We start from the raw sequence: 130,327 nt of genomic DNA, 5'->3' as shown, positions 1-130,327 counted from the left end.
TCCATCGCTGTGATAGCTCTGGATCATGTCTCCATCCCACCAATCCCCTTTCTGTGATATCATCAGTGCAGAAGGAAGCCATTTGTCTGCACTGATAACAATCCTACCCAGGCCCTATCCCTGTAACCCCACATCTTTACTCACCTCGCCCCCCTGACACTAAGAGGCAATTTAATATGACCAATCAACCTAACCCGTACGTCTTTGGAGTGTGGGAGGAAACCGGAGCGCCCGGAGGAAACCCACGCAGACACGGGGAGAACGTGCAGACTCCACACAGACAGTGACCCAAGCCGGGAATCGAACCTGGGACCCTGGCGCTGTGAGGCAGCAGTGCTAACCACTGTGCCACTTATCCTAGCCTCGGACCTACTCACCTAATTTTCTCCCGCTATCGAACCCCCTTATTCTCAATAACTAGGCCGCCGATAGATTCTCACTCTGGTCATCTACAACTTTGACCCGTTGGGTTACTTTTAATTCATTTACAGAGTCTGGGCGCTGCTGGCTAGACTAACACTGTTATTATCCATCGCTAAATACCCTTGAGTAAGTGGTATGGAGGTTACTTTGTGTAGTTTCTTGCGTTCTTGGACAGAGCAGGAGCCATACCAAGCTGCGATATATCCGGAAAGGATGCTTTCTATGGTGCATCAAGGAAGGATGAGCTGGCCTTGGAAAGGGTCCAGAGGAGGTTCACAAGAATGATCCCTGGGATGAAGAGCTTGTCGTATGAGGAACAGTTGAGGACTCTGGGTCTGTACTTGTTGGAGTTTAGAAGGATGAGGGGGGATCTTATTGAAACTTACAGGATACTGCGAGGCCTGGATAGAGTGGATGTGGAAAGGATGTTTCTACTAGTTGGAAAAACTAGGACAAGAGGACACAACCTCAGGCTAAAGGGACGATCCTTTAAAACAAAGATGAGGAGGAATTTCTTCAGCCAGAGAGTGGTGAATCTGTGGAACTCTTTGCCACAGAAGCATATGGAGGCCAGGTCATTGAGGGTCTTTAAGACAGAGATAGATAGGTTCTTGATTAATAAGGGGATCAGGGGTTATGGGGAAAAGGCAGGAGAATGGGGATGAGAAAACTATCAGCCATGATTGAATGGCGGAGCAGACTTAATTGGCCGAGTGGCCTCATTCTGCTCCTATGTCTTATGGTCTTAGCTGTAGAAGTTGGTGAGAGTTGTAGTGGACATGCCGAATTTCCTTAGCTTGCTGAGAAAATAGAGGCGTTGGTGGGCTTTGCTAACTGTACTATTTAGCTCAATAGCTACAGATGGAGAATTTAAGTTCATAGAAGTTCTTTCTAAGAGGCAAATTTGTCTGAGGCACCATATAAAGGATGGCTCAGTTAGTTAAACTCTTAAGTTTTCAAGGTTGCATATGAAAATCGCCAATCTTCACGTTTCCTCCCTCATGATAAGGGACTTAAATTTTCCTTGTTGGTATTGTTTACGGGATACAGCAGCGGACAATTTGTGGTCGTGGAATTTTGGTTTACTTTTCCGTTGGAAATTCTGGGATGTTTTCGACGGGGGCTGGGAGGGACCGGTTCTCTTGCTGGCGCCAGATCCTGCCCGCTGCGCTCGAAGCTGTGAGGTCTCTGACAAGAAAGCTGGAACAGTGTCGTTGCCGGCTATTAATGAATCCAGCTGCAATTTATTCTCCTCGATAATGTGCGCGCGTGGCAGTCGCAGCATCAATATTGTTCTCCCGTCCACTGCAAACCATCCATAAAATATTACAATTATTTTTGTGCAATATTGTGCACTGGGAAAGGGCCTCCCATAAATCTTCAGCCTGAGAACGCCACATGACAGAACACATCTTGGGATAATGGAGTGTGCCTTGTGAACGGTGGACCAGACCGTACTCATTTTTCAGGGTAATGCACTTTTTATTAGTTTCCATTTTCTTTTCGTTGCAAACATTGTGTGGAAACCGGTGAAGCGATCATTGTTGGCCTGCTCTGATGCTGCTGTGCTGTGTCATTCTGGCCTGGTAGATTCTGTCCAATATCAGAGTTTTATTATCACACTGATGCATTTTCTCCCTTTAACTGTTGAACACTCCATCTCGGGTTATTAATCTTGATATGGCCTTCATTCATAACCTGTCTCGAAGGGTTAAATCGCCTGTGGAGAGTGCGCCAACTTGGGTTGCGTTTCCTGGAATTTAGTAGGCCGAGGGGGGGTCATCTGATTAAATTTTTCAGGATATTAAGTGGGGAGTGGAGGATATTAAATTGCCCATTAGTGTCCAAAGAGGCACAGGTTAGGTGGGTTGGTCATGCTAATTTGCCCCTTAGTGATCAAAGAAGTGCAGGTTAGGTGGATTGGCCATGCTAAATTGCACCTTAGTGTGCAAAAATGTGTAAGTTAAGTGGATTGGCCATGCTAAATTGCCCCTTAGTGTCCAAAGATGTGTAAATTAGGTGGATTAGCCATGCTAAATTGCCCCTTCATGTCCAAAGATGCACATGTTAGATGGATTGGCCATGCTAAATTGCCCTTGGTGTCCAAAGCTGTGTAGGTTAGGTGGATTGGCCATGCTAAATTGCCCTTGGTGTCCAAAGCTGTGTAGGTTAGGTGGATTGGCCATGCTAAATTGCACCTTAGTGTGCAAAAATGTGTAAGTTAAGTGGATTGGCCATGCTAAATTGCCCCTTAGTGTCCAAAGATGTGTAAATTAGGTGGATTAGCCATGCTAAATTGCCCCTTCATGTCCAAAGATGCACATGTTAGATGGATTGGCCATGCTAAATTGCCCTTGGTGTCCAAAGCTGTGTAGGTTAGGTGGATTGGCCATGCTAAATTGCCCTTGGTGTCCAAAGCTGTGTAGGTTAGGTGGATTGGCCATGCTAAATTGCCCCTTAGGTTAGATGGATTAGCCATGTAAATGTGTGAGATTACAGGGATAGGGGGGTGGAGAGAAGGCGGCATGGTGGCACAGTGGTTAGCACTGCTGCCTCACAGCACCAGGGACCCGGGTTCAATTCCGGCTTCGGGTCACTGTCTGTGCGGAGACTGCACATTCTCCCCGTGTCTCCGTGGGTTTCCTCCAGGTGCTACAGTTTCCTCCCACAGTCCAAAGATGTGCTGGTTTGGTGCATTGGCCATGCTAAATTACCCCTTTGTGTCAGGGGGATTAGCAGGGTAAACACTTGAGGTTGCGGGGATAGGGCCTGGGTGGGATTGTTGTCGGGGCAGGCTCGATGGGCTGAATGGCCTCCTTCTGCACTGTGGGGATTCTATTTGTACACATTACAGTTCAAGTATTTTGTTCTGCATTAGATGATGTCTTTATCTCTGCACTTATTGTTTGACCAAGCTAATCGTTTGTCTCCCTGTCTCTGCGTTCTTTCCTTTCTATCTAATACATGACACCATCCATCCTTTACAGTGTGTGTTAGTTCTGCTGTTCAAATCAAAGCCTAAGTTTGAGACGCAGGTGCTGAACTAAGGTTCCGAAAAGGTCTATAAATATCATCCTGCCATTGGCTGTATTTAAAGCGCCAGGAACCAAGGGAATTCAGGAATAATCTAACATCCCTAGCGACAAGGCCTCTATTTTGGAGAACATCAGGGTGATTCTTACCAATATTTTATTGCAGAAGTTATCCTATCTTCATAGATTAATGCAAGAATCTTATCATTAGTATTTAAATATCTTCGAATTTCAATATTTCTTTGGCTTTTATTTACAAATGAAATCAATTTTGATGTTATGGCTCATTTGAAAGATCAGAAACCGAAGATATTTCTAAAATGCAACTTGTTTTCTGGGTCCTAATGTTGATCTGTTTTTGAATATCTTCTTGCTTTTAATCCCCCTGATATTTAGGACACATCGCCTCTAAGTAGTAGGTGCCCCATTTTTATTCATAGTGTTTTTAAGTGAAGTTTTATTACATAGAATCCCTACAGTGCAAAAGGAGGCCATTTGGCCCATCGAGCCTGCACTGACTTTCCAACAGAGCATCTTACCCCAGGCCCGCCTCCCGCCCCATCCCCATAGCCCTGCGCATCTACCATGGCCGATCCCCCTAATCTGCACATCTTTGGACATTAAGGGGCAATTTAGCATGGCCAGTCTCCCTAACCTACACATTTTTGAACACTAAGGCGCAATTTAGCATTGCCAATCCATCTAACCTGCACAACTTTGGAGACTAAGGGGAAATTTAAATCTTTACCATTTCCACTTCATCCCTGTTGATGTAGACAGGGGCATGTCCTCCACAACGCTTCCTGAAGTCGATGACTAACATTACATGAGTTTAACAGCACTCCTCATTGTGAGAAACTAGAACTACAAGGACTGGTTGGGGCCCTTTTCTCAATTTCATTGACAGAGGAACCGTGATAGAGATTGATCCTGAATGATCATCTGAAATCCAATCCCTCCAGCCACATCCCAAATGGATTCCTCGCCAACATTAATCAACCAACCCAAAATATTTACACGATTGAAAAACTCTCGAACAGATCAACACTCACAGGAGTGTTCAGACACACATCATAACCCACTCCTGTCAAATAAATACCCACGTCCTGACTTAAAAAGTGAAAGCTGAAATTCTGATAAGATGCAGCAAATCCACCAGCATCTGAAAGCGAAAGGGAATGGACAAAAGACTGCTTCAAGCCACTAAAAAACCTTCACCTGTACCTCCAGAGCTCACAAATCAACTGAGTTTATCAGCTTTCCCATTTCGGTATACAAGATGATAGAAGGTATGGATAAAGTAGACGTGGAGCGGATGCATCCTCTTGTGGGGCATTCTAGGACGAGAGGTCACAGTCTTAGGATAAGGGGCAGCAAATTTAAAACAGAGTTGAGGAGAAACTACTTCTCCCAAAGGGTTGTGAATCTGTGGAATTCGCTCCCCCAAAGTGCGGTGGATGCTGGGACAGTGAGTAAATTTAAGGAGGAGTTGGACAGATTTTTAATTGGGAATGGGTTGAAGGGAAGAAGCTGTTCTTGAGTCGGTTGGTACGTGACGTCAGACTTTTGTATCTTTTTCCCGATGGAAGAAGGTGGGAGAGAGAATGTCCGGGGTGCGTGGGGTCCTTAATTATGCTGGCTGCTTTGCCAAGGCAGCGGGAAGTGTAGACAGAGTCAATGGCTGGGAGGCTGGTTTGCGTGATGGATTGGGCTACATTCACGACCTTTTGTAGTTTCTTGCGGTCTTGGGCAGAGCAGGAGCCATACCAAGCTGTGATACAACCAGAAAGAATGCTGTGGTGCATCTGTAAAAGTTGGTGAGAGTCGTAGCTGACATGCCAAATTTCCCTCGTCTTCTGAGAAAGTAGAGGCGTTGGTTGGGCTTTCTTAACTATAGTGTCGGCATGGGGGGACCAGGACAGGTTGTTGGTGATCTGGACATTTAAAACTTGAAGCTCTCAACTCTTTCTACTTTGTCCCCATTGATGTAGACAGGGGCGTGTTCTCCTTTACGCTTCCTGAAGTCGATGACAATCTCCTTCATTTTGTTGACATTGAGGGAGAGATTATTGTTGCCGCACCAGTTCACCAGATTCTCTATCTCATTCCTGTTCTCTGTCTCGTCATTGTTTGAGATCCGACCCACTACGGTGGTGTCGTCAGCAAACTTGAAAATCGAATTGGAGTGGAATTTGGCCGCACAGTCATAGGTGTATAAGGAGTATAGCAGGGGGCTGAGAACACAGCCTTGTGGGGCACCAGTATTGAGGATGATCGTGGAGGAGGTGTTGTTGCCTATCCTTTCTGATTGTGGCCTGCGAGTTAAGAAGTTTAGGATCCAGTCGCAGAGGGAGGTACCGAGACCCGGGCCACGGAGTTTGGAGATGAGTTTTGTGGGAATAATGGTGTTGAAGGCTGAGCTGTAATCAATAAATAGGAGTCTGACATAGGTATCCTTGTTATCGAGGTGTTCCAGGGTTGAGTGCAGGGCCAGGGAAATAGCGTCTGCTGTGAACCTGTTGTGGCGATAGGCAAATTGTAGTGGATCCAGGTAGTCTGAGAGGTTGGAATTGATTCGTGCCATGACTAGCCTTTCGAAGCACTTCATAATGATGGATGTCAGAGCCACCGGCCGATAGTCATTAAGGCACGCTGCTTGGTTTTTCTTAGGGACCGGGATGATGGTCGTCTTCTTGAAGCAGATAGGACCTCAGATTGTTGTAAAGAGAAGTTGAAGATGTCTGTGAATACCCCCTCCAGCTGATCCGTGCAGAATCTGAATGCTCGCCCGGGTACCCCATCCGGGCCAGTCACTGTCCGTGGGTTGACCTTCAAGAAAGCTGCTCTGACATCTGCAACGGTGACCCCAGATACAGGTTCATCCAGGGCTTCCAGGGTGGAGGACATGTTCTCCATGACCTCTTGCTCAAAACAGGCATAGAATGCATTGAGCTCATTGGGGAGGGGTCCATTGGTGCTGGCGATTTTACATGCCTTCATCTTGTAGCCTGTTATGTCTTGCAGACCTTGCCATAGTCAGCGGAGGTCGGTGTGGCTAGCCTGGGACTCTAGCTTGGCCCGGTACTGTCTTTTGGCATCTTTGATGGACCTCCTTAGATCGTATCTGACTTTCCTGTATAGGTCAGTGTCGCCTGACTTGAACTCCTCAGACCTGGACTTCAGCAAGCAGTGGATATCCCTGTTCATCCATGGTTTCCGGTTGGGAAACATGAGGATTTGCTTCTTTGGCACACAGTCTTCTGCACACTAGGCAGTGTAGAGATTCTATGATTCTATAAAAACATGGGGGGGAGAAGGAAAGGAGAGGGTGCAGAATGTAGTGTTACAGTCACAGCTAAGGTGCAGAGAAAGGTCAACTTAATATAAGGTAGGTCCATTCAAAAGTCTGACAGCAGCAGGGAAGAAGCTGTTCTTGAGTCGGTTGGTATGCGACCTCAGATTTTTGTATCTTTTTCCCGACGGAAGAAGGTGGAATTGGTGTAAAGGGTTTGAAAAGGAGTTTGTTCCCCAGAAATGACAGAAGACAGTAATGAGGAAATGAGGGGAAGGTAAAGAATGGAGATTTCTAACACTGACAGGAAATGTTCATGGCATGTTGTCACGCACACTGCTGTAGTGAATATAAATAAATCTCCGTTTTTATAATGTTCTGCCAACATCCGACACGGTAAACTCACTCTCATTTCTCCAGCCAGGTTTGTTCTGAGAATGCGGCAGGCACATGTGTGATATTACCAAGTTAAATCTACCAAACCGCTCACTGATCCCTTACAATGACCGCAATGGGGAATGTACCTTTCCAGTGAAACACTGCCACCTACAGCCCATCAGGCAAGCAGCAGCTACCAATGGCTGACTATCCCATAAATAAGGTGCATCAACTTCAGAAAAGCAACACCTAAACAGCTGCAACTGTGGCAGGTTCTCTTCCTGGGACGAGAGGGTTGTCCTATCAAGAGAGGCTAAATAGTCTGGGCCTGTATTCCTCATGGTTTAGAAGAGTGAGGGGTGACTTTATTCAAACATCATAGAATCCCTACAGTGCAGAAGGAGGCCGTTCGGCCCATCGGGTCTGCATCGGCCACAATCCCACCCAGACCCTATCCCCGTAATCCCACATATTTACCCTGCTAATCCCCTGACACTAGGGTCAATTTAGCATGGCCAATCAACCTAACCTGCACATCTTTGGACTGTGGGGGGAAACCGGAGCACCCGGAGGAAACCCACGCAGACACGGGGAGAATGTGCAAACTGCATCCATCCATTGACTCGGTCTACACTTCCCGCTGCCTCGGCAAAGCAGCCAGCATAATTAAGGGCCCCACGCACCCCGGACATTCTCTCTTCCACCTTCTTCCATCGGGAAAAAGATACAAAAGTCTGGGGTCACGTACCAACCGACTCATGAATAGCTTCTTCCCTGCTGCTGTCAGACTTTTGAATGGACCTACCTTGCATTAAGATGATCTTTCTCTACACCCGAGCTATGACTGTAACACCACATTCTGCACCCTCTCCTTTCCTTCTCTATGAATGTTATGCTTTGTCTGTACGGCGCGCAAGAAACAATACTTTTCACTGTATACCGATACATGTGACAATAATAAATCAAATCAAAATCAGACAGTGGCCGAGGTCAGAATTGAACCCGGGTCCCTGGCGCTGTGAAGCAGCAGTGCTAACCACTGTGCCACCGTGCCACCCTATATAAGATCCTGAGGGGGTTTGACAGGGTAGATGGTGAGATGTTTCACTCGTGGGAGAGTCTCGTACAAGGGGACATAGATAAAGGGCTGGTCATTTAAAACTGAGGTGCGTAGAAATTTCTTCTCACAGAGGGTGGTGAATCTCTGGAAGTCTCTGCCCCAGAGGGAGGGGGAGGCTGGATCATTAGGAGTATTTAATGTGGAGGTGGATCGGTATTTGATGGATCCAGGGATGGAGGGGAAATGGCACAGAAAGGAGCTGAGGCCGGCATAGATCAGCATGATCGTACTGAATGACTGGGCAGGCTTGAAGGGCCTGGTGGCCACTCCCGCTTCTAATTCTTGTGTTCTTGTGTGTAACACGTGATGTATGAGGAGAGATTGAGTTGGTTAGGATTATATTCGCTGGAGTTTAGAAGAATGAGGGGGGGGAACCTCATCAAAACCTATAAAATTCATAGAAAGAGGCACCGATCACAATCCCACCTAGACCCTATCACCATAACCCCATGTATTTACCCTACTAATCCCCTGACACGAAGGGGCAATTTAGCATGGCCAATCAACCTAACCAGCACATCTTTGGAGTGTGGGAGGAAACCGGAGCACCCGGGGGAAACCCACGCAGACATGGGGAGAAAGTGCAAACTCCACCCAGACAGTGACCCGAGGCCAGAATTGAACTCGGATCCCTGGCGCTGTGAGGCAGCAGTGCTAACCACTGTGCCACCATGCCACCCAAAGGGCCAAATGGCCAACTCCTATTCCTATTTTCTCTGTTTGTGTGTAACGTGTCTGTGTACAGTTATAGTTAGGGAGGCATTTCTCTGTGCCTGTGTTAGAGAGGGCGTAGAAAAGATTGATGGAGGAAGGTTCTAGGGATGAGGGACTTCAGTTACCTGGAGAGGGTGGAGCTACTCGCCTTAGATCATTCCGGGTGGAGGGGAAATTTGATGGAGGTGTTCAAAATACCAAGAGTTCCGAGTGGAATTGACACAGAAAAAATGTACCCATTGGCGGAATAGACCAACAAATCAGAGGACACCGATTGGCAAGGTGAGGTGATGTAAAACAAACTTAATTACGCACCGAGTGTCTGCTATCTGGCATACACTGTGTCAATAACAAAGAACAAAGAAAATTACAGCACAGGAACAGGCCCTTCGGCCCTCCAAGCCTGCACCGACCATGCTGCCCCACTGAACTAAAACTCCTGACCCTTCCGGGGACCATATCCCTCTATTCCCATCCTATTCATGTATTTGTCCAGATGCCCCTTAAGTCACTATCGTATCTGCTTCCACTACCTCCCCCGGCAGCGAGTTCCAGGCACTCATCACCCTCTATGTAAAAAAACTTGCCTTGTACATCTTCTTTAAACCTTGCCCCTCGCACCTTAAATCTGTGCCCCCTAGTAATTGACTCTTCCACCCTGGGAAGAAACTTCTGACTATCCACTCTGTCTATGCCCCTCATAATCTTGTAGACTTCTATCAGGTCGCCCCTCAACATCCGTCGTTTCAGAGAGAACAAACCAAGTTTCTCCAACCTCTGCAACCAGGGGGTATAGAGTTAAAGCAAGAGGTAGAAGGCTAAGAGGGGAGTTAAGGAGAAAACATTTCACCCAGAGGGTGGTGGGAGTCTGGAATTTATTGCATGAAAGTGTGATTGAGTTAGAAATTCTTGCAACATTTAACAAGTATTTAGATATTCACTTGCTCTGCCATGACCTCTAGGGCTATGGGCCAAGCGTTGGAAAATAGGATTAGTGTAGTTACATCTTTGTTGACCAGCTTGGATACAATGGGCTAATGGCCTCTTTGGCTGCTGTAAACGTCTATGAATCTAACAAGTTCCAAGATAACAGAGATGGGATTCCAAGTGACAAGAATTGAAACACGACAAACACTGGCCCAGAAATTCTGATCTACAATGGCCGCAATGTGCAGGTGACCCCCAAGAAGCACTGGGGAACCCCTCTGGAAGTCACACCGACAATGCAGGATTTGCCCAGGAAGCTTGGACTTCCGATCTGTGATTACCCTGTGTCTGGAACCCTCTGAATCTCTGAGCTAAAGTCGGAGACTTTGGATGATTCTGACTCACTTATCAGGATAGTTCCCAGGAAATGTTAGGATTGCAACAGCTCCAACTCCCGAGTGACTACAACTGACCTTTTTTTTATTCATTTGTGGCTGGCCAGCATTTATTGCCCATCCCTAGTTGCCCGAGAGCAGTTGAGAGTCAACCTTGCTGTGGCTCTGAAGTCACATGTAGGCCAGACCGGGTAAAGACGGCAGATTTCCTTCCCTAAAGGACATTAGTGAACCAGATGGGTTTTCCGACAATCGACAATGGTTTCATGGTCATCAGTAGATTCATAATTCCAGATTTCTAAAAAATTGAATTCAAATTTCACCAACTGCCGTGGCGGGATTCGAACCCGGGTTCCCAGAACATTAGCCGAGTTTCTGGATTAATAACCTAGCGATAATACCACTGCGCCATCGCCTCCTCTAACTGCCCCCATCCCCTGACCCACTCTATCCCCTCACCCACTTAAAATCTCTCTGCAGCTTCTCAAAATGATTTTGTGATGTGTTAACCTACTGGGATACAGAATATGTTTTTGAGGAGTCCACTGTGTAAGTCCAGGTGGGAGCCTAGAGCTCCAGTGTGAGTGAAGTCAATAAATCGGATTGGAGTTGCAATCCAAAGGTGATTACCTCTCCTCGGAATATTTAGCCTATTAATTCTCCACGTGGAGATGCTAAAGCTAAGAGAATTGAATAGGCAAACAGCCTCACTTATGGCAAAATGGGTTAAAATCAGGTGAAATAAAGGGCAGAATCCTCCCATGCCCCAAGCGGTCTTATAGTAATAAGTCTCCCAACACCAGGTTAAAGTCCAACAGATTTACTTGGAATCACGAGCTTTCGGAGCGCTGCCCCTTCATCAGGTGAGTGGAGAGTTGGGTTCACAAACAGGGCTTATCTCGACAGAGACACAGTTACAAGATAATTACAGATTGGAATGTGAAGAATGGTTGGAATGAGTGTCTTTACAGGTAAACAAGTCAGAGGTTTACAGCATGGAAACAGGCCTTTTGACCCAACTTGTCCATGTTGCCCCTTAGTCTAAGTCTTTACAGGTATGAACAGTGTGCATGGAGAGGGGAATAATCACAGGTTAAAGAGGTGTGAATTGCCTCAAGCCAGGAGTTAGCAGGATTTTGCAAACCCAGGCAGTATGGTGGGGGTTACATGTAGTGTGACATGAACCCAAGATCCCGGTTGAGGCTGTCCGCATGCATGAAGGAGCAGCGCTCCAAAAGCTTGTGATTCCAAATAAACCTGTTGGACTTTAACCTGGTGTTGAGACTTCTTACTGTGCCCACCCCAGTCCAATGCCAGGGTCTCCATCACACGGTGGGATCAATGGCAGAGGGGGTGGGGAAAAATTCAATGGCAGTTCCAAAAATTGGTTTCAAGCCAGCGTCAAATTCCAGTGGGATCTTCTGCGGGTGCCCACGATGAGGATGTGGGAATCCCGCCAGGGGCTGGCATGAAACTGATTTGCATCCTGCTAATGAAATGCAGATTAAGGCCTGACCATAATCTACCCCCCCCTCTCCCTGCCCCACTCTTGATTCCCCACGCCATTGGGAAAATATGCCATGCCCAGGAGTAATGTGGCGAGTCGGGACTTACCCTGAAGAACGCACGATGCTTCCTTTGGAGTTTGGGATGGAAGCCACTAACAAGTCTGGAACTCCATGGCAGCGGTGGGGGCGGGGTGATGGTGGATCTCCAAGCTTCAGTGTCATTGAGAGAGGTCCACCTCGTTTCTTCAAGGGTGCGTCAATGATGTTGGGCACCTTTTGGGCATGGCACCCAGATATGAAGGTGGTATGTGTGCCATCAAGCCTACCCTGCCATAGAATATGGCACTAAACCCCCAGATACATAATTAATTACAGCAGGGACAGAAAAAATGGTGCACTCTCCTGTCGGCCTTAGAAAGGGTGAAACACTCCCTGCCAAAACTCCACCCAAAGTGTTTGAAATGCACTGGAATCCTCCTTTTTCACAAGTGACCCTCAGTATTTGAAGACAGGACCAAATCATAGAATCCCTATAGTGCAGGAGGAAGCCATTTGGCCCATCGAGTCTGCACCGACCACAATCCCACTCAGGTCTATTTCCGTAACCCTGCTAATCCCCCGACATTAGGGTCAATGTAGCATGGCCAATCCACCTAACACACCCATCTTTGCACTGTGGGAGGAAACTGGAGCACCCGGAGGAAACCCACGCAGACACGGGGAGAACGTGCGAACTCCGCATAGACGGTAACCCGAGGCCAGAATTGAACCCAGGTCCCTGGTGCTGTGAGGCGGCAGTGCTAACCACTGTGCCAGATTTGGATCGCCCAGAGATAGACTGGGGGCTGCGTTTCAATAATACTTTTATTTTTTGAACAGTTCACACATCTGCGTATATAATAACGTTTTCTATTAGATACAACCAACCAAACAGCTCCAGGGCGGCTGGCAGACACAAAAGGGACTGCAATCCTACAAACGAGTACGATTCATGTAAAATTAAACTCCAATGAATAAAGCACTGTAAACATTATATTCTATGATATAAAGTGGCATTATAATATCCCATGATTTATACAATGATAGTATAAAATATTTAGCGTTTGGGCCCAGTTTTACAGGGTGGGCCGATCCCGTGAATTTCACAGCTTGGAGTTTACGCTCCTTTGGCACGGACCATCTCCTGGGAGATGATCAGTGCCAAAAGTGGACAGGTATTTGTATAGATTATCAATACTACTGTACCAAGATCACCTTCCCCCTGTAATCCAGGCTGTGTGAATGAGGCTCCCTGGACCAGTCAGACTTCACCCTCAACTCACCGATTATCGCAAACGTGGGTCTGATTTTACCGGCTCACAGAACAACATTCTCGGTCAGTCTCGGGCGTGATCTTACGAGCCTCGGGCGGGCGTGCCAGTAAAACTCCGGCTGTAGGTCGTACTCAGGTTAAAGGGGAAGTGGACAGACAAAAGGATCGAGTGCGGTTTGGGATGTGTTGGAAATGATTTGTTGAGGAATAGTTGACCCGAATGCCCAACAACCACGGCAAAATGGAATAATTAAACCTCCAATGGGCGCGGACTCAGGGGATCGCAATCTAATGCCTGGACATTGGTGTTTAAAACTCAACTCATCAGCACTGGAGGTAGCAACCTAACCTCAAGCTCTTTCTTTTATTAGGCACAAAAAGGGTGGCAGACTCTGGTGAACCCAGAGCGGGCACTTTGGGGGGGCGAGGGTGGTCAGGCTTTATCGGGCACCACAGGCACTGTCAACCAAATTAAACTGACAACAACAGTCAGCAACAAGTGTCTCCGATTCCAATACTGTGCAGGATGGCTGAACACCTCCTTCACATCTTTAAAACCGCAACGTACCAGCGCTGAAGATGTTAATCCCTGTGGGGCTCGGCTTTGCCACGGGAAGGATATGGAACCGGCATGTAAGCCTGGCACTAAACGTTCTCCTTGTTTGTGTTATCCCTAGGAGCAGTCTTACAGACGGAGACCAAGACAGGGGGATTATTCAGCTGCTTCTTGCACCCGTGTGGAACTTCCTCGAGCTCCGTGCCTTAACGCGACGTGCTCTGATGAATCGTGCTACACCAAACTCGAACGTTCCCAGTTTCCTACCGGAGGGGACGTGTCATAATACTGGGAGAAATAGTGTTTTGTCCGTCCTCTCTCCCGGTAGGAACCTGTGAGCGATGCAGTCCTTATCTAACACAAGCCCCTTCTGGGAACGTCTGCTTTTGAGACACCTGTGGTTGTGTTGCCAAGGCAGAATGAGGAAGGTGTATTCTGACAGGATTGAATAGGAGATCGGGGTAAATATATAATTTAAACAAGTGCGATTGAATTGTAGATCAGGCCTCCCTGTAGAGTGGTGATGCCCATCCAGATTTGCGTATGGGAGCTACAATCATTTCACTGCGGAGTTACTGCTGTGACACGGTGTACTTCCAGTCCGGTCAGTGTACGATCTTCCAGTGTGTCGGCTGCTCACATTCCCTCTCTTCATCGCCACAGAACCTGTTGTAAGTGGTTTTGGGATCGAAGCCGAGGATCTCCCGTTCCTCGTGGATACGGAATGAGAAGGTCGACACTGACGTCCCAATGAAGTACCTTCAGGGAGAGGAGAAGGCTAATTATGTGGTGCTGAAGTTAGTGAACCAGAGCCCGGATATCACCGAGGAACGAACCAGAGAGCAGGGAGGAATTTGCTAACGCAGCGAGTTGTTACCCCTGTTAAATTCACTGACTGAAAGCGCAGAGAGGACAGATTCTCCTGTAAGTTCCCAAATATTCACAGTAACTTCATTGTGGTGTCAATGTAAGCCGACTTATGACACTAATAAACTTAATTTGGCCCAATCCATCACACAAACCAGCCTCCCATCCATTGACTCTGTCTACACTTCCCGCTGCCTCGGAAAAGCAGCCAGCATAATTAAGGACCCCACGCACCCTGGACATTCTCCCTTCCACCTTCTTCCGTCGGGAAAAAGATCCAAAAGTCTGAGGTCACGTACCAACCGACTCAAGAACAGCTTCTTCCCTGCTGGCATCAGACCTTTGAAAGGACCTACCATATATTAAGTTGATCTTTCTCTACACCCTAGCTATGACTGTAACACTACATTCTGCACTCTCTCCGTTCCTTCTCCCCTATGTGCTCTATGAATGGTATGTTTTGTCTGTACTTATCACTGCATCCCAATACATGTGACAATAATAAATCAAATCAAAAATCTAAAGGAAATTTGGTCAATATTTGGAAGAGTAAGAAACTGCAGGATTATGGGATGGGTTGGATTGCTTGTTCAAAGAGCCACTCGGACACAATGGGCTCCTCCTGGAATTATAGAATCCCTACAGTGCAGGAGGCCATTCGACCCATCGAGTCTGCACTGACAACAATTCCACCCAGGCCCTATCCTGAAACCCCACGTATTTACCCTGATAATCTCCCTGAGGATGCTCCTCAGGGGCAATTTAGCATGGCCAATCCACCTAACCTGCACATCTTTGGACTGTGGGAGGAAACCGGAGCACCCGGAGGAAACCCACGCAGACATGGGGAGAACGTGCAGACTCTGCATAGACTGTGACCCAAGCTGGGAATCGAACCCGGGTCCCTGGAGCTGTGAGGCAGCAGTGCTAACCACTGTGCCACCGTGTCGAATTAGCAGCTTCCAGTTAGAAAAGCAAGTGCTTCAACCCCTTGCCTCTACCTGGCATGAGCACAGATCCACTGGTCAATGATTGCGACGCCCCCGTCTCTGTAGAGTCGCAGCTCCTCCTGGGTGGGTTCAAACCGAAGCATCTTTGGGAGAAGACCTTTCAGCTCCATCAGCTCTGAAACAATAAAGGAGTTGAAGGTAGTTAGTCAATTCTGTTAGAATGTAACTAATTGGATCTGCTGTAATGTGACCAATGATAACAAGCTGTAAGGGTCAGCTGACCCAGTAAACTATGTAACCAATGACAGAATGATGTGATGATCAGCTGACTCAGTATAAATAAGAACCTGTTCGGAGCTTGGAATGGCCCAGGGTGAGGCCTCAAGTGTTGGAGTAATCAAGTTTCTTTATTAAACCTTTTTCTTTGATTTATCTGTTGGAGTAAGTTTTGTTTCATTTTATTGCCTAAAACTGAAGAGTACCTTCTGCTGGATGAACAAATTCATAGAATCCTACAGTGCAGAAGGACGCCATTCGGCCCATCGAGTTTGTACCGACCACAAACCCACTCAGTCCCCCATCCCCATGCATTTACCCTAGCTAGTCCCCCTGACACTCAGGGGCAATTTAGCATGACCAATCCACCTAACCCGCACATCTTTCGGACTGTGGGAGGAAACCGGAGCACCCGGAGGAAACCCACACAGACACGGGGAAAACATGCAGACTCCACAGTCAGTGACCCGAGCTGGGAATTGAACCCGGGTCCCTGGCGCTGTGAGGCAGCAGCGCTAACCACTGTGTCACCGTGCCACCCTTCAGAAAGCAGAACGCAAACCGATACCCATTATCCATTTTTCCCTTTATAATGGGCAACGTTCATCTTACAATTTTGCCCCGTCTTCATTTTTACAAAGATTTTGCAACTTACAAACCTTTTCTGCACACCCTGTTAATATATTTTGAGCTGGGTTGTTCCCTTATAAAGAAAAGTTTACAGGAGTTGTAACTTTTTAAAAATTCATTTGTGGGACCTGGGCATCGCTGGCTGGGCCAGCATTTATTGCCCATCCCTAGTTGCCCCTTGAGAAGGTGGTGGTGAGCTGCCTTCTTGAATCGCTGCAGTCTATATTCTGTGGGTTGCCGTGAGCGAGGGAATTCCAGGATTTTGACCCAGTGACAGTTTGTAGATGGGGGGCCAATTAAGTGGGCTGCTTTGTCCTGGCTGGTGTCAAGCTTCTTGAGTGTTGTTGGAGCTGCACCCATCCAGACAAGTGGGGAGTATTCCATCACACTCCTGACTTGTGCCTTGTAGATGGAGCTTCAGGCTCGACACCAGACACAAAAACGGCAAATGCTCCCTTTGATCGATAGCATCTGCTCTTTGGGCGCCACGGTAGCACAGTGGTTAGCACTGCTGCTTCACAGCTCCAGGGTTCAATTCCCGGCTCGGGTCACTGTCTGTGTGGAGTTTGCACATTCTCCTTGTGTCTGCGTGGGTTTCCTCCCACAGTCCAAAGATGTGCGGGTTAGGTTGATTGGCCAGGTTAAAAATTGCCCCTTAGAGTCCTGGGATGCGTAGGTTAGAGGGATTAGCGGGTAAATATGTGGGGGTAGGGCCTGGGTGGGATTGTGGTCGGTGCAGACTCGATGGGCCGAATGGCCTCCTTCTGCACTGTAGGGTTTCTACGTTTCATCTTAACCTTCACTGTCGCCGCTACCGGGACTTGATGGTTTGAGTTATAAGAAAAGGCTGGATAGACTGGGACTTTTCTCTCTGGAGCGTAGGAGTCTGAGGGGTGATCTTATAGAGGTCTATAAAATAACGAGGGGCACAGATCAGCTAGATAGTCAATATCTTTTCCCAAAGGTAGGGGAGTTTAAAACTAGAGGGCATAGGTTTAAGGTGAGGGGGGAGAGATACATAAGAGTCCAGAGAGGCAATTTTTTGACACAGAGTGGTGAGCGTCTGGAACAAGTTGCCAGAGGTAGTAGTAGAGGCGGGTACAATTTTGTCTTTTAAAAAGCATTTAGATAGTTATATGGGTACGGGGACTATAGAGGGATATGGGTCAAATTGGGACTTGTTTAGGGGTTTAAAAAAAAGGGCGGCATGGATAAGTTGGGCCGAAGGGCCTGTTTCCATGCTGTAAACCTCTATGACTCTATGCTGATAGGTGCAGCAAGAGGTAAAACATCTTTTAAATAAAGGAGGTTAGGGCTGCAGGTACAGAAAACACAAAGCCAGCAGCGTGCAAGCAAAAAGATTTGAAAGGGTAATGGAATTTATCTCGAGGGGCTGGATACAAAATGGTGCAAGCTCCTGAGAGAGTTTATATGAAGCTCTGGACAAACCCTAGCTGAGGTTGTGTGTTATGTTTCAGGCACCGCATTGACGCTGGAGTTGGTGCAGCACAGATTCACCCAATCATTAGGGTTTTGGGTTAAATTACAAGGACAGATTGCATCGAATTGTATCCCCTTCAGTGGTGGGAAGCCTGAGGCCCAGGGGCCACATGCGGCCCACCTGGGTTCTGAGTGCTGAATAAACTCAGCAGGTCAGGCAGCATCCGCGGAGAGAGAGAGTTAACACTTCGAGTACAATGTGACTCTTCTTCAGAGCCCTCTCCCTGAGTGCAAGGAAATGTGGCGAGGGAAGATGGCATCTCCTTGATCTTAGAGTCCCTACAGTGCAGAACGAGGCCATTCAGCCCATCGAGTCTGCACTGACCACAATCCCACCTAGGCCTCATCGCCGTAACTCCACATATTTAACCTACTAATTCCTCTAACCTACATCCTGGGATGCTAAGGGGCAATTTAGCATGACCAATCAACCTAAGCTGCACACCTTCGGACTGTGGGAGGAAACTGGAGCACCCGGAGGAAGCCCACGCAGACATGGGGGAGAACGTGCAAACTCCACACAGACAGTGACCCAAGCCGGGAATCGAACCCAGGTCCCTGGAGCTGTGAGGCAGCAGAGCTAACCACTGTGCCACCCATAGGCAACATCACCATTGGTGCCCAGCGCCATTAGAAGTGCACGGAGCTCACTGATAAAGGGATGTAACCGTGACCGCACTCAGGATTATTACCATGCTCATCCGCATCTGTAGCCACAAACACCTTGTCCAATTTCAGCTCTTTCATGAGGCTGCGAATCTTCTCGGCTGTTCCCTTGATGCTGGGGACATCCTTCCGGTGGCCCCAGATGAAGTCCTTTCTCCTCAGGTGAATGCCCAAGTACGGCCCGCCCCTGGCAGTGCCCAGCTTCACCTGCAACAAGAGAGGGCATTCCCGAGGTTAGAGATGGTTCCAGCACTCGTAACAGAGTGGAAGGTATTGTTAATCGCTGGTTCATAACTCCACTAAAATGTTTAATACACTGCCTTACACAACATCCCACAACACATCCCAGCCAACGAAGCACTTTTCAAAGAGTGGCTGTAGGCGTGGCCACCAATGCACAGCAAGATCCCACAAACAGGAGAGGTGACCGAACCGACTGAGGGATAAATATTGGCCATGTCACCCGGCTCTTCTTAGAACCACAGAATCCCTACAATGCAGGAGGCGGCCATTCAACCCATTGAGTCTGCACCAACTCTGCCAAAGGGGATCTAACGCAGGCCCAACACCCCCCACCCCTCCATCCCTGCTACCCCACACATTTACCTTTACAATGGCCTAACCTAACCTATGAATCTTTGGACACTAAGGGGTAATTTACCATGGTCAACCCATCTAACCTGCACATCTTTGGACACTAAGGGGCAATATAGTATGGCCAATCCACCTAACTGCACATCTTTGGACTGTGGGAGGAAACTGGAGCACCCGGAGGAAACCCACCCAGACGCAGGGAGAATGTGCAGAGTCCACGCAGACAGTGACCCGAGGCCGGAATCGAACCCGGGTCCCCGGCACTGAGAGGCAGCAGTGCTAACCACTGCCACCCACGGAAATCTGACGATGTTCATCCCATTGATCCCAGAGGTGAAAGGTTACAGTTCAAACCCACTGTGAACCCAGTTCTACGTTTTCTAAACCTCTTAACACAACCTGAACTCAAAGTGAGGCCGATTGTGCATCGCAATGTTGACCTGCACTTTGGTCTCAACTCACCTTCATCCTCGTCCAATCCTCATCGTAAACGGTCTTGTCTGGTTCATCTGTAGAATTGAGGTATGTTGCCCTGAATTCATCCCCAACCATACGGAGATGTTTGGCAAACACCATGCTTCTCCGAGCCTGGGAGAAAGAGGGAAAGAGAGAACTCATGTTTGTTTAAGAACATAACATAAGAACTTAAGAACTAGGAGTAGGACATCTGGCCCCTCGAGCCTGCTCCGCCATTCAATAAGTTCATGGCTGATCTTTTTGTGGACTCGGCTCCACTTACCCGCCCGCTCACCATAACCCTTAATTCCTTTACTGTTCAAAAATGTATCTATCCTTGCCTTAAAAACATTCAATGAGGTAGCCTCAACTGCTTTGGGCAGGGAATTCCACAGATTCACAACCCTTTGTGTGAAGAAGTTCCTCCTCAACTCAGTCCTAAATCTGCTCCCCCTTATTTTGAGGCCATGCCCCCTCGTTCTAGTTTCACCCGCCAGTGGAAACAACTTCCCTGCTTCTATCTTATCTATTCCCTTCATAATAATATGTTCCTATAAGATCTCCCCTCATTCTTCTGAATTCCAATGAGTATAGCCCCAGTCTACACAGTCTCTCCTCATAAGCCAACCCTCTCAACTCTGGAATCAACCTAGTGAATCTCCTCTGCACCCCCTCCAGTGCCAGTATATCCTCTCTCAAATAAGGAGACCAAAACCCTACACAGGTTTGGCACCTTTCACAATCTCAGGATGTCAGGATGAAGTGCTGTGGAAGTGGGGTCACTGTTTGTGATGTAGGAAACCCGGCATGCTGTGGCACGCACAGCAAGATCCCACAATCTGACACAATCGGGTACATGGCCAAACACAAGTTACAAGTTTAAAAGATGAAATATGTCAATCTGCTGGCGTTGATGGGTTCCTGAGCACCAAGGAAAAACGCAAATGACATGGAGATCGGAGGTGTAATCTCAAAACGTCCCAAGGATCGGTGGGGGCAGGGAGGGGGAATAAATCACAGACCTCAGGAATCCATCTCGAAACAGCACTAACATCTTGCATTTCCGTAGCACCTGGGACATTGTGAAACATCTCCAGACTCTCCAAACAAAAATTTAACATTAAGACACATGATGAGATATTAGGACGGTTAGAGGTAGGTTTCAAGGAGCGTGTTATGCTCCATGCATTGGCCTTCATTGCGAGAAGTTTCGAGGACAGGAGCAGGGATGTGTTGTTGCAATTATACAGGGCCTTGGTGAGGCCATAGCTAAAATATTGTGTGCAGTTTTGGTCTCCTTTTCTGAGGGAGGATGTTCTTGCTCTCGAGGGAGTGCAGCGAAGGTTTACCAGGCTGATTCCGGGGATGGCGGGACTGATGTATGAGGAGAGATTGACTAGGTTATGATTTTTTTCATTGGAGTTCAGACAAATGAAGGGGGATCTCATAGAGACGTATAAAATTCTAACAGGACTAGACAGGGTAGATGCAGGGAGGATGTTCCCATTGCTGGGGGAGTCCAGAACCAGGGGTCACAGTCTGAGGATTCAGGGTAGACCATTTAGGATGGAGATGAGGAAACATTTCTTCACCCAAAGAGTGGTGGGCCTGTGGAATTCATTATACAGGAAGTAGTTGATGCCAAAACATTGAATGTATTCAAGAGGTGGCTGGATATAGCACTTGGGGGAATGGGATCAAAGGTTATGGAGAGAAAGCAGGATTAGGCTATTGAGTTGGACAATCAACCGTGATCGTGACGAATGGCGGAGCAGGCTCGAATGGCCTCCTCCTGCTCCAAATGTCTATGTTTCTATGTTAAAGATGAAGAGGGGTTAAAGGGAGGGAGATCCAGAGCTTAGGTCCTCTTAAAGGCTTGAGGACCAACAGTGAAGGAAAGGAAATGGGGGATGCTCAGGAGGCCAGAATTGGAGAAGTGCAGAGATCTCGATGGGCTGTAGGAGTTTGTCATTGCAATTAGAGGCGGCGATGGCCTAGTGGTATTATCACTAGACTATAACTCAGCTAATGTTCTGGGGACCCGGGTTCGAATCCCGCCACGACAGATGGTGGAATTTGAATTCAAGAATTTAGAATTTCATGAATTAAGAATCTACTGATGACCATGAAACCATTGTCGATTGTTGGAAAAACCCATCTGGGTCACTGGATAAAAGCAAATTACCGCGGATGCTGGAATCTGAAACCATAAGAGAAAATGCAGGAGAATCTCAGCAGGTCTGGCAGTATCTGCAAGGAATGATAACAGCTGACGTTTTGAGTCCAGGTGACCGTTTGTCAAAGCTAAAAGGCAGAGAAAGTGGGAGATATTTATACTGCAGGGGGAGGGAATGAAAGATGAGTCATAGCCACAGAAACCAGGGGAAAGGCTGCTAATGGCAGCCCATAGAGAGAATAGAAGGTGTGAATGGCCAAATGGCAGAGAAACTAAAATCAGAGGGTGAACTGTGACAGATAAAGATGGGGGGGGGGGGGGAATGGGTGGGAGAGGGGTAAAATTAAGAAAAAGGAAAGAAAAGGTAAGAAAAGGAGGGAGGGAAATAGCTCCCATTTTCTAGGCCTTTTAGCTTTGACAGAGTCATCTGGACCCGAAACTAAGAACTAAGAAAGTTACAGCACAGGAACTTCGGCCCTCCAAGTCTGCACTGACCATGCTGCCCCACTGAACTAAAACCCCCTACCCTTCCGGGGACCATATCTCTCTATTCCCATCCTAGTCATGTATTTGTCCAGACGCCCCTTAACAGTATCGTATCTGCTTCCACTACCTCCCCCGGCAGTGAGTTCCAGGCACCCACCACCCTCTGTGTAAAAAAACCCGCCTCGTACATCTCCTTTAAACCTTGCCCCTTGCACCTGAAACCTGTGTCCCCTAGTAATTGACTCTTGCACCCTGGGAAAAGCTTCTGACTATCCACTCTGTCCATGCCCCTCATGATCTTGTAGATTTCTATCAAGGTCGCCCCTCAACCTCCGTCATTCCCAACGCCAGCTCTTTTCTCTCCTTATAGATGCCACCAGACCTGCTGAGGTTTTCCAGCATTTTCTCTTTTGCCATCTGGGTCACTAAGGCCTTTTAGGGAAGGAAATCTGCCATCCTTACCCAGTCTGGCCTACCTGTGACTCCAGAGCCACAGCAATGTGGTTGACTCTCAACTGCCCTCGGGCAACTAGGAATGGGCAATAAATGCTGGCCAGCCAGTGACACCCATGTCCCATGAATGAATAGAAAACATTGTATGTTGGGAGAATACAGTTTTTGTATAATTTAAGGAGTGTTAAGGGATAGGTCAGACAGAAGGTGGGTGAGTCGGAAGGTTTTTCAACCCTATCATTGTCGAAAAAGTCCTCCTTTTTTTGGTTGTAATGCTTAAATCCCAAAACTGTATTTACAGCAATACAATACTCACATCCCAGTAACTTTTGCCTGCATAAAGGTCATGAAGGAGGTTTTCTGCTCTGTCTAACATTACAGACCTGGAACATAATCAAATACCTGCTCAAGAAGCCTTATAGCACAAAACATGCAATAAAACGATTTAATGACCATTTCTGCATTTGCAGGTTAGAACATAAGAACTAGGAGCAGGAGTAGGCCATCTGGCCTCTCGAGCCTGCTCCGCCATTCAATAAGATCACGGCCGATCTTTTCGTGGACTCAGCTCCAGGAGGTTCTACCTCCTTATCACCCGGAGAAGGGAATGAACCTGTGCGTTGGCATTCTGGATGGAAGAGGTGAGCATAGGGTGCGCTACACCCCACCTCCATCAGAGACAGCTTGAGGAACCAGACCCAGTGCTTAAATGCCTCAAGGGGCTCTCAAAGTGAACAGAGCGCCGAGGTTCCTTGGACCTAAAGGGGGAGGGACGTAATGACTTTAATGAGGCCCACAAGGTGGACTTCTGAGAATATGAGCTCCCTGATTGAGGCAGTAACGGCTTGTCCAATCAGGCAGCCCTGTGTATGTTATGTGGAGTGTCAGGGTTACTGGCACTCCGGGTTTAACTCTATATGAAGAAGTACCTGTCCGAGTGTCGCTTACTACGTAAATAAATCTAAATTGGGTGAAGAGGCACAGGCCTGGGAGGAGTTATTTCACCAACTTTATCAATTCCCATCACCTCACTGCTGCCTGTGGGATCTTGCTGTGTTCACACGAGCTCCTGTGTTCCCTACATTATGGCAGCGAATAGACATCAACGTACGTCATTGGCCGTAAAGCACTTTGGTTCATTCTGAGGTCGCAAAAGGTGCCACAGAAATGCAAGTCTTTTGTCTTTCTTTACCAGATCCTCATGCAGAAGGTCGCAAGAAGGGGCAAGACTTTCACCGGAAGAAACAAAGGCTGGGAGTTTACCATCGCGTTGTGCCCGTTTTCGGGCGCGATGCAGTCAAAGTGGGGCATAAAGCGATTGGCGCTGGTTTTCACAACCGGCGCCATTTTACAAGCGCCCGATTTCCAGTGCGGTCAGCCTCTGAGCGAGAGGCAGGTTAATGTGTTCAAATCTATTTAAATAAGTATTTACATGTCTTTAGCAAGCCCGGCACTTAATCTGGGCTCAGCCCCCTGTTATGGCCTCGCTGGGAAAGGTTCGTGCTGGCGAGGAATTGATATGGTCCCCTTGAATGGGGAGCAGTCGACTTGCCCTCACCGGTGGAACCAGAGGCCATTGAGGCGCCGCCCGGGGGAGGTGCCCCTTGAGCAGTGCCAGACCGGCAGTGCCACCCTGGCAATGCCCACCGGGCAGTGCCGGGGGGTGGGGCTAATGGGGGGAGGGGCCAATTGGGACAGGAGCCCTCTACCACTCTGCAGGGATTGGTGGGAGGAGGGCGGTCTGTGATCAGTGGGCGGGGGTAGGACCGCAATCGGTCTGGGCAGCGGGGAGTGGATTGGCGGGGACTGCATCTACAGCCGCGGGGGTGGTGCGGGGGGCTGCTTGCACTAGCTGGGACCTGGCAGCTCTCTCTTTGTCTGTCAGACTCCTGCTACTGCGAACGCGCATGTGCAGCATCGGAGGTCTGCACATGCGTACTACCTCCCTCTGCAGGCTTTCGGGCACGTTAAGCCCCGTCCACAGGCTTCTGCAGCGAGCAACAGGCTCACTCAGAATTTTACAGGCAGAGAGGGAATGGGGAGCCTAAAAGCACGCCCAAAAGATGGATCTGAAACTCTCTCAGTTTCAAGTCCCCCAGCACTTGGATTTAAAAAAAGGATAAAATGCTACCCAAGGGGTCTGACAGAGTGCTGAACAACCACATTCCTTAACCAACACTCGAATGTCCCTTCAATCTGGTCAGATGGACCCTGATTTTGTCCAGAATTCTCTTTCCTGGTACGAAATAAGCACTGGGTTTTTTTTTCTTAAATTGACAGATCGCCAAACAAATGCAGAAATGAATATATTTTGCAGTCCCTCAGTCCTGGTCACTCACTCACTGTGCTGTGGTGTTTCTCAGAAGAACCGGCACCATGATGGAAGCTGAGCCCTGGACAGACATGCAGGCAACACTCAGGCCTCTCGTTTCCTCATAGCCCCAGAACCAACCCCTGTCACAAAGGAAACAAAATTGAAGTGAGTGGCACAATTTAACTTCGCAAATTCCTCAGGTTTAACTGCTTTTTAAAAATTCTTCCATGGGATGTGGCTGGTTAGCTCAGGTGGTGAGACCGTGGTGCTAACCATGCCAAGGTTACGGGTCCGAAACCCTTTGTTGGCCAGTAATCTTTCTAACCCCCACGTTATAGGCAGCATGGGCCTCACAACACCAGGGACCCGGGTTCGATTCCCGGCTTGGGTCAGTGTCTGTGTGGAGTCTGCACGTTCTCCCCGTGTCTGCGTGGGTTTCCTCCGGGTGCTCTGGTTTCCTACCACAGTCCAAAAGACACGCTGGTTAGGAACATTGGCCAAGCTAAATTCTCCCTTAGTGTCAGGGGGATTAGCAGGGTAAGTAAGTGCGGTTATGGGATAGGGCCTGGGTGGGATTGTTGTCGATGCTGGCTCGATGGGCTGAATGGCCTCCTTCTGCACTGTAGGGATTCTATGATCTGTATTAATCTTTAGCCTTTGGCTATTAAGTAGGGAAGATTTAAGTTAATCTAAAGTACCACTGGGCTATCAATCCATGGCTGATCTTAAACGGTAAGTTTAGTCAGTTCAGTCAACCTAATTCAAAGAAAAGCCCAGGGCGTACTGACCCATATATCATACAGAACTTTAATCAGCTGATGATACATCCAAGGAAAAAACAAACGAGTTCTGCAATACCAAATCAAAGACAGTCTTAGATTTCAGTTGGTGGAATCAGAATTACAAAACCAACAAGATTAAACAAAAGGGAGGTCTATCAATGTAGGAGAAAATAAACTCTTTGAAATTAATTGGTTGAGAATGATTCAATTACATTTTCCTTCTAGTGGTCGTAGTCCCAGATGACCTTAGGCTGCTCGTCCCCTCAAACGGGTGGTGATTTAACCTGAGGGTCACCACACTGCGGGCAAGGTTGAGAAGGCGGGGCCTTCATGAATAACCTCAGCCGGTACAGGAATTGAACCTGCGCTGTTGGCATCAGTCTGTATCGTAAACCAGCCAACTGAGCTAACCAACCTTTATTATCTTTTACCTGGACCGATCATTATTGCCTGTTAGATGTATGTTAATTATTGCTTAAATCTGCGGCATCTGTATTCAGATAAAGAATCTGATATTCCAATAAAGCTTATTTATTTCAGGAGTAAGTTATTTAGAAGAGCCCGTCCTCCCCACCCCCCCACCCACCCCCCCCACCCTTCACGAATCCGTGCTGAATATCATGGATTAAGCTGCATCTTTCCAAATGGTCATAAATCCTATCTCTCAGGACCTTTTCCATTAACTTACCGACCACCGAAGAAAGACTAACCGGCCTATAATTACCAGGGTCATTCCTATTTCCTTTCTTGAACAGAGGAACAACATTCGCCACTCTCCAGTCCTCTGGCACTATCCCCGTGGACAGTGAGAACCCAAAGATCAAAGCCAATGGCTCCAAAATCTCATCCCTTGCCTCTCAAAGAATCCTAGGATATATCCCATCTGGCCCAGGGGACTTATTGACCCTCAGGTTTTTCAAAATTGCTAATATACCTTCCCTCAGAACATCTCCCTCCTCCAGCCTATATCCCACTCTCATCCTCAAAAACATGGTCCCTCTCTTTGGTGAACACTGAAGAAAAGTATTCATTCATTGCCTCTCCTTTCTCTTCTGACTCCATGCACAAGTTCCCACGACTGTCCTTGACCGGCCCTAACCTCACCCTGGTCATTCTTTTATTCCTCACATAAGAGTAAAAAGCCTTGGGGTTTTCCTTGATCCGACCCGCCAAGGACTTCTCATGCCCCCTCCTCGCTCTCATGAGCCCTTTTTTTAAGCTCATTCCTTGCTACCTTGCAACCCTCAAGCAACCCAACTGAACCTTGTTTTCTCATCCTTACATACGCTTCCTTTTTCCTCTTGACAAGACATTCAACCTCTTTTGTGAACCATGGTTCCCTCACTCGGCCATTTCCTCCTTGCCTGACAGGGACATGCCTATCAAGGACACGCAGTATTTGTTCCATGAACAAGCTCCACTTTTCATTAGTGCCTTTCCCTGACAGTTTCTGTTCCCATCTTATGCTCCCTAATTCTTGCCTAATCGCATCATAATTACCCCTCCCCCAATTATAAACCTTGCCCTACCGTAAGGCCCTATCCCTCTCCATCGCAATAATGAAAGACACTCCAAAGTGCTCTCCAACAACCAAATCTAACACTTGGCCCGGTTCCTTACCCAGTACCAAGTCCAATGTGGCCCCACCTCTTGTCGGCCTATCCACATATTGTGTCAGGAAACCCTCCTGCACACACTGTACAAAAATAGCCCCATCCGAACTATTCAATCTATAAAGGTTCCAATCAATATTTGGAAAGTTAAAGTCCCCCATGACAACTACCCTGTGACCCCCACACATATCCATAATCTGCTTTGCAATTTCTTCCTCCACATCTCTATTACTATTTGGGGGCCTATAGTAAACTCCTAACAACGTGACCGCTCCTGTCCTATTTCTAACTTCAGCCCATATTACCTCAGTTGGCAGATCCCCCTCAAACTGCCTTTCAGCAGCCGTTAAACTATCCTTGATTAACAATGCTACTCCTCCACCTCTTTTACCACCTTCCCTACTCTTACTGAAACATCTATACCCTGGAACTTCCAACAACCATTCCTGTCCCTGTTCTAACCATGTATCCATAATGGCCACAACATCGTAGTCCCAAGTACCAATCCACGCTCCAAGTTCACCTACCTTATTCCAGATGCTCCTTGAATTGAAGTAGACACACTTCAACCCACCTTCCTGTCTGCTGGTACACTCCTGCGACCTTGATACCCTCCTCAGTACCTCGCTACACTCAACACTGGCTTCTAGACTACAGCTCGTTTTCCCATCCCCCTGACAAATTAGTTTAAACCCCCCCCGAAGAGCCGTAGCAAATGTGGACTTGCAATCAGTCTCCATTAAGTTGTTTAAATTCAAATACCGCAGATCCTGAAAAGCAGAAGGGAAAGTAATTCCCAGTTGTCCAGCTACCAGAACTGTAGAGGGGGATATTCAAAATAAAGCACTTTATAAAACAAATGAGAGGTTTCAGCCATTGTAACGTGCTGCTCCTCCAAAGGAGTAGCTGAATGGCCACTGTGATGATACTGTGCCTTTAAGAAATGTATTTATATCATGTTTCTCGCAAGGGGTATGTTTAAAATTCAGCTGTTTCATATGGTGCCGATTCGTCTGGGAAGCAGGCAGCTCACGTGTTGAGAACTTAGGCTAATGACTGATTTTAGCTAGGAATGTCTTTGTTTAAACAGTTAATGCATTTTGGTTTACTTAGGTTTCCATTAGGGCTTCAGAGTAGGGTTTTAATCGACAGAGTTGTGATTATTGGGAGGAGCCAAGCTTGCAGGAAAAACAGTGTTTAGCCTCACTTTTAAAAATCAAGTGCAGTTGCTGACCAGAGCGATTTAAAGAGGTGGCTCTCTCTCTCTAGAAAGATCTCTCTTTTCTTCCAGAGGTGTTCAATTAGCTCTAGGACTGTTGATAAGTACAAGCCGTAAACCTGTGTTTGGTAAGGAGGAGTTTAAGTTTATGAGGAATATTGCTCGAATTGGAACCAATAGGGATAGATTAGCAGTTAAGAATTGTATCTTGTCATGTATAAGCAATGATTCATTTGTTATCGTTAAACTGTGTTGTTGAATAGTTTGTTTTGATAAAAACTTCCCAGTTTGTCCGTAGAATCACGCCTGGAGTGAAACATCATTTCCTCACATCAATGCCAAAATAGCTGGGATCTAGATTAACTTCACAATATACCGTGGGGTTTCTGATCTCGTACCCTAACAACACAAACTGCTTCTTCTCCTTTGCCATTTTTACACTTGTTTTTCTGTATGTTTCAAACGGATTGGGTAAATACTTGGAGGAAAAGCAGTGTAGAGGGATTCATTTCTCTTTCAAACAGTTGGCACAGATATGATGGATCCCTTTGAGCTTGGTGATTCAATAAGCTCTGTCACACTAAGGAGACAGATTCCAAGGCTGCAATATAACATCACTCTCCTGCCTAGGCTGATATCAAAAAGAGAAATGGAGAATGAGGGATGACAATCTGGTTTCAATGTGAATCTTCCGAATACCTGTAAAATCCCTGTTTGTCATTCCTGTAGGCGAGATCCTCGATGCAGAGCCTCTCATCCACCTTTTCTTCCCAGTGGCCCTCTGTCCAGCCTTCCGCATATCCTTGCAGGACATAGATTTGCTGTATGAAGGGACCGCCAGACTCTGGGTGAGCAAGGGAGAGAGAGCATCTATAAATGGAAGCAGATCTGAACCCAACAAGTCACCACTGAAGCAGGAAGGTACGGCCTGAAAGGATGGTGGAAGCAGGTTCATTAGGGGAGGTGATGGCCTAGTGGTATTATCGCTGGACTATTAATCCAGAAACTCAGCTAATGTTCTGGGGACCCGGGTTCGAATCCCGCCATGGCAGATGGTGGAATTTGAGTTCAATAAAAAATATCTGGAATTAAGAATCCACTGATAACCATGGACCATGCCATGGGCGGTAGGATGGCACAGTGGCTGGCACTGTTGCTTCACAGCGCCAGGGACCCGGGTTCGGTTCCTGGCTTGGGTCGCTGTCTGTGCAGAGTCTGCACGTTCTCCCCGTGTCCACGTGGGTTTCCTCTGGGTGCTCCGGTTTCCTCCCACAGTCCAAAGATGTGCTGATTAGGTGCATTGGCCGTGCTAAATTCTCCCTCAGTGTGCCCGAACAGGCGCTGGAGTGTGGCGACTAGGGGATTTTCACAGTAACTACATTGCAGTGTTAATGTCAGCCTACTTGTGACACCAGTAAATAAACTTTAAATTTTAGAAACCATTGTCCTTTAGGGAAGGAAATCTGCTGTCCTTACCTGGTCTGGCCTACATGCGACTCCAGAGCCACAGCAATGTGGTTGACTCTCAACTACCCTCTGAACAAGGACAACCAGGGATGGGCAATAAATGCTGGCCAGCCAGTGACGCCCATGTCCCACAAATGATTTTTAAAAATCTTTCAAAAGATTAAGTGTATCAGTGCTGGAAACATTTGTGAAAGATTGGGGAAGGAGCAGGTGTGTAAGACATAAAGTTTTTATACTTTGGATTGACTGAAGGGGTAGATGAAGCAACTAAAATTGGTGCTTTCAAAAGGGAATTGTGCATATGATACAGACAGGACTACATTTTCAGATCTATGAAGAAAGAGCAAGGGAGTGGGGCTAAATTGATAGCACTTTCAATAAAATGCCACAGGCATGATGGGCCGATTGGCCTTTTTCAGTGTTGCACATTTCTATATATTTGTCTTCTAGCAAGTTGTATTTTTATAAGCGCCGTAGTTGGCAAGACGTGGTCCTTCTTGCGAGCTGATTGAGATCTGAAGGCATCAAATACCAACGACACAGTGAGAGATTGGAATCTAAGCCAGAGGGGGTAGGTTCCAATACCTGAAGGACATGAATGAACCAGCTGACTTCTTCACCAAATTCTCACATTTCTTTTCTCCCACAGTTTTGTTGAATTCCATTTTATAAGTTGCCAACATAACCCATGAAAACCCAAGGGTAGCCTCAAAAAACAAAGGTAGCCCAAGAAAATCTCAAGATGAGCCCTCGAAAAGAAAACAACATTTGGCCAGTGACACAAACCACGTAAGGAACGGAATTACGTACTGAATAAAACATTAAACAGCCCCAAATTAATGTGGAAACCCATAATAAAGTGACATTATGCCCCCTGTTTATCTTTTACATTTGTCCCACACCTTAACAATCAACCAGCGTTGCCCGAGATTGGTTAAGGTACCTGCAATGAACTGCTCATATTCAATGACGGGGATGTTCTTGTTCAGGCTTGGCACGTCAAAAAACGCAGACCAGGGAATGCGGACTTGCTCAAGACCTTTGCTCTGCCAGTGGTAGAGATGGCCCCAAGGAGGGAGGACCAGCACCCAATCTTCAATCTTCAGCAGTGCCTTCGTCAAGCATGCCATACGGAGGTAGACATCTCGCCGAAGATTAAACCCCTCAGGGGGATTCACGTCGTATAATAAATATCTAAAAGACACAGAGTATTTCCATCACAGGTTGCATTTTATCACCTTTTTTATTAATATCATTCGCGGTGCATCCCTAATATTGGTTGTATTCCAGTATAACCAGAAAAATGAGTAACAGTACACCCTTTTAGTATTCTTTGTCATCTTATTACCGACCCATGTGCTACTAGTGTACCTTCCCTTAATCATTACTGAACTGTGGAATGTAAGCGTCCCTTCCCTCCATTAGTACCGCCCCCATTAACTATTATTGTCCCCTCCCTTCATTATTACTGTATTTGTGCAGTATTGTCCCATCCCTTCAATTGTACTGTCTCCATGGAGTATTATTGTTCCTTTTCTCAGCTATTACTGTCCCTGAGCATTTGTCCCTCCTCTCCATTATTACTGTCCCTGTGCAGTATTATCCAGTCTCTCCATTATTACTGCCCGTGCAGTATTATTGTCCAGTTTCCCCATTATTAGTCTCTGTGCAGTATTATTATCCCTCCTCTCCATTATTCCTGTCCCTGTGCAGTACTATTGTCCAGTCTCTCGATTATTACTGCCCATGCAGTATTATTGTCCAGTTTCCCCATTATCACGGTCCCTGTGCGGTATTATTATCCAGTCTCTCCATTATTGCTGTCCCTGTGTAGTATTACTGCCCAGTCTCTCCATTATTACTGTCCCTGTGCAGTATTATTGTCCAGTCTTTCCATTATTGCAGTATTATTGTAAGAAGTTTAACAACACCAGGTTAAAGTCCAACAGGTTTATTTGGTAGCAAAAGCCACACAAGCTTTCGGAGCTCCAAGCCCCTTCTTCAGGTGAGTGGGAATTCTGTTCCCACTCACCTGAAGAAGGGGCTTGGAGCTCCAAATGCTTGTGTGGCTTTTGCTACCAAATAAACCTGTTGGACTTTAACCTGGTGTTGTTAAACTTCTTACTGTGTTTACCCCAGTCCAACGCTGGCATCTCCACATCAGTATTATTGTCCAGTCTCTCCATTATTACTGTCCCTGTGCAGTATTATTGTCCAGTCGCTCCATTATTACTGTCCCTGTGCAGTATTATTGTCCAGTCTCTCCATTATGACTGTTCCTGTGCAGTATTATTGTCCAGTCTCTCCATTATTACTGTCCCTGTGCAGTATTATTGTCCAGTCACTCCATTATTACTGTTTCTGTGCAGTATTATTGTCCAGTCGCTCCATTATTACTGTCCCTGTGCAGTATTATTGTCCAGTCGCTCCATTATTACTGTCCCTGTGCAGTATTATTGTCCAGTCTCTCCATTATGACTGTTCCTGTGCAGTATTAGTGTCCAGTCTCTCCAGTATTACTGTCCCTATGCAGTATTATTGTCCAGTCTCTCTATTATTACTGTTCCTGTGCAGTATTATTGTCCAGTCTCTCCAGTATTACTGTCCCTGTGCGGTATTATTGTCCAGTCTCTCTATTATTACTGTCCCTGTGCAGTATTAGTGTCCAGTCTCTCCAGTATTACTGTCCCTGTGCAGTATTATTGTCCAATCTCTCCATTATTACTGTCCTTGCGCAGTATTATTGTCCAGTCTCTCCAGTATTACTGTCCCTGTGCAGTATTATTGTCCAGTCACTCCATTATTACTGTCCCTGTGCAGTATTATTGCCCAATCTCTATTATTACTGTTCCTGTGCAGTATTATTGTCCAGTTCTCCAGTATTACTGTCCCTGTGCAGTATTATTGTCCAGTCTCTCCATTATTACTGTCCTTGCGCAGTATTATTGTCCAGTCTCTCTATTATTACTGTCCCTGTACAGTATTATTGTCCAATCTCTCTATTATTACTGTTCCTGTGCAGTATTATTGTCCAGTCTCTCCAGTATTACTGTCCCTGTGCAGTATTATTGTCCAGTCTCTCCATTATTACTGTCCTTGCGCAGTATTATTGTCCAGTCTCTCTATTATTACTGTCCCTGTACAGTATTATTGTCCAATCTATTATTACTGTTCCTGTGCAGTATTATTGTCCAGTCTCTCTATTATTACTGTCCTTGCGCAGTATTATTGTCCAGTCTCTCTATTATTACTGTCCCTGTACAGTATTAGTGTCCAGTCTCTCTATTATTACTGTCCTTGCGCAATATTATTGTCCAGTCTCTCTATTATTACTGTCCCTGTACAGTATTATTGTCCAATCTCTCTATTATTACTGTTCCTGTGCAGTATTATTGTCCAGTCTCTCCAGTATTACTGTCCCTGTGCAGTATTATTGTCCAGTCTCTCCATTATTACTGTCCTTGCGCAGTATTATTGTCCAGTCTCTCTATTATTACTGTCCCTGTACAGTATTATTGTCCAATCTATTATTACTGTTCCTGTGCAGTATTATTGTCCAGTCTCTCTATTATTACTGTCCTTGCGCAGTATTATTGTCCAGTCTCTCTATTATTACTGTCCCTGTACAGTATTAGTGTCCAGTCTCTCTATTATTACTGTCCTTGCGCAATATTATTGTCCAGTCTCTCTATTATTACTGTCCCTGTACAGTATTATTGTCCAATCTCTCTATTATTACTGTTCCTGTGCAGTATTATTGTCCAGTCTCTCCAGTATTACTGTCCCTGTGCAGTATTATTGTCCAGTCTCTCCATTATTACTGTCCTTGCGCAGTATTATTGTCCAGTCTCTCTATTATTACTGTCCCTGTACAGTATTATTGTCCAATCTATTATTACTGTTCCTGTGCAGTATTATTGTCCAGTCTCTCTATTATTACTGTCCTTGCGCAGTATTATTGTCCAGTCTCTCTATTATTACTGTCCCTGTACAGTATTAGTGTCCAGTCTCTCTATTATTACTGTCCTTGCGCAATATTATTGTCCAGTCTCTCTATTATTACTGTCCCTGTGCAGTATTATTGTCCAGTCTCTCTATTATTACTGTCCTTGCGCAGTATTATTGTCCAGTCTCTCTATTATTACTGTCCCTGTACAGTATTAGTGTCCAGTCTCTCTATTATTACTGTCCTTGCGCAATATTATTGTCCAGTCTCTCTATTATTACTGTCCCTGTACAGTATTATTGTCCAGTCTCTCTATTATTACTGTCCCTGTGCAGTATTATTGTCCAGTCTCTCTATTATTACTGTCCTTGCGCAGTATTATTGTCCAGTCTCTCTATTATTACTGTCCCTGTACAGTATTAGTGTCCAGTCTCTCTATTATTACTGTCCTTGCGCAGTATTATTGTCCAGTCTCTCTATTATTACTGTCCCTGTACAGTATTATTGTCCAGTCTCTCTATTATTACTGTCCTTGCGCAGTATTATTGTCCAGTCTCTCTATTATTACTGTCCCTGTACAGTATTATTGTCCAGTCTCTCTATTATTACTGTCCCTGTACAGTATTATTGTCCAGTCTCTCTATTATTACTGTCCCTGTACAGTATTATTGTCCAGTCTCTCTATTATTACTGTCCTTGCGCAGTATTATTGTCCAGTCTCTCTATTATTACTGTCCCTGTACAGTATTATTGTCCAGTCTCTCTATTATTACTGCCCCTGTGGGGTGAGTATTATTACCGTTACCTGCGGTGTTGGGCCGCCGAGGCGCCGTTACCGCCGGTCTGTCCGGGGCTGAAAGCTCCCCCGTCCCCGGTGATTTGGGCCCCGACGGGCGGCCCCAGCAGGAAGCCGAGTGAAGCAGACAGAAACAGCAGCTGCAGCGGCCCCGGCGGCGGCGCCATGTTGGCGGGAAGGGGCGGGTCCGTCCCTCAAAACCGTCCCTGCCCCGCTCCCCGGCACTGCCGGAAGTGACGGCGGTACGCCGGCGTAAACGGTCCCCCGGCCACATCCGGGGGCGGCGTCAACGTTCGTGGGGGCGATGGCGGGCACGGCGTTGAAGCGGCTGATGGCCGAGTACAAGCGTGAGTGGAGCGGCCGGCGGGCAGTGTGGCGCTCCCGCAGGAGGGAGAGAGACCGCGGGGGCGAGAGAGAGAGAGTGGGGCCTCAGCTGCGGAATATCGGGGCATTTGGGTCCGCCCGAGGGTGACGTTTCAGGATGGCGGCCCGGGGGGGGAGGGACAGGCCCGGGGGGGGAGGGACAGGCCCGGGGGGGGGAGGGACAGGCCCGGGGGGGGGAGGGACAGGCCCGGGGGGGGGAGGGACAGGCCCGGGGGGGGGAGGGACAGGCCCGGGGGGGGGAGGGACAGGCCCGGGGGGGGGAGGGACAGGCCCGGGGGGGGGAGGGACAGGCCCGGGGGGGGGAGGGACAGGCCCGGGGGGGGGAGGGACAGGCCCGGGGGGGGGAGGGACAGCCCCGGGGGGGGGAGGGACAGGCCCGGGGGGGGGAGGGATAGGCCCGGGGGGGGGAGGGACAGGCCCGGGGGAAGGGGGGCATTGGGGACAGGGGAGGGGGGGGGGCGTTGGGGACAGGCGAGGGGGGGGGGCGTTGGGGACAGGCGAGGGGGGGGGGGGGGGGCGTTGGGGACAGGCGAGGGGGGGGGGGGGGGCGTTGGGGACAGGCGAGGGGGGGGGGGGGGCGTTGGGGACAGGCGAGGGGGGGGGGGGGGGCGTTGGGGACAGGCGAGGGGGGGGGGGCGTTGGGGACAGGCGAGGGGGGGGGGGGGCGTTGGGGACAGGCGAGGGGGGGGGGGGGGGGCGTTGGGGACAGGCGAGGGGGAGGGGGGGCATTGGGGACAGGCGAGGGGGAGGGGGGGCATTGGGGACAGGCGAGGGGCGAGGGGGGGCATTGGGGACAGGCGAGGGGGAGGGGGGGCATTGGGGACAAGCGAGGGGGGTATTGGGGACAGGCGAGGGGGAGGGGGGGCGTTGGGGACAGGCGAGGGGGAGGAGGGCATTGGGGACAGGCGAGGGGGAGGGGGGGGCATTGGGGACAGGCGAGGGGGAGGGGGGGCATTGGGGACAGGCCTGGGGCGAGGGGGGGGGGGCATTGGGGACAGGTGAGGGGGAGGGGGGGGCATTGGGGACAGGTGAGGGGGAGGGGGGGGCATTGGGGACAGGCGAGGGGGGGCATTGGGGACAGGCGAGGGGGGGGCATTGGGGACAGGCGAGGGGGGGCATTGGGGACAGGCGAGGGGGGGCATTGGGGACAGGCGAGGGGGGGCGCATTGGGGACAGGCGAGGGGGGGCATTGGGGACAGGCGAGGGGGGGCATTGGGGACAGGCGAGAGGGGGCATTGGGGACAGGCGAGGGGGGGCATTGGGGACAGGCGAGGGGGGGCATTGGGGACAGGCGAGGGGGGGCATTGGGGACAGGCGAGGGGGGGCATTGGGGACAGGCGAGGGGGGGCATTGGGGACAGGCGAGGGGGGCATTGGGGACAGGCGAGGGGGGGCATTGGGGACAGGCGAGGGGGGGCATTGGGGACAGGCGAGGGGGGGCATTGGGGACAGGCGAGGGGGGGCATTGGGGACAGGCGAGGGGGGCATTGGGGACAGGCGAGGGGGGGCATTGGGGACAGGCGAGGGGGAGGGGGGGCATTGGGGACAGGGGAGGGGGAGGGGCATTGGGGACAGGCGAGGGGGGGCATTGGGGACAGGCGAGGGGGGGGCATTGGGGACAGGCCCAGGGCGAGGGGGGGGCATTGGGGACAGGACCGGGGGGGGGGGCATTGGGGACAGGCCCTGGGCGAGGGGGGGGGCATTGGGGACAGGCGAGGGGGGGGCATTGGGGACAGGCGAGGGGGGTGGCATTGGGGACAGGCGAGGGGGGGGCATTGGGGACAGGCGAGGGGGGGGCATTGGGGACTGGCGAGGGGGGGGCATTGGGGACTGGCGAGGGGGGGGCATTGGGGACAGGCGAGGGGGGGGCATTGGGGACAGGCGAGGGGGGGGCATTGGGGACAGGCGAGGGGGGGCATTGGGGACAGGCGAGGGGGGGGCATTGGGGACAGGCGAGGGGGGGGCATTGGGGACAGGCGAGGGGGGGGCATTGGGGACAGGCGAGGGGGGGGCATTGGGGACAGGCGAGGGGGGGGCATTGGGGGCAGGCGAGGGGGGGGCATGGGGACAGGCGAGGGGGGGGCATTGGGGACAGGCGAGGGGGGGGCATTGGGGACAGGCGAGGGGGAGGGGGGGCATTGGGGACAGGCGAGGGGGGGCAATGGGGACATGCGAGGGGGGGCATTAGGGACAGGCGAGGGAGGGGCATTGGGGACAGGCGAGGGGGGTGGCATTGGGGACAGGCGAGGGGGTGGGGCATTGGGGCGAGGGCGAGGGGGGGCATTGGGGACAGGCGAGGGGGGGGCATTGAGGACAGGCCCAGGGCGAGGGGGGGGCATTGGGGACAGGACCGGGGGGGGGCATTGGGGACAGGCCCTGGGCGAGGGGGGGGGCATTGGGGACAGGCGAGGGGGGGGGCATTGGGGACAGGCGAGGGGGGTGGCATTGGGGACAGGCGAGGGGGGTGGCATTGGGGACAGGCGAGGGGGGGCATTGGGGACAGGCGAGGGGGGGGCATTGGGGACAGGCGAGGGGGGGGCATTGGGGACAGGCGAGAGGGGGCATTGGGGACAGACGAGGGGGGGGCATTGGGGACAGGCGAGGGGGGGACATTGGGGACAGGCGAGGGGGGGGCATTGGGGACAGGCGAGGGGGGGGCATTGGGGACAGGCGAGGGGGGGGCATTGGGGACAGGCGAGGGGGGGGCATTGGGGACAGGCGAGGGGGGGCATTGGGGACAGGCGAGGGGGGGGGGCATTGGGGACAGGCCCGGTGCGGGGGGGGGGGGCGGGGCATTGGGGAAAGGCCCAGGGCGGGGGGGCGGCTTTGGGGACAGGCCCGGGGCGAGGGGGGGGGAGCATTGGGGACAGGCCCGGGGCGAGGGGGGGGGCAGGCATTGTGGAGGGACAGCAGGAAATCTCTCTCTTCCCCCTCACCCCCCCTCCCTCCCATCAGACCGTCTGCTGACACTGTTGAAGCCTCCCTGTGCACGATACCCCAGGGACTGCAGTGTTTTATTGACCCCTTTAATTTAGATTTAATATTCATCTGCCGTTACATAGACTCATACAAGTCCTATGGTACAGAAGGAGGCGATTAGGCCCATCAAGCCTGCACTAACAACAATCCCACTCTATCCCCCAACCCCACATTTTTTACCCCATTAATCCCCCCGACGCTATGGGGCAGTTTAGCATAGCCAGTCCACCTAACCTGCCCATCTTTGGCATGTGGGAGGAAACCGCTGCGCCCGGAGGTAACCGATGCAGACATGGGGAGAATGTGCAGACCCCACACAGACAGACACCTGAAGCCGGTATTGAACCTGGGTCCTGGTGCTGTGAGGCAGCTGTGCTAAACTCTGTACCACCCTTTTATTTTGGTTTGATGCGGGTATCCCTTTAAGGGAGCCGCCCTCCCTCAGTTTGCTTACTTTCCTTTAATTGGTTTAACCTCAAAATAGTATATTGTGCATTCATGTCTTGGTGTGCGGCCCTCCAGAGGTAGAAGTGCTATTATTTACCCAAGGCACTGTTAAATGTTAATTTATGTCGGAGAACATTCCAGTGCAGCTGTGGGCTTGATTATCCACTGACCGTGACCACAAACCCCAAATTAGACTGCTTTACATGTTGTCACAAAATGTCACTTCTGTATGCAAATCACGTACCAAACTTCTGAGATTCTACAAGAAAGGCTTGCATTTTTACTGTCACCTTGCAAAATCTCACGCTGTCCCAAAGGCTCTTCGAGCCAATTGAGGTCGGTTTAGCTCAGTTGGCTGGACGGCTCGTTCATGATGCAGAGCAATGCCGACAGCATTGGCAGAGGTTATTCATGAAGGCCCCGCCTTCTCAACCTTGTTTTAAAGTTTATTTATTAGTGTCGCAAGTAGGCTTACATTAACACTGCAAGGAAGTTACTATGAAAATCCCCTCGTCACCACACTCCGGCGCCTGTTTGGGTAACACTGAGGGAGAATTTAGCACAACCAATGCACCCTAACCAGCACGTCTTTCAGACTGTGGGAGGAAACCGGAGCACCCGGAGGAAACCAATGGGGAGAATGTGCAAACTCCACGCAGACAGTGACCCAAGCCAGGAATCGAACCCAGGTCCCTGGCGCTGTGAGGCAGCAGTGCCAACCACCGTGCCACCCACTCCTGAGGTGTGGTGATCCTCGGGTTAAATCACCACCAGTCATGACCATCTGGGACTTTGGCGACTTTACCTTTTTTTGTTTACAGCCAATTAGATGCTCTTGGAATGTAGTCACTTGTCATGCAGAAAACACAACTTTGCATGCTGCAAGCTCCTACCGAGAGCAGTGTGACATAGATTACATTTGCTTTAGTTTTATGAAAGCACAATACTGCGGAGGCTGGGAATCTGAAATGTACACAGGAAAATGCTAGTACTCAGCAGTTCAGGCAGCATCGGTGGAGAGAGAAATGTTTCCAGTTGATGGTCTCATAATAAATCATCAGCCTAAAGCATGAACACTCTTTCTCTGTCTACAGATGATTTGCTAAGTGATTTTTCTGTGACTAAATGGCACAGTGTGATGGTGCTTGGCAAATGGAGGTGGTAAGAGGACAAGTACCAAAACAAAAGCTGTAACCAGAGGCGGTGTAATGGGAATAGCAGAATCATTGCCATCATGGAGTAATCCTTATGTGAAATTGTGATTTATACTCACGGTCGTGAAGTGCCTAATTGAAAGATGCTTTGATCTTATCATAGAATCCCTATAGTGCAGAAGATGCCATTCGACCCATCGAGTCTGCACTGACTGTGGAATATGATTGTTAATGTCTAAATTATCTTGTTTATACCCTTTAATATTCCATCAATTCAGTTAGAATTGGAATTTTATAGAACATTGTGCAGGGTCTTCTGCCTAGGCAAAATACTTCCTGTAGTAACTGATGGAATATCTTACCCAGACCCTGTCCCCCACCCTATCCCTATAACCTCACACATTCACCATGGCTAATCCATCCAACCTACACACCTTGAGTCATTCAAGGGCAATTTAGCAAGGCCAGTCCACCTAACCTGCACATCTTTGGAGTGTGGGAGGAAACCGAAGCACCCGGAGGAAACCCACGCAGACATGGGGAGAATGTGGGCGGCACGGGTTAGCACTGCTGCCTCACAGCGCCAGGGACCCGGCTTCGATTCTCGGCTCGGGTCACTCTACGTGTGGAGTTTGCACGTTCTCCCCGTGTGTGCATGGACTTCCTCCGGGTGCTCCGGTTTCCCCTCACAGCCCAAAGATGTGCGGGTTGGGTGGATTGGCCGTGCTAAATTGCCCCTTAGTGTCAGGGGGACTAGTGGGGGTAAATGCATGGGGTTATGGAGATAGGGTCTGGGTGGGATTGTGGTTGGTGCAGGCTCTTTGGGCCGAATGGCCTCCTTCTGCACTGTAGGGATTCTATGAACGTGCAAACTCCACACACACGCCAGTCACCCAAAGCCAGAATTGAACCTGGGTCCCTGGAACTGTGGGGCAGCAGTGCTAACCACTGTGCTGTTTATATTGAGCTTCATTGATACAGTGTACGAGATTGAGGACAGAAAGGTTAGAATGAGGTGGAGAATTAGAAAATCCAAACACTGGGAAGCTCGGAGTCATTATTGCGGATTGAATGGAGATGTGCAGCAAGGCAGCCACCCACGATCTGGTCTGTCCGGTGTACTGGGGACTGTATTGTGAACTGCGAATACAGCACACTAAATTGAAAGATGTACCAGTAAATCACTAGGTTTGGGATGCAGGAAGGTGGGGGAAAGGGGCGGGTACTGTATCTCCTGTGTTTATCTGGGAGTGATTGAAGAGTGGGCCAGGGAGGGACCAGGCCCTTTAGATAGTTTTTTAAATTCATTTATGGGTTCTGGGGATTGCTGGCTGGGTCAGCATTTTTGCTGAACTGTCGTCTTGAACTGCTGCAGTCCAGTGTAGGTACACCCACAAGGCTGTTAGAGAGGGAGTTCCAGGGTGTAGGTGTACCCACAGTGCTGTTAGAGAGGGCATTCCAGGGTGTAAGTACACCCACAGTGCTATTAGAGAAGGGGTTTCAGGATTTTGACCGTGACAGTGAAGGATTGGCCAATATGCTTCCAAATCAGGATGGTGCATGACTTGGAGGGGCACTTGCAAGTGGTGGTGTTCCCACGCACTGCTGTCCTTGTCCTAGTGGCAGAAGTCCCGGGTTTGGAAGGTGCAGTTGAATGAATCTGAAAGGGGTGGAGGGGAAGATGTGTTTAGTGTCATCGCACTGGAGGTGGGAGAAAGAGGGTGTGAGTGATCCACTGAATATGGAATCTACTGGGATGGATGGGGAAACCCTATCATGATTCTGGGAGGGAGGGGGAATAGGCTTGGTGAAGGGTCCAGCTAATCAAGGTGGAGAGAAATCCTCAGTTGGGGCAAAAGGTAGACCTATCAGGAGCGCTGCTATTGAAGGTGGCATTGTCAGAATAGGCATGACTGAGAAGGTGCAAAGAGTAGAGTCCTTCCAAGAAGCAGGGTGAGAGGAAGTGTAGTCATGGTAACGGTGAGAGTTAGTCAGCTGATAGTGGATATTGGTCGGTAACCTATCTCCAGAAATGTCAATTGAGAAGTCGGGGAAGGGAAGAGTTGGAAATTAGAAGCGAGGTTGAAATGTTCTAGTTCAGGGAAAGAGCAGGAAATGACAGCGATGCAGCCACCAGAAGAAGGTGCAGGGGGGCAATTAAAACTGGTGTAGCGTGTGAAAAAGCACGCACAGCTCAGAGCGAGACGGGTTCCCAAAGCAGCACCTTTAGAGAAAATGAGTACTCAAAGGAGAACAAAGTGAGAAATGCAGCCTACCACGCTGAAGGGAGTTTCACAGCTATTCAACTACAGTGTACCTCACCTCCAAGTCACCAGGTGACACTCAGTTTAAGAACAGCCTTTATTTCAAGCTATAGCAAGGGAGCTAGTCATTCACCATGTGGCTTGCCATCTCCCAGAGCACAGGATTACAGTGGCAATTATACCTTCAAGTTCCATTGCAAGCAATTAACATGTACCAACCAAATCAAAACACTTGTTTAAAACTTTGTTTCGTAATAGTCACTGTCACTAGGCCAAAACTGGAGGGCATAGCTTCAAGCTGAGAGGGGAAAGATTTAAAAGGGGCAACTCTTTCACACTGAGGGTGGTGCGTACATGGAGTGAGCTGCTGGAGGAGTTGGTAGAGGCGGGTACGATTACAAATTATTGTAGCAATTGTAATAAATGATCGATATCCATTCACAATTGGTAATTAGGATTACATTGTGTATAATGTACGTATATAGTTATCCAATTACAATTTGTGCACGTCTACTTAATTATAAAATCAAGCACCTATTTTTCTCTACTTATCTACTAACTCCTGGACATGAGTATAATGGAAATATGTCTGACCAGTGGTGTATTAATACTCCCTTGCGCATTGTTCCTTGTTTTTAGTGGGCACACAAAGTTGCAGCTACGTAGTGATCAGTAGGATTTTTGTGCACAAGCTGTAAACAATAGCTGTCCTTATAATTAAATACAGTTATGGCGCTTGGTTTTTATCTGTAAGCAGCCTGGTGTGAAGGCATCTGGCTTCTCGGAGCTTCTCTGTGTTTGAGTCTCTGAGAATTTAGCAGTTAGCGGCTTGTGTCATTTCTTTTTCCCCCTTTCAAATCTGATGAATCATAGAATCCCTACAGTGCAGAAGGAGGCCATTCAGCCCAAGTCTGCCCTGACCACAATCCCAGCCAGGCCCCATCCCCGTAACCCCACATATTTACCCTAACTAGTCCCCCTGACACTAAGGGGCAATTTAGAATGGCCAATCCAGCTAACCCGCACATCTTTGGACTGTGGGAGGAAACCAGAGCACCCGGAGGAAACCCACGCAGACACCGAACGTGCAGAATCCACACAGACAGCGACCCAAGCCGGGATTTGAACCCGGGACCCTGGCGCTGTGAGGCAGCAGTGCTAACCACCATGCCACCCAAATAAGTATTTTTGTTCAGGAATCTTGGTTGACAAATGATTATTAGCCAGGACTGGGGAAAACTCAACTGATTTTTGAAACAATGCTATGGGATCCATCCGAGAGGGCAGGCTTGGTCTCTGCCTAATGCCTTCTCTGAAAGATGGCACCTGCAACTCCCCTAGCACCGGACCAGAGTGTCACCCAAAGTTGTGCGCTCAAGTCTCAGGAGTGGGACTTGAACCCACAATCTTCTGATCAGAGACTGGAGTGCTGCTGAATTATAAGGAGAGGCTGGATAGGCTGGGACTATATTCCGTGGAGCATAGGAGGATGAGGGGTGACCTTATAGAGGTTTTAAAAATAGAGGGGCATAGATAAGGTGAACAGCTGAAGTCTTTTCCCCAGGGTGGGGAGTCCAAAACTAGAGGGCATAGGTTTAAGGTGAGAGGGGAACGACTTAAAGGGGGCAACTCTTTCACATACGGGGTGGTGGTGCGTATATGGAATGAGCTGCCAGAGGAGGTGGTAGAGGCGGGTACAATTACAACATTTAAAAGACATTTGGACAGGTACATGGAAGGTTTAGAGGGATATGGGCAAAACGCAGGCAAATGGATCTAGTTCAGTTTGGGGCGGCATGGTAGCACAGTGGTTAGCACCACTGCCTCACAGCGCCAGGGACTCGGGTTCGATTCCCGGCTCGGGTCACTGTCTGTGTGGAGTTTGCACATTCTCCCCGTGTCTTCGTGGGTTTCCGCCAGGTGCTCCGGTTTCCTCCCACAGTCCAAAGATGTGTGGGTTAGGTTGATTGGCATGCTAAATTGATCCTAATGTAAGGGGAATTAGGGTAAACCTGTGGGGTTATGGGTGGGATTGTGGTCGGTACAGACTCGGGTTGAATGTCGTCCTTCTGTACTGTAGGATTCTATGAAACCTGGTCGGCATGGACGAGCTGGGCTGAAGGGCCTGTTTCTGTGCTATATATCTCTATGACTTTAACTCAACACCACTGATAGCAGTGTTAACCAAGTTTAAAATGGGGTGTTACTGTCTGCTGGTGGGTGGGAGATGGTGATGTGGAAAACAGAGTTTGCATCATACTGATCATGAAAGAAGAAACCATTGAATGCTTACAACACAAAGTGACCATTCGGCCCATCATGTCTTTGCCAGCTCCTTGTAAAAGCCGATCAGTTAGTCCCATGTTCCAGCCTTTCCCTGTAGCCCTGCAAATGTTTCTCCCCAGCTGCTTATCGAATTATTTTGAATGGTGGATGTGATGGATCTCCTGGCACTATTTCAGAGAAGAGTACTCTCTGGTGTCCTGACAAATAATTATTTGTCGACCAGTATCACCTAAAAATAATTCTTTTGAATCTGCCTCCACCAGTGCATTCACATCCAACTTATCAACTTAGGGCGGCACGGTGGCACAGTGTTTAGTACTGCTCCCTCACAGCGCCAGGGACCCGGGTTCGATTCCCAGCTTGGGTCACTGTCTGTGTGGAGTCTGCATATTCACTCCGTTTCAGCGTGGGTTTCCTCCGGGTGCTCCGGTTTCCTCCCACAGTCCGAAAGACGTGCTGGTTAGGGGCATTGGTCATGCTAAATTCTCCCTCAGTGTACCCGAACAGGCGCTGGAGTGTGGCGACTAGGGGATTTTCACAGTATCTTCATTGCAGTGTTAACGTAAGCCTACTTGTGGCACTGATAAATAAAGTAATAGACCTTTCATGAAGACCCTAAGTCCCAAAGTGTCTTCAAGCAATAAAATAGTTTGGAAGTGCAGGCACTATTGTGATGTAGGGAAGATGCCAGCCAGTTTGTTCACAGTAAGCTCTCTCAGCAGCAGTGTCCTGATGACCTAATCATCTGTATTGGTGTTGTTATTGAGGGATGAATATCGATCAGGACACTGGGACGAATTCCCCTGTTCCTAGAATCATAAAATCCCTACAGTGCAGAAGGAGGCCATTCGGCCCATTGAGTCTGCACCGACCACAATCCCACCCAAGTCCTATCCCCATAACCCCATGCATTTGCCCTAGCTAATTCCCCTGACACTAAGGGGCAATTTAGCACAGCCAACCCACCTAACCGCACATCCTTGGACTGTGGGAGGAAACCGGCGCACCCGGAGGGAACCCAGGCAGACACAGGGAGAATGTGCAAACTCCACACAGACAGTGACCCAAGTCGGGGATCGAACCTGGTCCCTAGCGCTGTGAGGGAGCAGTGCTAACCACCGTGCCACCGTGCCGCCTGTTCCTCTTCAGAATAGTGGCACAGAATCTTTTGTATCCACCTTGCGAGCGCAGACAGGGCCTCGATTCAGCTGCACCTCTGACAGGGCAGCACCTCCTCAGTTACCCTTGAGGATTGGCGTGGAGGTGAGAGTACTGGCCACTGAGCCTTGGCTGGCTCTCAGTGCTTTACAATCAGTCCTGTTGGAGGAAGTGCTTTGAATGGATTGTGGATCAGTTTGTGTGGAAAGTGAGATGAGACTCCTTTTGGGTGCGATTCTTGGAGCAGTTTCTGTCTATCACCAGAGGGTGCTGCTGTACCTTGTATAATCTTTCTCCAACCATCTCTGCAGCTGCTGGGTGTTGGTTTATTGCAGATGGGGATGTATTGTACTAACATTTGTCTGTCTAACCTCCTCACATCCCACCAATGCCGCACTGCATCGCAATGCATTTTGTGGCAGCAGTGTTGTGTCTGTGACACTGCGCGATTGTCCAGTCGAGGTTAGAGTACAAGTGTGTAAAATGGCACTCCCTCCCTCTCTTTCTCAACCCCTCGTGCTGCTGAGGGATAAAATAGTGGTTGTCACTATCTGTCCTTTTGTCTGTCCTCTCTTAACTCCTGTTTTCTGGCACCTTGCAAGCTCGTGTTGGGGTGCATGGTGGCACAGTGGTTAGCATGGCTGTCTCACAGCGCCAGGGATCGATTCCCGGCTTGGGTCACTGTCTGTGTGGAATTTGCCCATCGTAGAATTCATTAAAAGTGAGCAGTTTACTTCCTTTTACAAAGGAAACCGAATCCTTCCTTTATTTGAACAAAGAACAATACAGCACAGGAACAGGCCCTTCGGCCGTCCAAGCCCGTGCCGCTCCCTGGTCCAAACTAGACCATTCTTTTGTATCCCTCCATTCCCACTCCGTTCATATGGCTGTCTAGATAAGTCTTAAACGTTCCCAGTGTGTCCGCCTCCACCACCTTGCCTGGCAGCGCATTCCAGGCCCCCACCACCCTCTGTGTAAAATATGTCCTTCAGAAACAGGGAACCTTGGTTCCACAAGGTGCCATAGTATCGGAACAAATGAGCAAAGGCCTAGTGGTGTTATTGCTAGACTATTAACTCAGCTAATGTTCTGGGGACCCGGGTTCGAATCACGCCACGGCAAATGGTGGAATTTACCTTCAGTTTTTAAAAAAATCTGGAATTATGAATCTTCTGATGACCATGAAACCATTGCCGATTGTCGGAAAAACCCATCTGGTTCACTAATGTCCTTTAGGGAAGGAAATCTGCCGTCCTTACCCGGTCTGGCCTACACGGGACTCCAGATCCACAGCAATGTGGTTGACTCTCAACTGCCCTCAGGGATGGGCAACAAATGCTGACCCAGCCAGCAACACCCACGTCCCACGAATGAATAGAACAAAAATCGCTGCTGTTTGCTCGTGGGCCTGTGCATTAAATATTGTTGGATGTTCAACACTGTGAGGCATCATCTGATCGTGTCTCCACTTGACACACCGGTTTGCCAAGCTCTGGTACCAAATTGGCAAGTAACATATTTGTCAAACGCAGCATCTGTTTTCTTGAGCACTGCTGCACAATTAAGTCAGGCTGCTTAAGTTGTTGTGGCAATCCACATCAATGCCTCGGATTTATCCCAGTTCACACTTGCAATTCGGATATCTTCCAGGATCCTCTGACATGCATGACCACTGCCAAGCCGCATCTTGCCTTTCCTCACCGACTCGTCATACAATTTCAGATGAAAGCTTGAGGCTGTGGTAGCAGTGTGACATTTGATGCGGCGTGGTAAAGCTAATTGTCAGCTTGGCTCAGTGGGGAAGCATCCTTACCTCTGAACTGGCACTGAAGTGCACTAGCCAAGGGCTGCTGTATTGTTTAGAGGCGCCATCCATCAGATGTGATAAAGTGAGACCCGATCTACCTGTTTGGATGTAAAAGGCATCAGGGCACTGCTGAGAAGAGTAGGGAGTTCCCTCAGTGTCCTGGCCAACATTCCTGCCACAGCTCGCACCAACAATTGACTTAACTCAGCAGATTCGCTGGCAGTTAGCTTGCATAACAAGAGTGGCTCCACTTCCAAAATGGATCCATTCATTGCAATGTGTTTTCCAATGTCCTGAAGCGAGACAGTGCTATAGGAATAAAAGTTCCTCCTCTCATTTTTACTCGAGATGTCAGTGAGTATCCTGTACTGTATAATTACTAGACTTCTATAAGCCCTGAGTAATTGGGACGGTCATGATGTGGAGATGCTGGCGTTGGACTGGGGTAAACACAGTAAGAGTTTTAACAACACCAGGTTAAAGTCCAACAGGTTTATTTGGTCGCAAATACCATTAGCTTTCGGAGCGCTGCTCCTTTGTCAGATGGAGTGGAAATCTGCACAGCGGTTAGCACTGCTGTCTCACAGCACCTGGGACCCGGGTTCGAATCCCGGCTTGGGTCTCTTTCTGTGCGCAGTCTGCATGGTCTCCCCGGGTTTCCTCCGGGTGCTCCGGTTTTCTCCCACAGTCCGAAAAACGTGCTTGTTAGGGTGCATTGGCCATGCTAAATTCTCCCTCAGTGTACCCGAACAGGCGCTGGAGTGTGGCGACTAGGGGATTTTCACAGTAACTTCATTGCAGTGTTAATGTAAGCCTTCTTGTGACACTAATAAATAATAAACTTTAATTGTGTTGATAATCTTTGAGACGGGACTTTAATACAACTAAGCAGAGGGAATTTGGAGACTGATTACTACAATATGAATGAGCCTAGGATTCTTGGTACTAACAGGTTGGTTTTGATTTTAAACGGCCCGTGTTGGACATCTGAAGCTAAGAACAGGAATAGCTTGACATAGAAGAGGGACTGACGAATAACGTGTCTCCTTCATCACATGGGGTATGGAAACCGTTCATACCCCACGCAACTTCATTTATTGGGAATTCTTTCTACGCAAATTGGGAGAAAAAAAACTTGCATTTATTTAGCAATTTACATTTCGAAGCCAGCGGTGCACTTTTGAAGTGTGGTCACTGTTGTAATGTCGGAAACGGACAGGCAATTTGCGCACAGCAAGATCCCACAAGCAACGTGATAATGAGCAGATTATCTGTTTTTAGGTGTTGGTTGAGCGATATATATTGACCAGGACACAAGGGAGAATTTGCCTGCTCCTCTGAAATAATGATGTGGAGATGCCGGCGTTGGACTGGGGTAAACACAGTAAGAAGTTTAACAACACCAGGTTAAAGTCCAACAGGTTTATTTGGTAGCAAAAGCCACACAAGCTTTCGGAGCTCTAAGCCCCTTCTTCAGGCGAGTCTCACCTGAAGAAGGGGCTTAGAGCTCCGAAAGCTTGTGTGGCTTTTGCTACCAAATAAACCTGTTGGACTTTAACCTGGTGTTGTTAAACTTCTTCCTCTGAAATAATGCCATGGGATCCTTTGTGTCCAGCTGTGAGGGTAGACAGGGCTTCCCTTCATTTAACGTTCTATCCAACCAACACTCTCCTTCATTACCAGCCTAAATTATGGACGTAAATCCCTCGAGCGGGGTTTGAACCCACAACTTGCAAAGTCAGAGGGCAGAAAAATCAAGGAGTTGCACGACAGGGTGAAGCGACAGGATCTTAAAACTAGCAGCAGCAGCAAACCCCCCCCCCCCCAAATATTACCAAGTTCGGGCATGTGTTATTTTAGTCATCAGTGTATGTAATGTTTAATTAGGGATTTGGAGTAAGCAACTAATGTTTCACCCTTAGGCTTTGAAGTGAAGAAGTGATTGTCTCTGCGCTTTCTTTGGCAAGTACAGTAGTCTTTTGTCCAAAAGCTTGTCACAGTTCTAGGGATTTGCAAACCTGTAATGATATAAAGAAAGATTAGATCCAAACCATTATCGAAATGTCCTGAATGTCATACTTGAGAACTCTGCAATATCTCATCGTTTCACCAGTTCCTTTGTCTCGGGAGCACCATCTGACTGCACTGTCGTGGCAGATGTCCACAAGTAAACTGGCTCGAGACAAGGCCACTTGCTTTCTCCTACAGTAGCAGATCATCTGATCTGTCGATACTTAGTCAACATTTAACACGTGGTTCCACAGTTTGGGATTAGAGTTTCATTTCAGCTCCCACGCTTCTGGTTCCATTATTATGTCGAACACATGGATAAAGTTTCTTCTGCACTCTGATTACTGACTGCTGTTTTGATGCCCCTGAGAATCAGATAGGCTCCGATTGTCAAAAAACTGATGCCTGCCTTCAGCCCTGCTGGACTGGATGCTGTGGTGATGTTGCAATTGTACAGAGTGTTGGTGAGGCCACACCTGGAGTATTGTGCGCATCTTTGATGCCCTTATCTGAGGCACAATGGTTAGCAGTGCCGCCTCACAGCACCATGGACCCGGGTTCAATTCTAGCCTCAGGTCACCGTCTGTGTGGAGTTTGCACGTTCGCCCCGTGTCTGCCTAGGTTTCGTCTGGGTGCTCTGGTTTCCCCCCCTCAGTCCAAAGAGGTGCGGGTTAGGTTGATTGGCCATGCTAAATTGACCCTAGGCCTACTCCTACTCCTAGTTTCTCTGTAATGTCACCAATGGTTAGGCCACTGAGCATGTGTGTCTTTATCCCGAGGAGATTACAGAGAGATCTGGGAATACAGGTCCACAGATCCTTAAATGTGGCAGCACAGGTGGAAAGTGTGAAGAAAGCATGTGGCACGCTCGCCTTCATCAGAAGGAGCATCGAGCATAAAATTATGTTACGGTTTTATAAAACGTTGGTTAGGCCACATTTGGAATACTGTGTCCAATTCTGGTCACCACACTATCAGAAGGATGTGGAGGCTTTGGAAAGTGCAGAAAAGGTTTACCAGGATGTCGCCTGGTATGGAGGGTATTAGCTATGAGGAGAGATTGAATAAACTGGGATTGTTCTCCCTGGAAAGACGGAGCTGAGGGGTGATCTGATAGAAGTTTATAAAATTATGAGGGGTATGGATAGGGTGAACAGTTGGAAGCTTTTTCCCAGGGCAGAAATGACAATTACAGGGGGCACAATGGAGATGTGCGGGGAGAAGTTTTTTTTACACAGAGGGTGGTGGGGGCCTGGAATGCACTGCCAAGTGAGGTGGTGGAGGCAGATAGCGACATTTAAGACTTATTTGGATAGACACAAGAACAGACGGGGAATAGAGGGATATAAGCGGTTGGTCAAGATAGGACAACGTGATCAGCGCAGGCTTGGAGGGCCAAAGGGCCTGTTCCTGTACCGTACTGTTCTTTGTTCTCTTTGTTTTATGACTTACCGTCCGTTAGAGGAGATGATTGACTTAACCCCTACTTATCACTTATCTTAAATAAAGGCAAAATACTGCGGATGCTGGAATCTGAAGCAAAAACAGAAAATGCTGGAAAATCTCAGCAGGTCTGACAGCATCTGTGACTAGAGCCTTGACTCTATTCTCTCTCCACAGATGCTGTCAGACCTGCTGAGATTTTCCAGCATCTTCTGTTCCTGTCTCATCACTTATCTTGTCTTCTGCTTCTTACTATTTTCTCAATTTAAAAAAAAAAGTCCTGGGAGAATTATTAACCGGACTGGCCGAATGAGTTGTTTTAAGTTTTCTAGCCTTTGTTGAATATTTGCCAGATTAAAATATTTATAGAAAGGGTAGCCTTTATTCTTTGGTCTGGGTAGGATATATAAAACCCAGACTCTGACACGTGGGCTTATGTCTTCTGAAGCCCAGACATTTTTTAAAAAACTCTGCAAATCGTGCTTTTGCCTGTGACTTATTTGAATCTTTATTGTGACAGCTGTTTGGAGAACTTGACTTCTCTGAGTGAAGTTCTGGAACGGACACTTCTCCACAGGCCAGGAGCTGTTTACATATTTGTATTGGCTTCTTTGATCGTGTGGTTGGATTGAGTAACCCGACGCTTCTGATTAAATCTGACGCAGAGCAGTCCTTTCAATGGGTTGAGCGGTTCCATAATATGCTTTATTGTTCATCCAGCTGTTTGAGGGAAGGTATCATTAGAACCTGGAACTGGAGGGTGAGTGAGTCACTCAAAAACCCAACACGTTGTCCGGGTAGTCGGCACAGAGGTTTAGAAGAATCACAGAATCCCAACAGTGCAGAAGGAGGCCATTCGGCCCATCGGGTCTGCACCGACCACAATCCCGCCCAGGCCCTATCCCCAAAACCCCATGCATTTACCCCAGGTAGTCCCCCGACACTAAGGGGCCATTTGACACGGCCAATCCATCTATCCCACACATCTTTGGACTGTGGGAGGAAACCGGAGCACCCGGAGGAAAACCCATGCAGACATGGGGAGAACGCGCAAACTCCACACAGGCAGTGACCCAAGCTGGGAATCGAATCCGGGTCCCTGGCGTTGTGAGGCAGCAGTGCCAACCATTGTCCACCTGGTTAGAACATAGAAAAACTACAGCACAAACAGGCCCTTTGGCCCACAAGTTGCGCCGGTCATGTCCCTACCTACCTAGGTTTATATATAGGCTTACCTATAACCCTCAATCCTATTAAGTCCCATGTACTCATCCAGAAGTCTCTTAAAAGACCCTATTGAGCTTGCCTCCACCACCATTGACGGCAGTCGATTCCACTCACCCACCACCCTCTGAGTGAAAAACTTACCCCTGACATCTCCTCTGTACCTACTCCCCAGCACCTTAAACCTGTGTCCTCTCGTAGCACCCTTTTCAGCCCTGGGAAAAAGCCTCCGAGAATCCACCCGATCTATACCTCTCAACATCTTGTACACCTCTATCAGGTCACCTCTCATCCTTTGTCTCTCCAAGGAGAAAAGACCGAGCTCCCTCAACCTATCCTCAAGGCATGCCAACCAATCCAGGCAACATCCTTCCGGCACATTGTGACTGTCTGCTCCTCTCCGATGTGCATTGAAGAATATACACTGAAAAATTCATCATCTCTGAGCTTTGCACAAATCACCACCACTTATGGGAATGTGGAGTCAAATCACTTACTCTCCTCCCCTTTCCCAAGAGAGTAATGGTAGCATAATGGGCCAGGCATCTTCTAGCATGCCCCGTAATCATAGAATTCCTACAGTGCAGATGGAGGATATTTGGCCCATCGAGTCTGCACTGACTACAGTTCCACCCAGGTCCTATCCCGGTAACCCCAAGTATTTACCCTGCTCATCCCCCTGAGACTAAGGGGCAATTGAGCACAGCCAATCCACCTACCCTGCACATCTTTGGACACTAAGGGTGGGGGGGGCGCTGCCAGCGGGACTGGAGAATCCCGCCGGCACGAACAGCAGGGGAATTCCGGCCTTAAAGTTTAAAAGTCCTCTGGAAACAATTTATTGCTTGTAGAGATAAGACTATAGCTTCAGTTATTCCCCTTTCTGAGCTGAGGAGGTAGTGTTGCAGGTGTATCAGTCTCGTCATGAAACAGTCTTTACATCATTAAGTACCAGCCCTAATTATCAGTGGTGAATTGAATTGGTAATTGATATACCAATCATGTACTTAAACTCTGTGGGGCAGAGGATGAGCATCTATTTGCTTGGAGCAGAAAGTGATGCAGCTTAAACTGACCACAGGTTTATGATGTGCATCTCTTCCTTGCCACAGGTTCTGATTTATTTGAGTATGAACAGCAGTGTGCATTAGTAAACTTGCTGTCTATTCCAGTAAATTTTAAGTACAATCTCTTCCCCTGACAACTGTGTAGCAGCACAGTGTAAATTTCACTTCCTTTCCCTCCCCCCGAGTGTGCTAAGTGACGGTGTAAACCAATGGCTGGCAACTTGCGGCCTGGATCCAGCCATCTGGGTTCTGAGTGTGGCCCCCATGGGACATTTTGTTGGCCGCTGCCCAGGCGCAGGGTTGCCACATTCCGCTGGTTCCCATCCACGTAGACTTTTTCCTACCGGTCTGACTCAAGTGATTCGTAAGGGCAAGTGAAGTGAGGCTTGATGTTAGCCAAGAGGCTGAGTCCGTTTATACTTTTATTTACAAGAACACCTCACTGGGAGGCTTGACAGCACCAACTCCCTCATGAGGATTTAAATTGCTCAGCAGACATTGCACGACAGTTGAGATGAATAATATAGTCTCACTTCTTGAGCATGGCTGTAAATTGGGAGAGGGGAATGTGCAGCGGGACCTGGGGGCCCTTGTGCACCAGTCGTTGAAGGTAAGCATGCAGGTGCAGCAGGCGGTAAAGAAGGCAAATGTTGGCCTTCATTGCGAGAGGTTTTGAGTACAGGAGCAGGGATGTGTTGTTACAATTATACAGGGCCTTGGTGAGGCCACACCTAGAGTATTGTGTGCAGTTTTAGTCTCCTTTTCTGAGGAAGGATGTTCTTGCTCTCGAAGGAATGCAGCGAAGGTTTACCAGGCTGATTCCAGGGATGGCGGGACTGATGTATGAGGAGAGATTGACTAGGTTAGGGTTGTTTTTGCTGGAGTTCAGATAAATGAGGGGGATCTCATAGAGATTTATAAAATTTTAACAGAACTAGACAGGGTAGATGCAGGGAGGATGTTCTCAGTGGTGGGGAAGTCCAGAACCCGGGGTCACAGTCTGAGGATTTGGGGTAGATTGTTTAGGACGGAGATGAGGAGACATTTCTTCACCCAAAGAGTGGTGAGCCTGTGGAATTCATTACCACAGGAAGTAGTTGATACCAAAACATTGAATGTATTCAAGAGGCGGCTGGATATAGCACTTGGGGTGAATGGGATCAAAGGTTATGGGGAGAAAGCAGGATTAGGCGATTGAGTTGGACGATCAGCCATGATCGTGATGAATGGCGGAGCAGGCTCAAAGGGCCGAATGGCCTCCTCCTGCTCCTATCTTCTATATTTCTATTTGATGCCAGACTTAAACAAATGGAGCAGAAATGCCAGAGCCAAAGAATGCTGCCATCATTGCCAACAGCTGCCGCTGGTTCTCCACAGAACATGGCAAGTTCTTTCCTGTCCTGCCTCATAGTGCGATCTGCAGATGAGTGAGGTGCTGAAGTTATGGACAGTGCGTGCCCACAACATGTCTTCCAATTGCAGCCACTCTGTTTAGTTGATTTCTTTTTTACTCCATTCTTAAAGTTACAAAGCCAGTGCTCAGAGTGGACCCGAATCCATCTCCCCGCTTGCTCTGAAAAACAAAGTCAAATTGGATCCAATTCATGGTCCCACAAGAGACACAAACAAGATCCAAGATGAGGCATTACACCTCATCCTGGGCTTGATCCGACACTTGATCTTGGCCAAAAGGACCACAAATGAATCCCCCATTAATGCCCACCAGCTGGACGCAATATACAAGTGATATGCTCTCTGGATGAACTGTCTCACCACGGTGGCACAGTGGAAGGCAGCACGGTGGCACAGTGGAAGGCAGCACGGTGGCACAGTGGTAGCATTGCTGTCTCACAGCGCCAGGGATCCGGGTTCAATTCCCAGCCTCGAGTGACTGTCTGTGTGGAGTCTGCACGTTCTCCCCGTGTCTGCGTGGGTTTCCTCCGGGTGCTCCAGTTTCCTCCCACGTTCCTAAGATATGTGGGTTGGGTGGATTGACCATGCTAAATTAACCCTAGTGTCAGGGGGATTAGCAGGGTAAATGTGTGGGGTTGCGGGAATAGGGCGTGGGTGGGATTGTGGTTGGTGCAGGCTTGATGGGCCGAATGGCCTCCTTCTGTACTATAGGGATTCTATGATTGTCCTAATATGCTCTTGCGCACTTTCTCCACTGTCCCTTGATTCACTCATTCGTGGAGCTGAATATTCTGCTTCCTTCTGTTGCTGCTTCAATTCTGGAGGCATTAATAGCGCTGCTGATCCTACCCTCATCCATACCCTGAAGTGTTCTCGCGTGTCTGAGTGCTGCACAGACGTTTTAATACCTCCTTCCACACACCTCCCTCCACATATGCTGTAGATTCCTGAGGCAAGTTTAACCGATCTGGAGTTGATCGTAGTCTTTGTTTCTGAAGACAGGTGAAAATGAATATACCATGGCTGCCATTTCCAGATCACTCTATTCTCCCCCCTGAAGGACTCCTTATCGACTTAAACTTCTTATTTAATTCCATTTCGTATAACCTGCCTATTGTTTAAAAACAAAAAGCTTTTCTGAAAGGGAGAAGGGGGTTAAACATTTGTACCTATCAAAAGTATTTAAGAGCGCATTACTTTTTTTGTCCTCCTGTTTTTTGTCGGGTCAGATCCTTCGTGGGCCTGATACAGGATTAAGCTTCCTGCCCTCTGTCTCATCAGAACACCTACCCTCCAGTCTCAGAATGACAAGCCTTCATTGCACCATTTGGAGTTCTGCTCCTTAATTAAAAGTGTACAGCTGTTCTAGCGTTTCAATCCTTGCCCAGTCTGCCCGTCACACATCTCGCTCCTGAGTTTAGTTTTATAACGACTTGTCTATCGCCGTATTCTAACATTTAATCAGCCTGGCTATCTTTCCACCAGATAAACTGAGCTTTCTTTTGGAATAGAACCAATTTGCGATGTCGAATCTTACAGCACACTGGATCGTGTCTGTGGTGACTCTGCGTTATCCAATGTCCCACTCCCCTGCTCTTTCCCATTTGTCCCACATCAAAGAACAACAAAGAAAATTGCAGCACAGGAACAGGCCCTTTGGCCCTCCAAGCCTGCACCGACCATGCTGCCCATCTGAACTAAAAACCCCTACCCTTCCGAGGACCGTTTCCCTCTATTCCCATCCTATTCGTGTATTTGTCCAGACGCCCCTTAAAACTCACTATTTATTTGCTTCCTTTTAAAGTATTGTAATTTTCTTATTCACTAAATTCCGCCGTTTATTTATTAGTTACAAGTAGGCTTATATTAACACTGCAATGAAGTTACTGTGAAAATCCCCTAGTCGTCACACTCTGGCGCCTGTTTGGGTACACTGAGGGAGAATTTAGCATGGCCAATGCACCTAACCTGCACGTCTTTCGGACTGTGGGAGGAAACCAGAGCACCCGGAGGAAACCCACGCAGACACGGGGAGAATGTGCAAAGTCCACACAGACAGTGATGCAAGCCAGGAATCAAACCCAGGTCCCTGGCACTGTGAGGCAGCAGTGCTAACCACTGTGCCACAATATATTTTCCTTTTAAAGTATCTAAGTTTCTTTATCACTAAATTCTGCCATAAGTACAGACACCTCTATTAATTCAGCTGTAAGGACAACAATTCTAGCTTCTCTAGTCTCACCACTTAACTGAAGTCCTTCATCCCTAGCATCCGGAGAGTACGATAGAATTGGTTCGAGTGAAGTCCACTCTATATAGGGGAAGGGGAAACCCAGTAAATTCTGTGCAAGCTCACAGATGAAACTGCAGTCTTCCTTTTTCCCAGTACATAAACTAGGCTAACTCTGCAGCATATTACCACAGATGGTGCCATCCTTCCTAAGTGACGTGAAGCTGGCATTCTATCTGCCTCTTCCCTGAGATTAGGTGGGTACTGCTGAGATGATTTAAAGTAGCAAGAAAGAATGAGCATTTAAGTTTAAAATTTATTTATTAGTGTCACAATTTCGTCTTGAAATCAGACAATGATTTGGCCTCAAATACATTCTGTGAAAGTGAATTCCACACATTCCCCACCCTCTGGGTGAAGAAATTTCTCCTCACCTCAGTTCTCAAAGGTTTACCCCTTATCCTCAAACTATGACCCCTAGTTCTGAACTCCCCCCACCATCGGGAACATTCTTTCTGAATCTACCCTGTCTAACCCTGTTAGAATTTTATAAGTTTCTATGAGATCCCTCTCACTCTTCTAAACTCAAGTGAATACAATCCTAACCAACTTGTCTCTCCTCATATGACAGACCTGCCATCCCAGGAATCAGCCTGGTGAACCTTCACTGCACTCCTTCTTCAGCAATGAAGTTACTGCGAAAATCCCCTCATCGCCACATGCTGGCACCTGTTTGGGTACACTGAGGGAGTAATGTGTACCATTCTGGTTGCCACACCACTGGAACGATGTTGATGCATTGGAAAGGGTGCAGAGAAGATTTACCAGGATGTTGCCTAGTTTGGAGGATATGGACTATGAAGAAAGGTTGAACAAACTTGGATTGTCTTCATTGGAGCGTCGGAGGGTGAGGGGGGACCTGATAGAGGTTTACAAGATTCTGACAGGCTTGGATAGAGTGGATAGTCAGTCTTTTTCCCAGGGTCAAAGGGTCAATTACTCGAGGGCATAGGTTGAGAGTGAGAGGGGGAAAATTTAAAAGAGATGTGAGGGGCAGGTTTTTCACACAGAGGGTGGTGAATGCCTGGAACGCGCTGCCGGAAGAGGTGGTGGGAGCAGATTCTATAACAATGTTCAAGAGGCATCTGGATAGATCCATGAATAGGCAGCGAATAGAGTGACATGGAGCATATAGAGGCAAGAAAATATTAGATTAGAGAGGCATCTGTGTGGGCACAGACTTGGTGGGCCGAAGGGCCTGTTCCTGTGCTGTACTGTTCTTTGTTCTTTGAGAATTTAGCACGGCCAATGGACCTAACCAGCACGTCTTTCAGACTATGGGAGGAAACCGGATCACCTGAAGGAAACCCACGCAGACACGGGGAGAATGTGCAGATTCTACACACACAGCTACACAAGCTGGGAATCGAACTGGGTCCCTGGCACCATGAGGCAGCAGTGCTTGCCACAGTACCACCCCTTTCACCATCTCAGACTTTCTCGAAGTACTTTGCAGCCAATGACGTACTTTAGTAGCGAAGGCACTATTGTAATATAGCAAGGGGTTCCCCCAGTGTTGGGCACCCATTTGTCCTTCAGTCAATATCCTCAATAAACTTGCTACTGGAGATTGGAGGTCTGTAGGGTTCATTCATTCCTTAGAATAGACATAGGCAGCACTTGGTACAATTATTAAAAATTATTTCTGTATTGAATAAAACCTAAAATTAAAACTACAGAAACGAAAAAGAGAAAAGTTAACTTGGAGAAACTGGCTTCTTCACTGCCAGCCCTGTGCCAATCTTGAATACTCACACAGAACTCGAAAACAAGACTGAACACAAATCAAAAACACACACTGAAATGCACAATATATGTTATTCGTAATCTGTGTTATTGAAATTGCTGGTACAAACTGTGTCCCTAACTTTCATAAACAATTGGCAGCTGTGAAAGCTTCTGTTTGGGCTTGAGAGAAAGCCTGTTTATCTTGCAGGATTACTTTCAAAGAATGTCCGTCAATTTTCCAAGCTCATCCCAGCATTCCCAGCTGAACTTTAAAATGTGGCTAAGTTAGCTTTAAAGCTTAGCATAGTTAGTTATATAGGCACAAATATCTTAAAATGAAGTCTTTTAACTGAAGCAAACCATACAAAGGTTGTTGACACAGGATGGAAACGGAATTGTGAGTTACACAGCCGTTCAAGAATAATTTGCATGTGCGTAAAGGATTTGAAGTGATGCAATGCTACGTAAATACAAGACCCTTTTCCTAACTTAATGGAGGCGTCAGTGAAATTCCTCCCTTTCCCCGAAATTTTATAGAACTTTAGAGATCAAAAATCACACTGGTTTAAAAAAACACAACCTCAACCTTGCGTGTTTGCGCGGCTGGTGTTAATGGACATTGCGAAGAGCAGGTAATGTATTAGAAACATGTAGCTGACTACACCGTACCATGGGAACCTGCTTGCTAGCCTTGTGTGTCAAACAATGCATCCATTCTCTCTCTTTACTCGTCACGTTTTGTGTTTGAAGCATGAATCGTAATATTGTTTGAAGGTTCCAGGGTAGGGGGCTCAGAGATTCTCTGTGTAAATCCACCTTTGTTTTGTCCATTTGCAGAATTGACACTGAATCCTCCAGAAGGGATTGTTGCAGGTAAGCAATGCCACATTGTTTAACTTCCAATAATCCCCCATCCTCCACCTGTCTGCAGACAGTTAGTTGTATTGTAGATACTAACACAAAATATGTATGCCAGGCATATCTTTGAGTATGTATGACACACTCTGAGCGTATTGTATTGAACCAGGTGCTTCCAAAGATTCAGTGGCATGAAATCTTAAAGTCACTGGTCTCTTGTTAAAGATTTCTCTGTGAATAGAATCTTGCATATTACATGACAAGCTTACCATAGAGTCATAGAGGTTTACAGCACGGAAACAGGCCCTTTGGCCCAACTTGTCCATGCTGCCCTTTGGTGTCCCAAACTTAAATGTAAATTTATTTCTTATGTCTTTGGGTATGTTTTTAACGTGAAAAGCCTTGCCCTTTTACTTTACTTTTTGCCAGTATTTATAGACACTTGGTTAATCATAGAATCCCTACAGTGTATAAGGAGGCCATTCAGCCCATTGAGTCTGCACTGACTCGCTCCGACATCTGTCTTACACAGGCCCTATCCCCGTAACCCCACACATGGTTATTCCATCTATTCTACATATCTTGGGACACTAAGGGGAATTTAGCATGGCCAATCCACCTAACTCGCACATCCTTGGACTGTGGGAGGAAGCTGGAGCACCCGGAGAAAACCCACAAAGACACGGGGAGAATGTGCAAACTCCATACAGACAGTCACCCAAGGCCGGAATCGAACCCGGGTCCCTGGCGCTGTGAGGCAACACCGCTAACCACTCTGCCACCTTGCCAGCCATAAACCACACTTGGGACACGGTGGATCATTCTGATCATCACATTAATAAAAGGATGTGAAGGCACTGGTGAACATTCTGAAAGATTTACGAAGCTTATGTCAGAACTGAGAGAGTATAAATGTCAGAAAAGACTGAACAGGTTGGGTCTCTTTTTCTCTAGAAAAAGGAAAGCTTCTGAGGAGTGACCAGATAAAAGTTTTTCAAATTATTAAGGAATTTGATAGGATAGATGCAGAGAAAACATTTCCACTTGTAGGATCATAGAAATCATAGAATCATAGAAATCCTACAGTGCGGAAGGAGGCCATTCGGCCCATCGAGTCTGCACCGACCACAATCCCACCCAGGCCCTACCCCCACATATTTACTTGCTAATCCCTCTAACCTACACATCTCAGGACTCTAAGGGGCAATTATTTTAACCTGGCCAATCAACCTAACCAGCACATCTTTGGACTGTGGGAGGAAACCGGAGCACCCGGAGGAAACCCACGCAGACACGAGGAGAATGTGCAAACTCCACACAGACAGTGACCCGAGCCGGGAATCGAACCCGGGACCCTGGAGCTGTGAAGCAGCAGTGCTAACCACTGTGCTACCGTGCCGCCGTATCTGAGATAGAGGTCAGAAATATAAGATGGTCACTAATAAAGCCAATATAGAGTTCAGGAGAAACTTGTTTACCCAAAGGGTGGTTGGAATGAGGAGTGCCTAGTCGAGGTGAATGAATCCATTTAAGGGAAAGCTGGATAAACATGAGGGAGAAAGGAGATGGGGTGAGATGAAGAGGACTGGGCGGAGACTTGTGTGGAGCATAAAGGGAGGGAGGTAATGTTGCAGCTGTATAAGGTGCTGGTGAGGCCACACCTGGAGTACTGTGTATAGTTTTGGTCTCCTTACTTGAGAAAGGATATACTGGCACTGGAGGGGGTGCAGAGGAGATTCACTAGGTTGATTCCGGAGTTGAGAGGGTTGGCTTATGAGGAAAGACTGAGTAGACTGGGACTATATTCATCGGAATGCAGAAGAATGAGGGGAGATCTTAGAGAGGCATATAAGATTATGAAGGGAATAGATAAGATAGAAGCAGGGAGGTTGTTTCCACTGGCAGGCAAGACTAGAACTAGGGGACATGGCCTCAAATTATGGGGGAGCAGATTTAGGACTGAGTTGAGGAGGAACTTCTTCACCCAAAGGGTTGTGAATCTGTGGAATTCCCTGCCCAGTGAAGCAGTTGAAGCTGCCTCATTGAATGTTTTTAACGCAAGGATAGATAGATTTTTGAACAGTGAAGGAATTAAGGGTTATGGTGAGCAGGCGGGTAAATGGAGCTGAGTCCACAAAAAGATCAACCATGATCTTATTGAATGACGGAGCAAGCTCGAAGGGCCAGATGGCCTACTCCTGCTCCTAGTTCTGATGTTCTTATAGACATTGGTATGGACCAGTTGGATGGAATAGCTTGTTTCTGTGCTGTAAGTACTGTGCCGTTCTTTTAGGTAAAGGGAGGTCCATCAGTTAGTATGCAGAACTTGCCATGGTGCATCAAAACATTTTTCCTTCACTCAGAGCGCGTGAGAAAGAGCCTGAATCTACTTGGATAATCCCAAAACAAACAACGATTTACTTGCTGCTAATCGCCATCTGTAACCTGATGCTTCTTGTGTCTCTGAGGAGTCAGAGTTAAGCGTAGTCTTCAGCTAAAGTAGGTTAAAAGGCTGAGGATAATTGGGTCTCAGTGCCAGAGATACACATTCAGTTCTTATTTTTATATTTATATGTCCCCACTTATGATAGGAACTGCCCAGATAAGCCTGTCACACTGGGTGGAGGGGTGGCTGTTGATGTTCAGCCTTTTAGCTTGTTACAGACTTTGTTTCCTTCAAGTAGCCAGACCAAGTTTGGGAGTTTAAAATCAACTGTTTATTACTCGCTATAGCAAGAGCCCTGGTACACCAGCTAGTGTGCGAGCCCCGAATACAGGTTTACATAAACAGATATACTTCCAGATTTGATTACAAGTAATTAATATTGCGATTAGCAATCGGAAAGATGCCTTTGCACAGGAGTTATCCATATCTATTCACAACTATTGATTAGGGTTACATTGTGCATCTGATGCAAATGTTAAAAACTAATTACAATTCATGCACGTACACTTAATTACAATATCCAATCTGTGTAAAGGCTTGAATAATCGTTCACTGGCTGCAAGTTGTTCTGAACATCCCAGCTTGTGTCTGTAGATATCATGTCCAGATGTCGGATTTAATGAATTCTCTCAGATTAGGAGTCTTTGATAGATAAATAAAGCTATATTCTGGGGTGCCTCCCTACGTTATCTGTAGGCCATTTAGTTGTCTGGACATGCACTCATTGTTTTATAGTCTGTCAGGGTCGGCCTCTGTGAGGTTTTCTGCCTGAGAACTGACAGCTAAGTCTTACGTCCTTGAATCCTTCCTTGCGGCTAACAGCGGGTATGATTTTTCTGCTAAACTGAACCTTTTGAATCCTTTCACTGAGTCTGATTATTAAGTATGGCCACCAGCCCCTTCACAAACTGCGCCACCACCTTTTGATGCTATCGCGGCATCTCTGATGAAACATAGAATCAAGAGTGGCCTTTCAGTTCCTCGAGTTCCTTTAGTTAGATCATGGCTGATCTGTGTTTCGTCCCCATTTACCTGCCTCAGTTCCGTGACCCTCAATACCTCTACTGTACTAAAGTCACGTCAGTCTCTGCTTAAAATTTTTCAGCCGACTTTTAACCTCAACAGTTTTTTGGTGGGGGGGGGTGTTCCAGATTTCCATGAGTCTTTGTGCGAACAAGTGCTTCCTGACATCACCCCCTGAGCTACGTGGCTCTAATGTTAAAGTTATCCCACCTTGTCCTGACATTTATAATCCCACAATTCTGGTATAATCTTTGTAAATCTTCCCACCAGAGGGAAAAGCTTCCGTCTGTCTACACTATTAAATCTTTTAATTATCCTAAGCGCTCGATTAGATCCCTATTAATCTTCGATGGGATACTCAAAGGAATGAAGTGAGTGTGTAATTGGGTAAAGGTTGACGAGAAGGTTTTTAATAGAGGGAGGTAATCACGATCACTTATTTTTGCAAATAATGTCAGGTTAATTTGATGTCAATTAAGCATTATTAGAAGTGCTTGCCAGGTAAGAAGAACCTTGTCAGTGGCTCTGTTCATGCGATGTCTGTTTAAAGGCTAATCCTCTTGTATAATGGCATGTCTCCCGATCGCTATACAGGGGAATCAATTGTTTCAGAATGAGCTTCCAAATTAATTTATCCGCCCCCTTGTAGCTGGGCAGTGATGGCGTTTCAGCGAATTAGAGGTTTGTGTCCAAACTATTCTGTTTTCTGCCGTTCACAGGTCCCGTCAATGAGGAGAACTTCTTCGAATGGGAGGCTTTAATCATGTAAGACGGAAAGTTTATAAAGTTTAAAATTTATTTATTAGTGCCACAAGTAGGCTTACATTAACACTGCAATGAAGTTACTGTGAAAATCCCCCAACGTCTGTTCGGGGACACTGAAGGAGAATTTAGCACGGCCAATGCATCTAACCAGCACGTCTTTCGTACTGTGGGAGCACCCGGAGGAAACTCACGCAGACACGGGGAGAACGTGCAGAGTCCGCACAGGCAGTGACCCAAGCCGGGAATCGAACCCGGGTCCCTGACCCTGAGAGGCAGAAGTGCTAACCACTGTGCCACCGTGCCGCAGTGTCAGGGCAACAAGCTAGTGAGCAATAAAAGACCTCTAATGATCCCCTTCGATATATGCTGGGATCACAGCCACATGTAGCAAATTATTCTTGTTGGGCATCTATCAGCAGAGGAGCAAAACCTGATGTAATGTTGTGTCTGTGGTCAGAGAGAGGACAATTAGCATAATCTGGGGAATGTTGCAATCTTGCCATATTAGCAACCACATAAAATTAGTTGTCTGCTGAACAATTTGTTTGCTTTGTAATACTCAGAATGTGAACAGCTGATGGACAAATTGACATATTGTTATTTCGATTGTGTGTGACAGAATGGTCTACTCAGAGATAGTAACACAAACCATAACAAGCCAGTTTCACATGCAGTGTATGTCTGAGGCATGATGGATCACGAACCTGGGATGAGCACCTTCCTGATTTCAACCCACACAAACCAAGGATAAATGCTTCCCATCGCTTAGCCTCTGCTAACCCAGAATACTCGCCTCCCTAGAGTTTAAAGAATGAATAAAAATCTCTAATTCAGAGGATTAATCTTTAAATTGAGACTGTTTCAGAAAAGCGAGTTTCATAGAATCCCCTACAGTGCAGAAGGAGGCCATTTGGCCCATCGAGTCTGCACCGACCATAATCCCACCCAGGTCCTGTCTCCATAATCGCATGCATTTACCCTAGCTAGTCCCCCTGACACTAAGGGGCAATTCAGCATGGCCAATCCAACTAACCCGCACATCTTTGGACTGTGGGAGGAAACCGGAGCACCCGAAGGAAACCCATGCAGACACGGGGAGAACGTGCAAACTGCACACAGACAGTGACCCAAGCCGGGAATTGAACCCGGGTCCTTGGCGCTGTGAGGCAGCAGTGCTAACCATTGTGCCACCGTGCCGCCCCATTGTAACGTGACCTGACTCTACCTGTCTCAACTCGCTTGCTGCTGAAACCCTCATCCATGCCTTAGTTAACTCTGGACTTGGTTACTCCATTGCAGTCCTGGCTGTTTTCCACCTTCTGTAAACTTGAGGTCTCTGCCCATGTCCTTACCTTCACCAAGTTCTCCTCACCCATCACCCCTGTGCTTGTTGACCTATGTTGCGTCCCAGTTAAGCAACACCTGGACCTTAAAATTCACGCCCTTGTTTTCAAATCCTATTGTGGCCTCACTCCTCCAGCCACACAACCCTCAGATCTCTGCGGTCCTCAAATATTGGCCTCATGAGCATCCCCAAATGTAATCGCTCCACCGTCTGTGGCCATGCCTTCAGCTGCCCAGGTCCGAAGTTGTGTAACTCCCTCCCCATCTTTCTCTCTTTCTTTAAGGTGATCCTTAAAACCTACTTCCGACCAAGCTTTTAATCACCTGCCCTAATATCTCTCTGGGTGGTTCAGTGTCAAATCTTCCTTTGTAATGCTCCTCTGAAGCACTGTAGTGTGCGGTATTAGGTTAAAGGCACAAGTTATTGTATAAGTTGGCAGGGCAATATCTGTGAAATTAAAACCATGCTGGAAATACTAACCGGATCAGGGCGGCATCTGTGGGGAGAAAAATATAGTTAATGTTTCCGGGCTGTGACCTTTAGCTAGTCTACGTAGTTTAGCAAGTCTGTGTGGCATTGGGATTCCCACCTTGTCTTGTCCCTTCCAGCTTTACCTAACCATCTCAAATCACCTTCCGTTTGCTTCTTGGTTTCTGCTGGCTGTTGAATCCACTGCCTAAGAAACCTCATTTGTATATAGATTTATACAAAGATGTGCGGGATAGGTGGATTGGCCATGCTAAGTTGCCCCTTAGTGTCCCAAGATGTGCAGGTTAGGGGATTAGCAGGGTAAATATGTGGGTTTGCGGGAATAGTGCCTGGGTGGGATTGTGGTCAGTGCAGACTCGATGGGCCGAATGGCCTCCTCCTACACTGTAGGGATTCTATAATTTATATGAGGTGAGGAAATTTACAGGGCAGTGGACGAAAAGCAGATGTGTGGGACTACATGTGACTGCCCCTTCAAATGGCCTGTTCTGTGCCCTGAATTTCTGTGATTCAGTGAATGAAATAGGTTCGAGATGGGCATTGATATGACTTGCGGGACACTGAGTTAAATTTATATAACGCAGGATAAAAGTTACAGGAAGAAATTTTTGTGTACTATTTGTGTTTTTAAAATTTGGAACGCACCCACAGCAAGTTAACTCACTCAGAGCAGCAGTTTCAACAAACAAGTCCATACAGTAAAAAGCGTGATGTCAAAATTGGCAGGTAACCTGCCACGCGCTATTTAATCAGCGAAGCGGCTTTGACATTGGAAGACAAAAGGCATTTCTGATGAGAAAGCAGCCAGACTTTAAAATGTGGTTTGTGAGTAAAATTTGGCAATGTGTGGGACTGTACTGAGCAGACTGAGCTCCAGCGGCTGAGTAACTGAAGAGAATTACCCTTGGATTCGGGCCTTTGTTTGGGTGGGGATTTCTGATTATCGAATAATGGAGGGAAGTATATAGGAGCGTGCAGGGGCTAGTGAGCTGACAAGCCATTGTTCCAGTGCTATGTCTTCATAACTTGGATTTATGCCTGTTCATGTGTCAGTTTCTGAAATAGCTCGGAGGCGCCCAGTGATGTCTTCCAAAATATACTCGTTGTTAGTATAGCCGAGAAGGAGGCCATTTGGCCCATTGTGCCAGTGTACTCTCTTGAAAGAGTTATGCATTGAAGCCCACTCCCTTTGCTCTTTCCCAATTAATCTTCAAATTTTGCTTTATATCCAATTCCCTTTTGAAACTCATTTATTGACTGCTTCTATCACCTCTGCGGGTGGCACATTCCAGATCATCATTCTGTGTAAAAACTATCTGTCCACTGGTTAGTGTGCCGGTACCTTAAATCTATCCCTACTGGATACTGACCCTCCTGCTAATGGAATCCGTGTCTCCACATCCGCTGTATCAAGACTCCCGTGTCATTTTGAACATCGTGGTCGGGATTTTGAAATTGTGTAGACAGAACAACATGCGGGAGGGAAGAAAGTTCAGGAGGACACGCACAAAGCAAGGCTGGGAGAGTTCGGGCAAATGTGCAATCCCTCGCTGTAGCAAGTAGATTGAAGTTGCCCAAGTTTATAGGTTCATAGAATCCCGACAGTGCAGAAGGAGGTCATTCGCTCACCGAGCCTGTACCAACAACAATCCCACCCAGACCCTATCTCGTAACCCCAAGTATTTACCCTGCTAATCCCCTGACACTAATGGGCAATTTAGCATGGCCAATCCACCTAACCCGCACATCTTTGGAGTGTGGGAGGGAACTGGAGCACCCGGAGGAAATCCGGACACGGAGAATGTGCAAACTCCACACAGACAGTGACCTGAGGCCAGAATTGAACCCGGGTCCCTGGCGTTGAGGCAACAGTGCTAACCACTGTGCCGCCCTTAAGAGTCTTCCTTCAGTCAGGGCCAGACTGAAGTCACAGGAAAAGAAAGGTAGGCTGGCCTTTGTTTCAAGCGCAAAGTGCTTTACAGCTAATGAAGTATTTTGTGATTATTGTTGTAATGTAAGAAATACCAGACAATTAACACACAGGCTCCATAAACTGCAATGTAATAATGACTTCAGATAATCTTTTGTTGGCAGAGGTATAGATAATTGGACAGTGAACTTAGGAAAACCTCACTAGCTCCTCAAAATAATGCCGCGGGATTTTTTACACGCACCTGATAGGATAGACGGATCGTCAGGTTAACGTCTCCTCCAAAAACATTACATTTCCAAAAGTACAGCGCTCAGTACTGCTCTGTTGTGTCAGCCAGGATTTTGTGCTCAAGTCTCTGGAGTGGGATTTGAACCCACAACCTTCTGATGTGAAAGTGAGAGCACTATCCACTGAACCATGACAGGCACTTGCCAAGTGTGCTAGCCTATTTCGCTGCCCGGTCTCCAGGCTGACCATCTTGGTGTGGTGTTATTTTGTAGGCTTCATAGAATCCCTACAGTGCAGGAGGGAGGCCATTTGGCCCATTGAGTCTGCACTGACTCTCCAACAGACCATCCCACCCAGGCCCTATCCCTGTAACCCCATGTATTTACCCCGCAATCTCCCTAACCTACACATCTTTGGACACTAAGGGACAATTTAGCATGGCCAATCCACCTAACCTGCACATCTTTGGAATGTGGGAGGAAACCGGAGCACTCGGAAAGCCATGCAGACACAGGGAGAACGTGCAAACTCCACGCAGACAGTTTAAAGTTTATTTATTCCTGTCACCAGTAGGCTTACATTAACACTACAATGAAGTTACTGTGAAAATCCCCTAGTTGCCACACTCGGGTGCCGGTTCGGGTACACCGAGGGAGAATTTAGCATAGCCAATGCACTCTAACAGGCACATCTTTCGGACTGTGGGAGGAAACCGCAGCACCCGGAGGAAACCCACGCAGACACGGGGAGAACATGCAAACTCCACACACACATCCAAGGTTGGAATTGAACCTGGGCCCTTGGCACTGTGAGGCTGCTTGTTATAAATTAACCAATAATAAAAAATACCTTCAGAGAGGCACAACAGTTCAATCAGACTGTAGATGCCTAGCTTTTTGTTTGGGTAATTTTCCCATGTTGTACTAATGAAAGTACATTGATGCATAGACACAGCTAGTGATAATTTGAAGAAGTTCCCTTCTAACATGTACAGAAATTCAAATATTATATCTGATTGGAAATAAATTGCTGTATGTATTGAGGCAGATCTTTAAGGCAGCTATGGTTTTACCTTCCCTTCGTGGGGAAGTTATCCCCGAAAGAGATCGAGTGCTTGCAAGTCGGACTGAATACGTACAAGAGTTAGTTGAGCACAACAGACAGGAAGAAAAGCCAGCAATTAAGAAGGAGGTGGATGGTCCAACAATCATGAAAGCTGAAGTACAAACAGCAATGAATAAGAACGATAAAGACAGAGGCTTGGCTGAAATAGGCGCCAACCAAATGAAAACTTCAGACCTTGGAATAGACATCATCCTTAATGAAGTTTGTGATATTGGAGAAATCCCAGAGGACAGTATTGATAGCGCTCCCTGAGCACACAGCAATTGAATGTGAACCCCTGATGAATCACTTCACTGAGATCCTTCTTTGAGTACTGATGAGTAGGGCCAGGAGCAAGGTAAAGCCAGAAGTTTCAGCTCTTCAATGTGCTTTTCTGCAGAGGGAGGAGTGAGAAATGTTGGGCGAGATTCTCTGGCCTCTCCATGGTGTGTTTCTTGCAGTTTTGATTTGATTTATTATTGTCACATGTATTAGTATACAGTGAAAAGTATTGTTTCTTGCGCGCTATACAGACAAAGCATACCATTCATAGAGAAGCAAAGGAGAGAGTGCAGAATGTAGTGTTACAGTTATAGCTAGAGTAGAGAAAGATCAACTTAATGCGAGGTAATCTAAAGCCTGATGGCAGCAGGGAAGAAGCTGTTCTTGAGTCGGTTGGTACGTGACCTCAGACCTTTGTACCTTTATCCCGACGGAAGAAGGTGGAAGAGAGAATGTTCGGGGTGTGTGGGGTCCTTGATTGGGCTGGCTGCTTTTCCGAGGCAGCGGGAAGTGTAGACAGAGTCAACACTTGACCCAAAAGCAAAGGATTTTAAAAAGATTTATTTCCAGTCCACAAAATGGAAAAATAAAGCAGAAAATGCTGGAAACGTTCAGCAGCATCGGTGAAGAGAGAACATAACATAAGAACTAGGAGCAGGAGTAGGCCATCTGGCCCCTCGAGCCTGCTGCGCCATTCAATAAGATCATGGCTGATCTTTTCATGGACTCAGCTCCCCTTACCCACCTGCTCACCACAACCCTTAATTCCTTTACTGTTCAAAAATTCCTTGCCTTAAAAACATTCAATGAGGTAGCCTCAACTGCTTCACTGGGCAGGGAATTCCACAGATTCACAACCCTTTGTGTGAAGAAGTTCCTCCTCAACTCAGTCCTAAATCTGCTCCCCCTTATTTTGAGGCTATGCCCCCTAGTTCTAGTTTCACCCATCAGTGGAAACAACTTCCCTGCTTCTACCTCATCTATTCCCTTCATAATCTTATATGTTTCGATAAGATCTCCCCTCATTCTTCTGAATTTCAATGAGTATAGCCCCAGTCTACTCAATCTCTCCTCATAAGCCAACCCCCTCAACTCCGGAATCAAACTAGTGAATCTCCTCTGCATCCCCTCCAGTGCCAGTATATCCTTTCTCAAGTAAGGAGACCAAAACTGTACACAGTACTCCAGGTGTGGCCTTACCAGCACCTTATACAGCTGCAACATAACCTCCCTGTTTTTAAACTCCATCCCTCTAGCCTTGAAGGACAAAATTCCATTTGCCTTCTTAATTACCTGCTGCACCTGCAAACCAAATCCTTGAGATTCCTGCACAAGGACACCTGGTCCCTCTACACAGCAGCATGCTGCAATTTTTTACCATTTAAATAATAGTCCATTTTGCTGTTATTCCTACCAAAATGGATGACCTCACATTTACCAACAGTGTACTCCATCTGCCATACCCTCGCCCACTCACTTAGACCATCTATATCCCTTTGCAGACTTTCAGCGTCCTCTGCACACTTTGCTCTTCCACCCATCTTAGTGTCATCTGCGAATGCTGACACACTACACTTGGTCCCCAACTCCAAATCATCTATGTAAATCGTAAACACTGATCCCTGAGGCACACCACTAGTCACTGATCGCCAACCAGAAAAACACCCATTTACCCCCACTCTTTGCTTTCTATTAATTAATCAATCCTCTATCCATGCTAATACATTACCCGTAACACCGTGCACCTTTATCTTATGTCGCAGCCTTTGGTGCGGCACCTTGTCAAATGCCTTCTGGAAATCCAGATACACCACATCCACAGGTTCCCCATTGTCCACTGCACAAGAATGTTCTCAAAGAATTCCACCAAATTAGTCAAACATGACCTTCCCTTCATGAACCCATGCTGCATCTTACCAATGGGACAATTTATATCCAGATGTCTCGCTATTTCTGCCTTGATGATAGATTCAAGCATTTTCCCTACTACGGAAGTTAAGCTAACCGGCCTATAGTTACCCGCCTTTTGTCTACCTCCTTTTTTAAACAGTGGCGTCACATTTGAGAGGAGCAAGAATCCCATGTTTCAGCTCGATGACTTTTCATCATAAAATGGAGTTGATTAACATGTGACCTGTCAGACCAGCCCAGCAGTTTCATTGCAAAAAAGTAGTTTATTTATTAGTCACAAGTAGGCTTGCATTCACACTGCAATGAAGTTACTGTGAAAATCCCCTAGTCGCCACACTCGGGCACCTGTTCGGGTACACTGAGGGAGAATTTAGCACGGCCAATGCACCTAACCAGCATGTCACAGGAGGAAACCGGAGCACTCGGAGGAAACCCACGCAGACATGGGGAGAACGTGCAGATTCTACACAGACAGTGACCCAAGCCGGGAATCGAACCCACATCCCTGGCGCTGTGAAGCAGCAGTGCTAACCACTGTGCCACCCCAAGGGGATGGGAAGGGGTGCCAGTGGATGGATTGACAATTGGGAGAGGTCATTTGATATCAACGGGGCCCCGAGTAAGCCAGGAACCTTCACTTTTATTATTGCTCATCTCTGGACCTCTTCCCTAGTGAACCCCATTATTGGCCCTTCTTCACGGCTGGTTTCCGGTAATGTCTGCTTGCTGCATTTAAAATACTTTTCACAAAATCCTCATCCCTTTCTTGTGGGAGAGGAGGGAAATGGCAAATGTTGAGCCAACGAATTGCGCAGGGTGAATTAAACTTGTGGAATTCCCCATGTATCTGGCTCGCGTTTATAACTCTGTGTACATATAAACATAAAAGAATAGGGTTAAGGTGGATTAGAAAGGGTAATTATCCCTTCTCCAGCCTGATCCAGGGCTGTTTTCCTCATTCCACAACTTTGGCAAACACGGAGGTTCAGCTGGGCTGATCGCTGGGCGGAATCCAGGTGCTGATTTTAACACGTTCTTGGTTGCCAGCCCACTGATTTTCTTACTCTCCCATCCCCCCACCCCCGGGTTGGCAACATTACAAACTTCCTCCTTTCATCTCGTCCGAGCTTTAACTTCTCAATTGCCACAGCTGGACCAGGTGAGCGGGTAGGAATGTACGAGATGAAATATCATCGACGGAATCCTACCGGCCCGCCCACCACGGGAATCGGAGCGGGCGAGGGGCGGACAATGGGAAAGTCCGTTGACCTCGGGTGGGATTTTCCGGTCTCTGGTCGAGCGAGGCCATAAAATCCCGCCCATCCAATGTGTAAGAAATATGGAGGTATCCACTTTGGAAGGAGAAATAGCACAGCAGAATGAAAGGTGAGAAATGTAGGTATTCATTGGGATCTGGGTCTGCTTGTATATGAATCGTGGGAAGGCAATTGGTATATTAACCTTAAGGGACACATCCAGCTGCTAGTTGATCGCTTTGCCCTATCCTCAAAGCACTTTGACCTAACAATACGTCTGAAGCCGACAGAGATCTTGTTTCAACCCCACCCTGGCCACGTACTTCAAGGTCCCACAATCCTTCTGAACGACACGCCCTTCTGTTCAATATGGAAATTCGCCTGTCTGGGATGTATCCTCTCCAATAACACAACGCTGGATGACAAAATCAAGCATCGCCTGGGGAAAGCAAGCTCAGTGTTTGGCAGCCTCTCTCAGACTTGGGAAAGAGCATGGAGTCTGTCCCAGAGCAAAGATCAAAGTCTGCCAGGTTCTTGCATCGCTCCTTCATGGGTGCAAGACTTGGGCCATCTACTGGTGTCCCGTAAAGTGACGAGAAGCATTCCATATATGTTATCGGAGATCTAATTGTAACATCAATGGCAGGACAGACTCCCCAACACCAAGGTGCTTGCTACTTACCTAGCACGGAGAAGCTCAGCTTCACAGGGTGGGTTGTGTGGTTCTCACGTAGTGTGACATGAACCCAAGATCCCAGTTGAGGCCGTCCTCATGTGTGCGGAACTTGGCTATCAGTTTCTGCTCGGCGATTCTGTGTTGTCGTGTGTCTTGAAGGCCGCCTTGGAGAACGCTTACCTGGAATTTAGAAGGCTGAGGGGGGATCTCATAGAGACCTATAAGATAATGAAGGGGCTGGATAGGGTAGAGGTGGAGAGATTCTTTCCACTTAGAAAGGAAGCTAGAACTAGAGGGCACAGCCTCAAAATAAAGGGGGGTCAATTTAGGACAGAGTTGAGGAGGAACTTCTTCTCTCAGAGGGTGGTGAATCTCTGGAATTCTCTGCCCACTGAAGTGGTGGAGGTTACCTCGTTGAATATGTTTAAGTCATGGATAGATGGATTTCTGATCGGTAAGGGAATTAGGGGTTATAGGGATCAGGCGGATAAGTGGAACTGATCCACTTCAGATCAGCCATGATCTTATTGAATGGCGGGGCAGGCTCGAGGGGCTAGATGGCCTACTCCTGCTCCTATTTCTTATGTTCTTATGAAGATCGGAAGCTGAATGCCCGTGACTGCTGAAATGTTCCCCGACTGGAAGGGAACACTCCTGCCTGGTGATTGTTGCGCAGTGTCCATTCATTCGTTGTCTCTGTAGTAAATTTCCTTTGCCCCCTCTCCCAAGGCTTTGACAAACTTCCTAAATGGAACACACTACTCCAGCTGAGGCTGAACCAGCTGGTTTTATAAGCTTTACACTGCCTTTTAGCTTCTGTGAGAAGATTCCTTCCATTGATTAACAAGCAGCACGTAACCAACCCATTTAACCCACCTGGTCCATGCTAGTGTTCATGCACAAGCAGATTCCTCCCATTACCCAACCTTTATCAGCATAACCTGCTGTTCCTTTTTCCCTCGTACATTTATCCAGCTTTCCCTTAAATGCAACTATGCCTTTCGCCTCAACTACTACTAGCGAATCTGTGCTACGCTCCCTACCTGGCCACTATATCCTTCCTAGGGTAAGGTGCTCAGAACAGAACACTGTCCTCCAACCCACTGCAGGCGAGCCTTTTGCATATTTACTACTTGTAGTAGCAAGTTCTCCATTCTAACCACTTTCTGGGTAAAGCAGCTCCTTATTGCATTTATTTGTGACTACTTCTGTTTGTGATCTCTAGTTTTGGAAGTTAAAGCATTTTCTTTGTCTACCTTCTCAAACCATTTCATGTATTAAAGATCTCTGATACCCATGGCCTGTTCAGGTTTCCCTGATAGATATAACCTCTTGGTATCTTATCATCTGTATTTTCCACCTTCTGCAGTGCCTCTATGTCCTTTTTATGATATGGAAAATGAAACTTTTGACAGTACTTCCAAGTGAGGTCTAATCAAGTTTAATATATTTAATATAACTTTGGGATTAATTTCTATTGGGATAAAATTGACACACAACCATCGAATTCCTACAGTGCAGAAAGAGGCCATTCGGCTCATCGCTTCTGCCTGACTCTCTCCGCCCTATCCCCATTTCCCCACACATTTACTTGGCCAATCCACCTAACCCGCACATCTTTGGACACTAAGGGGCAATTTAGCACGGCCAATGCACCTAACCTGCACATCTTTGGAGTGTGGGAGGAAAACGGAGACCCGGAGAAAACCCACGCAAACACGGGGAGAATGTGCAAACTCCGCACAGACAGTGACCCGAGGCTGGAATCGAACCCGGGTCCCTGACGCTGTGAGGCAGCAGTGCTAACCGCTGTGCTGTTTTAAAAAATTTTTATGGTCTTGTTAGGCTGTGTCACTGCCTTTAGTGATATATGTATCTGTACGCCAAGATCCCTTTGCCCCTGCAGTTATGTGCTTGCAGTTGTGCGATATCCGGGTGATGAATAGACCCGGTGCTCTTTTCTTGTCCTTGTTTAACACACACTCTGGTTGATGTGACAATTCTGAACAGTGCCAGGGCTGTTGAGCGCTGTCATTGGAGCCTCAGTTATGTGGCGCACCTTCAGTGGTCAGTTCCAGACCACTAGTTGTGCATGGGTACTGGGCACCTTTGTTCTAAAGAAGCTGTACGCATTGACTTGCATTGCATGAAAAATAATCATCAAAAACAATTATTTGACAGCGAGAGAGTGGTGCTTTTAACTTCAAAAGCTCTAATTTCAAGGCTTTTTAAGCTCTCTCTGATGCCTGTAAGCTGGAGTGGGCGGAGAGTCGAGCCCTATCTGAAGTGACTGGGTGGAACACAAATGCAATTAATGAGGGAGTGCGTTTGGCCTCTTAAACAGGAAGGGGTTTCAAAGGCTCTGGCCAGGTTTCTCAAAGTCAAAGCTGCCTTTTAATGGAAACCTTATTCCGCAGTGGTGGTAACTCGAGATGTTTGAAGTAAGTGTTTATGTGCGTGTGTATATGTGAGGGGCAGAGCCCCTGTGTTGCGTTAGAGTCCTGTGTTCAGTTTTGGACACCTCACCCCAGGGAGGATGTATTGGTCAGTTAGGGGGGGGCTGCAGCACTGGTTCACTAGAATACTACAGGGAGGACAAAGTTTGTTTATTTATTAGTGTCACAAGTGGACGGCACAGTGGTTAGCACTGCTGCCTCTCAGCTCCAGGGTCCTGGGTTCGATTCCTGGCTTGGGTCACTGTCTCTGTAGAGTTTGCACATTCTCCCCGTGTCTGCGTGGATTTTTTCCGGGTGCTCTTGTTTCTTCCCACAGTCCAAAGATGTGGTTGATTGGCCATGCTGAATTGCCCCTTAGTGTCCCAGGATGTGTATGTTAGAGGGATTAGTGGGGTAAATATGTGAGGTTTCGGGGATAGGGCCTGGGTCGGATTGTGGTCGGTGCAGACTCGATGGGCTGAAAGGCCTCCTTCTGCACTGTAGGGATTGTATGATTCTTGCATGATTGAAGTAGGCTTATATTAACACCGCAATGAAGTTACTGAAAATCCCCTAGTTGCCACACTCTGTTCGGCGCCTGTTCAGCTACACTGAGGGAAATTTTTGCACGGCCAACACACCCCTAACCAGCACGTCTTTCGGACTGTGGGAGGAAACCGGAGCACCCGGAGGAAACCCACGCAGACACGGAGAGAATGTGCAGACTCCGCACAGACAGCGACTCAAGCCGGGAATTGAACCCGGGTCCCTGGCGCTGAGAGGCAGCAGTGCTAACCACTGTGCCAATAAGTTGTGAAGACAGATTAGAAAGACAGAAAGAAAGAATGACAAATGTTTAAAGACGAAGAGGTAATCTAACTGAGGTGTTTAAAATGATTAAATGATTTTCTGGGTTAGATAGAGGGATGGGGATGTGGTAGGGAGTAGTATAGAACAAGGGAGCACAACATGAAAATTAGAGTAGGTAGGCCATTCCGTTAGGGCTGATGTCAGTCAGGTTGGAGAGCAGCCTCTTGGCAGGCGTGGGGACGCACGGGTTCCTCTGACCCTTCGTGGCATATTCGGGGGACTGTGTAATCTCTTCCTGACTATATATAACAGCTCAGAGTAGATGGAGAAAGTTTGCTCCCATTGGTGGAAGGATTGAGAATGAGAGGGCATAGAGTCAAGGTATTTATTTATTAATCACAAGTACGCTTGCATTAACACTGCAATGAAGTTACTGTGAAAATCTCTATTGGCTAAAGGAGGAACAAGGACATGAGAAGCTGTTCCATGCGATGAGTGGTTACGCTCTAGAATGTACTGTCTGAGAGTGTGGTGGAGGCAGGGTCAGTCGAGGCATTCGAGAGGGAATTGGATTGTTGTCTGCAAAGGAAAAATGTTTGCGGTTACGGGGAGAAGACGGGGAACGACAATGGTTGAATTGCTCATTTAGAGAGCGATGCAGAGGGGGTAGAGAATTCCAAAGATTCAGAACACCCTGGGTCAAGAGATTTCTCATCCTGAGACATTGTATCCTAGTTCTGAACTCTGCAGACAGGGGAAACAGCCTCTACCCCCTCAAAATGTGATACGTTTCAATGAGATGATGGCTCATTCTTCTAAATCTCAGAGTATGGGCTCCCTTGTTCTATACTACTCCCTACCACATCCCCATCTCTCTCCTCATAGGACAACCTCTTACTCTCCGGAAGACAGTCTGCTGAACCTTTGCTGAGCCGTAAGATGCCTGGACATGGAGATGAAAACTCCATCTGTGATTTCACCAAAGGACCATACAATCGCAGCAAGACATCCTGACCCTTGTACTCCAACCCCCTTGCAATAAAGGCCATAAAGACCTTCCTATTTGCTTGCTGTACTTACATGTTAACTTTCTCCGTTTTGTGTACAGAGACACCCAAATCCCTCACAACTCTGACATTTAAAAGTTTATCTCCATTTAAAATTAACATTTTTCGATTTTCCTCATTACACTCCATCTGCTACCTCCTTTGTCCATTAACCTGTCTATGTCACTGAACAAACTCCCCACAGATTATTGCTCCACCTAACTTTGTATCATTAGCAAAAATTGGATGCATTACACTCAGTCCCTTAATCTAAGTCATTAAAACTTTAAAAACATTTTTAAAAACTTTAAACTTAATGTATAGAATCATACAGTGCAGAAGGAGGCCATTCGGCCCATTGAGTCTGCACCAACCACAATCCCACCCAGGCCCTATCCCATAACCCCATGTGTTTACCCTAGCTAGTCCCCCTGACACTAAGGGTGAATTTAGCATGGCCAATCCACCTAACCAGCATGTCTTTGGACTATGGGGGAAAACTGGAGCAGCCGGAGGAAACCCACACAGACAGTGTCCCAAGCCAGGAATCAAACCCTGGTCCCTGGCCCTGTGAGACAGCAGCGCTAACCACTGTGCCACCGTAAAAAAGCTGTATTGTATTGTACAAAATGCTGAGGCCACCACATTGGTGCTTTTAAGATGCATCTGAGAGGCAGGCAAGATCTCTGTTCAATGCCTCGTCCGAAAGTCTGCAGCTCTGACAATGCATCACTCCTCAGTACTTCATTGCAGTGCCAGCATTACAGCGCCGACTAGAATGCTAGCCATGAGCCGGAGATTGTGTGATCACAGCCACAGTAGACGCTTCCTGAAGTCTGTTTAGTCACCCCCACACTGGGAAAGGTGTGCTAGGCTTGGACAAGACAACTATCCTGTAATGATCCCTCCCCAACGGAACTGCCAGGTGACTCTCCCTGTTTAACCCACCCAAGGAGAATGTGGGATGTCTGTCCTGGGGACAGGAAGAAACCCACAAACCTGTTTGGCCGTGGGATGTCTTGCCACATTAAAGGTGCTAAATGCAACTGGTTTTTGTTGGCTTTGGCAGCATGTTCCTGCAACTGCTGTTTTTTCTTAAGATTTTATGTCTGTGAAATTGCTCCTTTTTTTTTTAGGGCTCAATTGTGGGTGTGGTTTTCCCGCTGGCACTCAGCTGAATAAACAGCAGTGACCTACTTACAACATGACTAAAATTGCAGTTAGTCCTGTCGATGGTGTGTTTGTATCTTTAACATATCTCTGCCCATTGCTCACTGGCTCATGTGCTGGTGACTAAGCAGGCGCAGATTGTCAATCTGGAGTTCCTTCACATCTATAGAAGGGAACTGGATCACAAATTAGTCACGAGGTTGACTTGAAGGTGGCAGAGATATTGGCACTACTAGATTGGCATTACCAACAGCGTAGAACAGGACTGCGGTGCCCCTCACACAGGTGTGACCATGTGGCCGAGTCGGAAGGGGCTTGATGGACTGAGTGGCCTGTTGTTGCTTTCTCAACTGACTCAAGAACAGCTTCTTCCCTGCTGCCATCAGAGTTTTGAATAGACCTACCTCGCACTAAGTTGATCTTTCTCTACACCCTAGCTATGACTGTAACATTACATTCTGCACTCTCTCCTTTCCTTCTCTACGAACGGTATGCTTTGTCTGTATAGTGCGCAAGAAACAATACTTTTCACTGTATACTAATACATGTGACAATAATAAATCAAAAAATTCTGGCAGGTGTTTCTTGCGTGTTGGTGCTGACTCGATGGGCTGAAGGGCCTTTCCTGCACTGTATGATTCTATGATTCGGTCTTTGAAGGAAATGAGAAGAAACTAATAAAAGCAAATTACTGCGGATGCTGGAATCTGAAACCAAAAGAGAAAACGCTGGAAAATCTCAGCAGGTCTGGCAGCAACTGTAAGGAGAGAAAAGAGCTGACGTTTCGAGTCCAGATGACCCTTTGTCAAAGTCGAAAAGAGAAAATGCTGTAAAATCTCAGCAGGTCTGGCAGCAACTTCTTGGTTGGCTGGCTGTAGCCTCATGTAGCCTCATGCTGCTCATGGCAGCAACCTCTTGGTTGGCTGGCTGTAGAGATTTGCATTCTAATTAGTATTCTGTAACTTGATTTCTGTGTCTCTGTGCACTGTTGGAGAACAGATTTTCACTCCATCTGACGAAGGGGCAGCGCTCCGAAAGCTTATGGTATTTGCTACCAAATAAACCTGTTGGACTTTAACCTGGTGTTGTGAGACTTCTTACGGAGCAACCTCTTTGACAGAGGGTCATCTGGATTTGAAGCGTCAGCTCTTTTTTCTCCTTACAGATGCTGCCAGACCTGCTGAGATTTTCCAGCGTTTTCTCTTTGGTTGGAGGAGAAACTCCTGATGATTTTTGGCTGATTAGAAGTTAAGCAGCCGGAATAGAGGTTCCAGCAGATTTACTGGTCGGTGGGGACAGGAGGAGTGATGGAGGTGCGATCCCTGTTTATGAATGAGCCACAGTTCTGACTCCCTGCTCTGTTCCCTAGGGGTCCTGAAGACACCTGTTTTGAAGGCGGAGTGTTTCCCGCAATCCTGAGTTTCCCACATGATTATCCACTGAGTCCACCCAAAATGCGCTTCACTGGAGAGATGTTTCACCCAAACGGTAAGTGATTGTTTCGGTGCGCCCCAGCCTGTTGGCAGGATGTGTTTAGTGAGCCATCCCCTGTCACGTGCGTGTGTCTTGTCCAGCGGGTCGCTTTACAAAATGTTCACGTACGCGGCGTGGTCCGCGCAGCGTGCCTGCCCCGGTCTGACAACTGATTTATCGCTGCAGTTTACCCCGATGGGAGGGTCTGCATCTCGATCCTGCACGCTCCGGGCGACGACCCCATGGGCTACGAGAGCAGCGCGGAGCGTTGGAGCCCTGTTCAGAGTGTGGAGAAGATTCTCCTCTCGGTTGTGAGCATGCTGGCAGGTAAGGTCCATCGTGGCTTCTGCTTCTCCTTGGGCCTCAACTGTTTACAATCCGTATAAATGATCTGCAAGCAAGGGCTGAGTGTGACATCGCAACATTTGCGGATGATACGAAAATAGGTGGGAAAGCAGGCAGTGAAGAGGAGATAAAGATTCTACAGACGGATATAGATAGGTCAGGAGGATGGGCCAAAATCTGGCAGATGGAGTTTAATGTGGATAAGTGTGATGTTATCCATTTTGGCCATAAAAATAGAAAGGCAAATTATTATCTAGATTCAAAATGTCTCTGGGCAGAGGGATCTGGGTGTCTCTGTTAATGAATCACAGAAAGTCGAGGTGCAGCACGCAATAGAAAAGGCAAATGGGATGTTGGCATTTATTGCAGAAGGACTGGAGTATAAAAGTAGAGAAGTGTTGCTGCAATTGTATAGGGCGTTGGTGAGACCACATCTGGAGTACTGTGTCCAGTTTTGGTCTCCTGGAGGAAGGATGTGGATGTCGAGATCAGCCATGATCTGATTAAATGGCAGAGCAGACTCACGGCTGAAGGGAGATCAGGTATTTATAATCATAGAATCCCTACAGTGCAGAAGGAGGCCATTGGGCCCATCGAGTCAGCATCGGCCACAATCCCACCCAGGCCTTATCCCCGCAACCCCACTTATCTACCCTACAAATCCCCCTGACACTAAGGGGCAATTTAGCATGGCCAATCCATCTAGCCGGCACATTTTTGGAGTGTGGGAAGAAACCGGAGCTCCCGGAGGAAACCCACACAGACACAGGGAGAACGTGCAAACTCCACACACAGACAGTGACCCGAATCTGGAATTGAACCCGGGTCCCTGGTGCTGTGAGGTAGCAGTGCTAACCACTGTGCCAGCGTACTGCCCCGTGATGGGGATCTGGGCTTTTACTCTGGGTTCAGCATTGGATCCACTTGCCTTGTCTTTCAGTGAAGCTACTCCAATAAAAGGAACTATTCTGTTCACCTTTTGTGGGGTTTTTCTGCCAATTATCTTACCCTCCCAGTTGCTGACCCTTCTGCCGGTGGAAACAGTCTCTCCCGACAGATCAAGTTATCTCAGCCATCCACTCACTCGCTATTTGCCGGATATTCTGATGTACAAGCTACCATTTACCTGAATAACGGCAGTGGCTGTACTTAAAACAACCTGACGTATTTGTATAATGTAAAATTATTACTTTAAATCAATTGAATCGGGAACAAAGTCCACTCCACAAGGCTAATGATGGCCTTTTTTCAATTCATTCTTAGGATGATAGAATCATAGAACCCTGCAGTGCAGAAGGAGGCCATTCGGCCCATCGAGTCTGCACCGACAACAATCCCACCCAGGCCCTATCCCCATAACCCCACATATTTACCCTGCCAGTCCCCCTGACACTAGGGTCAATTTAGCATGGCCAATCCAGCTAACCAGCACGTCTTTTGGACTGTGGGAGGAAACTGGAGCACCCGGAGGAAACCTATGCAGACACGGGGAGAACATGCAGACTCCACACAGTGACCCAAGCCGGGAATCGAACCCGGGTCCCTGGCGCTGTGAGGCAGCAGTGCTAACCACTGTGCCACCCATTCTATTTCAGACTTTAGGATAGCCTACGTAATGTTTGTGTCCACCTCAAGGGTATTCACCTCTTCTAAAACGCCTGCCTCATGCAGTCTCCTGGGACTCGGTGAGGGAAGGTCACGTGCCGCGGGGAAACCTGTGAGGGTAATGAACTGACTGGAGGCCTGAGTGCCAGGTAATGTTAGTGTGGGTTTGGGAGCAGTAGCAGCAGAGCCCGGTGTGAGCAGGTGGATGGAGGGAGGAAGGGATTTTAAATATTCCGTTTCCAAATTGAAAACTGAAATCAAAATAAAAACACAACGGCTAACGATTGGCTGGAAGGAGGAATGATGGGTGGACCTGGAACACATTGCCCCCTAGTGCCCACAGGCCTGCAGTTACAAGATAAAAATCAAACGGGACAAAAGCCGAGATAAATGAGGTTAATACAGGCAGGAAGCGAGAGGCCCGGCTCCACAGCTAATACAGAAAGTACTGAATCTTGTTGCTGGACGGCTTGGGCCGTACCTGAAGTCTGCTGGGCCGTACCTGAAGTCTGCTGGGCCGTACCTGAAGCCTGCTGGGCCGTACCTGAAGCCTGCTGGGCCGTACCTGAAGCCTGCTGGGCCGTACCTGAAGCCTGCTGGGCCGTACCTGAAGCCTGCTGGGCCGTACCTGAAGCCTGCTGGGCCGTACCTGAAGCCTGCTGGCCCATTGTGGATTCAGCAAGGCTCTAAAGAATAGTTGTCCGTAGAATCCCCACACTGCCGAAGGAGGCCATTTGGCCCCTCGAGTCTGCACCTACTCTTCGAAAGACCACCTTACACAGGCCCTATCCCCGTAACCCCACATATTTGCCCCGCAAATCCCTCTAACCTACACACCTTGCAGCACATTAAGGGGCAATTTAGCATGGCCAATCCACCTAATCTGCACATCTTTTGACACTAAGGGGCAATTTCGCACTACCAGTCTACCTAACCTACACATCTTTAGAGTGTGGGAGGTAGCCAGAGCTTCCGGAGGAAACTCATGCAGACACGGGGAGAATGTGGCGTCATGGAGGCACAGTGGTTAGCACTGCTGTCTCACCGCGCCAGGGACCGGGTTCAATTCCAGCCTCGGGTCACTGTCTGTGTGGAGTTTGCACATTCTCCGTGTCTTTGTGGGTTTCCTCCGGATGCTCCGGTTTCCTCCCAAAGATGTGCAGGATGGGTGGATTGACCGTAGTGTTAGGGCTCAAAAAGAAGTCTCTCAGCACCAGGTTAATGTCCAACAGGTTTATTTGGTAACACGAGCTTTCTAATGTCAGGGGGACTAACAGGGTAAATATGTGAGGTCATGGAAATGGGGCCTGGGTGGGATTGTGGTCGGTGCAGACTTGATGGGCTGAATGGTCTCCTTCTGTACTGTGGGGATTCTATGAATGTTCAGACTCCACACAGACAGTGACCCAAGGCCGGAATAGAATTGGGGTCCCTGACGCTGTGCCGTGCTTTGTGCCACAGTGCTGCCATATGTTGTTATATGAGAAGGAAGGTGATGTGAAAATAGAAGTGGGGCCGGAGAAAGCAAAGATCAAAATAAACTGAGGAATAGGGCCAGGGTGAAAATAAAACCGTGGACGTGGAGAGAGGTTAAAGCACACCAGTGCCAAATGTGCAATATTAACGGAGATGGGGAGAATATGGGGAGGGTGGAACCATTTGGAAAGAGACAGAGGAACAGCAGAAGATGCAGAAGGAATCAAGAAGTGCCTGAAAACCTTGGCATTGTGAACTTTATATTTATCACTTTGAAACATGCACAATACACATGCATGTAGGTCTGTGGCATTGACTTGCCGTAATTGGGTTTTGCATTCCAATACCAATTTCAAATCTTTCCAAATGTGTCTGTCTGAAGTCATCAATGTGTTCAGCAGTGTTGTTCATCTCTAGTGCTAGACCATATTCCATGTACTCCAGTGTTCTGACCATCTAATTCATAATATCTTGTCAATTACAAGGAAACATTTGCATGGAGCAGGAATGTAGTAACTCTCAGGGAGGGTCTTTTTGCCACTTGGCTGTGGCAACATCGATAACAGCTTTGACAGCCCTTTCGCGTACTGGGAGGGATGTGATAGCCCTGGAAAGTGTGCAGAGGAGATTCACCAGGATGTTGCCTGGGCTGGAGAGGCTTAGCTACAGAGGGAGATTGGTTTAAGTTACGTTTTTGAGTTATTTATTAGTGTCACAAGTAGGCTTACATTAACACTGCAATGAAGTTACTGTGAAAATCCCCTAGTCGCCACACTCCGGTGCCTGTTTGGGTACACTGAGGGAGAATTTAGCACGGCCAATGCACCCAACCAGCACGTCTTTCAGACTGTGGGAGGAAACCGGAGCACCCGGAGGAAACCCACGCAAACACAGGGAGAATGTGCAGACTCCGCACAGACAGTGACCCAAGCCGCGAATCGAACCCGGGTCCCTGGCACTGTGAGGCAGCAGTCAGTGCCAACCACTGTGCCACCCCTTTCTCTTTCAAGTTTTTGTTTGGATAGACTGGGGTTGTTTTCCTTGGAGCAGAGGAGGCTGAGGGGTGGGGGGCATGATTGAGATGTATAAAATTATGAGGGGCATCGATAGACAGGAAGAAACCTTTCCCCTGGGTGGAGGAATCCATGACCAGGGGGCAAAGATTTAAGGTAATGGGCAGGAGGTTTAGGGGGGATGTGAGGAAATCCTTTTTCACCCAGAGGGTGGTGGGAGTCTGGAACTCGCTGCCTGAAAGGCAGAGACCTTCATAACGTTTAAGAAGTATTTAGATGTGCACTTGCGATGCCAATGCATAAACAGCTCGGGGCCAAGTGCTGGAAAAGGGGATCAGAATAGTTAGGTGGTGCAGGTGGGCCGAAGGGCCTGTGGAACTCTGACATTGTCGCCAAATTTGGACTTTGTGTAATTTAGTAGTGCTCTAGAATCATAGAATATGGCAGCACAGACGGAGGGCATTCGCCCCATCGTGCCTGTCCCAGCTCTTTGAAAGCACTGTCCAGTTAGTCCCCCTCCCCTGCTCTCTCTCCAACAAAATCTTCCAATTCCCTCTTGAAAATTATTACTGAACTTGCTGCCACTTCCCTTTCCGGCAGCACATTCCTCATCTCCTGTGTGTTTTTTTTTAAGTGTTCTCCACTACTCTGTTTCTAATGCCACTCACTTCAAATCTGTGTCCTCTAGTTACCCACCTTTCCATCGGCAGAGACAGAATCTACCCATCTACGCCGAGATTTTTGAGTGTTAAATCTCCCCTTATACTTGCCTGCTCTGAGGAGAAAAACTCCAGTATCCACTCACTCCACATGACTGAAGTTCCTCATCACTGGCATCACTCTAATAAATCTCTCCTGCACTCTCTCCAATCCTTCCTAAATTGTGGTACCCAGAACTGGGTGCAATGTTCATGCTGAGGCCAAACTCGGATACATGAAGATTTAAGGAAATTTCCTTGCATTTGATTTGATGTATTGGAATGCAGTAAAAAATATTCATTCTTGCGTGCTATACAGAGAAAGCATACCGTACATAGAGGAGAAGGAAAGGAGAGGGCACAGCATGTAGTGTTACAGTCATAGCTAGGGTGTAGAGAAAGATCAACTTAATGCGAGGTAGGTCCATTCAAAATTCTGATGACAGCAGGGAAGAAGCTATTTTTGAGTGGGTTGGTATGTGATCTAAAGTAAAGTTAAAAGTTTATTCATTAGTCACAAGTAGGATTACATTAACACTGCAATGAAGTGACTGTGAAGTTTGTATCTTTTTTCCTGACGGAAGAAGGTGGAAGAGAGTATGCCCGGGGTGCGTGGGGTCCTTGATTATGCTGGCTACTTGCCCGAGGCAGCAGGAAGTATTTGATTTGATTTGATTTATTATTGTCACTTGTATTAGCATACAGTGAAAAGTATTGTTTCTTGCGTGCTATACAGACAAAGCATACCGTTCATGGAGAAGGAAACGAGAGAGTGCAGAATGTAGTGTTACAGTCATCTAGGGTGTAGAGAAAGATCAACTTAGTGCGAGGGAGGTCCATTCAAAAGTCTGACAGCAGCAGGGAAGAAGCTGTTCTTGAGTCGGTTGGTACGTGACCTCAGACTTTTGTATCTTTTTCCTGACGGAAGGTGGAGGAGAGAAGGTGCGTGGGGTCCTTAATTATGCTGGCTGCTTTGCCGAGGTAGCGGGAAGTGTAGACAGAGTCAATGGATGGGAGGCTGCATATCTAAAGCAGTTCCAGGTTTTTAGTTGCTGTAATTTTATTCGCTCTCAATGTGTTGCTTTCTCACGTTTATTGTCCACCCCCCCCCCCACAGAGCCTAACGATGAAAGCGGGGCCAATGTGGATGCCTCAAAGATGTGGCGCGATGATCGGGGACAGTTCTACAAAATCGCCCAGCAGACCGTACGGAAGTCCCTGGGGCTGTGATCGGAGGGCGGTGCAACTGTACAGGGTCGCCTGCATTATTTAATGGTTCTTTGCACTTTGCCTCCTGCTTTTCATATCCAAGGATAAAGTTAGGATTGTCCCATTTTCCCGGCTGGTATTATGACAGCCCACCTTTCGGCCTCCTGTTATACAGTTAACCGGAGCGTAGCCTGGCTTCCACGGCTGTTATCATTTTCATTTCTGGCGCGAATAGAGGCTGACCTTGCTTGGATGAAATAGCTGAAGGGATAAAGTAACTTCCCCACAAGACGCTCTGACTGTTTCTCAATGAGTTTTTCTTTAGTATTGCTGCTGTTACTGGGACTAGGTGTGGCATTTCCTACTGGGCTGCTCTGCACAGTTTCCAAAGTCCTTTTTGCATCTTAATCCTGGGGACAGTGACGGGAGGCTCTCTGTGTTCTAGCATTCGATTCATCTTTATTGAATGCAGACAGTCAGAGATGCCGACATGAAGGGGAAGTTTTTGTTTTGCGTGTGAGGGCTTGCCTTAGCAGTGTACAATGGAGAGCAGGGTACTTTCAACAAGCTCTCCTTGCTCATTAGAAACCATGTAGAGATGAGGGAAGCATGAATTGATCTTTGCGGCATAGGGGACGTCATTTGCTCGGTGATCAGGGCACCCTGCTATCCCTGTCCTTCTAACGGAGTGGATTATGTACAAGAAGCTTTCAGAAATGAAAAAATAAAAAGCAACCTGAAGAAGCAGTTATCGAGTGAAAATCCCTCCTTGTCCCCAACCGTGGAGAACTCAAAACAGCATTTCAAAAAATGGATTATGTTTGCTGCTAAAAGGGCTTCCAGTTTCCTCCCAATCTGTCCACCACTCTGTGTGTCTGCGCACGCGTGTGTGTGTCTGCGCACGCGTGTGTGTGTCTGCGCACGCGTGTGTGTGTCTGCGCACGCGTGTGTGTGTCTGCGCACGCGTGTGTGTGTCTGCGCACGCGTGTGTGTGTCTGCGCACACGTGTGTGTCTGCGCACGCGTGTGTGTGTCTGCGCACGCGTGTGTGTCTGCGCACGCGTGTGTGTGTCTGCGCACGCGTGTGTGTGTCTGCGCACGCGTGTGTGTGTCTGCGCACGCGTGTGTGTGTCTGCGCACGCGTGTGTGTGTCTGCGCACGCGTGTGTGTGTCTGCGCACGCGTGTGTGTGTCTGCGCACGCGTGTGTGTGTCTGCGCACGCGTGTGTGTGTCTGCGCACGCGTGTGTGTCTGCGCACGCGTGTGTGTCTGCGCACGCGCGTGTGTGTCTGCGCACGCGCGTGTGTGTCTGCGCACGCGCGTGTGTGTCTGCGCACGCGCGTGTGTGTCTGCGCACGCGCGTGTGTGTCTGCGCACGCGCGTGTGTGTCTGCGCACGCGCGTGTGTGTCTGCGCACGCGCGTGTGTGTCTGCGCACGCGCGTGTGTGTCTGCGCACGCGCGTGTGTGTCTGCGCACGCGCGTGTGTGTCTGCGCACGCGCGTGTGTGTGTCTGCGCACGCGCGTGTGTGTCTGCGCACGCGCGTGTGTGTGTCTGCGCACGCGCGTGTGTGTGTCTGCGCACGCGCGTGTGTGTGTCTGCGCACGCGCGTGTGTGTGTCTGCGCACGCGCGTGTGTGTGTCTGCGCACGCGCGTGTGTGTGTCTGCGCACGCCTGTGTGCACCGGCACATGCATGTAGTCAATGGGGAGAGGGCAAAGCAAATCAATATGCAAGAGGCCAAAATTGAGAATTTTCAGGGCTCACTTCAGATCCAATTGACATTTCTCTCTCCCTTTGCCCCACTCCCTCCCCTCAGTAAGTGCGCAGCATACCTGCCTGACTTATGTTTGATATTGAAGCGGTTTTATATTAGGGCCTGGTTGTAATCGGAAGCCTCACTCATCGGACAGAATGTCTTGCCATCACTCCAAACCCGCACTGCAGCGTAACACCTGTTGCTTCACACTTTGTTTGCAAGGCATTTTGTGGCTTTCCTTCCCGGAGGCTGCAACAGCCAGCCTCTCCAGATGCTTACTGATGTTTCTTTTGCCTTCCTTCTGTCCATCATGTGGCGGTCACTTTACAGTTCGTAAGAAGCTGCCTATGTTTGTGGAAAGAGAGGGTGTCTACTTCACCAGTAACACGAGAACCATCGCGGTATGAAGAAACATAAAGACAACAGCATCTGTAAACATGGTGCCCGTGCATGAGGGCAGCCTGGAGATCCCCCGGGAATTCCCCAAACTGGGTCGCAAGCCGGGATTCTGGTGCCGTGAGTTCTGAGGCAGCAATGGCTGCCGCGGAATCCCACCTGAATGTCAACATCACCCCCCTGAAATTCTTGTGTTGTCTTGTAACCGAGGATGTGGCCCAACTATCTGGCCTTTGAGGCCTCATTCCTGTGCCAACAAAGCCAGTGAAAAGGTAGGTTTTTAAAAATCCCTGACACTTTTCACATTTTTTTGCCCACTCTCTGCCACTTACGCCAATTTTCAAGCTTTGAAATGGGGCTGCAGCGGACAGAAGTTTGGGTAACGCAGATCTAGACTGTGGCAACACTAGCCGTGGGCTTTTTATGATGTGGAGATGCCGGCATTGGACTGGGGTGGGCACAGTAAGAAGTCTCACAACACCGGGTTAAAGTCCAACAAGTTTATGTGGAATCACGAGCTTTCGGAGCGCTGCTCCTTCATCAGGTGAATGGAATCCAATCCACTCCACTCCACTTACCTGATGAAGGAGCAGTGCTCCGAAAGCTCGTGATTCCACATAAACCTGTGGGACTTTAATCTGGTGTTGTGAGACTTCGTACTATGGGTTATTTAGGCTAATTGTTCTCTTTTTTTTTTGGTTGAAGTACCCCTCTTCAAACAAGAGGTCCCCATTTAAGTTATGATGGAGAAACTCTTGGTGTAAAGTTCCTCGGTGCACTGTGAAAGGGCAAAGCTATTTCATCACGGTGGCACAGTGGTTAGCACTGCTGCCTCACAGCGCCAGGGTTCAATTCCCGGCTTGGGTCACTCTGTGCGGAGTTTGGACATTCTCCCCATGTCTGCATGGGTTTCCTCCGGGTGCTCTGGTTTCATCCCACAGTCCGAAAGACGTGCTGGTTCGGTACATCAGCCATGCTAAATTCTCCCTCAGTGTACCCGAACAGGTGCTGGAGTGTGGAGACTAGGGGATTTTCACAGTAACTTCATTGCAATGTTCACGTAAGCCTTATTTGTGACTAATAAATAAACTTTTAATGTGATTGATGTGAAAGCTATTATCTTTCCTCCAGTTGAGAGGTAACCCTACGGGTTCAGCAACATACCTGTTGAATACCTCACTGTGCAACACCTCCCTGGGGTGGGATTCGATTCGGTAACTCTTGTTGGGAACAATGGCACTGCTTGAGGTGTGGCACTATGCCGCCCTCCTACACACTGCACAACTGCTGTGTTTTGGGTTCTTCCCCTCCCTGTTTTCAATGTCTGACGTGTGACGTTTGCACCACCGGAATCCAGCCCGTAGCTGGGACGGGGGCTTTAGCCCGTAGCTGGGACGGGGGCTTTAGCCCAGGCCCAGGCTGCTGTATTCAGAGCTCAGCTTGGAATATCGCTCCTGGGTGAAGCTCGGTATCTCCTCTCTACCTTCCCGCAGCCCCCTCACCCTCTGTTTTCGAGTCTGTCTGGGGTCTCTTGTCTCCTTTGTCTGGACTCTCCCAGCCTGTGTGAGGCCTCCAGTTCCCTGGCCACTCACAGAGCTGCCCAGGCCCCCGGAGCCTGCTGGACAATCGCTTTTGAGTGTCCCACTGAGCCCTGGACATGATTGGAACTCTCCGGAGTGTGAATTCTCCTCTGCGCTTCCCGATCAGACCCCGGGAATTAAAATAATGATAAACAATGCTTGCCCAAGCCAGGCCATCGCCTTCTCATTATTTCACTTGCCCTCTGGAAAGTCTTTTAGAATCATAGAATCCCTCCAGTGCAGAAGGAGGCCATTCAGCCCATCAAGTCTGCACCGACCACAATACCACCCAGGCCCTATCCCCATAACCCCACGAGTCACCTGATGAAGGAGCAGCGCTCCAAAAGCTCGTGATTCCAAATAAACCTGTTGGACTTTAACCTAGTGTTGTGAGACTTCTTACTTAACTTCATAATGACCAAGTTAGACAGTGGCCTACAGAACGGGCTAATAGAATTTAACCTCTGTTGTAAATATTTACCACTAAGGGGAATTAAATTGAATCTGCATTGTTAAATTGGCAAAATTTCATTTTAGATTACTGCATAGAATTCGCAGCATTTGCTCCAAACCAGCCTGTGAAGGTGTTAATGCTGCATGCAACCCTTGTCTCATTACACCTCACCATATGAGCATATCCTTCTGTTCCTCCCGCATGTATTTATCGAACTTCTCTGAACTGGATTTCTGCGATTGACCTCGATCGGTCCATCGTGGTCGCGAGTTCCACATCTCTCCGTGGCATCTGATGCCAATTCAGATATTTTAAGTTCTGCCCACTGTGTGCCCGACTAGCGGGTTTAGCTGGCAAGTGTTGTATTTAAACAGGTGTCCCCCTCGCTGAATTTCTGTCGCGATTCAGCTCTCACCCTTGGCATGGTGAAAGCATCGCAAGATTGAATCCGCTGCCGTAACTGGCTCATTTAAACTGTTGTACACTTAGAATTTTTACCTAGTTTGATTCGGAACTAGAACTGAACAAATTTCAAGTCCATCTGATGAATTCTCTGTTCTCGTTCGTGCTCTGCGCAAACCTTAATGACAGGGAAATGATTAAAAACACAGTGCCTGAGATCCAAACGAAAGTGGGAGGTGGTGTCACTCATCGCGGTACAAGTGAGAAACATTAGATACATGGCTCTTTACAAAAGAGTATAGGAATCCAGCAGGTGTGTTTGTTTTTCACAAGCGCTCTTGTCAGGTTAGAATGCTCCGCGCTACCTCTGTCCTGTGTCCTAACCTGCCCTGGGGCTGCTTTAAGGCCTACGCAGAATATTATCAAACGTGGAATGCTGTATTCCCTGTGCTGTCACTCAACAACATTGTGCATTTACACAGCACCTTTTAACATAGAAGAAAGCATAAGGAAAAAAGGAAGTGAGGACCGAGCCAAGGACGGAGATATTAGGAGGGTGACCAAACGTTAGTCAGAGGTGGAGTTTAAGGCAAGTCTCAAAGGACGAGGGGTGGACGGATTGCTGTTCACAAACACGTGGTTCAGATGGAACCATATTTTTGCCCATCCCATTGAAAGACGGCAGCTCGGGAGATGCTTTTACCTCATGACTTCTTGGCTGGTTTCAAAGATACCCAGCAGCAAAAGGTTTATTTTTCCTTCTGTGTGTAAAAAAAAAATGTACACTATATATAAATAACAGAAAAATAAATTTCTAGCTGTTTCATGCAGAGGGTGGCTTGATGAGTTTTTGTCCATCTCCTCATTTTCTCGTCATTTACCCTGGAGGTTAGTGACTGCTTGTTTGTACAGGAGCGTACAAACTGAAGACTGCTTTCAGTCATCTCTGTCTGCTAGGTTGAGAAGATGGGACAGTGATTAGCACTACCAGGTTAGGTGGATTGACCATGCAAAATTGTCCCTTAGTGTCAGGGGATTAGCAGGGTAAATATGGGGATAGGGTGAGATCAAGGGCAGCACAGTGGTTAGCACTGCTGTCTCACAGCACCAGGGACCCAGGTTCGATTCGCGGCTTGGGGTCACTGTCTGCACGTTCTCCCCGTGTCTGCGTGGGTTTCCTCCGGGTGCTCCGGTTTCCTCCCACAGTCCGAAAGACGTGCTGGTTAGGTGCATTGGCCGTGCTAAATTCTCCCTCAGTGTACCCGAACAGGCACCGGAGTGTGATGACTCGGGGATTTTCACATTAACTTCATTGCAGTGTTAACGTAAGCCTACTTGTGACAAATAAATGAAAACCCATCTGGTTCACTAATGTCCTGTAGGGAAGGAAATCTGCCGTCATTACCCAGTCTGGCCTACATGTGACTCCAGAGCCACAGCAATGTGGTTGATGCCAAGCTGCCCTCAGGGATGGGCAGTAAATGTTGGCCTACCCAGCGACGCCCACATCCCATGAACGAATGAATAAGTTAAATAGGACTTGAGACTTACCTGGCAGGGTGAAATCGTGATCAGGCGGCCGGGGCGGGGTGAGCGGGGTGGGGCAGCCCATTGCACAGGGGGGCTGCTGACCCCTGTGATGGTGATTTGCCTAAGCCAGGGTGGAGTAAAGGATCAAGGTAGCCAATGAGGTTCAACAGAGACTTTACCCCATGCAATTTTTTTAAGCCATCTCTTTGGGCTAAGATGGTTAGGTGCATTGGCCATGCTAAATTCCCCCTCTGGTCCTACCTTCTGAAGGGGAGGTGGGGCAGCACGGTGGCACAGCGGTTAACCTTGCTGCCTCACAGCGCCAGGGACCTGGGTTCAATTCCGGCCTCGGGTCACTGTCTGTGTGGAGTTTGCACATTCACCCCGTGTCTGCATGGGTTTCCTCCCACAGTCCGTGGATATACAGGTTAGGTGGATTGGCCATGCTAAGTTGCCTCTTTAGATCAAGCTTGGGAAGAGGTGTAAAACCTCATCCAATCAGCTTAGATCTTTAACTTTATTTATTAGTGTCTCAAGTAGGCTTACATTAACACTGCAATGAAGTTACTGTGAAAATCCACTAGTCGCCACACTCCGACACCTGTTCGGGTACACTGAGGGAGAATTTAGCATAGCCAATGCACCTAACCAGCACGTCTTTAAGTCTGTGGGAGAAAACTGGAGCACCCGGAGGAAACCCACACAGACACGGGGAGAACGTGCAGACTCCACACAGTGACTCAAGCTGGGAGTCGAACCCGGTTCCCTGGCACTGTGAGGCAGCAGTGCTAACCACTGTGCCACCGTGCCTCCCTTATTGATTGAGCCCAGATGAGATGTAATATCCTTGCTTGTCAGCTGGGATCTGGTTTGTCCCTCGCGGGGATCATGATTGGACTTGATTTGAATTGGCTTTTTTTGATTCGAAATAAAGTGCCGAAAGTTACCAAAACAAAATCCAATTCAAGAGCATCACATCCTTCCATTGGTTGCTGCTTTCAGTAAATCACAAAGTGAGATAACTGTGTTTAAAATATACAAATGCTACAAATATTCTGAGTCACTGCAACTTGGCTAAAGAAAGTGATTCAATAACACGGATGGGATATTGGTTTTCCAGCTTTTCTGTTTGCAACTATTGAAACCCTCTGGTCTTACCTTCTGAAAGAGGTGGCACGGTGGCACAGTGGTTAGCACTGCTGCCTCACAGCTCCAGGGACCTGGGTTCAATTCCAGCCTCGGGTCACTGTCTGTGTGGAGTCTGCACGTTCTCCCCGTGTCTGCGTGGGTTTCCTCCGGATGCTCCGGTTTCCTCCCACACTCCAAAGATGTGCGGGTTAGGTGCACTGACCATGCTAAGTTGCCTCTTACTGTCAGGAGGACAAGTAGGGTAAATACGGGAGTTGCAGGGATAGGACCTGGGTCGGATTGTTGTCAGCTCGATGGGCTGAATAGCCTGCACTGTAGGGATTCTATAAGAAGGACAGTGACTCCTAGGAAGAAGGGAACTTATTATCATTGGTATAAACCACAGATGTAACATCTTGATACAGAAACCGACTGATCTACTGAACTCTTAACCGTGAGAGACTGCAACTTGAAAACGTGCATTGATGAGGGCAAATACCCCCAAACTATAGCTTTAATTGGAAGATAAGGTGCAAAACATGTTTCCACAGTGCTCTCTATTGTCATTCTATTAAATATAGAAGACAAGAGTGGTTAATCTTTGAAAAGAACTTTGTTGGCTGTAAAGTGTTTCGTGACCTGAGGTTGTGAAAGAGGCGATTTAAAAGCAAGTTCTTTCGTAGACAGTAGCTCCCAGTTTGACATCCTGACAACGATGTTTGTTAACCCGGGGCATCTGCAGTCAGTGATATTTCTTCGTGTTATCCCTGCATTACCAGTGCGACTGATGGGTATCGCTTACCACTACAAGGTTCAAGAACGCAAAAAAGCAGTCGCAAGGCATGATGAGTCACGAATGAATGGAATTGTTAACCATTCGTTGGCAAGCGGCCATCCTTTCTGCTTTTACCATGCAGTAATGACAATTTGGTGTAAATCTTAATTCCAGCATTTTTTGTTTTGAGTCTGTGTCAATTAATACCGCCAGATTAGTAAGGCTCTGTCTGGAAAGGAGGGTAATACTTCAAAGGGTCTGAGAGTCTGAACACTTCAACTGTGTTATCTTGCTGAAGGCAAGGGGTTCAGATGCAGTTTAATGTCATTCCAAAGTCGCGGAGAGATTGAGGAATTCAGCCTTCTTAGGTTAAACCTATTTCAGTGTGTTATGGTTCAGGCCAGAAACTCCAATGTGTTCTATCATCATAGAATCTTTCTAGTGTCATAGAATCCCTACAGTGCAGAAGGAGGCCATTTGGCCCATCGAGTCTGCACCGATCACAATCCCACCCAGGTCCCATCCCCGCAACCCCATTTACCCTACTAGTCCCCCTGATCCTAGAGTCAATTTAGCACGGTAACCTGCATATCTTTGGACTGTGGGAGGAAACAGGAGCACCCAGAGGAAACCCACGCAGCCACGGGGAGAACGTGCAAACTCCACACAGACAGACAGTGACCCAAGCCAGGAATTGAACCCAGGTCCCTGGCACTACGAGGCAGCAGTGGTAGCCACTGTGCCATCCCCCTATGAAGCCTGCCTGGATCATGAGTTTTGTATCTTGAATTTGGCTAGGATACGCATGATATGTTTCACTTCAGGTATGCTCCAAGTGACCCACTAGGGAGCTTTTATCAAAGTTTATTTAAGTATATAGTTAGCATGTATCGTAAGAAAATTAGCAAGAACTTATATCAATTACAAACAAGAAACAAACAGTCATGATAATGTATAACCCGTAATGAATATATATAAGCTGTCCCAATGAAACCAACCTCCATAAACAGCCCTTTAGACAAGTTCAACACAGCAAAGACTAATGCTCATGTGAAACTGGAAATTGAGTCCTTTGGTTGAAGTCTGCAGTCAAATGCTCAGAACAGTTTGAAGACAAGACAGCTTCCCAAAACCCCAGAGAGACTCTGGTCCAGCCCCCAACAACAGCAGGTTTTCACCCTTCAGAAAAACAAGTTCTTGTTTTCAGCTAACCAACAGAATTTTCAAAACAACAGGGAGAGAGGGAAACCACTTCTTTTTAGCTTGCTGTCCCTTCTAAAACTCAAACTCAAACCTGCAGCTCCAAACTGAAAATGAAAATAAACTGTCCACAAACACATGACCGTTCTAACAATGCAGGATTGTAAAACTAATCCCAGAGTAAACACTACTTAAGCAGCAATAAAAGGACTCATTGTAATCAGCCCGGCAACATAATGACATCAGCTAAAGCTGTGAGCTGACAAACACCAGCTCTAAGAGCTGCAGAGATCATGATTAAAAAAGAAACATCTCTTAAATGTACACTAATGTCACAAGTGGGACTCGTTTCAATCTGTGCAGAGTCTGAATGTTATCTACATAGATTCTCTCTGGGTGCCCCGGTATCCTCCCAAAGTCCGAGAGACGTGTTGGTTAGGTGCATTGGCCGTGCTAAATTCTCCCTTGGTGTACCCGAACAGGTGCTGGAGTGTGGCCTTTTTTTTTAAGGGGTGCCGGGGTGTGGCGACTCGGGGATTTTCACAATAACTTCATTGCAGTGTTAATGTAAGCCTTGCTTGTGACAATAAATAAACTTTAAACTTTGCTATACAGTGCAATGCTGCATATGCATTTTCAGATAGGGAAAGAGCTGTGATAAGAGCAGTTGGTACGATCTAGAATCCAGCGCTATCGCTCCAGCCCATACCGTGCCCTGGAGTCGTTGCGCTGAAAGTGTACTCTTGAAATCGGAAACTGTGCCTGGTTCAAAAGCAATTCACAATTTATTCTGATTTTGACCAATGCTACTGGACTTGCACATTCACAGAGAACAGTCCCAGGGGAGGAAGCACGTGGTATCCGCCAGTGCGATCGTGTGTCCTGTGCTTGCTGGGCACCGCGGGGACTGGCGTGTTTTATCTACCCCTTCAATCACATTTTGTTTTAATGTTTTAAATTTCCTTTGCGATTCTGTTCACACAGTATCTCTTTCAGGAGCCGCCTTTTAATTTGTCCCTTCAGTTGTTACTGATTGAGACAGCGAACTGTGCTCCGCTTACTGAGAATAGCATTTGCTGCTTTACAACGCTGGCCATACTCATAAAAGAAAGCTAAATAATGAAAGCATCAATTAACAGGAATAGCAACAGATCATTATTTAGTATGACTACTCTGGCAATCACTTAAAAATGACTTTAAGTTTAAATATTATTGTCACAAGTAGGTTTGCATTAACATTGCAATAAAGGTACTGTGAAAATCCCCTAGCTGCTACACTCTGGGGCCTGTTTGGGTACACAGTAGTTAGCACTGCTGCCTCACAGCACCAGGGACCAGGTTCAATTCTGGCCTTGAGTGACTGCCTGTGTGGAGTTTGCACGTTCTCCCCGTGTCTGTGTGGGTTTCTTCCGGGTGCTCCGGTTTCCTCGCACACTCCAAAGATGTGCAGGTTGGGTGGATTGGTCGTGCTAATTTAGTGTCTCTTGATAGTGTTGAGTACAAAATATTGACATCATTGCTCTAACCTTCAGGGCCCGATGAATTGTTGCACCTTGTCACAAGCAAATCACATTCCAGTTCTGAGCCAACTGGTTTAAAGTTATTTTATTAGAGTCACAAGTCGGCTGACATTAACACTGCAATGAAGTTACTGTGAAAATCCTCTAGTCGCCACACTCCGGTGCCTGTTCGGGCACATTGAGGGAGAATTTAGCATAGCCAATGCACTTAACCAACATGTCTTTTGGACTGTGGGAGAAAACCGGAGCACCCGGAGGAAATGTGCGCAGACACAGGGAGAACATGCAGACTCCACACAGACAGTGACCCAAGCCGGGAATCGAACCCGGGTCCCTGGCGCTGTGAGGCAGTGCTAACCACTGTGCCGCTGTGCCGCCCCTCTTACCTTGGAGGGTTAGCTGTTGGTAGCACTGTTACTTCTAAGTCAGAACAATGTTGGTTCACGTCCCACTCCAGAGACTTGAGTCACGTAATCGAGGCTGTCGCTCCCAGTGCAGTATAGGGAGTGCTGCACGATTGAATGTGTGGTGTTTTGGATGAAGCATTAAATTCAGAGACCCGTCGCCCCTTTCAGGTGCACTAAAGATCCCTGACATTATTTTGAAGAACGGGGGAATGCTTCTCTGGACAATTTTCCTCCTTCAACCAACGTCACGGAAACATTGGCTGCAATTCTCCAATGTTGTACGCCCTGCCACTCCTGCCGGTGAGAATGGAAAACTTGGTGCACAGCAGCAAGACTGGAGAATTCCAGTCACAGGCGAGGTCAGAGAATTCCTGCCGTTATCTGGCCATTATCTCATTGCTGCTTGTGGGAGCTTTTCTGTGTGAAAATTGGCTGATAAGTTTCCTACATTACAACCCTCACCATTTTTTAAAAAAAAGTTCAAATCATTGGCTATAAAATGATTTTGGAAGTCCTTCGATTGTGGTTGGTACACATATAAAATACAAGCAAACCTCTCCAGGGAATAAAGGAAAGTTCACTACCATTCCCACTAACTGACTCCAAATATCTGGCCTGCATAGGCAGACACAAATGGTTTTGCTATTTATGCTAAAGATGTAGGGTTGAGAAAATGTCATATCATCTATCTCGTATATCGCTGAAAAAAAATACAAGTCGAAGTTTTCCATCCTGCACTCATCAGGATGTTCACAAGAACACCAAGTGTAAAAGGGAACAACAATTTATACTTCATGAGAAGAGAGTGCTGAATGGTTGGCAAGTGGACTCATTGATTGAGGTGTTGCCATGGAGAATGCATCAGTTGACTGATGATTGACGGTTAACTGCCAAGCTTTGTTGAAATTTAAACCAGATCCTCGTTGACTCTTGGTCAAGGCATTGCCCTGGGGAATGAACCAGAGAATCACTGTCACCAATTTTATTCAGTTCAAATTGGTGCAATGGATATACATGTTCTTTCTGTCTGCCAAGAGGCAGGGCCCCTTGTATCAATACATGTAGCTTCTTTACACATTGGGCTGCAAACCCACTGTAATCTTAAAGCGGTTGTCAGCGTAATTCTTAGACATTCAGGATTCTTTCGCTCCTGTTGTCCAATCGCAGAATGAGATTTGCAAGCCCTCAGTCTAGCAGGAGGGCAAAGATATTTATTGTTAGTGGAGATTGTAGCAGGTACCTTTGGCCCTATCTGTTAGAAATTAAATCTATTATTACGATGCGGAGGTTGTCCCCCTTTTCAGCGGTAACACCGAATCCCCCAAAGAGGAATACCTCGTCTCGTAATCTGTTAAAAGTGTGTGGGAAGGTGTGAACTGTCCTTCAGTAATGTTAGTGGGCAACTAACAGAAATACCTGCCACTCACTTTAAAATGAACACTTAACAATTTATTTATTTAGCTTAACAAGTAACATACCAAATAAAATAAGATTCTGTTGGAATGCCATTCAAATAAATACAACACTCATTCATTAACCAAAAAAATAGAATTCAGTCACTCAAGTACAACCAGGTTTTGTGGCTTTTGGAAACTTTTGGAGTTCTTCTGTTGAGTTCCCTGTCTGTAAGTTCTTTCTGATTTGGTACCTAGTTAGACGGTGCGTTTTTTAAGAGATATCTGAAGCTGGCAGATTTCAGAGCTGCTCTCTCCCTCTTGAGGCTTGAGAGGTGGCAGCCCTTCTGTTGCTCTCCTGTTTTTCCCCCCTTGCACTCTCTTTTATACCTGTGATGACCTATCAATTTTCCTACAATAGGATTGGTCTGACGTTGTCAACATCATCAAATTCAAATCTAATAGGTTCTTGGTAGCTGAGTGCCTGCTTTAAACTAAATGGGTTAAATTTAAAAAAAAACAGGTTGTCTTGTCAAGACTACTGCTTGACCTTTTGATACAAATGTTTCACCCCCGGACTCTGGATGTACTTTGCATCTTAGACCACCAACCACTGACACAAAATACCAGCTTTTAAAGGGATATCACACAATTTTTTTTTCCCTGTAGCACTTTAACAATTTTTTACATCTTTACCGACATCAAATTCCAACTTCACAAACTCAACTTCATAACACTATTTATTCAAATCTTTAGTTGCTAATGAGCATTCACTAGAGAAAATACCTGAGTTTGTTTTACCAAACATGACATAGCTCCAATTAGCACATATGTCATTGTGATAAGGGCTGCCTATCGTGGTGACATTATTGTCCGAATGGCTCAGTGGGTAGCACCCTCACCTCCTAAGTCCAAAGGTTGTGGGCTTGAGTCCCACCTCAGGACTTCAATGCAGCAGTGTCAGAGGTGCAGCCTTTCAGATGAGATGCTAAACCAACACTTTCTCTGATGGGTGTAAGTGATCCCACGGCACTATTCAAAGAAGAACCGGGGCATTCTTTTACAACTTTCACAGATGCACCACAGAAAGCATTTTTTCTGGTTGTATCACAGCTTGGTATGGTTCCTGCCCTGCCCAAGACCGCAAGAAACTACAAAAGGTCATGAATGTAGCCCAATCCATCACGCAAACCAGCCTCCCATCCACTGACTCTGTCTACACTTCCCGCTGCCTCGGCAAAGCAGCCAGCATAATTAAAGACCCCACGCACCCTGGACATTCTCTCTTCCACCTTCTTCCGTCGGGAAAAGGATACAAAAGTCTGAGGCTACGTACCAACCGACTCAAGAATAGCTTCTTCCCTGCTGCCATCAGACTTTTGAGTGGACCTACCTCGCATTAAATTGATCTTTCTCTACACCCTAGCTATGCCTATAACACTACATTCTGCACTCTCTCATTTCTTTCTCTATGAATGGTATACTTTGTATAGCGCACAAGAAACAATACTTTTCACTGTATACGAATCCATGTGGCAATAATAAATCAAATCAAACAATTCTTCCTATTTTATTGGCCAATATTTATCCCTTGATCCACATCATGAAAGAACAGATGACCTAGATGTCCATTGCTGTTTGTGATAACTTGCCATGTGAAAATTGGCATTACAGCTACATTTTCTATGTAGCTATGACTCGGTCATGAGTTTGGAAGTTCGGAAACAGTCTCCAACCGATGGACTGACACAGTGGCACTCCCTACTTTTCACGAGCTAAGGCGTGCTGTGGCAGAATGAAGCAAATGCCATGTGTGCATTTTCAAGATGTGGGCTGACCGGCTGACTGTCGTCGTAGGATTTTAGAACAAGCCCGTTTGCTTTCTGTTAGCTTATTGTCAGAGTTAATGCGACAGTTATGAACTGGTGAAAGAACGGTTCAGTGAATAAAATTACTTGGCATGAGTGTTGTTTATTTTGCAGTTACCTTTGTAGTTTTACATAGATTAGAATCATAGAATCTCTACAGTGCAGAAGGTGGCCATTCAGCCCATCGAGTCTGTACCGGCCACAATCCCACCCAGGCCCTATCCCTATAACCCCATGCATTTCCCCTAGCTCGTCCCCCTGACACTAAGGGACAGTTTAGCATGGCCAATCCACCTAACACGCACATCTTTGGACAGTGGGGGGAAACCGGAGCACCTGGAGGAAACACGGGGAGAACGTGCAAACTGCACTCAGACAGTGACCCGAGCCAGGAATTGAACCCGGGTCCCTGGCGCTGTGAGGCAGCAGTGCTAGCCACTGTGCCGCCGTGCCGCCCATTCATTTATAAGTAAATGCAATGGGATGATTTGGAGAAGCTAACTTCCACTTTAGTGGTTCGGTCGATGTTGCCTTCTCATCCAACTGGGACATTGGATGCCCAGAGGGAGTGTATTCAGATTGAGGTGTAAAGGCGTGGACAAATAGGGTTGTAACCACAGGATAAATAAAATGGACGGATTTGTAAGGGCGGCTGGGATGGCAATATTGGCAGAGGAGAGGGAACAGCTCACAACATCCGTTAGCATAGAATCTTAGAATCCCTACAGTGCAGAAGGAGGTCATTCAGCCCATCGAGTCTGCACCGACTCACTGACAGAGCATCTTACCCAGGCCCTCTCCCCATTGCCCCATGTACTAACCTGCTAGCCTATACCTCTTTGGCCATTCTAAATTGCCCTTAGTGCCCCATCAACCTAACCTGCTCATCTTTGGACACACCTAACTTGCTCATCTTTGGACACAAAGGGGCAATTTAGCATGGCCAATCCACCTAACCTGCACATCTTTGGACACAAAGGGGCAATTTAGCATGGCCAATCCACCTAACCTGCACATCTTTGGACTGTGGGAAAAAACCGGAGCACCCGGAGGAAACCCACGCAGACACAGGGAGAATGTGCAAACCCCACAAAGACAGTGACCCTAACCGGGAATAGAACCCGGATCTCTGGCGCTGAGAGGCAGCAGTGCTAACCACTGTGCCACCGTGCCGCCCGACCTTCCAGATATTGAGAAAATCCAAAGAATGTATAGCACAAGCGAGACCACTCTGCCTCGTGTAGGTTAGGTTGATTGGCCATGCTAAATTGCCCCTCGGTGCCAGGGGGATTAGCAGGGTAAATATATGGGGTTACGGGGATAGGACATGGGCGGGATTGTGGTCGGTGCAGGTTCGATGGGCCGAATGGCCTCCTTCTGCACTATCGGGATTCTATGAACATTGTGAATTGCTCCAGCACGAACACAATGGGCCGAATGGTCTCCTTCTGTGCTGAAACGATTTTAAGATTCTATCCTATCGTACATTGAGATGTTCAGTCATACAGTCAGGACATGGATCAAATCCCTGATTGGGACAGTGGGACAGTTTAACATTTGCTGCTACAGATTTTTCTGTGTCAAAGTGGTAATGATCTGACTTTAGTGTGTTCCCTGTCGGATTAAGAACAGGCTATTATAGGCAGCTGAAACACAGTCTTATCTTACGATGCCCGTTCGAACACAGATGTACATTCAAACAAAAAACATAGGGGCTGTAATGCTAACAGCATCATAAAGGAAATTACTGAAACTTTCTCCTCCCCACCCTCCTGCCATGTTAAAGAACTCTGACACTCTGAGTGATACTCTAATATCCTCTTCCCAGACCTTGATGTAATTTAAAAGACATAATAAGATGTGATTCTTTTTGGGTTGCGTGCCTCATCTGTTTCTTCTTTGCGATATCAAATAGTTTGATGTTCCTTGCACTGGAGTGAGGGAAATCTGACACTGCCCAACAATGACAGCTGATACCTGCACCTGCAATATACCTGTGCTCAGCACCGTATCGTGGCTTAAGATCAGTTGAGATTAAAAGCAGAGATGCGTTACTAAGTGTCCCGTCTGACTCCCTCTCCGCCCAACTCCATGGGTGAGCGTGGATCTGCGTGTGGGTTCATATTTTTAATGGACTTCCCCACAAACCACAACAATAGCGTTTAAGCCCATGGTGGTACTCAAGACTGAAGCACTTTCATCTGAGGCAGAAATCCACAAGTAAATCACAGGAGAAAGAAACTGTGTGAAAATCGCACCCCAACAGTGTGATCTGAGCTTTCAAACCCTTTACCATGGCCAATCCCCCTAACTGCTGCCTCACAGGGACCCGGCTTCGATTCCCGGCTTGGGTCACTGTGCGGAGTCTGCACGTTCTCCCCGTGTCTGCGTGGGTTTCCTCCGGGTGCTCCGGTTTCCTCCCACAGTCCAAAGACATGCTGGTTAGGGTGCATTGGCCGTGCTAAATTCTCCCTCAGTGTACCCGAATAGGCGCCAGAGTGTGGCGACTAGGGGATTTTCACAGTAACTTCATTGCAGTGTTAATGTAAGCCTACTTGTGACTAATTAGTGAACTTTAAACAAAATAAGTCTAAAGAATTGTGTTCACTCAAATTTTCCCTTCTCCTTCTTCCTTTGTGGCACAGTTGGCACTATTCTTGCTCGAATCACGCTCCTGGTTCAGGTTCCACAGGAGTCAAGGCTGACACTCCAATGCAGTACCGAGGGCATGCTGTACTGTCATAGGTGCCATGGTTCAGATAAGCCATTAAACTGAGTCCAGCTCTCTTGGATTTAAAAGGTCCCAGGGCACTATTTTTAAGCAGAGCAGGAGAGTTACCCCGGCAACATGGCCCATAATTATCCCTTCAGCAACAATGCCAAAAGGAAAGATTTGTCAGTTCATTATCCCATCGCTGTTTGTGAGCATTTGATTGGCCACTGTATTTCCTGCATTACCATGCTTCAAAAATACTCCATTGACTGTTATCTGCTTTGAGACATCTGATGAATGGCACTATGCAAATGCAAGTCTCATAAATTAAAGAAACCGTGGATGGCACAGTGGCACAGTGGTTAGCGCTGCTGCCTCAGAGCTCCAGGGACCCCGGGTTCGATTCACGGTTTGGGTCACTGTCTGTGCGGAGTTTGCACATTCTCCCCGTGTCTGTGTGGGTTTCCTCCGGGTGCTCTGGTTTCCTCCCACACTCCATGTGTAGGTTAGGGGGATTGGCCATGCGAAATTGCCCCTTAGTGTCCCAAGATGTGCAGGTTAGGTGGATTGGCCATGATAAATTGTCCCTTTGTGCAGGTTAGGGGGATTAGCGGGGCAAATGCATGGGGTTATGGGGACTGGATGGGGATGGGTCTGAGTAAGATGCTCTTCGGAGAGTCGGTACAGACTCGATGGGCCGAATGGCCTTCTTCTGCACTGTAGGGATTGTATGGTTGTGGTTTCATAACCTTTGGTTCAGCTCATTGGATGGCCCTTTGGTCCATGCACTCAAAGATCTGTTCTGTACACTGTGCTATGCTCTGCTCCCTAACTGCTCTCTCCTAATTAATATGGACTTTTTCACAATGCCCCCCCCTCCCCCATCCCGCTCCCAGGGAGGTTTTTAGGTTGTTGGGCGGAGTGGGGAAGTGAAATTGCAAGGACAGGATTCCCGCCCACCCCGACCTTACAGCGATTTTACATTGGGGCAGGCAAGGCTTTGGACAGAGTGTCCACCCTTGCCCCAGTTGAAGCCCCTAAATGTCCAACTAATGGGCACTTCAGGGCCGTTTCCCGCCCAGACTCAATTTTTAGATTGGCGGGCGGATTAAAACTCATAGAATCATAGAATCCCTACAGTGCAGAAGGAGGCCATTCAGCCCATCGAGTCTGCACCAACCACAACCCCACCCAAGGACCCATCCCCATAACCCCATGCATTTACCCCACTAATCCCTCTAACCTACACATGCCAGGACACTAAGGGGCAACTTAGCATGGCCAATCAACCTAACCCGCACATCTTTGGACTGTGTGAGGAAACCGGAGCACCCGGAGGAAACCCACACAGACACGGGGAGAACGTGCAAACCCCACACAGACAGCGACCCATGCCGGGAATCGAACCCGGATCCCTGGCACTGTGAGACAACAGTGTTAACCACTGTGCCACCGTGCTGCCCCACTCTGTGGGGGGAAACCTAAAAATAAAGTTAGTTATTGGCTGGGGCTTCTGAAGCCCCCTTCTAATGGGGGTAGGGGGAGGCCTCTCTATTAGGCCCCGGTGACTTCTAGGCCTCCCTTCCCCCATCAATCTTCAGACGGCTGGGCCCGAGGCCTCACCATCCTAAACATCCAGGCCATGGAGAGAGATGGGGAACCGGGTGACTTCAGACACAACTCTCACAGTGCCTGGTGGTGAGAGACAAGGGGTTAATGCCTGATGACTTCACCTGCACAGGTTTCTCCTGGCCGTACCTCTCCCCCAGCCTGCGGACATGACAGGAAGTGTCAGAGAGCAGGAAATTGGAAGTGGAAACTAGCTGAGCTTGAGCAGGGCGGGTAGATCAAAAGTTCAAAGCGGAAAAATGAAAATTACACTTCACACCACTGTCACCCAGCCACAGTGAAGATAATACCTTTTAGCAGCAAGTTTAACAGGTCAAATTGGAGAATGTTGGTCTTCATTAGTTTCCTTCGTTATTAATATTATTCAGGCGAAGTGTTCATAGAATCATAGAATCCCTACAGTGCAGAAGGAGGCCATTTGGCCCATCGAGTCTGCACGAACCACAATCCCAACCAGGCCCTATCCCCACAACCCCATGCATTTACCCTAACTAGTCCCCATGACACTAAGGGGCAATTTAGCATGGCCAATCCACCTATCCAGCACGTCTTTTGGACTATGGGAGGAAACTGGAGCACCTGGAGGAAACCCACGCAGACACGGGGAGAACGTGCAGACTCCGCACAGACAGTGACCCAAGCCGGGAATTGAACCCGGGTCACTGGCGCTGTGAGGCAGCAGTGCTAACCACTGTGCCACCGTGTTGATTGAATTATTTTCATTCACTCAGTATAACACACAAGGGGCATTAATAGTCGGTGGTTCAGGAAATAATGGTAACAGAATAGACTGAAATATCTCACTTCCTATGGCCCAGGGCGGATTTTTAAAATTCATTCGTGGGACATGGGTGTCACTGGCTGGCCAGCATTTATTGCCCATCCCTAGTTGCCCTTGAGAAGGTGGTGGTGAGCTGCCTTCTTGAGTGATTGATACAACTGAGTGGCTTGCGAGGCGATTTCAGAGGGCAGTTGAGATTCTGTGACTCTGGAGTTGCATGTAGGCCAGACCGGGTAAGGATGGCAGATTTCCTTGCCTAAAAAACACTAGTGAACCAGATGGGTTTTTCCGACAATGGTTTCATGATCATCAGTAGATTTCTAATTCCAGACTTTGTTTCCTAAATTGAATTGATATTCCACCATCTGCCACGCCAGGATTCGAACCCGGGTTCCCCAGAACATTAGCTGAGTTTCTGGATTCATAGTTGCCCCTTGAGAAGGTGATGGTGAGCTGCCTTCTTGAATCCCTGCAGTCCATGTGGTGTAGGCACACCCACAGTGCTGTTAGGGAGGGAGCTCCAGGATTTTGACCCAGCGATGATGAAGGAACGGCCGATATATTTCCAAGTCAAGATGGTAAGTGGCTTGGAGGGGAACTTGGAGGTGGCGGTGTTCCCAGGTATCTGCTGCCTTGTCCTTCTAGATATAAGTGATCGTGGTTTGGAAGGTGCTGTCTAAAGATCTTTGGTGAATTTCTGCTGTGCATCTTGTAGATGGTACACACTGTTGCTACTGCTGAGCATTGGTGGTGGAGGGAGTGGATGTTTGTGAATGGAATGTCAATCATGCAGGGCTGCTTTGTCCTGGATGGTGTCGAGCTTCTTGAGTGTTGTTGGAACTGCACCCATCCAGGCAAGTGGGGAGTATTCCATCACACTCCTGACTTGTGCCTAATGGTGGCATTAAGGATTAAAGAACAACTGGTCATGTCATAAAGGAAAGAGAGCATAATGTGTTCATGAGAGCAAAGGTCAGTGCTGAGTGAAAGCTAAGCTGAGGAACAAGTGACAGATGGCCCAGGGGGAAATGTGGGGGATGTTGTTGGGGACGGGGTGGGTGCTGTTTGCATTGGGACTATCCAAGGAAACCAATTCACTCACCACCTTTGAGCCCAAAGAGGCAAAGAAATTGATCTGGAGACTTTTGTTCGGTTACGGAGGTTGACGATATGAGAGGTGATTAAGATAGGAGCAGGACCCTGGAAAACTGACCTCATACCAGCAATCCATGCATTGAAGAGGAACCTCAGCATTGGTACGGCACCGAAAGAGGTCTTCCGGCCCGCCATGTTTGTGCCAATTCTCCGAAAGATCAATCCATTTAGCCCCCATTCCCACCTCTCCCGTGGACCCTGCACATTCTTCCTTTTCAGATTAATAATCCAATTGGGGCGGGATGGGGGAATCCCACTGGCGTGAACGGCAGGAAAATTCCAGCCATGAAGTTGGCATCTCCAGGAGAGGAGGGGAAAAGGGAAGATTATTGAATCGAAATGTCTTGGTGGTGGGGAGAAGATAATTCTTAGTTTTGTCTTACGGTGTATCGTAGGAAAATCTGTGTGGATGTCTGCAGAGGAATTATAGGATTGCTCCAAATCAGTAAGATCTTATCTTGCCTGATTTAATTTTAATTTTTAATTTAACAAACAGCCGAGCACTCTGACCGCCTTACCTAATTTTTCGACCTGTGCTATTGTCCAGAGTGTCCTGATAATCGGGGCTGAAGTTTATCAATGTTTAAACAAAGGCTTGAAAAACATTTTTAAATTGCGCAAAATTGGTTAGCTGCACATGTGCAGATGCGTATTGGCGGCCATTTTGCGTGGCCATTTTGTGTTGGTGGGAGACACTGTATTTTTTACTCTATTCATGGGATGTGGGTGTCGCTGGCTGGGCCCAGCCCTAGTCACCCTTGGACTGAGTGCTTGACGGAGCATTTCAGAGGGCAGTTAAGGGTCAACTACATTGCTGTGGGACTGGAATCACATGTAGGCCAGACCGGGTAAAGATGGCAGATTTCCTTCCCTAAAGGACATTAGTGAACCAGATGGGTTCTGACAATCGACAATGGTTTCATGGTCACATAGAATCCCTACAGTGCAGAAGGAGGCAATTTGGCCCATCGAGCCTGCACCGACCACAATCCCACCCAGGTCCTATCCCCTTAACCACATATACTTACACTGCTAATCCCCCTGACACTAAGGGGCAATTTAGCATGGCCAATGCACCTAACCTGCACATCTTTGGAGTGTGGAAGGAAACCGGAGCACCCGGAGGAAACCCACGCAGACATGGGGAGAACATGCAGACTCCACACAGACAGTCACCCAGGCTGGGAATTGAACCCGGGTCCCTGGCGCTGTGAGGCAGCGGTGTCAACCATTGTGCCTCCGTGACGCCCTCATTATTTAATTATTGAATTCAATTTTACCATCCACTGAGTCCCCAAGAGCATTACGCTGGGTCTCTGGATTAATACTCCATTAAAAGTACTGCTGTGCCATTGCCTCCCCTAATTGTCAAACCCAGCTTACTCCCCGCCGAGGCTAGCAGCTGATGAGGAAGGAATTGTAGTTAAATCTGTGTGGAGAGCCCTGACTCCCATCCCTCCCCTGGGGTTGATACCAATGGCAATGTGCCAGAAAAGCTTTGAAAAGTGGCACCTTCTCTTTCTTTCCAAAATGTTTATCATTGTAAATACTAATTAGAAACAAGACAAAGCGATTTTATTTATTTTGATGACCGTTCGAATTTGTTTTGTAACACAAGAACACCTGGTCCCCTTCCAGCCTAACAAAGCCCACCCTCCCCAATTAAAAACAGAGCACAAACCAAACAGCGGTGGTTATTAATCCCGTCAGCATACAGTATCAGCGAATAGACAAACGGCTCAAATTTCACCTTCGCTGCCTGAGCTTTCTGAGCTTTGGATTCTGTTATATTTTTCAAATATCTTGGATAGCTCGGTGGCACAGTGGTTAGCACTGCTGCATCACAGCACCAGGGACTCAATTCCGGCCTAGGGTGTGTGGAGGTCTGTGTGGAGTTTGCATATTTTCCCCTTGTTTGTGTGGGTTTCCTCCCACAGCCCAAGATCTGCAATTTAGTTGGATTGGCCATGCTAAATTGCCCCTTAGTGTCCAGAGATGTGCAGGTTAGGTGGATTGGCCATGCTAAATTGCCCCTTAGTGTCCAGAGATGTGCAGGTTAGGTGGATTGGCCATGCTAAATTGCCCCTTAGTGTCCAGAGATGTGCAGGTTAGGTGGATTGGCCATGCTAAATTGCCCCTTAGTGTCCAGAGATGTGCAGGTTAGGTGGATTGGCCATGCTAAATTGTCCCTCAATGTCCAAAGATGTGCGGAACCTGCATGTTCTCCCGGTGTCTGCATGAGTTTCCTCCGAGTGCTCCGGTTTCTTCCCACAGTCTGAAAGACGTGCTGGTTAGATGCATTGGCCATGCTAAATTCTCCCTCAGTGTACCCGAACAGGTGCCGGAGTGTGGCAACTAGAGGATTATCACAGCACCTTCATTGCAGTGTTCATGCAAGCCTTCTTGTGACTCTAATAAATGAACTTTAGAATCTTTTTCCCAGAGTTGAAATGTCTGATACTAGGGGGCATGCACTTAAGGTGGGAGGGGGAAAGTTCGAAGGAGATGTGAGGGGCAAGTTTTTTACACAGAGAGTGGTAGGTGTCTGGAACATGCTGCCAGGGGTGGTGGTGGAGGCAGATACGATAGGGGTGTTTAAGGGGCTTTTAGATAAGTTCTTGAATATGCAAGGAATAGAGGGATATGGAGCAAGGCAGGCAGAAGGGATTAGTTTAATTTGACGTCATGTTCGGGACAACATTGTGGGCCGAAGGGCCTGTTCCTGTGCTGTACTGTTCTATGTTCCATGTTCCCATGTTCTAAGGTCATTCATCTACCTGGAAAGCACTGACAATGGATGAATAGTCTCATGTAAATTTATTAACATCTTAAATGATGTTTGTATTTTTTTAAATGAGTGGTTTGGATCGTTTTACTTTGAACAGCAGCATTTAATTTGTAGACTAAACTTAACGACGGAGATAAAAGATTTTATTTAACTTGCTGTGGGAACGCAGTGTAAGCTACAACAATGTGCGGAGTGGTTCTTGGCACAGAGCTAGTTGCTGTTTTTCGAGACGTACGCCAATTGAGAATTCATTCACTGGATGTTTTAACCTGCCAAGTAAACTTATTAAACAGCAAATGAACAGGTGAATAGGCTCAGTAACAAGCATGTTTTCCTTGTCCTTAACTTCCCGAGATCCTATAAGGATCCTAGAAGGATATACTCCTTAATGTTTTTCTTATCCTTAATGCAGTGCAATTTCTGGGCTATGTTTTTATCATTCAGGTGTGGGGCATTCCTGGCAAGGGCAGCCTCTATCACCCTTGAGAAAGTGGCCCTCCTCAGTCGCTGCAGTCCATAGGTGTAGATACTCCCACTGTCGGGAGTTCCAGCATTTTAACCCCATGTAGGAATGGGCCAAGTGTTTCTAAGTCAGGATGGTGCGTGACTTGGAAGGCACTTTTAGGCAGTGCTGCTCCCATGCACCTGCTGCTCATGTATGTTTAGTTTAAAGTTTATTTATTAGTGTCACAAATAGGCTTACATTAACACTGCAATGAAGTTACTGTGAAAATCCCCTAGTCGTCACACTCCGGCGCCTGTTCGGGTAACACTGAGGGAGAATTTAGCATGGCCAATGCACCCTAACCAGCACGTCTTTCGGACTGTGGGAGGAAACCGGAGTACCCAGAGGAAACCCACGCAGACACGGGGAGAACGTGCAGACTCCACACAGACAGTGACCCAAGCTGGGAATCGAACCCGGGTCCCTGGCGCTGTGAGGCAGCAGTGCTAACCACAGTACCAACAGTGCCGGGAGTGAAACCTCATATATTTTTTAATTTTAGGATCGGGGTGCCTTTTTTTGGTGTCGCTGGAGGGATGGGCTCATTCAGAAGCTGCCACACGTGAGGCTGCACGGTGGCGAAGTGGTTAACACTGCTGCCTCACAGCACCAGGGACCCGGGTTCAATTCCCAGCCTTGGGCCACTGTCCATGTGGAGTCTGCATGTTCTCCCCATGTCTGCGTGGGTTTTCTCCGGGTGCTCCGGTTTCAAAAACAAAAAACAATACAGCACAGGAACAGGCCCTTCGGCCCAACAAGTCTGTGCCAACACAGATGCCTCTCTAATCTAATACTTTCTTGCCTCTACAGACAAGAAAGATTAGGTGCATTGGCCGTGCTAAATTCTCCCTCAGTGTACCCAAACAGGTGCCGGAGTGTGGCGACTAGAGGATTTTCACAGTGACTTCATTGCAGTGTTAACGTAAGTCTACTTGTGACACTAATAAATAAACTTTTAACTTAAACTTGATGTCGTGGGACCTGCCTCCAGGATTTTTTTGATCAACCGTCCAAAAATATGGCGGGAAAAGTTGACAGTGGATCTGGCGGGCTACAAACCTCTTTTCCCACCGGAGGTGACACTTCGGAAAATTCCCTCTCTGGAGCACAGAAGCAAGAAAATGATGCTAAATTTTTACAAAATCACCATAGACCTCAGCCGGTGTCCACTTTCAAAGCTGAGGGATAGTTGAGGAAGATTCAAAGGTAACTTTCTGGATGAGGACATCAAAGGGAACAATTGTTCGGGGACATGGGGGCAGGACTTTATGGAAGCATAGAATCCCTGCAGTGCAGAAAGAGGCTATTCGGCCCATTGAACCTGCACCAACCACAATCCCACCCAGGCCCTATTCCCATAACCCCATTAATTTACCCTGCTAATCCCGCTGACACTAAGAGGCAATTTAGCATGGCCAATCCACCTAATCCACACATCTTTGGACGGTGGGAAGAAACTGGAGCACCCGGAGGAAACCCACGCAGACACGGGGAGAACGTGCAGACTCCACCTCTCTCAATTTACACCCATTCAACTCCTCTGTTTTCCCGGCTTGGGTCACTGTGCGGAGTCTGCACGTTCTCCCCGTGTCTGCGTGGGTTTCCTCCGGGTGCTCTGGTTTCCTCCCAGAGCCCAAAGATGTGCGGGTTAGGTTGATTGGCCATGTTAAATTGCCCCTTAGTATCAGGGGGATGAGTGGGATAAATATGTGGGGTTGTGGGGATAGGGCCTGGATGGGATTGTGGTCGGTGCGGGCTCGATGGGCCGAATGGCCTCCTTCTGCAATGCAGGATTCTATGATAATCTGTCACACGCCACATCTGCGTCCACATGTCTTTGAAAATTAAAGTTACAACCTGTTCTTTTTTCAGTAAGTGCTGATTGTGATCGAACTGAAATTAATTACAGCTACAGAAGAGGGCTTGAGATTCATCCCGAGACACTAATGTCTATCATCTCAGTAAGTCCCTTCCACTATTGCCTGGGGGCTCTGATACAAGTAGTTTACAATGACAAATGTTTGATCTTTTAGGCAGATAATTAATTAGGAAATGGAGAACTTTGGTTAGTGACAGGTTGGCAGAAGTTATGTCTGAATCCGTTCTTTGTGTCTGCTCTCCGGGGATATAGCATTGCTCGGACTGTTGTGAAACTAGCACCAGCCAATTATTTTCCAAAAGGTCCGCACTGTTTTGATCCTACTCTCGATCATCAGTAAAGTGATGGAAGGGGTCACTGACAGTGCTATCAAGCGGCACTTGCTCAGCAATAACCTCCTCATTGATGCTCAGTTTGGGTTCCGCCAGGGTCACTCAGCTCCTGACCTCATTACAGCTTTGGTTCAAACTGTAGATAAAAGAGCTGAACTCCAGGAGTTAATGTGAGAGTGACAGCCCTTGCCATCAAGGAGCCCCAGCAGAAATTGAGTCAATGGGAATCAGGGGAAAACTCGCCGTTGGTTGGAGGCGTACCTGGAAGGAAGGAAGGTGGTTGTGGTGGTTGGAGGGTCAGTCATCTCAGTCCCCAGGTCTCTCTGTCGGAGTTCCTCAGCGCACTGTCCTAGGCCCACCTTCAGCTGCTGCATCAATGACCTTCTCTCCACCCTAAGGTCAGAAGTGGGGATGTTCGCCATTGACTACACAATCTTCAGCACCATTCGTGACTCCTCAGATACTGAAGCAGTCCATGTTCAAATGCAGCAAGATCTGGACAATGTCCAGGCTTGGGCTGACAAGTGGCAGGTAACACTCGCGCCAAGCAATGACCATCACCAATAAGAGAGGATCTAACTATCGCACGCTTGACATCTAATGACATTACCATTATTAAATCCTTCACTATCAACATCCATTGACCAGAAACTGAACTGGACCCAGCCACATGAACACAGTGGCTACAAGAGTAGTCAGGCTGGGAATCCCTCCACCACAGTGGCAGCAGTGTGTACATAGACAGCACCTTCCAAACCCACTACCATCTAGAAGGACAATGGTAGCTGGCACAGGGAAACACCAGCACCTGCAAGATCCCATCCAAGCCACTCATCATCCTGACTTGGAAATATATCGGCCATTCCTTCCCTGTCGCTGGGTCAAAATCCTGGAATTCCCACCCTAACAGCACTGTGGGTGTAGCTACACCACACGGACTGCAGTGGCTCAAGAAGGCAGTTCACCATCACCTTCTCAAGGGGCAATAAGGGTTGAGGAAAAATGTTGGCCTAGCCAGCGATGCCCACAACCCAAGAATGAGTAAAAAAGAAAAGAAAAACTTGATACATGCTGCCTTTTCAATTACTTCTACAGAAGTGCAAATATTCCACTCTAAACTAGTTTATATACAATGTATTAAGGTGTATACCTTGACAAGACTGCCCAGTTCCACCTGTAATAGTATCCCTTTCTCTCCTTACCTCTGCTGAGGCTGACATCCATGTTTCTGTTGCCTCTGGACTCGACTATCCCAGGACTCTGTTGGCAGCTGGCTGACCTTGCCCCCTCTGCAGACACCAAATCATCCAAAACTCAACTCCCTGTAACATGTTTCACTCCATGTCCATGAACTGTAGAATCCCATGGTGCGGAAAAGTTAAAGTTTATTTATCAGTGTCACAAGTAGGCTTACATTAACATTGCAATGAAGTTACTGTGAAAATCCCCCAGTCGCCACACTCAGGCGCCTGTTCAGGTACACTGAGGGAGAATTTAGCATGGCCAATGCACCTAACCAGCACGAATTTCGGACTGTGGGAGGAAACCGGAGCACCCAGAGGAAATCCACGCAGACATGGGGAGAACGTGCAAACTCCACACAGACAGTGACCCGAGCCGGGAATCGAACCAGGTCCCTGGTGCTGTGAAGCAGCAGTGCTAACCACTGTGCCGCCCTTGGAAAAGGCCATTTGGCTGATCGGGTCTGCACCGACCACAAGCCCACCCAGGCCCTATCCCCACAACCCCATGCATTTACCCTCGCTAGTCCCCCGACACTAAGGGGCAATTTAGCATGGCCAATCCACCTAACCTGTACATCTTTGGAAGCCCCCTTCATCCATCACCTCTTTACTTCCTAGGACCCTACCGTTCAATGTGCTTTTCCTTGCCTTGATAGTCCTCCCAGTCCCCTCATGCTTTTAGAAACCCTACAGTGCAGAAGGAGGCCATTCGGCCCATCGAGTCTGCACCGACCACAATCCCACCCCACATATTTACCCGCTAATCCCTCTAACCTACGCATCCCAGGACTCTAAGGGGCAATTTTTAACCTGGCCCATCAACCTAACCCGCACATCTTTGGACTGTGGGAGGAAACCGGAGCACCCGGAGGAAACCCACGCAGACACAAGGAGAATGTGCAAACTCCACACAGACAGTGTGGAGGGCTAAATTCAGGGCTAAATTCCATTTGCCACTGTTCTGCCCATCGGACAAGTGTGTCTATACCTGTTGTAGAAATGCAAGGTATTCTTAAATTATGGTTACTCATTCTGCTCTCTCTCTCAACTGGTTGGAATCAGGAGACAGGCCGGGTATTTACCGTTTCCCCCCACACACCCGCCATTGGCTGGCGGCGGGATTTTCCAATCCTGCCGACGTCTACGGGAACCCGTCGCCTCGCCACAAGCGGCACCAGAAGATTCCGCCGGCGGGAAGGGTCAGAAAATTCCATGCCTTTACATTCGAACGGCAGCTGAGACATCAATACCCCATCATTGTCACCTGACAACGCTAACAACATTGACAGGACACTTTGGGCAGAATTTTCCCGTCACGCCCGCCACGGGAATTGTAGCGGGGCGGGGTGGGGGGGGAGGGGGGGGATCATGTAAAGGTCCATTGAGCACCGATGGGAATTTCCGACCTCAGGTTGAGTGCGGCCGAAAAATCCCACTCTGAGTGAAACATGAACAAATTTTAAACCCTACCGATCATTGGCTCAGGGGGACATTTGTTACGACGCAGAAGTTGACCCCCTTTTGAGAAGCCGCGCCAAATCCGCCAAAGAGGAATAGCTGACTTTGTAATCTGTTACACGTGTTTGGGACGGTGTGAACTGTTCTTCATTCACGTTTAGAGGTTCATTAACAGAAATACCCCACTTTAAGTGAACAATTAACAAGTTAGTTATTTAACCAACCAGGGAGTTTAACTAAACAAGTAACATATCGATTTAAGTTAGATACTACTGGAATGCTGTTCAAATAAATACAAGGATCATTCATTACGAAAAAAAATAGAATTTAGTCACTCTCAAAAAAAAAATTGGAAATATTTTGGAGTTCTTCTGTCGATTCTGCTGACTGTAAACTCTTTCTCATTTTTGGTACCCTTCATTAGATAGATGGAGAGTTTTCTTAAGAGATATTTGAAGCTGGCAGAGAGCCAGTCTTGCTCTCTCTAGGTGTTGAGAGGTGGCAGCTCTTCAGCTGAACTCCAGGCAGGCAGTTGAGTTCCTCTTTATGACTGTGATGACCTATCACTTTTCTCACACCAGGATTGGTCAGATGCTGTTAACAACAGCAAATTCAAATTTGATAGGTTCCCGAGAGCTGAGTGTCTTCTTTAAACTGATAGGCTGCTGAATTCAAAATTCAAAAGCCTGCAAAGCCAGTTACCAGGGCCACCCTGATGCTACAAATGTTGCAATCTGTGTACTCAGTGTACCTGTATTTTAAACATAAAAAATATCTGGAATTAAGAATCTACTGATGACCATTAAACCATTGACGATTGTTGGAAAAACCCATCTAGTTCCTTTAGGGAAGGAAATCTGCCGTCCTTACCCGGTCTGGCCTACACATGACTCCAGAGCCACAGTAATGTGGTTGACTCTCAATCAACTGCCCTCCAAGGGGGACTAAGGATGGGCAATAAATGCTGACCCAGCCAGTGACGTCCATGTCCCATGAATGATTTTAAAAAATACCCAGTATTTCAACACTACTGACACAGAAACAGAAAGTGCTGGGGAAACTCAGCAGGACTGGCAGCGTCTACGGAGAGAGAAACAGCTAACAGCCGGAATTTTTCAGCCCCGCCCATCACCCCTCTGGTTTTCCCATGGCGGTGGCATCTCGCCAATGGCCGCTGGCAGAATCTTCCTGTCCCGCCTAATGAAGCCAAGGACAATTTGCATGGCTTGTCCGTCCCCCAACTGGGGAACTCACGGCGGGGGTGGGGGTCAATTTCAGCAGGACCGGAAAATCCCGCTGGCAGGAAGGTCTGGAAAATCCCATCCATTGTTTCCAGCTCATATGTATCATTTTTAAGTTTAAATTTAAGTTTATTTATTAGTGTCACAAGTTGGTTTACATTAACACTGCAATGAAGTTACTGTGAAAATCCCTTAGTCGCCACGCTCTGGCACCTGTCTGGGTACACTGAGGGAGAATTTAGCATGGCCAAGGCATCCTAACCAGCACATCTTTCAGACTGTGGGAGGAAACCAGAGCACCCGGAGGAAACCCACGCAGACACAGGGAGAACGTGCAAACTCCACACAGACAGTGACCCAAGCCGCGAATCGAACCCAGGTCCCTGGCGCTGTGAGACAGCAGTGCTAACCACTGAGCCACCGTGCTTTTTCAACAGCGCTGCGTTGGTTAAACAGTACTGAAGATGTGAGAGGCACTATTAAAATCTTTATGATAATCATTATAACTGTATTATTTACGATTTGAAATATAATCAAGGGTTTCGGCACTTCCCATGTAAAACAATCATTACTGATAAAGTTCTGTTTTAGTTTTATTCTCCTATACATCAACACCTATCAGTTTATTACCTTTGGGATACTGCAGGGTTAATGTACCGACGCTATTTTAAGTTTATTATAGTTCTGCTGATGAGATTGCCCTAGGGAACTGCGTACGATTTCGGTCTCCTTACTTAAGGAGGGATTTACCTAAGGAGGCAATTCAGAGATGGTTCACTAGGTTGATTTCTGGGGGTGGTATGTTGGCACGGATAGAGGATTGGCTATCTTATAGAACAATCTTCAAACAAACGCACAACCTCAAACAGACCATTGTCCGCAGCAAACTACCCAGCCTCCAGGAGAACAGTGACCACGACACCACACAACCCTGTCACTGCAACCTCTGCAAGACGTGCCGGATCATCAACACGGATGCCATCATCTCACGTGAGAACACCATCCACCAGGTACACAGTACATACTCTTGCAACTCGGCCAACGTTGTCTACCTGATACGCTGCAGGAAAGGATGTCCTGAGGCATGGTACATTGGGGAGACCATGCAGACGCTACGACAACGGATGAATGAACACTGCTCAACAATCACCAGGCAAGAGTGTTCTCTTCCTGTTGGGGAATACTTCAGCGGTCACGGGCATTCGGCCTTTGATCTTCAGGTAAGTGTTCTCCAAGGCGGCCTTCACGACACACGACAACGCAGAGTCGCTGAGCAGAGACTGATAACCAAGTTCCGCACACATGAGGACATGTTTTTACTGAGCCACACTTTAGATGGAGTTTAGAAGGATGAAGGGGGATCTAATTGAAACTTACAGAATACTGAGAGGCCTGGATAGAGTGGAAGTGGAGAGGATGGGAAAGACCAGAACTCAAGGGCACAACCTCAGAGTGAAGGCACGCTCCTTTAAAACTGAGATGAGGAGGAATTTCTTCGGCCAGAGAGTGGTGAATCTGTGGAACTCTTTGCCGCAGAAGGCTGTGGAGACCATGTCATTAAGTGTCTTTAAGACAGAGATAGGTTCTTGATTAATAAGGGGATCAAGGGTTTCGGTGAGAAGGCAGGAGAATGGGGATGAGAATCATATCAGCCATGATTGAATGGCGGAGCAGACTTGATGGGCTGAATGGCCTAATTCTGCTCCTTATGGTGGCAAGTGGTGAGGATGTCACAAAGACTTTACAGAGGGATATAGAGAGATTAGCTGAGTGGACAAAAATGTGGCAGATGGAATATAGTGTGGGAAATGTGAAGTTTGGTAGGAAGACTAAAGGAGCTGAATATTTAAATGGAGAAAGACTGCAGAAAGCTGCAGCATGGGGGGATTTGAGGCTCTCGTGCATAAATCACAAAAAGCTAGCATGCAAGTTCAGTCAGAAATTGGGAAGGCAAATGGAATGTTGGCTTTTATTTCAAAGGGAATGGAGTATAAAAATAGGGAAGTCTTGCTGAAACTATACAAGGCACTAACTAGTTAGACCACATTTGGAAAACTGTGAACAGTTTTGGTCCCCTTATCTAGGAAAGATATACTGGTATTAGAGGCAGTCCAGAGAAAGTTCACCGGCTTGACCCTGGGTATGGAGGGATTTTCTTATGAGGAGAGGTTGAGTTGGTTGGGCCTGCACTCACTGGAGTTTAGAAGAATAAGAGGCCACCTTATTGAGACATATCGGATTCTGAGGGGTTTGACGGGTAGATGCTGAGAGGTTGCTTCCCCTCATAGAATCCCAGCAGAAAGAGGCCATTCGGCCCATCGAGTCTGCACCAACCACAATCCCACCCAGGCCCTACCCCCATATCCCTACATATTTTACCCACTAATCCCTCTAATCTACGCATCTCAGGACACTAAGGGGCAATTTTAGCATGGCCAATCAACCTAACCCGCACATCTTTGGACTGTGGAAGGAAACCGGAGCACCCGGTGGAAACCCACACAGACACGAGGAGAATGTGCAAACTCCACACAGACAGTGACCCAAGCCGGGAATCGAACCCAGGTCCCTGGAGCTGTGAAGCAGCAGTGCTAACCACTATGCTACCGTGCCGCCCTATCCCTGTAATCCCACGTATTTACCCTGCTAGTCTCCCTGACTCTAAGGGTCAATTTTGGCATGGCCAATCCATCTAACCTGCACATCTTTGGAGTGTGGGAGGAAACTGGATCACCCAGAGGAAACACACACAGACACGGGGAGAATGTGCAAACTCCATACAGTGACCCGAAGCCAGATTTGAACCTGAATCTCTGGCGCTGTGAGGCAGCAGTGCTAACCACTGTGCCACCCTTAATTCCCTCATGGGGGAATCTAGAACTAGGGGGCGTAGTCCCAGAATAAGGAGGGTAAAATGGAGAAGAGAAGGAATTTCTTCTCTCAGAGGTTGTTGGTCTTTGGAATTCTCTTCCGTAGAGAGGAGTGGAGGCTGGGTTATTGAATCAACTGTCTTAGACAGATTCTTCAACTATAGGGTGGTACGGTGGCACAGTGGTTAGCACTGCCGCCTCAAGGCGCCAGGAACCCGGGTTTAATTCCAGCCTCCGGTTTCCTCCCACATTCTAAAGATGTGCTGGTTAGGTGGATTGGACATGCTAAATTGACCCTTAGTGTCCAAAGATGTGTCGGGGGATTAGCAGGGGAATGAGTGGGGTTAAGGAAATGGGACTGGGCGGATGGGTCTGGCTAAAATGCTCTGTCGGATCGTCAGTGCAAACTCGATGGGCCGAATAGCCTCTTTCTGCACTGTAGGGATTTTATGATTCTATGATCTAACTAAATAACATGGGGTTGGTTGGTTGTGGGGGAGGGAGTGGGGTGGGGGGCAGGGAGGGGGCTCACGTAGCCGCATCGCCAACACCTGCCCATGTTTTTACTGAGCCACAATTGATTCACCCAGTTGGTGCCACATTAAAACTATTCAACATCACCAACAACCTGTCCTGGTCCCCCCATGCCGATACTATAGTTAAGAAAGCCCACCAATGCTTCTACTTTCTCAGGAGACGAAGGAAATTTGGCATGTCAGCTACAACTCTCACCAATGTTTACAGATGTACCATAGAAAGCATTCTTTCTGGGTTATATCACAGCTTGGTATGGCTCCTGCTCTGTCCAAGACCGCAAGGAACTACAAAAGGTCGTGAATGAAACCCAGTCCATCACGCAAACCAGCCTCTCATCCACTGACTCCATCTACACTTCCCGCTGCTTTGGCAAAGCAGCCAGCATAATTAAGGACCCCACACACTCTGGACATACACTCTTCCACCTTCTTCCATTGGGAAAAAGATACAAAAGCCTGAGATCACATACCAACCGACTCAAGAACAGCTTCTTCCCTGCTGCCATCAGACTTTTGAATGAACCTATCATAGGGCGGCATGGTGGCACAGTGGTTAGCACTGCTGCCTCACAGTGCCAGGGGCCTGGGTTCGATTCCCATCTTGGGTGACTGTCTGTGTGGAGTCTGCAGTTCTCCCCGTGTCTGTGTGGGTTTCCTCCGGGTGCCCCGGTTTCCTCCATGTCTAAAGATGTGTGGATTAGTTGGATTAGCCATGCTAAATTGCCTCTTCGTGTTAGGGGGACTAGTTAGGGTAAATGCATGGGGATAGGGCCTGGATGGGATTGTGGTTGGTGCAGACTCAATGGGTTGAATAGCCTCCTTCTGCATATTAAGCTGATCTTTCTCTGTACCCTAGCTGTGACTGTAATACTATATTCTGCACACTCTCCTTTTCTTCTCCCCGTGTCTGCGTGGGTTTCCTCCGGGTGCTCTGGTTTCCTCCCACAGTCTGAAAGACGTGCTGGTTAGGGTGCATTGGCCGTTCTAAATTCTCCCTCAGTGTACCCGAACAGGTGCCGGAGTGTGGCAACCAGGGGATTTTCACAGTAACTTCATTGCAATGTTAATGTAAGCCTACTTGTGACTAATAAGTAAACTTTACTTTAACTTTAATGAATGGCATGCTTTGTATAGCGCAAGAAGCAATGGCTGGAATACTCTGACCGTTGACGCCAGCGAGATTTTCCAAGCTTGCCACCAAATTCTCTGTCTTCGTTATAGCGGAAGCTTGGCGCAAATGGGCGGTAAGATCGTGGCCGATATTTTTCACTGTATCCCAATGCACGTGGCAATAATAAATGAAACCCAATCAAATCAAATCAGCAAATGGTGCACCCTGACTGCTTTCCTTTCCTTTTGCGATGTGTCGTGTGAGGGACCAAGCTTTATCCACCAGGGGTTTCGTTCAGTGACAGCTCCCACTTAGACCTCTGCTCCGTGCTGCATGTGGCACCAGGAGGAACAAGGAAAACTGAGGCCAATTGTGTTGAGATCACAGAGGAATCCGGCCACCACCCGGGCGGCTGAGGGCAGAGAATTGAAAGTTTGACTTCAGTTGAAAGGAGCTTGTTGATAGGGGAGAAGATAGAAAAGTTTGATAGAGTTTCAATGAGAGGTTTTTATCACTGGAGTGAAGCCGGGACTATTGTCAGAGGCCCCTGATAGGATCCTAATCCCACAGGACTTGCAAATCCCCCAACCTTTGTCCTGGATTTTCCAGGATGTTACACTGAGCAACCGCTGGGAATAATCTTTATAAAATTGCGCGTTCATTCACTCTCTTTATGCCCTTAATTCTCATTATTATCAACAATTTAACCCCCCCCAAACCATTCAACATCCGGACTTGGGAGTATATTGCTGTTCCTTTGTTGTCAAAATCTAGGCTGCATGGTGGCACAGTGGTTAGCACTCCTGTCTCACAGCGCCAGGGACCCGGGTTCGATTCCCGGCTTGGGTCACTATCTGTGCGGAGTCTCTCCCTGTTCCTCTTAGTCAGAGCCGGCACCTTTCTCCACCCACTTCCCCCCAACGGCCATTGCTGGCATCACCAGCTATTCCACCCCCTTCCGGCCTCCCCACATTAAATGAAACCGCACCCCCCCGCTTCCCCCCACCATGAGGCTGTCACTGAGGCCCGTCCCTTGGATTACTTGGCACAGACTGGCACTGCCAAGTGTGACACACCACCGGGAAATGTGTCCGGGAATCCCGGAATTGGGTTGCAGCCATTATTAAAAATCTGCGGATTCGCCCCCAAATCCGTGAAAGTCCAGCCCGATATCGCTGTGTGCGACTGAACGTGGAAGCCAGAAATATCTAAAGTAGAAAGGAATAAAAAGAAGCTCAAATATTAACAATTATAATTTAAAAAAACATGAACCTAGAATCATAGAATCCTACAGTGCAGAAGGAGGCCATTCGGCCCATCGAGCCTGCACCGACCACAATCCCACCCAGGCCCCATCCCCATAACCCCATGTATTTACCCCGCTAGTCCCCCTGACACTAAGGGGCAATTTAGCATGGCCAATCCACCTAACCCGCACATCTTTAGACTGAGAAAACAGCTCAGAAGAAAAATGTACTATCGATACCAACAGTTTGAAATAAAAATAGAAAACACTAAGAATAGATCGGTCAACAGCTAGAAGCAGGAAACAGGTTAACGTCTGTAGACTCACAGAAAAGTATCTGTACCCAAAGCATTAGCCTACTTCTCTGTAACACCGTTGCATCTTTACAGCAATTTTACTTCTTAATCACAGAGTGACTGCAGGATTCGAAAGAACGTTTGAGCTCTGAGTCAATCCGAACCAGAGGCATTATGTTACCACAGGACACATAATGAGAAATGTAACTTGTTTAGTGGGCGTTTTAAAAGGTGTAATGGCATAGTGCTTGTGTTTGCCGCTGTCTAATTATCCTGTCATGGCCCAGCCTACTGTAGGCCTCGCTTCACAGACTGAATTGCTAACTTCACCGACCTTTCAGATGGTGGCCTAGTGGTATTACCGCTAGACTGTCAATCCAGAAACTCAGCTAATGTTCTGGTGACCGGGGTTCCAATCCCGTCACGGCAGCTGCTGGAAATTGAATTCAATAAAAAATATCTGGAACCTACTGATCACCATGAAACCATTGTCGGAAAAGCCCATCTGGTTCACTAATGTCCCTTTAGGGAAGGAAATCTGCCGTCCTTACCCGGTCTGGCCTACATGGTGACTCCAGAGCCACAGCAATGTGGTTGACTCTCAACTGCCCTCCAAGGGCAACGAGGGATGGGCAATAAATGCTACCAGCCATGTCCCACGAATGAATAAAAGTTAAATTCAGTCGTTTGGCCGATCCATTATCTTCGTTATCCCCTTCCAAAATGCCCCTGCTGCAGCCACTCCATAACCTCTACATTCTCAGGAGGCTAAGGAAATATGGCATGTCCGCTATGCCTCTCACCAATGTTTACAGATGTACCTTACAAAGCATCCCTTCCAGATGTATCACAGCTTGCTATGGCTGCTAGAATCATAGAATCCCTACAGTGCAGAAAGAGGCCATTTGGCCCATCGAGTCTACACCAATACAATCCCACCCAGGCCTTACCCCCATAACCCAATGCATTTACCCTAATAATCTCCCTGACACTAAGGGGCAATTTAGCATGGCCAATCCACCCAACCTGCACACCTTTGGATTGTGGGAGGAAACCGGAGCTCCTGGAGGAAAGCCACGCAGATACAGGGAGAACGTGCAGACTCCACACAGACAGTGACCCATGCCGAGAACCAAACCCGGGTCCTTGGCGCTGTGAGGCAGCAGTGCTAACCATTGTGCCATGGTGCCACCCCTGCTCTGCCCAAGACCGCAGGAAACTACGAAGCGTCATGAATGTAGCCCAGTCCATCGCACAAACCAGCCTCCCATCCATTGACTCTGTCTACACTTCCCGCTGCCTTGGCAAAGCAGCAGCATAATTAAGGACCCCACGCACCCCGGACATTCTCTCTTCCACCTTCTTCCGTTGGGAAAAAGATACAAAAGTCTGAGGTCACGTACCAACCGACTCAAGAACAGCTTCTTCCCTGCTGCCGTCAGACTTTTGAATGGACCTACCTCGCACTAAGTTGATCTTTCTCTACACCCTAGCTATGACTGTAACACTACATTCTGCACTCTCTCCTTTCCTTTCCCCTTATGTACTCTATGAACAGTATGTTTTGTCTGTATAACATAAAAGAAACAATGCTTTTCACTGTATCCCAATACATGTGACAATAATAAATCAAATCAAATCCAATCCCTTTGAAACTCCTGAGTGAAAAGTTCCACCTTTTACTCTCCCCCTTTGCTTCCCCCCACCCAGCGCTCCAGCCCCATCCCCCACCAGCCCCATCCCCCACCAGCCCCATCCCCCACCAGCCCCATCCCCCACCAGCCCCATCCCCCACCAGCCCCATCCCCCACCAGCCCCATCCCCCACCAGCCCCATCCCCCACCGCCCTGCACCACCACCACCACATTGACTTCCCACTACTTGGGGCAGCACAGTGGCACAGTGGTCAGCTGCCTCATAATGCCAGGGACCCGGGTTCAATGCCCAGCTTGGGTCAATATCTGTGTGGAGTTTGTACATTCTCCCTGTGTCTGCATGGGTTTCCTCCAGGTGCTCGGGTTTCCTCCCACAGTCCAAAGATGTGTGGGTTAGGTGGATTGGCCATGGTAAATTGCCCCTTAGAGTCAGGGGGACTAGCAGGGGGATAGGGCCTGGGTGGGATTGTGGTCGATGCAGACTCAATGGGCCGAATGGCCTCCTTCTGCACTGTAGGGATTCGATGATTCACTACCAGAGGGTGGTGACACGACGCCAATCTTCCACTGCCCTTTGCCCAGTTCTCCTGCCACCCAGCCCGTCTCCGAGATGTGGATATTCCAACCCCAACAAATTGATGACCAAACAATTCTTTTCCCTCGGTCCAGTGAATCCGGGGAGGAATGATGGCTAACACGCACGGTGGGGGAGGGAATGGGGGTGGTGGAAAGGGGCAACATCAGACACCGCTGAGAATAGTGCCATCTGTACCATCACCTGGAGTGCCCAGGAGGGACCTCACATCATCTCCTCTGAACTGAAATGCCCGCTGACCTCAAGTCAATGGAGCGTTAGCAGATCATGTGTTCGTATCCAGGAATGTGATCCAAACTCATGGCAACAATTTTAACCAAAGTAAGTGCCCCCCCGCCCCTCCCTCTCCCCGCCAAAGGTTTCACAGGAGCGTGTACAGACATCTGCCACCAAGCTAGCTTTAGAAGTTAGCTATAGCCTTGATATATATATATAATCAGTTTGGAACAGGTAAGGAATGGGTTAGCGCTGCAGGTTGTATTTTACTGGTAATTGCTAATGGTTTAATTTCCATAGAAACACGGCTAGTGAGATAAGTCCTGCAGTCTTGGGCAAAGGGCGGCTAGTCTGAAAAGTCTTGGACAGACGAGGCATCTTGCAATTGCGGCAGAGCCAGGGGGAGATGCTTAAAGAAGCAGTCACAATGCACGGCTGTGCTTAGCTTTTCATTTAACTTGGCTTCATTATGTTAGGAGAGGCAGCGATGTAGTGGTATTGTTACCGGACTAGGAATGCAGAGAGCCAAAGGTAATGCTCTGGGGAGCCCAGTCCCTATCCAGCTTAACCTGCTCAGCCTGACAATGTCCCATGGCACAGGTTGGCACTGCCAGGTTGGCACGATGCATGGTGACACAGTGGTTAGCACTGCTGCCTCACAGTGCCAGGGACCTGGGTTCAATCCCCGGCTTGGGTCACTGTCTGTGTGGAATCTGCACGTTCTCCCCGTGTCTGTGTGGGTTTCCTCCAGGTGCTCCGGTTTCCTTCCACAATCCAAAGATGTGCAGGGTAGGTGGGTTGGCCATGATACGTTGCCCCTTCGTGTCCAAAGGCGTGCAGGTTGGGTGGATTGGCCATGCTAAATTGTCCCTTAGTGTCCAAAGATGTGTAGGTTAGGTGGATTGGCCATGCTAAATTGCCCCTTAGTGTCAGGGGCACTAGCTGGGGTTAATGCATGGGGTTATGGGGATCAGGCCTGGGTGGGATTTTGGTCAGTGCAGACTCGATGGGCCGAATGGCCTCCTCTGCACTGGAGGGATTCTATGATTCTATGATTCTAAGTGCTGTATTTCAGACGGCATATTAAACCTGGGGCCCAGGCCGGGATTCTCCGACCTCGCCCACGGCTGGGATTCTCCAGTCCCGCTGCAGTGAGCGGAGTTTTGACTGAGCGCCAAATTCCCTGGAGAATTCTGACCGCTATCTACTGTGGATGTGAAAGTTCCCGTCGCGATATTCGAAGAAAGGCAGGGCGTTATCCCCAAATTGGCTGCTGTGTTTCCCACTTTACAAAATAACTACACTTCACAAACACTTAACTGAGTGTAAAGCACTTTGGAATTTCCTGCCGATGTGTAAGGTGCTATAGAAATACAGGCCTGTCCTTTCTCTTTAACTAACTGTCTGGGTAACGTTTTGCCATAATGCAGTTTCGGAACAGATGCATTTAGAATCATAGAATAGGATCATAGAATCCCTACAGTCCAGAAGGAGGCCATTCGGCCCATCGAGTCTGCACCGACTACAATCCCACCCAGGCCCTATCCCCATAGCCCCACAAATGTGCCCTACTAATCCCCCTGACACCAAGGAACAATTTAGCTTGGCCAATGCACCCAAGCCGCACATCTTTGGAGTGTGGGATGAAACCGGAGCACCCAGAGGAAACCCACGCAGACACGATCTAAGGGTGGAATAGTATAGAATCCTTACAGTACAGAAGAGGCCATTTGGCCCACCGGTTCTACATTGACTCTCTGACAGAGTAACTTACCCAGGCCCTCTCCCCTGTCCCATCCCCGTAACCCCATACATTTCCCATGGCCAATCCACTTAACCTGCACATCATTGGACACTAAGAAACAATTTATCATGGCCAATCCACCTAACCCGCACATCTTTGGACTGTGGGAGGAAACCGGAGCACCCGGAGGAAACCCACGCAGACACGGAGAGAATGTGCAAACTCCACACAAACAGTGACCCAAGCCGGGAATCGAACCCGGGTCCCTGGTACTGTGAGGCAGCAGTGCTAACCACTGTGTCACCATGCCACCCTATGTGTATAGGAAAAGAAACTGTTCCAAATAATCTTTTTTACCCCAGGAAACACGTCAAAAATGCAACAAGGTTTTGAGTTTTGAGCCATTATCTCCAAATCTACCAAGGTTGACATTTATTACAGAATGTTTCCCCGGGTTTAAATGGGAAAAGTCGTGTGATGTCAGTCAGATCCCCTCAAAGTGACAGTTTGATTTGATTTGATTTATTATTGTCACATATAGAACATAGAACATAGAACATTACAGCACAGAACAGGCCCTTCGGCCCACGATGTTGTGCCGACCTTCATCTGAAACCAAGATCAAGCTATTCCACTCCCTACCATCCTGGTGTGCTCCATGTGCCTATCCAATAACCGCTTAAATGTTCCTAAAGTGTCTGACTCCACTATCACTGCAGGCAGTCCATTCCACACCCCAACCACTCTCTGCGTGAAGAACCTACCTCTGATATCCTTCCTATATCTCCCACCATGAACCCTATAGTTATGCCCCCTTGTAATAGCTCCATCCACCCGAGGAAATAGTCTTTGAACGTTCACTCGATCTATCCCCTTCATCATTTTATAAACCTCTATTAAGTCTCCCCTCAATCTCCTCCGCTCCAGAGAGAACAGCCCCAGCTCCCTCAACCTTTCCTCATAAGACCGACACTCCAAACCAGGCAGCATCCTGGTAAATCTCCTCTGCACTCTTTCCAGCGCTTCCACATCCTTCTTATAGTGAGGTGACCAGAACTGCACGCAATATTCCAAATGCGGTCTCACCAAGGTCCTGTACAGTTGCAGCATAACCCCACGGCTCTTAAACTCCAACCCCCTGTTAATAAAAGCTAACACACTATATGCCTTCTTCACAGCTCTATCCACTTGAGTGGCAACCTTTAGAGATCTGTGGATATGGACCCCAAGATCTCTCTGTTCCTCCACAGTCTTCAGAACCCTACCTTTGACCCTGTAATCCACATTTAAATTAGTCCTACCAAAATGAATCACCTCACATTTATCAGGGTTAAACTCCATTTGCCATTTTTCAGCCCAGCTTTGCATCCTATCTATGTCTCTTTGCAGCCTACAACAGCCCTCCACCTCATCCACTACTCCACCAATCTTGGTGTCATCAGCAAATTTACTGATCTACCCTACAGCCCCCTCCTCTAAGTCATTAATAAAAATCACATGTATTGGGATACAGTGAAAAGTATTGTTTCTGGCGTGCTATACCGACAAAGCATACAATTCATAGAGTACATAGGGGAGAAGGAAAGCAGAGAGTGGAGAATGTCGTGTTACAGTCATAGCTAGGGTGTAGAGAAAGATCAACTTAATGCGAGCTGGGTCTATTCAACAGTCTGATGGCAGCAGGGAAGTCTGTATAGCGCACAAGAAACAATGCTTTTCACTATATACTAATAATTGTGATAATAATAAATCAAATCAAATCAGAAGCTGTTCTTGAATCTGTTTGTATGTTATCTCAGACTTTTGTATCTTTTTCCTGACGGAAGAAGGTGGTAGGGAGAATGTCCGAGGTGCGCCAATTAATTAATTATGCTGGCTGCTTTTCCTGATGAAGGAGCAGCGCTCCGAAAGCTCGTGTTTCCAAATAAACCTGTTGGGACTTTAACCTGGTGTTGAGAGACTTCTTACTGTGCCCAGCCCAGTCCAACGCGGCATCTCCACATCATGCTTTTCCGAGACCGTGTAGACGGAGTCAATGGATGTGAGGCTGGTTTGTGTGATGGACTGGGCTACGTTCATTCAAAACTTTGGGTTATTGAAAGAAAAATTATAGGGATTGGACAATAGTGAGTTAAGTGAAGTTTATTTGTTAGTGTCACAAGTTGGCTTACAATGAAGTTATTGTGAAAATCCCCTAGTCGCCACACTCCGCGCCTGTTCGGGTACACTGAGGGAGAATTCAGCATGACCAATGCACCTAACCAGCACATCTTTCGGACTGTGGGAGGAAACAGAGCACCCAGAGGAAACCCATGCAGACACGGGGAGAACATGCAGACTCCACACAGACAGTGACCCAAGCCGGGAATCGAAGCCGGGTCCCCGACGCTGTGAGGCAGCAGTGCTAATCCACTGTGCCAACGTGCCACGCCATGTTTCTGAAGTGTCACGGGAACAATCAGCATTGAAGGGGTTAACGAGCTGAGCCCTTAACCACCGGTTCCAGCGATCAAATTACTGCTGTCCTCAAGAGCTGATCTTGAAACGGAACATCAATCTCCTCTCGTGGCTGTTCCTAGCCCGTGGGGGCATTTTGTTTTTCGCTAAATGGGTTCCGTACAGTATTTAGCTACCAAGCCTGTGACAGCTAAATTCGTGCTAATGGCTCAGAATGGGGCCAATCTGCTCCTAATGGCATCATGTTGGTTTACAAGTCTGTCTTCAAATGGAAAGTTAAGTAGCGTACGTAGCCCAGGGCCAACTCAAAGGCACTGAACAACCACAAAGTATTTTAATGGCCACCATATTGGCACCTCCCTCCCACCCCCCTCCCCGTGCAGCTCAGTTGCTGATGGTGTTTTATCCGGGATATGGAATCTTTCTGTTTTTATTTCTTTGTTTTGATTGCTATCAAGGGTTTTTAGAGCCCGATGCAGGCGATGTTTAATTTCTGCTTAATTTCTCCTGGCTTCAGTTCAAAGGTGCTGTTATAAATAGTCTCGGTACTTGATATCCCTGCCGATACGGAGCTCTCTATATCAGAGGAATTTACATCCCCCCCCCTCCAGACACACAAAGTCACCGCAGATTGGGCCCACAGCATTCTTGCATTCCTCTCGATGGAACGGATGATGTAGCCACCTTTGTACCGAGACTTTTTTCACCGCCTCAGCACCTTCCCGAAGCACCTCGCGGACAAACGCAGTCGCCCTTGTGACGTGGGCAGCTAGGCGGGTGCACAGCAAGATCCCCCCGCAGGCAGCGAGGGGTCAATCCCGAGGCGACGCAGCACGGAAGGGAGCCATTGAGGCCCGTCACATGTATGCCAGCTCTTGAAATGAAAAAGGAACTACCCGGACTAAGGGCGTCATGGTGGCACAGTGCTTAGCCCTGCTGCCCCACAGCGCCAGGGACCCGGGTTTCAATTCCCGGCTCAGGGCACTGTCTGTGCGGAGTCTGCACGTTCTCCCCATGTCTGCGTGGGTTTCCTCCGGGTGCTCCGGTTTCCTCCCACAGTCCAAAGATGTGCGGGTTAGGTGGATTGACCATGATAAATTGTCTCACAACACCAGGTTAAAGTCCAACAGGTTTATTTGGCAGCACTAGGTTTCGGAGCGCTGCTCCTTCATCAGGTGAGTGAGGAGTTGTGTTCACAAACAGGGCATATAAAGACACAAACTCAATTTACAAGATAATGGTTGGAATGCGAGTCTTTACAGGCAATCAAGTCTTAAAGGTACAGACAATGTGAGTGGAGAGAGGGTTCAGCGCAAGTTAAAGAGATGTGTATTGTCTCCAGCCAGGACAGTTAGTGAGATTTTGCAAGC

At 47.9% G+C, this 130,327-nt stretch overlaps 2 protein-coding genes across 2 annotated transcripts; one reads left to right on the top strand and one right to left on the bottom strand.

Moving 5' to 3' along the window:
* Positions 1-12,636: 12,636 nt before the first annotated feature.
* On the bottom strand, positions 12,637-35,065 carry pofut2 (protein O-fucosyltransferase 2). Its single transcript, XM_078228952.1, has 9 exons — positions 34,858-35,065; positions 31,050-31,300; positions 29,339-29,483; positions 25,055-25,165; positions 23,028-23,094; positions 19,603-19,728; positions 18,573-18,753; positions 15,526-15,649; positions 12,637-14,416 (listed from the first exon to the last, which is right to left on the bottom strand). The coding sequence occupies exons 1-9, from the start codon at positions 35,013-35,015 to the stop codon at positions 14,263-14,265; spliced, it is 1,317 nt and encodes a 438-aa protein (XP_078085078.1). The 5' UTR covers positions 35,016-35,065; the 3' UTR covers positions 12,637-14,262.
* A 49-nt stretch (positions 35,066-35,114) lies between these two features.
* Positions 35,115-87,364, top strand: ube2g2 (ubiquitin-conjugating enzyme E2G 2 (UBC7 homolog, yeast)). Its single transcript, XM_078228981.1, has 6 exons — positions 35,115-35,195; positions 59,339-59,374; positions 63,548-63,593; positions 79,648-79,766; positions 79,938-80,078; positions 86,006-87,364. The coding sequence occupies exons 1-6, from the start codon at positions 35,153-35,155 to the stop codon at positions 86,116-86,118; spliced, it is 498 nt and encodes a 165-aa protein (XP_078085107.1). The 5' UTR covers positions 35,115-35,152; the 3' UTR covers positions 86,119-87,364.
* The last annotated feature ends 42,963 nt before the right edge of the window (positions 87,365-130,327 follow it).

Source organism: Mustelus asterias, chromosome 14 (genome assembly GCF_964213995.1).
Source record: "Mustelus asterias chromosome 14, sMusAst1.hap1.1, whole genome shotgun sequence".
In the NCBI taxonomy this organism is placed as follows: domain Eukaryota; kingdom Metazoa; phylum Chordata; class Chondrichthyes; order Carcharhiniformes; family Triakidae; genus Mustelus; species Mustelus asterias.
This window is presented reverse-complemented; position numbering and strand designations above follow the sequence as displayed.

What these genes read in the sequence shown, in the direction of transcription:
- pofut2 (XM_078228952.1), bottom strand. Translation starts at nt 35,015, where the DNA reads ATGGCGCCGCCGCCGGGGCCGCTGCAGCTGCTGTTTCTGTCTGCTTCA. An exon ending in TCGGCGGCCCAACACCGCAG is followed by an intron (nt 31,301 to 34,857) that starts GTAACGGTAATA and finishes TGTGTCTTTTAG; the next exon opens with ATATTTATTATACGACGTGA. An exon ending in CAGGCAAAAGTTACTGGGAT is followed by an intron (nt 19,729 to 23,027) that starts GTGAGTATTGTA and finishes TCTTTCTCCCAG; the next exon opens with GCTCGGAGAAGCATGGTGTT.
- ube2g2 (XM_078228981.1), top strand. Translation starts at nt 35,153, where the DNA reads ATGGCGGGCACGGCGTTGAAGCGGCTGATGGCCGAGTACAAGC. An exon ending in GCTGATGGCCGAGTACAAGC is followed by an intron (nt 35,196 to 59,338) that starts GTGAGTGGAGCG and finishes GTCCATTTGCAG; the next exon opens with AATTGACACTGAATCCTCCA. An exon ending in GAATGGGAGGCTTTAATCAT is followed by an intron (nt 63,594 to 79,647) that starts GTAAGACGGAAA and finishes TCTGTTCCCTAG; the next exon opens with GGGTCCTGAAGACACCTGTT.